The sequence below is a fragment of the Gossypium arboreum genome, chromosome 12 (genome assembly GCF_025698485.1).
Source record: "Gossypium arboreum isolate Shixiya-1 chromosome 12, ASM2569848v2, whole genome shotgun sequence".
In the NCBI taxonomy this organism is placed as follows: Eukaryota; Viridiplantae; Streptophyta; class Magnoliopsida; order Malvales; family Malvaceae; genus Gossypium; species Gossypium arboreum.
In genome coordinates, this window is record NC_069081.1 from 70,074,650 (window position 1) to 70,218,828 (window position 144,179).

General features: G+C 35.8%; 1 non-coding gene across 1 annotated transcript; it reads left to right on the forward strand.

Annotated features, from left to right (window-relative positions):
* The first annotated feature begins 118,447 nt into the window (after positions 1-118,447).
* LOC128285910 (small nucleolar RNA R71) lies at positions 118,448-118,554 on the forward strand. Its single transcript, XR_008276457.1, has one exon. It is a non-coding gene; the product is annotated as a small nucleolar RNA R71 (small nucleolar RNA).
* Positions 118,555-144,179: the final 25,625 nt, after the last annotated feature.

Below are 144,179 nucleotides of genomic sequence, written 5' to 3' on the forward strand. Positions count from 1 at the left end.
ATTTACATAACTAAAACCAATTTAAATGGATTAATTTTGATATAAAATTTTATCTAAAATAATAATAGGATGTAAAATAAAAATCATAATCCTGAGTAAGCAAAAAAAATGTCTTCTCTTTGTGAGGATAATGGTTCAAGGAATTGCTTTGTGAATGGTTTGACCCCTAAAAAGTTCAGTTTAGGGATAAAGATGATGTTTCAAACAAGAATATGTTGGTAGATCGGCCAACGAAACTAGCAATTTCTTGGAAGGATAAATTGTTAAGGAATTCCCTTAAAGATCCAAATAATGAAACAATGGTTGACGATGACTTTGACTTGTTGGAAGGGGATGTCAAGAAGTCTGTTGTGGATGGCATACCCTTCATCGATTTCTCGGAAAGGATTCACCATCAACTCATCAAGGATTTGAAAATCACCGTGATTCTTAAACTGATGGGTAGGAACATTGGCTTTTCAATCTTGAATAACAAAATATATAGTCTTTGGAAACCTTCGTTGCCGATTTGATAATGGATACTAAAAATGGATTTTTTTGGCTAGATTTTAGAGTATGGAGGATTATGAAAAGTTCCTAATGGAGGCCCTTTGTAATAGCCCAATTTCCAGTGGCGTTGGAAATAGTAGTTTCAAGATCACAAAACCGACAAGAAAGTTTGTATAATTAGTATTTAAATTATACGAGTCAATAATAATTTTTATATTGATTTTGATTTGAGGAATTTTAATTAATTGAATTAATAGTTAATATAAGTGGTTTAGTCTAAAAGTCAAGTGGTTATTGAAAATGAGGTATTGGTGCCTCGTTTTTGTAATTTAAGGTCGTAAATATTTTTATTTAATAGTTACAGAGTTGTATTATATGTGAATTGAAGTTTGGTCCAGAAGTTTTGATGATTTATTGATTAATTAAGGTAAAAGGATTAAATTGTAAAAGAAGTAAAAGTTAATTACTATAGATTTAAAATAGCAAAGGGACAAAACTGGTGATTAAACCATGGTCAAAAAGTATAAGCGGTGGTGGATGTCAATCATTCCACTAACTTTTGGGTTATTTATTCATTTTGTCCTAATTAGTTTAAGGCTAATGTAACAGCTCGATTTTAGCTAAATGGGAACAGTAGTTTTAGAACCACAAATCCGAGGTCGTACAATTATTTTAATATTATTTTTGGTGTTTATAGCATGTATATATGTGTGAAAGTTTCATGAAATAATTTTACCATTTGAGTGCTTAATTTGACGAGAGGATTAAATCGCGTAAAATGTAAAAGTTGTATACTATTAGTTAAAAGTGTCAAATTCCCTTGGCTTTTAAATATGATGGCCTTAAATGATAATTAGACCATTTTAAGTGATAGTGGTCTTTTATGGACAACATTTATGTGTTATTAAATGAATTATATTAAGAATAGCTTTGTAATTTGATAATAAGGTTAATTAAAACATAATAAAACAAATTTTTGTCCATCTTTTCTCTTGGATGGCTGAATGTGGAGGAAGAAGATAGAATAAATGGAGTTTTAGGGTTTGGCTAGTGCATGGTTAATTTGGTAAGTGTTTTGAGCTCAGTGTTTAATGATTTTTACATTTTTGAGATCGTTACTTAGTAATCTAGCTAGCCCGTATCTTAATTTTTGAATTTGTTCATGATTTTGTGAAGTGCCATTGATGAATTTTTTAGCTTTTGAATGATTGATGATGAAATATTAAAGCTTGATGATAGATTTTACAGTTTTGTTAAGTGATTTTAGCTAAAAATGCATTTTAGGGATTTAATTGTGAAAAATTTAAATTGGGTGGATAAAATGTGAAATAAATGAAAGTTTTGGGATGATAGGGGTTCCTATGAAATTCGGCTATGTAACACCCCTTACCCGTATCTAAGGCCGGAACAGAGTACGAGGCATTATCAGACTTAACAATACACATAGACGAAAATCGGGCCATAAAATTTCATTTAATTCAAAACTTTTCGAACACATGCATAACAAACAAAGCTAACTATATCATCACATCAAAACATAGGACATGGCACGATTAATTAAACTTATAAACCATAATGGATAAAGGCCACATCTCATGATTTTATACGATAACTCAATGCAGACAGATACGTATGGTCAAAATCATAATAAAAATACATATCACAAACCAACTTCCTATACATGCCACTCACTTGATATTTATAATATTTGAATTAATTTTCCCAAAAATGATAGTTTGATAGTGTGATTTTGCCTCCGACGATCTCCAACCCCGAGCCGACCTGCCAATACTAAAGAAATGGGGAGGATGGGTAAGCTTTACGCTTAGTAAGTTCATATGAAAATAATAAGCAATTACTACCATGCTTTTCAAGATAAAACACTATAATTGTACAATTACACATATTCGTGATGTGTGTTGTGCTGAGTCCGGTGTTAAAAAATCATATCTCAAGTTACAAAACTTGAAATCCAATTCCGTAAATTTTCTTTGAAACTAGACTCATATGTCTACTTACTAATTTTTTTCTAGAATTTTTGGTTGGGCCATTTAGTACATTTTATTAGTTAAAGTCTCCCCTGTTTCAGGGTATGACTACTCTGACTCCTGTGCACTACGAACTGAATTCTCCCTGTACAGAATTCTATCAACCATGTAGTTTCTTTCCCTTAAAATTACATTCAATAAGAAATCCATGAATGTAAGTTATGACTCTCAATAATTTTCTTACAATTTATGGTGAATTTCTAAAGTCAGAATAGGGGATCTCAAATTCATTCAGACCCAATTTCACAAGAATTCAAATATCACACAATATAGAATTATTTTGCTTCCCATGTTTCTTTCATGTGAAAATAGACTCATTAAGATTTATTTCCATAATTTTTTTTAGATTTAATTCAACTCACACAATTTTTGGTGAATTTTCAAAGTTATGCACTGCTGCTGTCTAATACTGTTTTACTACTAAAGTTCACTTTTACACAATTTCACTTAATCCATTCCATTTTACCGAGGTTCGCTCAAATATTGAGCATATTACTCATAAATTCAAATAAACATATACTTGCACTTTTTCATCACATAATCACTTTCACATGTATTTTCATTTAATCGATTTCCCGTTGAATTCATCGGAATAATAACAGATACACAATTGCCTGCACATTTTCCCATTTCCACACTTGTAGTCGAAGCTATCTGGTACACATAGTAGCCTGCACTTAGTACTACACATGCGACCAACAGTCTGGTACACGTAGTAGCCTGTACTTAGTACTACACATGTGACCTCACCATCTAATACACGTAGTAGCCTGCACTTAGTACTACACACGTGATCACAGTTTTTGGGTACGCATAGTAGCCTGCACTTAGTACTACACATGCGACCTCACAATAGATCATTCGTATCGTTTTTATTCCGAAGGTTCAATCGGGAAATTCCTCACTTTTCAACATTTTACTAAATTGTCCGTAATCAATTTAAATTCATAATTTACATCAAATAACCATTTGATAGGCAGGCACATTTCATATGATATCAAAATATAATAACATAAAAAGAATCGATAGATTATTTATGTACGAATTTACTCTAAGTGTCGATCTCACTATCCATAGTACCAGTTGTCCATTCATAGTATAATAAGACACAACTCAAATATCAAATCAGATTTTAAGAATTTACATAACATATATCACATATTTCATATATCACTTGTCATGTATCTTCATTTTCTTGCATTTCATGTAACATTCTTTCATGTCATATTTCCACATCATAAACACCATTCCATCAACTTTTCCAATATATTAAATCATAAAATATATGCAATAATAGTAAGAAATATAATTCAAACATAACATTGCATTATTATTATCATACGAGCTTACCTCGATTCAGAAACAGCAATTTACCATTTTAGTCCATAACCTTGTATTTTCCCGATTTAAGCCCAAATCTCGATTTCCTTCATCTATAATATCACATTTAGCCTCATAATTAGTCACACTATTCATACGGGTCCAAAAATCATATTTTTAAAATTTTCATTTTGACCCCTAAACTTTTGCATATTTGCACTTTTTCCCCAAGGTTCGGAAATTAAACTTCATCCTATTTTCTTATGTTTTATGACATGCTGATCATTTTTCCCTTCTATGGAAACATCAAATTCTCACTCTAACATGTACTTATGACTATTAGGTATTTTTACCGATTAAGCCCTTTTGCTCGTTTTCACTTAAAACTGAGTAGCACAAGTTGTCTAACATAATTTAAAACCTCATATTCTATCATAAAACACCAAAATACACAAATTTCACCGATGGGTTTTTTTCCAAATATGAACCCTAGGTTGAATTATTGCTAGCATAAGCTAAATCAAGTTACAGGGACTCCAGAAACGTAAAAATCATTAAAAACGAGGCTAGAACAGACTTACAATCGAGCTTGGAAGCTTGGAAACCCTAGCCATGGAGTCTCCCTTGGTATACACATCCATGTTGAAGAAGATGAGAAAAATTGGCTTTTAATTTTGTATTTTAATTTATTTTACCCCTAAATGACCAAAATGCCCTTACTACTAAACTTTCCAAAAATTCCATTCATGTCCAATATTTGTCCATAAACTTTGAAATCGGTCAAATTGCTATTTAAGACCTCCTAATTAATATTTCAAAGCAATTTCATACTAGAAACTTCTAGAATGCAAGTTTTGCAACTTATTCAATTTAGTCCCTAACTTCAAATTAAGCACTTTATGCATAGAATTTCTTCATGAAATTTTCAAACAATCATGCAATAATATCATAGACCTCAAAATAATCATAAAATAATTATTTCTATCTCGTATTTGTGGTCACGAAACCACTATTCCGATTAGGCCCTAATTTAGGATATTACAATTCTCCCCCCCTTTAGGGATTTTCGTCCCCGAAAATCTTACCAGAAAAGTGGTCTTCAGTTAGATTCCTCAATTTCATATTCAGTGTTGAAGAACTTTCACTCAGGCGGTGCCTCCAATATATCTCTTTAATTTCTCATATATTCTGAAATTCATTATCAGAAGTCGATCCTCACTGTACTCTTTTAGTTTGCTACTCACTATCATATTTTCCTCTTTCCGCTACGGAAATAATTCTGATATAATCTCGAAAATAATCCTTTCTTCTAGTTACAAAATAATTCATCATGCCATCCTTTACTATTCATTCATTACGTTAATCAAAACCGTCTCAATTGCATTAGCTCAAGTACCAAAATATCTCAATTGAAGACATTAACTATAATTGACTTACTTGAGAGAAGTAATCCACCATACCAATTGAAACTCGCACTTTTATCACTTATACCTTTATTGTTGTCAAACCTTACACGAAAATTAGAAAAATCCCAATACTGAAATCACCACATCACCCAAATCAAATCAGAAGTATAGCCATACTTGACATGATTATCATGAGCAGAAGAATGCACTCCGAACATCAGTCATAGTTGACAAATTACGGAATAAAGATAACAAGAAAACCGAATAAAGAAATCCAAGATAGAAAAACCCAGAATAAAGAAATCAAGAATAAAGAAAACCAAGATACGATACTATGCCGGAAAATTGAAAACCAAACTCATAGGAAAATATAGAAGATCCCAATAATTTCTCAGAGAAAAGAAATCCAGTAGAAAACATCATTTAGTCTCACTGGAATCAAATGCAACAAGAACAATGTATCTTCCCATATATATACATATCAAATGGAGCATCAAGTAGAAGAAACAGAATCATAGTATCATACATATTCTCTCATCAATTTTTTTTTTATCAGGCAGAATATAATAGAATGCCCGAAGGAATAGAGCAATATAAATTATAAACCAGTCAGGCTACCAATGCTTTCATTTAACATCAGGATTAGAAAACATCCCCATATAACAAGAATTTCTTCAAAAGATCAATAACCATAGAAATATTTCTGGGAACGGATAAACACATAGACCATCTTAGAAGAAACTGCTAAAATCTGTCCAACCATAACTATCACACTCAGATATTACACATTTCAGATATCATTTCCCCAACTATTTCTGCCATCACAAATTTCATATTACTTTTCACTAAATAAGACTAGTTCTGAATAAATTTTTATTTGCACTTTTCTCGACCTTGTACCTTAGTAATTCGATTTATCAAAATAAATTTCTTCTCTAATCGAACAAAGGCATAACTCCAATAATCCTTATGCCAATCGATACTTTTCTAGCTTTGACTTTACTTATCAATTCATTCTTCAATCTCTAATCATATTTATAATTATTCTAGCTTGAACTCTTTGGTTTCTCAACCGGAAACTTATTCAAGATAAATCTCATGAAATTCCATTATAAAACACCACTTTGGTAAGGGAAAGGGGTCGTAGGGCCTCTGATTCAACTCTCATATACATATACATATAACACAGTTTTCTTCATAGCAATCATATCTCAATCATGTTATTCATTTCGAGTAACTAACATTCATATTGATTTAATGCTCACTTTCCAGTTATCTCATTTAGTCAAGTATAATTATGCATACATCCTATGTTTTCTGGATAGCTTGACTTATCCATTCATCTACTCGAACAAATCATACTCATGACATCATATAAGGGTTAAACAAACATAGATATTTATATCACAATCACAACTTTCGTTTTGTGCATCATCATATACATATAATTACAATCACATAATTCAGTCCAAACAATTTAACATAGATAAATTCATTTCATTATAATCATTTATCTCATAAAAAATATCATTGACATTCATCAACATTCAACGTTCAATCAAGGCAATGACATTTTCATTCATATAATGATATTAGGAACTTTTACTCATACTTCTACGAATTTCTATTTATCCCGTTCATCTTATCAAGTAAGCCAAGTGCACTACATCATATGAGCATCAAGCAAGTATGGATATTTATCACAACATGTCCTCTCATCTCACGTGTTATCACTTATATATATATATATATATCATAAACTTTTATTCATACTTTTCTAAATTGAGACTCATCATAATCGTAATTTTATTCAAACACCTTCGCATCACATTGAACATGGTCAGTGTAGCTGGTTGGAGAGTACCTCTGTCTAAGCAAGACGGTGCTTATATGCATCGGGAGACATCACACTATCACGAATTAGTGACATGTATAGCTGGACTTTTACACATGCTAGGTTAGTCCGAGAACCGACTAAGCCATATCTCTGATACCACTAAATGTAACACCCCTTACCCGTATCCAAGGCCGGAACAGAGTATGAGGCATTACCAGACTTAACAATACACATAGACGAAAACTGGGCCATAAAATTTCATTTAATTCAAAACTTTTCGAACACATGCATAACAAACAAAGCTAACTATATCATCACATCAAAACATAAGACATGGCACGATTAATTAAACTTATAAACCATAATGGATAAGGGCCACATCTCATGATTTTATACGATAACTCAATGCAGATTGATACGTATGGTCAAAATCATAATAAAAATACATATCACAAAACAACTTCCTATACATGCCACTCACTTGATATTTCTAATATTTGAATTAATTTTCCCAAAAATGATAGTTTGATAGTGTGATTTTGCCTCCGACGATCTCCAACCCCGAGCCGACCTGCCAATACTAAAGAAATGGAGAGGATGGGTAAGCTTTACACTTAGTAAGTTCATATGAAAATAATAAGCAATTACTACCATGCTTTTCAAGATAAAACACTATAATTGTACAATTACACATATTCAGGACAGGCTGTTGTCTGGAATCCCGATGTTAAAAAAAAATCATATCTCAAGTTATAAAACTCAAAATCCAATTCCATAAATTTTCTATGAAACTAGACTCATATGTCTACTTACTAATTTGTTTTTAGAATTTTTGGTTCTGCCATTTAGTATAGTTTATTAGTTAAAGTCTCCCCTGTTTCAGGGTATGACTACTCTGACCCCTGTGCACTACGAACCAAATTTCTCCCTGTACAGAATTCTACGACCATGTAGTTTCTTTCCCTTAAAATTAGATTCAATAAGAAATCCATGAATGTAAGTTATGACTCTCAATAATTTTCTTACAATTTATGGTGAATTTCTAAAGTCAGAATAGGGGATCTCGAATTCATTCAGACCCAATTTCACAAGAATTCAAATATCACACAATATAGAATTATTTTGCTTCCCATGTTTCTTTCATGTGAAAATAGACTCATTAAGATTTATTTCCATAATTTTTTTTAGATTTAATTCAACTCACACAATTTTTGGTGAATTTTCAAAGTTATGCACTGCTGCTGTCTAATACTGTTTTACTACTAAAGTTCACTTTTACACAATTTCACTTAATCCATTCCATTTTACCGAGGTTCGCTCAATATATTACTCATAAATTCAAATAAACATATACTTGCACTTTTTCATCACATAATCACTTTCACATGTATTTTAATTTAATCGATTTCCCGTTGAATTCATCGGAATAATAACAGATACACAATTGCCTGCACATTTTCCCATTTCCACACTTGTAGCCGAAGCTATCTGGTACGCATAGTAGCCTGCACTTAGTACTACACATGCGACCAACAGTCTGGTACACGTAGTAGCATGCACTTAGTACTACACACGTGACCTCACCATCTAATACATATAGTAGCCTGCACTTAGTACTACACACGTGATCCCAGTTTTCGGGTATGCATAGTAGCCTGCACTTAGTACTACACATGCGACCTCACAATAGATCATTCGTATCGTTTTTATTCCGAAGGTTCAATCGGGAAATTCCTCACTTTTCAACATTTTACTAAATTGTCCGTAATCAATTTAAATTCATAATTTACATCAAATAACTATTTGATAGGCAGCCACATTTCATATGATATCAAAATATAATAACATAAAAAGAATCGATAGATTATTTATGTACAATTTACTCAAGTGTCGATCTTACTAGCCATAGTACCAATTGTCCATTCATAGTATAATAAGACACAACTCAAATATCAAATCAGCTTTTAAGAATTTACATAACATATATCACATATTTCATATATCACTTGTCATGTATCTTCATTTTCTTGCATTTCATGTAACATTCTTTCATGTCATATTTCCACATCATAAATACTATTCCATCAACTTTTCCAATATATTAAATCATAAAATATATGCAATAATAGTAAGAAATATAATTCAAACATAACATTGCATTATTATTATCATACGAACTGACCTCGATCCAGAAACAATAATTTACCATTTTAGTCCATAACCTTGTATTTTCCCGATTTAAGCCCGAATCTCGATTTCCTTCATCTATAATATCATATTTAGCCTAATAATTAGTCACACTATTCATACGGGTCCAAAAATCATATTTTTAAAAATTTTCATTTTGACCCCTAAACTTTTGCATATTTGCACTTTTGCCCCAAGGTTCGGAAATTAAAATTCATCCTATTTTCTTATGTTTTATGACATGCTGATCATTTTCCCTTCTATGGAAACATCAAATTCTCACTCTAACATGTACTTATGACTATTAGGTATTTTTACCGATTAAGCCCTTTTGCTCGTTTTCACTTAAAACTGAGTAGCACAAGTTGTCTAACATAATTTAAAACCTCATATTCTATCATAAAACACCAAAATATACAAATTTCACCTATGGGTATTTTTCCAAATATGAACCCTAGGTTGAATTATTGCTAGCATAAGCTAAATCAAGTTACCGGGACTCCAAAAACGTAAAAATCATTAAAAACGAGGCTAGACGGACTTACAATAGAGCTTGGAAGCTTGGAAACCCTAGCCATGGAGTCTCCCTTGGTATACACGTCCATGGTGAAGAAGATGAGAAAAATTGGCTTTTAATTTTGTATTTTAATTCATTTTACCCCTAAATGACCAAAATGCCCTTACTACTAAACTTTCCAAAAATTCCATTCATGTCCAATATTTGTCCATAAACTTTGAAATTCGTCAAATTTCTATTTAAGACCTTAGAATTAATATTTCAAAGCAATTTCATACCAGAAACTTCTAGAATGCAAGTTTTGCAACTTATTCAATTTAGTCCCTAACTTCAAATTAAGCACTTTATGCATAGAATTTCTTCACAAAAGTTTCACACAATCATGAAATCCTATCATAGACCTCAAAATAATCATAAAATAATTATTTCTATCTCAAATTTGTGGTCACAAAACCACTATTCCGATTAGGCCCTAATTCGTGATATTACAGGCTAGCATGTAATTGGATTGAATTGTGTGAATTTTGTGTATTTTTGAAATAATAACTAAATTGAATAAATGTGAAACTTTAGGGGCTAAAGTGTAAAATTTCCCAAATAGGTATTCTTGGATGAAATTGAATGAATAGGTGATTAAACGAGTTAATTTTGAATTTATATAGATCAAGAAAGAAAGAAATCATATTTAGATAGGGGGAAATTGAAAGTTATCGAGTAATTGATCCCATTCGTCAATTGTGAGTATGAGGTAAGTTCGTTTGTGATATTTCATTATAATTGTATGTTATATGCTTTGGTATTGCATAAAATGTGATTATGAGATTACGGATAATGTTTGAATTGTGAATGAGTATACAGATGTGTTTGAAGATGAAATTGACAAGTGAAACTTCCCGGTTGAACCTTAGGAATAGTTAGGATGCTAATGACATGTCATTAGGTTAATGTATTGGCTTCAGGCCATGATATCGGCACTTCAGGTGCGAATAATACCTTGATTTGGCTACGCGCGATGGTATAGGTATTCAGAGAGGAGTTACCTTGATTTGGCTACGAGCCATGGTATAGATACTTATTGATTGAGATCTTGAGTATCCGACTTCTATTCGAAATGGTTGAATAGATAAAGAATGACGTATTTGAGAAAGAGGTTAGTACAAAGTGGTACAGGTACGTACGAAACCTATTTGACTATTACATTGAGGAAGTTCGATGCGATGGTATTAGATCATGTTGTGAGACATGAGTAAGGTTTGTGGTTAATGTGATTTTGATTTGGTAATGTGTTAATAGTTGAATTACAATTATTTGATGAATTGAATTAATCACTTACGAACTTACTAAGCTATGAAGCTTACTATGAGTTATTTTTTTATGTTTTATAGATAATCAAAGCTAGCTCAAACTCAGGGATAGTTGGGAAATGTCATCACACTATCAATCACTTTGTTGGTACTTTTGAAGCCTTGTAAATATGGTGTATGGCATGTATAGGCTAGTTATGGTACTTTGGTTGTGAATATAGCCATGAGATTTGGCTTATAATGTATATGTTTTGATTTGTATAGATAGCCACGTGTGAAGGCTTAGTTTGGTATGTTTTGGTATAAATGTGGCTAAGGTTTCATAGTTGTTCAAATGGTAATGTTTTGAGTTTAGTAAAGGATTTATATGGTATCATTGAAGTTGATAAATTGAGAAGATATATGCTTGTGAATGAATGTTGGATGATATAAGTTTTTGAATAGGTATTTGGCTTGAATTGATTATGGAATTTGTTTGAAATGGATATGGTATGAATTGTGCATTTGGTTGATGATTTTGGGAAGCCTATTGTATGATGAATTGGTAACATTTTAGTTGTTTAAGTGAGCATGAGAAAGGGTGAAAAATTGGCTTTGTAAATGGTCTATTTTTGTCCAAATGGGCGTGTGTCTCAGCTGTGTGTGACACATGGTCATGATACATGATCGTGTGTCCTCTAGGGTACCCTTTCGAATTAAGTCAGTATACCTTATAGGTTTGGCACAGCCTAGACACACGGGCGTGTCTACTGGTCGTGTGTGGCATACGAGCTAGCACATGAGCGCGTGGTTGGCTGTGTGACCCAAGTCAGTAACCCCTCCAGTTTTCCCATGGCCATGACACACAGGCATGTCTCTGGCTGTGTGGTGCAAGTCAGTATGTATGTGCTATTTTCACACGGCCTATGACATGGGCGTGTCTGGTAGCCATGTGAGGCACACGGCCTGTTCACACGGGCGTGTGAACCTTAAATGCATGAAAATTTTCTAAGTTTCCCAAAGTTTTCAAATGTTATCCGTTTAGTCCTGAACCTTTTCTAAGCATGTTTTAAGGTCTCATAGAGCCTTATAAGGAACAATGTAAATGGGTTGAATGGGTTTTAATTATGACTGTATAAATGTATGTGTTACGTATGTGAATGATGTGTATTGATCGATAATGCCTTGTAATCCTATTCTGGCAACAGATACGGGTTAAGGGTATTACATTTTATTGGTATCAGAGCTACGATTTAGTCTATTCTTGGACTAAAGTAGCGAGTGAGAGTCTAACTATACATGCCATAGATACAAACTGTGATAATGTGATGATTCCTAACAGCTTAAAGTGTATTTTCATATAGTAAATGGATCCTGATCGAGCTTTAGCTGATGATGTGGAAAGTAATGCGCCTTCTCCTACTCAAAGGGCAGCGCCGATTGATTCTAGGCTGATTTCAAGTAGTCAAAAGGGAGAGGCTAAGCAAGCCTTCTTCCAGATGATGAGTGAGTAGTTCACGGAGTTTGTTCGAATGAATCTTGCTACTTAACAACCTCCACCTGCACCTATTCTTCAACAAACCCCTATAGTTCCTCAAGGTATTGATCTTCTGTGGTTAAATAAACCACCTGTTTATAAGATTTGGAAACATGGGGCTAAAGAGTTTCGGGCTACTATTGATGATGATGCTAAGAGAGCTGAGTTCTGGCTCGAGAACACAATCCGAGTATTTGAGGATTTGTCTTGTACTCTTGATGAATGTATCAAATGTGTGGTATCTTTACTTCGAGATAATGCGTACAATTAGTGGAAAACATTGATATCTATAGTCTGAGGGAATGGGCACCTGGGAGTTCTTCCAATCTAAATTTCAAAAGAAGTAAATAAGTCAGCGATTTCTTGATCAGAAACATAAAGAGTTTCTAGAATTGAAATAAAGCAGGATGACTATGACCGAGTACGAAAGAAAATTTGTACGATTGAGCAAATATGCTCAGGAATATGTTTCTAATGAAGATATTATGTGTAAGCAGTTTGTTGATGGATTGAATGAAGATATAAAACTTCTAGTCGGGATTCTAGAAATCAAAGAATTTGTTGTTTTAGTCGAAAGGGCTTGTAAAGTCGAAGATTTCAGCAAAGAAAAGAGAAAAGTAGATTCAGAGGCTAGAGACACCAGAAAAAAATCGATGAATAAGCCGTATCAGTCTTCATCAAAGAAATTCAGGGATTCGTATACTCTCCCAAATGCTTCGATTGGATATCTGAATAAGGATCATGCTAAACAATACTCCGGTCCAAAGCTCAAGCTACATCAGTAGCTAGTGTTGGCAGTGTAAGATACAATAAACCTGAATGTCAGCATTGTAGACGATGACATTTCAGAGAATGTTGGAATAAAAGTAATAAAGCTTGTTACAAATATGGTTCGTTAGAACACTTCATCCGAGATTGCCCGGAGTTAGATGAGAAAGACAAAGTTCAAAGTGTGAGATCAAGTAATACTGCTACTAGAGGGAAACCACCCCGAAACACTAGAAATATGAGTGGTAACCAAAGTATTGCGAGAGATTCTGTTGTAAGATTTGAGGCACGAGCACCTACTCGAGCTTATGCTATTCATGCAAGGGAGGAAGCATCCTCGCCAGATGTTATAACCAGTTCTTTCACCCTTTATGATACTAATGTGATTGCATTGATAGATCCCGGATCTACTCACTCTTATACATGTATGAGTTTAGTATCCAGTAAGACTATGCCTTTAGAGTCTACTGAATTTGTAATTAGAGTATCGAACCCCTTAGGCAAGTGTGTGTTGGTTGATAAAGTGTGCAAGAACTGTCTATTGATGATTCAAGATTTCTACTTTCTGGTCGTTCTGATGTTGTTACCATTTGATGAATTTGATATAATTCTGGGTCTGGGTTGGCTAATGCTGCATGATGCTATTGTGAATTACAAATGAAAAACAATTGATCTAAGATGTTAGAATAATGAGATTATCAGGATTGAGTCAGATGATCTGATTGGCTTGCTAGTAGTGATTTCATTGATGTCGACTCAAAAATATATGAGAAAAGGTTGCAAAGCTTATTTTTCTTATGTGCTTGATAAAAATTAAGTTAGTGTTGGGAACAACGCCGATATCAATAGCTCCTTACAGAATGGCTCTGACTGTAACGCCCCAAAAATCCCAAAACCCAAAAATCTCGAAATCCCAAACTTTCTTTGTTTCATTTTTGATAAAAATTGTGTTTAATATTCTTATCCAAGTGATAATTTTAGTACGTCTTAGTTAAGGTTTGAGTTTGAACCTAGGAATAAATGAAATTATAGTTTAGATATTAAAAGAATTAGGGCTGGCAAGTAGTTGTGCTTTTAAATAAAGTTAGGGGAAAATGGCATAAAAAAGGCATTGTGGAGGAGTGGCTAAGTGACGCCACTTAGGGTGTAAGAAGGTGGCGTTAGTGGCTAGCAAGGGATCCAAGGTTCGAATCCTAGCTTAGTATTTTTAGGAGTTTAATTTTAGGATTTCTAGAAGGTTGGAAGTGGTGTGAAGATGGACTCTAAGGGGAGTGTTCAGAAGAGAAAATTTAGGAAATAGATTGGGGAGTTATTAGGGAGAAAAATGAGGAGATGAGAACGGGGAAGTGATGGACCTGAAATGGGAATTTAACCATCAGGCAATTCGACTATAGAGGCTATAAATAGGTGTCGAATGCAAGATTGCCAGGCTAATGCCTAAATCTTTGTCACGCTGTTACCGGAAACCCTTTTCTCTTCAAGATCCAAAAACTCGAAAACCTTACTTGTTTCTTTCTCTTCTTGTGCCGATTTCCTATTTTTCTTCTACTCAGGTTTTTGATTCATTTTTTTTAGCTGACTTCCTCTTTCTTGAAGCCGAATAACTCTCTTTTTCCATACAAATCGCAAGGGCAAAAACTTTCTTGGCCGAATACTCTTGGTGCCGTAGTGCCCTTTCTAATCGGTCAAGCCCAGTGTAAGTGCTTAGTTCTCATAATTGGTTTTGTTAAGAATCTATTACGTTGTTCTTCCCTCACTCTTTCTAATCAACTGTGGTAGGGAATTAGTATCGGATCTCGGATCTTAGCTCTTTGCCAAAATTTCTCTTTAGGTGTTTGCGGTTTTGGTAAGTATTCCTCTCTCATTGGCTAAGGTGGCCGAATGTTCATAGTTAAGGTAAGGGGACTTGTGTTGGATACAAGTCACCTATTATTCTGGTTTTAATAGTTAAGATTGGTGTAGATCTAGGAGTTGATCGTGGTTAGTGATTTAAGAAGGGGCTATTATACTTATCGCGCAAGGTAAGGTTAAGGTGAGATTCCGACTTTTGGTAAAGTATTCGATAAGTATGTGAGATTAATCTTTGGGTGATATCAATTGTAGGTTGGGCTAAGGAAATCGCAGCAAGCTTGCCTACTAGGTGTGTACATACACTGCACACATAATGAAATGGTAAAAGCTGAAATGCCAAAAAGTCGAAAAACTGAAATGCCAAAAAGCAGAAAGTTGGGCTACGGTAGTCACACGAGTGCACGAACACTCGTGGAGAGGAAATCAATAGGTTTCTTGAGGCCCACGGGCGATTCTATGGACTTGGGTTGAGAATTGGCCAAATGGCCGGAATGAGCTAAATGGGCCTGATGGGCTGTTGGCCCATAATAGGCAAAGATTGATAAATGATGTTATGTGTTAGAAAATTTTTATGTGACATGTATATAATATGATTTGGGCCTAATGGGCCATATGAATGTGAATTGGGCCTAGTGGGCCATAAGAATATGAACAGGGCCAGATGGGCCATTTGAATAAGATTGGGCCTAGTGGGCCATATCATGTATGTAGGGGTATTGGGCCTAGTATATGATGATTACATAAAAATTAATTAATTAATTGAGATCGTGGACAAGTCATAAGGTTAAGGTGTGGCGACGGGTATATGCATGTCTAGGATTGGATCTAGGGAGAGCTTGGTACTTAAGCGGTCTTAATGACCCACCTCCTCTTCTCTGGAATCCTACCTGGTGTATAGTATTCGTTCATCTTAGCTCGTAGGACTTGTTCATAGGCCAAGGTAAGTGAAAACCGTAATTAAAGGAAAATTACCGAAATGCCCCCAAGGGCGAAAATGACCAAAATACCCCTAGGTGTTGAATGTAAGTTTTGTGGATGTGACATGTATACATATGATGTTCTGCTTAGGTTGCATATGGGGTGGGAATTATGGTACGGAGGAAGTATATGAGGATCGCATGGTTGCCTGAAAATCGTCCACCTACGGCTTTTAAAGCCCAATATGTAAATGAAAGTAGTTTCGCAACCGGGCTACCATTGGTGTGTGGGCTGGGTGGGTCGATTTTTATATCCTCACATGGTGTGACGGGGGACGGAGCTGGTGTGTAGCAGATGGATAATTTGGATGGGATTGCATTGCATGTTTGATGATTTGTCTTTGAATGTTTGTTTTTCATCGAGAGTTGTACACACTGAGTTTGCGAAAACTCACCCCCTCTTTTATTTTATTTTCAGGTGATGCTCAGTAGAAGGTTCGATGTTTGGAGGGACCCTAGGTGGCTAGCTAGTAAGATAATTCGGACTTCGTTTTTTTTAAGCAATTAAGTTTTTATTTCTTTTTAAGTATGTTCAGACCAGATTGTAATAAGGTTTTCATTATGTTATTATTACTAGAATTATTATTATTTTCATTGTAACTACGAGAAGTTAAACATGGATTTCCTAAATTATAGTATGTTTTCTACGTTTCCGCAACTTAGTCTTTAAATGATAAGTTTTCTTAAATCAATTTTTTAAATAAGGCTTTCACAACTGAAATGTGTGTTTATTTTTTTTAAGTTAATTAAGGTTTCTTTTGTTTAAGAAGGGTTTTCAATGAAAACACAGTTTTCGCTAAAACACTTCAATGTACCACACCAGATTCGGCCATAATGTCTGGGCTAGGTTTGGGGTGTTTCACCGACATAATTAAAAGAATTAAAAACTCAGTTGTAAGAATTAACCGACAGAGGTTTTGTAAGACTGAGCTTCTTGCCCTGGGGTGCTCCCGTATTGTTTCTGAAAAAGAAAGATGGCACGATGAAAATGTGTATTGACTACCGATAGCTCAACAAAGTGATAGTCAAGAATAAGTATCCTTTGCCTAGAACAGATGATTTGTTTGATCAATTAAAAGGGGATACTGTGTTTTTAAAAATAGATTTGAGATTGAGTTATTACCAGTTGCTAGTTAGAGACTCTAATGTGCCAAAGATAGCTTTTAGAACGAGGTATGGTCACTTTGAATTTTTAGTTATGCCTTTCGGACTAACGAATGTACCTGTTGTCTTTATGGATTTAATGAACCAAATTTTTAGACCATACCTAGATCGATTTGTTGTTCTGTTCATAGATGATATTTTGATTTATTCACGAAATGAATCTAAGCATGCCGAGCATCTGAGAATTATACTACAAACTTTGCAAGATAAGCAGTTGTTTGCAAAGTTTAGCAAATGTGAGTTTTGGTTACGAGAGGTTGGATTTCTGGGGAATATTGTCTCAGTTGTGGTATCCAGGTTGACCCAAGTAAGATATCTATAATTATAGATTGGAAGCCTCCGAGAAATTTTTTTGAGGTTCGCAGTTTTCTGGGACTCGCCAGCTATTGTATATAATTTGTGAAAGGCTTTTCGATGATTGCGACTCCATTTATGAGATTGCTTTAGAAAGATTTAAAGTTTGAATGGTTCGAGAAATGTCAGAAAAGTTTTGATCAGCAGAAAGTTCTTTTGACTGAAGCTCTAGTGTTAGTACAACAAGAATCGGGTAAAGAATTTGTGATCTATAGTGATGTAGCGTTGAATGGTCTGGGCTGTATTTTGATGCAGGAAGGCAAGGTCATAGCTTATGCCTCGAGACAGTTGAAGCCGCATGAAAAGAATTACCCGACACACGATTTAGAGTTAGCAGCCATTTGGTTTGCGTTGAAGATTTTGCACCATTATTTGTTCAGTGAGAAATGTCATGTTTATTCCGATCACAAGAGTTTGAAGTATTTGATGACTCAGAAAGATCTAAATTTGCGACAACGCAGGTGGCTTGAATTATTAAAAGATTATGAGTTAGTGATCAATTATCATCCGGGAAAGGCTAATGTCGTTGTTGATGCTTTGAGCCAAAAATCCCTATTCGCTCTACGTGTGATGAACACTCAAATAGCTTTGTGTAATAATGGTTCAAGTGTGGCTGAATGAAAGTGAGACCATTATTTTTACAATAGATTTGCGACGCTTAGAAAGTTGATAATTAAATGTTAGCAAAACGAGCTCAATGTGATTCGAACCCTAATTCATAATTTCAAGTTGACTCTGATGATTGTTTAAGATTCATAAGCCGAATAAGTGTTCTGAGAAATTCAGAGTTGATTCGGATGATTTTGAACGAAGCATATAGTAGTCGTTTATTTGTTCATCTGGGAAGCACGAAAATGTATAATGATTTGAAACAACTTTATTGGTGGCACGGCATGAAATGTGATATTTCGCAATTTGTTTTGAAATGTTTGATTTGTCAGCAAGTTAAAGCTGAGCATCAAGTACCGTCTGGTTTATTGCAACCAATTATGATTCATGAGTGGAAATGAGATAGAGTAACTATGGATTTTGTTTCAAGATTGCCCCTATCTCTGAGAAAGAAAGATGAGATCTGGGTTATAGTTGACAGATTGACAAAATCAGCTCAATTCAACCCGGTATGAATGGACTATTCGCTTGAAAAGTTAACTAAGTTGTATATCTCCGAGGTTGTGAGATTACAAAGAGTACCTATTTCTATTGTTTCAGATAGAGATCTGAGATTCACATCGAGGTTTTGGAAGAAATTGCAAGATGCACTGGGTACAAAACTACATTTTAGTGCCTCATTTCACTAGCAGACAAATGGTCAAACCGAGCTAGTTATACAGATACTCGAGGATATGTTGAGATGTGGCATTCTTGAGTTCGAAGGTTTGTGGGAAAAGTATTTGCCATTGATTGAATTTGCTTACAACAATGGTTTTCAATCAAGTATTAAGATGGCACCATACGAAGCTTTATATGGTCGAAAATGTCAAACATCATTGTACTAGACTGAACTTAGTGAGAATAAGATTCTTGGGTTCAATTTGATTAAAGAGACCGAACAGAAAGTGAAAGCAATTCACGATAGTTTGAAAGCAGCTTTGAATCAACAGAAATCTTACGCAGATTTGAAACGTAAAGATATTGAGTTTTAGATCAGGGATAAAGTTTTTTTAAAAGTATCTCCATGGAAGAAAATAATTTGATTTGGTCGTAAAGGCAAATTAAGTCCGAGATTCATTAGGCAGTATGAGATCATCGAGAGAGTCGGACCAGTTGCTTTAACATTACCATCTGAGTTAGAAAAGATTCACAATGTATTTCATGTATTGATACTACGAAGATACAGATCTGATCCCTCGCATGTTATTTCCCCGACCGAAGTTGAGATTCAGTCAGATTTATCATACAGTGAAGAACTGATCTGAATTCTAGCTCGTGAAATAAAAAATCTAAGAAATAAGAAAATTTCACTAGTGAAAGTATTATAGCATTGACACGGGGTTGAAGAAGCTACGTGGGAACCTGAGAATGCTATGAGAAAGCAATATCCAAATCTATTCACTGGTAAGATTTTCGGGGACGAAAATCCTTAAGAGGGGAGAGTTGTAACAACCTAGTTTTAGCTAAATCAGAACAGTGGTTTCAGAACCACAAATCTGAGGTTGTAAAAATATTTTAATATTATTTTTGGTGTTTATAGCATGTGATTATATATGTGAGAAAGTTTCGTGAAATAATTTTACCGTTTGAGTGCTTAATTTGACGAAAGGAATAAATCGCGTAAAATGTAAAAGTTGTATGCTATTAGTTAAAAGTGTCAAATTGCCTTGGCTTTTAAATATGATGGCCTTAAATGGTAATTGGACAATTTTAAGGGATAGTGGACTTTTATGGACAACATGTATGTGTTATTAAATGAATTATATTAAGGATAGTTTTGTAATTTGATAATAAGGTTAATTAAAACATAATACAACAATTTTTTGTCCATCTTTTCTCTTGGATGGCTGGATGTGGAGGAAGAAGAAAGAATAAATGGAGTTTTAGAGTTTTTCTAGTGCATGTTTAATTTGGTAAGTGTTTTGAGCTCGGTTTTTAATGATTTTTTTATGTTTTTGAGATCGTTGCTTAGTAATCTAGCAAGCCCGTATCTTAATTTTTGAATTTGTTCATGATTTTGTGAAGTGCATTGATGAATGTTTGAGCTTTTGAATGATTGATGATGAAATATGAAAGCTTGATGATAGATTTTAAAGTTTTGTTAAGTGATTTTAGCTAAAAATTGCATTTTAGGGATTTAATTGTGAAAAATGTAAATTGGGTGGATAAAATGTGAAATAAATGAAAGTTTTGGGCTGCTAGGGGTCCCTATGTAATTCGGCTAGCATGTAATTGGATTGAATTGTGTGAATTTTTTATATTTTTGAAATAAGGACTAAATTGAATAAATGTGAAACTTTAGAGGCTAAAGTGTAAAAATGCCTAAATAGGTATTTTTGGATGAAATGAATGAATAGGTGATTAAATGAGTTAATTTTGAATTTATATAGATTAAGAAAGATAGGAATCGGATTTAGATCGGGGGAATCAAAAGTTATCGAGTAATCGGTCCGATTCGTCAATTGTGAGTACGAGGTAAGTTCGTATGTGATATTTCATTATAATTGTATGTGATATGCTTTGGTATTGCATAAAATGTGATTATGAGATGACAGATAATATTTGAATTTTGAATACGACTATACGGATGTGTTTGACGATGAAATCGACATGTGAAACTTCCCAGTTGAACCTTAGGAATAGTCAGGATGCTAATGACATGTCATTAGGCTAATGTATTGGCTTCGGGCCATGATATCGGCGCTTTGGGTGCGAATAATAACTTGATTTGGATATGGGCCATGGTATAGGTATTCAAAGAGGAGTTACCTTGATTTGGCTTTGGGCCATGGTATAGATACTTATCGACTGAGATCTTGAGTATCTGACTTCTACTCCAAATGGTTCAACGGGTAAAGAATGACGTATTTGAGAAAGAGGTTAGTACGATGTGGTACAAGTACGTACAAAACCTATTTGAGTATTACATTGAGGAAGTTCGATGAGATGGTATTGGATCATGTTTTGAGACATGAGTAAGGTTTGTGGTTAATGTGATTTCGGTTTGGTAATGTGTTAATAGTTGAATTACAATTATTTGATGAATTGAATTAATCACTTACGAACTTACTAAGCTATGAAGCTTACTGTATGCTATTTGTTTATGTTTTATAGATAATCAAAGCTAGCTCAGACTCGGGGATAGTCGGGAAATGCCATCACACTACTAATCACTTTGTTGGTACTTTTGAAGCCTTGCAAATATGGTATATGGCATGTATAGGCTAGTTATGGTACTTTGGTTGTGAATATAACCATGAGATTTGGCTTATAATGTATATGTTTTGATTTGAATAGATGGCCATGTGTGAAGGCTTAATTTGGAATGTTTTGGTATAAATGTGGCTAAGGTTTCATAATTGTTCAAATGGTTATTGTAACACCCCACATCCAAGTCCTACACCGGGGCGGGATACGAGGCATTACCTCACTTAAACACATGCATTCCAATGTTTTCGATTCATTAAGACTTGATCAAACTTAAAACTTTTTCAAACTTTGTTCAAATTCCTAAACAAGGGCCTACGAGGCCTCAAACCTCCATTTGAAACCATTCGGGACCAATTCAAGTCCTTAACCAACTTTAGAAAATTAACCCTAAAAAAACATAGGGCACACACCCATGTGGAAAGGTAACATGCCCGTGTGTTCATTATGACATGGACGTGCTAATGGCCCTTGTGACACACACGGCCTAATCCTCTAGGGACACGCCCGTGCCCTACGTCCGTGTGAATTAAATTCTAAATTCGAACCAAACGGCTTGACACACGCCCGTGTCTATGGCCTGTGTCTCTTACATGGCCATCACACGCCCGTGTCCTAGCCCGTGTCTAAAAACCTTGACATTCTATTTTTGATGTCAGCAATCCTTAAGGGTCACACGGCTAAGGCACATGCTCGTGTGCTAGGGCATACTCTTTACACGGCTGAGACACACGGCCGAACAACACGCCCATGGGGTTGGCTGTGTGTCACACACGGCTTATAAACACGCCCATATGTCTACCTATGTGGACAACATAAGGCTATTTACCAAACCCTTTGCCACCCTGAAGCACAATATAACAACAATTCACCATGCTAAGACTAACATAATATGATTTCTCAATCCATCAACAACATCTAAGGCTTCTACACATTCCATATATACTTAAGCAATCAACAAATTACTCATTCAGGAAAGAACTTCTTGTATTCATAAAAAAAACTTTCAACTTTTTCCATTTTTCTATGGCCTTGTACGAAATGAATCAATTTCTAAAATGAGCCAACACATTTGGCCAATTTACATTGACACAGAACTCAAAAATCAAGGTCCTATACATGCCATAATCAAAATAAAGAGATCTAACTGTACCAAGTGCTTCGATTGATAGTGTGATCGAGGCCTCTGACGTCCGTTGATCCATGAGCTAATTAGGCGGCACTATAAGAAAATGGAAAGAATTAGGGTAATTATAAAGCTTAGTAAGTTGCATGAAAATAAATAAAACAACAACTTTACCGTTCATCATCATGCTTATAACACTAAAATAGGCATAAACACAATTTACTCGTCACCATCTAACATAATTCACATATCATATACTAAGTTCACATCTCATGCATTTCATTTAGGTACCTATATCACTCACAACATGGTTATACTTTTCTCGTTTAACTTAAACTATAACTCTCACTGTTGAATCATTTGAAATACTATCGGATAGTTACTAAGCCTCAAACATAGGGTATAATGCCGATGCCATGCCCCTTACATGGTTTTACACTGGCTCTCACGTTAAGTCCATGCCATATCCCAGACATGGTCTTACACTGACTCTCACGTATCTGTGCCGATGCCATGTCCCAAACATGGTCTTACACTGACACATCATGTGGCCAATGCATGTCCCAAACATGTCTTACACTGGCTTACATCTCGAGGCCGATGCATGTCCCAGACATGTCTTACACTAGCTCTCGTCTCAATGCTGATGCCATGTCCCAAACATGCTCTTACACTGGCTCTCATAATGTGGCCGATGCATGTCCCAAACATATCTTACACTAGCACAAAAATATACCTAATGTCATGGCTTGAATATCTGATTTATTTCCTAAGGTTCAAGCTGGAGTCCTATTGTGACAGCCCTAATTTGACCTTAGTCAAAAAGTGGTTTCGGGACCACAAAACTGAGTCATAAAAATAATTAACCGTTATATTCTATGCTTATTGTATGTGTACATGCATGTGTGAAAGTTTCATGCTTTAATTTTGTCATTTGTATGTGAAATTTATTAAATAGGACTTATGTGAGAAAATTTTGAAATGTGATAGGTAAATTTAAAAGTGGCCTATTAATGCATGTTATAAAAAGGTTGGGCTTGCATGTCAAATATCCATTTTGTTTATAGTGGCCGGCCATAATGATACTTTTATATTAAAATATGTATTTATTATTAGTTAAATGGCTTTATGTTTAATAATATAGATGAATAAAATAAAATAATGGATGTTCATCTTCTTTCTTCATTTTGCGAATTTGAGAAAGAAATTTTTGAAGAAGAAGCCAAGGCATTTACCATGGTTATCTCCATTTAAAGGTATGTAATGTAAATTTTCTTTGAAATTGATTGTGAAATTAAATTGATAAATACATAGCATAGCTAACCCATGGTCTAAATTTATGAATCAATGAACAAGTGTCCATTGGGCAAGTGCTAAATTTTGTGTTATTTTGATAAGTTTTTGGGAAGATGTTAGTTATGTTTAATGTGTTAAGTTGCTTGTTATTTTAGCTTAAAAGTTGAGGCTAGTATTTGGTTTATGGGGTATGCCGAATTTGGATTTTGGGAGAAAAATAGGTAATCGGTCGTGCTAGATTTTTGATGAAAAATTATTTTAATGCTTTATATGTTTTATAAATGAGCTTGTAAGTGATCTTGAAGATTTGTAAAATTTTGGATGAGAAGTGCCGAATGAAATTTTTGGGTGTAACTTAAGGGATAAAAATATGGTGGCTTGAGTTTAGTAATAACTAGCCATATGTGATGATATATTGAGCCTTGTATATTCGGTCTTATAGGTATGTACTTATGTAATGATATAATGAATTTGGTATATCCGGTCATATAGGTAAGTATTTATGTGGTGTTCCAATTGAACTTGTAAATTCGGCCACATAGGTATATATATATATATATATATTTGTAAAGATATGTTTGATCTTGCATATTCTGCTAAATAAGTGATGATGGTATATGAAGTCAAATGTGGTTTTGTAAGCTTGTATAGATGTGTGAAAGTATATTTTAATTTATAATGATATTTGGCTTTGGAAGTAGTATGAAAACTTACAAAATGCTAATCTTATAAGTATTCGGCCAAAATGGTAGATATGATAATCATGTGTGGTTATGGAATTGTTAAGTTAAAATTTATTATACATTGATTGAGTAAATTAGTTTATGAAATTCGAAAATTAGTTTATGAAATTAGAATATGCAAGGTAATAAGTTAGTAAAATGTTCCTTGATAGTTTTAATCTATCATATGGGGATAAATGTAGTTGTTGATTGTAGCCTAGTAATATGTTCGATTGTGCATGAGTAGGGCATATGTATGATGTTTAAATAGCTAGTTAGTAAAGTCATTTGTACCTTAAATATATGATATACATGTATTAAATTAAATTGCTTAATTGATAAGTAATTGAATAAATCTATTTGTTTTAAATCAAGCTCAAGAGCAAAAAGGGTCGAAATCAGATAGGGGAAAAGAGAAAGCAATTGAGTAGTCTATCCGTAACTATTCAAATATATCCGAGGTAAGTTTTGAGTAGTCTCCTTTATTATATAATTGATGATGCCTCTATATGAGTATATTAGGTGAATTGCGATCTTTTGGTTTGTACTTAAATTAGGTTGTGAGATAAATAATTCATGTATATGACTTATAGTCTAATGGTCACTTTGGGTTTAAGCTTGAATGGTGAAATAAATATGTGATATTATGTATGACTCTTGAGCCGAATAGTGAATGATGATATGCATATTTAGCTTATATCCGAATGTAGCAAATGACTACTAAAGTGATAAGTCGAATGAGATGTGTTCAAATATGACTAAGAATGCATGATATTTGGAAACACATCCGGACTTGAGGTCCATGAGCTACGTCTTGGAAACATATCCGGACTTGAGGTCCATGAGCTACGTCTTGGAATATATCCGCCTAAAGTCCCTGAGCTTTGTGCTAGTAATCGGATTCGGTTTTAAAACCTAGCAGCTTAACGCGGTGATTCGAGTAAGATTATGAATTTGAATATTAGAGGAAACCACTATTGATTATGTATGATACATTAAGATGGCTGTGCACGTATTATGTACTCATATGTAAATTGATTTTAAAGTGAATTATTATTATCAAAGAATGATATATATATGAATATATATGTGGATGATTACCGTATTCACGAATAAGAGAATGGCCTATTCGATTGACGACTATCGTTATATGAAAGTATATGCCTAAATTTAATTGTATGAGCCAAATAGTATAGTGAAAATGTGCTGGAAATCTCTTGAGTATTCATATATATATATATACCAATAGGTCTTATAACTAGTGTACTTATGTAAAATCGGCCAAATGATTTACAATTTGAATTAATTTTGTGATACTTAATGTTCGATTTTAATGACAAGTTTTTTTTTTCTTTAATTGTTTGAAATGCTTAAAACTTACTAAGCATAGAAATGCTTACTCTGTTGCCCTTAATTCTCTGTTTTATAGATCTCGTTCGCTAGCTAGGGTCTCGGGGATCTCAAAGTCGAAGTCGTCCACACTATCTAAGCCTATTCGGTACTCTAGTAGTTAAACTTTGATAATGGCATGTATAGGCTTGACTTTTTGTTGTTAAATATATATCTTTTTGAAGTTGTATATATGTATAGCTATGCGAAAATGGCTTGTTAAGTTACTATATGTATTCCACATAGTTAATGTGAATGTGTGGTTGATATTCGATTAATGTTTTCAATGTTTGAGGTGAATCGAACTTAAGAATGAATCAATATACCCATTACCTGGAGATGACTCTTTTATAGGTGTGCCAACGGAAGTTATTCAAATAAAGTTAACTGGAATTTCATGCTTGTATGGTAATACTCTTTAACCCTCCGACGACGGGTATGGGTTAGGAGTGTTACACCTATTATCTCAATGTTCATCATACATGACTATTTTCACAAATAAGCAATTCATGCTATCTCAATTCAAGCACGTGTGATATTTTTGAAAACGAGAAATCAACTTTTGAAAACGAAAAGTTGGGAGTCGCCACCAATCATTTGTAATAGGGTGTGATTGGATCACCTCAAAACACGGTCGTTATTAATAAATAAATAAAATTTTCAAAACGATGATTTTTGTCTGCGAAAATAGAAAATCGGTTCGGGAGTCAGTTACGTACGAGGAAGGATTAGCACCCTCGACACGCCAAAAATTGGTACTTGATTGATTATTTAGCGTCTTAATGTCAAAAATTAAAGATTTGGACAGAGTTCGAAACGCGATCCTCCTTTTATTGGCTTTTAAAACATTTAGGTAAGTCAAATGTGTATTAAAGACCAGCTCACCTCAAGGTAAAACATTACATCTAGTACGTTAGGACACAATATTTTTGACCCTCAATTGTGAGCTTGCCTTTAAAACGTGCGTTTTAGCCTTAAGACGATATTCGAATATTCAAAACAAACAAAGAAACCGAAACCCAGTACGTTAGGGCACGATTCTTCGAATTCTTTAAATACCGAACATTGCCTTTATTTTGAAAAATTTTGAGAGAAGATCAATGGATAAATGAATTAAGGACATAGATTTTTTTAACAATGATGATAATAGACAACATGAAAATAATAATATGAGAATAATGCTAACCATATATAAATAATAATAATAGTAATTAATAGAAATAATTAATAAAACAACAGTAATAATAAATACAATAATGTAATAAACATTGTTCTAATAGTATTAATAATAATATTAAAAACATGATGATAATAACAAAAAATATGTTGATTGATAACATTAAATATGGGGATAATAGTAAAAAAATGGAATAACAATGTTAAATTAGTAATAGTGAGAAGTAGTAAATAATAATAATTTCATATAAAATGGTAACCGATAATAAACAATGGCATATAAAAAATAATATAATAAGTCTATGTATAATAGAAATTTATATTTAAAATAATTAACTTAAGCTTAAAATATATATATATTTACATAATAAATATATAATAATAAATAAATAATATGATAATATGAAACATAACTCAAATTAATTAAATTAATAGAAAATAATAAAAACAAATATAAAAATAATGAGAATAAAGCTCAAATTAATTAATTTAACAGTAAAATAACAAAAATAAAAAAGGGGTTAAATTGAATTAAAAATGAAAACTTTGGGGGCAAATCAGAAAGGAAATAAAATCAGATGTAAACTCCCTCTCTTTTCCCTTCTTTCGTTTCTGTAAAGAAAAACTGTGAATGCCAAAGTAAACAAAATTGAATAATATAAAAAGTTACCTTAAAAATCTTATTTGTATTCTCTTTGATTTCGTATGTGTATTCTCTAAAAAATTCCCCCAAAAATCCTCTAAAAATCCTCTCCAAATCCCTCCATACAATAGTTTTTCCATGGCTTTTATAGCCAAATTTTACAACTTATAACAAGTAGGGTGATGGAGGTAGTGGGGGTGATGGAGGTAGTGGACGGTTTAGTAGGGTGTGGGGGTGATGGAGGTAGTGGATGGTTTAGTAGGGTGATGGAGTTAGTGGTCGGTTTAGTGGGGTGTTTAATTTGGGCTGGTTTGATTGTGCCCGGGTAGAAATTTGGTCCTACAGCTGCCCCTCTTTGCTCATTGTCATGTAACGAGAATAGAACAAAGATTTTAGAAGGGCCAAATTTGCCTGGGCTGGATGAGTCTTGTCTTCTTTGCCACAATCCACCGCACCTTATTGCTTCAAAAAGCTCCGTTGCTGCTTCACAGAGATGTGATCTACTGTAATTTGATCTGCTTTACTCCTGCTCAGTAAAGATAAGATTTGGTATGTTTAGCCTGCTCCACTCCTGCTCAGTGAAGATAAGGCTGGTGGCTGAAATCTGTTCCATTGCCGATACATGGAGATAAGATTCACCAAAATTTTATCTGCTCCGCTCCTGCTCAGTGAAGATAAGATCTAGTATTTAGCCTGCTCCACTCCTGCTCAGTGAAGATAAGGCTTGTGGCTGAAATCTGCTCCATTGTTGATACATGGAGATAAGATTAACCAAAATTTGATCTGCTCCGCTCCTACTCAGCGAAGATAAGATCTAGTATTTAGACTGCTCCACTCCTGCTCAGTGAAGATAAGGCTGGTGGCTGAAATCTGCTCCATTGGCGATACATAGAGATAAGATTCGCCAAAATTTGATCTGCTCCGCTTCTGTTCAGTGAAGATAAGATCTGTCAAAATTTGATCTATTCCACTCCTACCAGTAGGATGAGATCTGCTATATTTAGCCTGTTCCACTCCTGCTCAGTGGGATAAGGCTTGCCGAAATATGTAATTTTAATCAATCTTGCTACATGTCCACTGGGGAATTCATCTGTAGAAGTGATTTCCTATAGTTTATGCTTATGCTAAATGATTAGAATGCTATGATCAACATGAATCAAATGCCCCTAACTAAATGTATTATGAATGACATTTGTACGAATGCAAAATGTCATGAAAATAATCCCATTTTAATGCTTGGGCTACCATTACTCATCATGTCTCATTAAGGCTATCGCTTCATCGACATGAGTCTTTCTTGTTCAGTGCTACTTTCGACGAAAACTCATAGAAACAATCCATTTTGTTCAACTGGTTTGCCCCACTATAATTTCAAGGTCCAGTCCACTGTACTTCGTGGGATATAAGGCTTGCACCATCTTCAAACTCTTCTACTGCAACTCGGGGGAATATAATCTAATTCCTCTCCAATTTACTCCCCCCGCAATTTTAAGGGTACAGGATTTGACTCTTCTTCCATTAATTTGGTCTGCTACACCATTCCTTGGATATCCAAGGTAATATAATAAAAATGATTAGGGCTTATCTCGAAAAGAATAAGGCAACCAAGGATAGTAAACATGGGTAAGATAGAAAATTAAGTGCCCCAGATATTGCAGCCTGAGCTTCTCTATACAAACTTCTTGATGACCATTTGAGCTCAACATGTGTTTAGGTGATCCGAAGTACTTTGTCAATGCCCCAAGATGTAGCATACTTCCTCATTGTTAACTCATGCATAGTAAGACTACTGTATGGCCCACTTTTGATCCAAATTCGGGCCGCTCTTTTCGGGTTTTCAACTCAAATCCCCTTTGGTCTCAAAGCGCCCTTGGCGGGTTTTAGCCTTGGCCTCTCCTTTGCTTTTTTTTTCTTTCTCTTTTTTGTTTTTCTTTTCTTTTTACTTTTCCTTTTTTCTCTTTCTTTTTTCTCTTCTGTTTTTTTTTGAAAGTGAAGTATTCTTCGATTAAATCCAAGTTACAGGGTCAGACAAGTTCTTGCCATTTATCTTAATCAACATCAATGCCCCCACCAGGGATAAGGTCATTCCCAATTTGACATCCATTTTCACTGAGATCCTTTTGTATGGGAAGGATCCTTCTCAAAACTAAGTTTCCTTGATGAAATTTTCTAGAATGATCTTTCCATCATCACTTCGTATCATTTGACCGTAACGGATAATTTTTGACCTCCTTTTTCAATCAGTTTCACTTGATCATCGGAATTGGATTTACTCAACTCTGACGAAACTCGTGGAGTAGAGACCTTGCCAAAATTGCATTCATTCCATAAATCAACGAAAAACGTTGCTTGGTTGGATTTGACTTGATCATCGGAATTGGATTTGACTCTTCTTCCATTAATTTGGTCTGCTACACCATTCCTTGGGTGTCATGACCAGATGTATATGCTTGATATTTGCCTGGATGCAAAATACCATCTTTCTCTTGAGAATGATCCCCTTTTAAAGCTTGGGTTGACATTGCTTGCTATTCGTCAAGATTGTACCTTTGATGAAATATTTGTCTCTGATATATTTGACAGAAAATCATAAGGGGTAGCCCCTCAGACAATTCCAACCCTTAGGCTCGGTAAATTCTAAACAACAGTCCTGTTTCAAGTTCTCGTATTATTTAGAAACTTCTAGAGTCATAAGCAGAATCTCCTTTATGGAAATATTTTAATCTATATTTCAATGCGAAATGCTTGAAAGAGATCATGGCAAGGGATAAGAATGAAATTAATTAAGAGCATAGCTCGTAACAATTAAAGTAATCAGAGATATCCAAGGTAATAAAATAAAAATGATTGGGGCGTATCTCAAAAAGAATAAGGCAACCAAGGATAGTAAACATGGGTAAGATAGAAAATTAAGTGCCCCAGATATTGTAGCCTGAGCTTCTCTGTACAAACTTCTTGATGACCATTTGAGCTAAACATGTGTTTAGGTGATCCGAAGTACTTTGTCAATACCCCAAGATGTAGCATACTTCCTCATTCTTAACTCAGGCATAGTAAGACTACTGTATGCCCCACTTTCGATCCAAATTCGAGCCACCCTTTTTGGGTTTTCAACTCAAATCCCCTTTGGTCTCAAAGCGCCCTTGGCGGGTTTTCGCCTTGGCCTCTCATTTCTTTTCTTTTCTTTCTCTTTTTTATTTTTCTCCTCTTTTTCCTTTTCCTTTTTTCTCTTTCCTTTTTCTCTTCTTTTTTTTTTGAAAGTGAAGTATTCTTCGATTAAATCCAAGTTCACAAGGTCAAGCAAGTTCTTGCCATTTATCTTAATCAACATCAATGCCCCCACCAGGGATAAGGTCATTCCCAATTTGACATCCATTTTCACTAAGATCCTTTTGTATGGGAAGGATCCTTCTCAAAACTAAGTTTCCTTGATGAAATTTTCTGGAATGATCTTTTCATCATCACTTCATATCATTTGACTGTAACGGATAATTTTCGACCTCCTTTTTCAATCAGGTTCACTTGATCATCAGAATTGGATTTACTCAACTTTGACGAAACTCGTGGAGGAGAGACCTTGCCAAAATTGCATTCATTCCATAAATCAACGAAAAACGTTGCCCCAGTGGAGGTTCTGATAGAGGCTCCCATGATCTTTTTTTTTTTGCACTGTTCATTTTCGGGCTAAATGGTATTTATCGGATGCTTCAGATATCATACTGCTATTTAAATTCGATACATCGTCAGATATGGTCCCTTTCGGTACTCCATACTAACATAGAAAATGCTGGCTATTGACCTCGCATCATTGACATATGAGGTAGCTTTTGTCCACTTGGCAACATAATTGACGACCATAAAAAGAATCGATACTCGTCAGAGGCTTTTGGCGAAATCAGCCTGACGGCACACATGCCCCATATAGAAGAAGATTATGGGTTTCACTGATTCTTTGCAATGTTTGCTTCTCATCTTGTTCACCGTCATCAACAGATCAGGAGATAAGCTACAATCTTAGTCATCGTCAAAGTCTTGAGGTCCCACTAAACACATATATCGCTCAAAAGGAGATTCTAAGTTAGCAACAGTGTCACTCATATCATTGATATCTAGAGACCTGTTATAAGGATGAAAGAAAATTTGAAGAACAAGAGAAACCAAGAATATTTACTCGTGTGGTATGATCATGAATGAAATTGTAAAGAACAGATGTTTGAAATAAGAAACAAAAGAATGTATTTCATTGAAATAAAGACGCTAGACATAAGCCTATTTCACAAAAGGATTCTTATTGCCTCTAGGCTTAAAGCAACAAGTGTGTTTTGAATATGACTCTAGATTAGCCCTAAAAATTATAGGGATCTCTTCCACTGTCCCATCGTTTAAAACACTCCCAAGTATGCAAAGGTGAATGCCTGTCAAATTCTTTTCTCTGCATTATTGATTATTGCATTTACCCCCTCATCAGCATGGTTGGGTAACAGATTTCCTACGCTAGACCTGTTGTCGAACTTCACAATACCCATTTCAACGAGACTTTCGACTAACTTCTTAAAAGGGATGCAATTTTCTATCGACTGCCCTATGATTCCCACGTGGTATTTGCATTGGGCGTTTTCATTGTACCACTTAGGGTATGGAGGTTGCATGGGTTTTGAGTAGAACGGTGCTACAACATGTGCATCAAATAATCTTTTGTATAGCTCCTTATATGTCACTGGGATAAGAATCCTTTTGTGAAATAGGCTTATGTCTAGCGTCTTTATTTCAATGAAATACATTCTTTTGTTTCTTATTTCAAACATCTGTTCTTTACCATTTCATTCATGATCATACCACACGAGTAAATATTCTTGGTTTCTCTTGTTCTTCAAATTTTCTTTCATCCTTATAACAGGTCTCCAAATATCAATGATATGAGTGACACTATTACTAAATTAGAATCCCCTTTTGAGCGATATATGTGTTTAGTGGGACCTAAAGACTTTGAAGATGACTAAGATTGTAGCTTATCTCCTGATCTGTTGATGACGGTAAACAAGATGAGAAGCAAACCTCATGTTGCAAAGAATCAGTGAAACCCATAATCTTCTTCTATATGGGGCATGTGTGCCGTCAGGCTGATTTCGCCAAAAACCTCTGACGAGTATCAATTCTTTTTGTGGTCGTCGATTATGTTGCCAAGTGGACAGAAGCTACCTCATATGTCAATGATGCGAGGTCAATAGCCAGGATTTTCTATGTTAGTATGGAGTACCGAAAGGGACCATATCTGACGATGTACCGAATTTAAATAGCAGTATGATATCTGAAGCATTCGGTAAATACCATATAGCCCAAAAATGAACGGTGCAAAAAAAAAAAAGATCATGGGAGCCTCTATCAGAACCTCCATCGGGGCAACGTTTTTCATTGATTTATGGAATGAATGCAATTTTGGCAAGGTCTCTTCTCTACGAGTTTCGTCAGAGTTGAGTAAATCCAATTCCGATGATCAAGTGAACTTGATTGAAAAAAGAGGTCAAAAATTATCCGTTACAGTCAAATGATACGAAGTGATGACGAAAAGATCATTCCAGAAAATTTCATTAAGGAAACTTAGTTTTGAGAAGGATCCTTCCCATACAAAAGGATCTCAGTGAAAATGGATGTCAAATTGGGAATGACCTTATCCCTGGTGGGGGCATTGATGTTGACTAAGATAAATGGAAAGAACTTGCCTGACCCTGTGACCTTGGATTTAATAGAAGAATACTTCACTTTCAAAAAAAAAAAGAAGAGAAAAAGGAAAGAGAAAAAAGGAAAAGGGAAAAGAGGAGAAAAACAAAAAAGAGAAAGAAAAGAAAAGAAAGGAGAGGCCAAGGCGAAAACCCGCCAAGGGAACATTGAGACCAAAGGGGATTTGAGTTGAAAACCCGAAAAGGGCGGCTCGAATTTGGATCGAAAGTGGGGCATACAGTAGTCTTACTATGCCTGAGTTAAGAATGAGGAAGTATGCTACATCTTGGGGTATTGACAAAGTACTTCGGATCACCTAAACACATGTTTAGCTCAAATGGTCATCAAGAAGTTTGTACAGAGAAGCTCAGGCTGCAATATCTGGGGCACTTAATTTTCTATCTTACCCATGTTTATGGTTGCCTTATTCTTTTTGAGATACGCCTCAATCATTTTTATTTTATTACCTTGGATATCTCTGATTACTTTAATTGTTGCGAGCTATACTCTTAATTAATTTCATTCTTATCCCTTGCCATGATCTCTTTCAAGTATTTCGCATTGAAATATAGATTAAAATATTTCCATAAAGGAGATTCTGCTTATGACTCTAGAAGATTCTAAGTAATACGAGAACTTGAAACAGGACTGTTGTTTAGAATTTACCGAGCCTAAGGGTTGAAATTGTTTGAGGGGCTACCCCTTATGATTTTCTGTCAAATATATCAGAGACAAATATTGCATCGAAGGTACAATCTTGACGAATAGCAAGAAATGTCAACCCAAGCTTTAAAAGGGGATTATTCTCAAGAGAGAGATGGTATTTTGCATCCAGGAAAATATCAAGCATATACATCTAGTCATGACACCCAAGGAATGGTGTAGCAGACCAAATTAATGGAAGAAGAGTCAAATCCTGTACCCTTAAAATTGCGAGGGGAATGAATTGGAGAGGAATTAGATTATATTTCCCCGAGTTGCAGTAGGAGAGTTTGAAGATGGTGCAAGCCTTATATCCCATGAAGTACAGTGGATTGGACCTTGAAATTATAGTGGGGCAAACCAGTTGAAGAAAATGGATTGTTTCTATGAGTTTTCTATCGAAAAGTAGTAGCTGAACAAGAAAGACTCATGTCAGTGAAGCGATAGCCTTAACAGACAGTGAGTAATGGTAGCCCAAGCATTAAAATGGGATTATTTTCATGACATTCTGCATTCGTACAAATGTCATTCATAATACATTTAGTTAGGGGCATTTGATTCATGTTGATCATAGCATCCTAATCATTTAGCATAAGCATAAACCATAGGAAATCACTTCTACAGATGGATTCCCCAGTGGACAGTGTAGCAAGATTGATTAAAATTACAGATTTCAGCCACAAGCCTTATCTTCACTGAGTAGGAGTGGAGCAGGCTAAATACTAGATCTTATCTTCGCTGAGCAGGAGCGGAGCAGATCAAATTTTGGTGAATCTTATCTCCATGTATCGCCAATGGAGCAGATTTCAGCCACCAGCCTTATCTTCACTAAGCAGGAGTGGAGCAGGCAAAACATACTAGATCTTATCTTCGCTGAGCAGGAGCGGAGCAGATCAAATTTTGGTGAATCTTATCTCCATGTATCAGCAATGGAGCGATTTCACCACCACCTTATCTTCACCGAGTAGGAGTGGGCGGGCTAAATACTAGATCTTATCTTCGCTGAGCAGGAGCGGAGCAGATCAAATTTTGGTGAATCTTATCTCCATGTATCGGCAATGGAGCATATTTCAGCCACCAGCCTTATCTTCTGTGACAACCCGAATTAGGGCCTAATCGGAATAGTGGTTTCGTGACCACAAATCCGAGATAGAAATAATTGTTTTATAAATATTTTGGGGTTTATGATATGATTGCATGATTGTGTGAAAATTTCGTGATGAAATTCTATGCCTAAAGTGTTTAAATTGAAAGTAGGGACTAAATCGAATAAGTTGCAAAATTTGCATACTAGAAATTTTAGTATGAAATTGTTTTGAAATATTTATTAGGAGGTCTTAAATAGCAATTCTACCAATTTTAAGTTCATGGACAAATTTAGGACATGGAAGGAATTTTGGAAAGTTTAGTAGTAAGGGTATTTTGGTCATTTTGATATTAAATGAAATAAAATGGGAAAATAACACAAAATAGTCATCTTCCCATTTAGTTGCTGCGAAACTTCACTCTCTCCATAGCTAGGATTCTTCAACTTTCAAGCTCCATAGTAAGTGATTCTAAGCCCGTTTTTAATGTTCTTTACGCTTTTGGAATCCGGAAGCTCGATTAAGCTTATGCTAGTAATAATTTAACCTAGGGTTCATATTTGGAAAAATACCCATAGGTGAAATTTGTGTATTTTGATGTTTTATGATAGAATATGAGGTTTTAAATTGTGTTAAATAATTTGTGCTACTCGGTTTTAAGTGAAAGCGAGTAAAACAAAGATAATCCAGTAAAAATACCTAATGTTCATAACTATATGATAGAGTGGGAATTTGATGTTGTTGTAGAAGAGAAAATGTTCAGCATATCATAAAACATAAGAATAAGGGCTGAAATTAAATTCCGAGCCTAGGGGCAAAATTGTAATTTTGTAAAAGTTAGGGGCAAAATGTAATTTTTCTACAATGTGATTTTGGATTGAAATAAATAGTATGAGTATTAAATGAGCTAAATGTGTTATTATAGATCAAGAAAGGCGCTGAACCGACCTCGAGCAGGGAAAGAAAAAGTTTTGGACTAAATTGCAAAATTTCCATATTTTGCACCAAGGTAAGTTGTATGTAAATATTACAATAATTTCATGTACATTCTTATATTTCAGCCTATTATATAAATATACTAGCTGATGTTAAAATATAAATTGACTATGGGAAGAATGGAAATAAATACAGAGAGAGATCCGGTTGAACATTGGAGAGATCGAATGAAATAGAGGGCGTAGCTAGGTCACATGTATGATGCTGAGTGCACATCATGTGTACAAGAAAGCTACGAGACACCCTGTAGTAGCTAGGTCACATGCGTGATACGAGATGTATCCCATGTAGACAAGAGAGCTACGTGAAAGATAAATGTAGCTAGGTCGCATGCGTGATTCCAAGTGAAGGACACTATGTAGACAAGAGAGCTACGTGAAAGATAAATGTAGCTAGGTGCATGCGTGATTCCAAGTGAAGGACACCATGTAGACAAGAGAGCTACGAGACAAATCGGCTAGGTCGCATGAGTGGTACTAAGTGTTCCCCATGTGTACAAGAGAGCCGAACTAAACGAAGTATGATGGTGGAGTGTCTTGTTGAAACCATTAAATATCGAGGATTGATCCGAATTGTTCAACGGGATGGTTTTGTGGTGATATTGTGGTTTGGACCTACACTTATGGTGAATGAAATGTGGTGAAAATGATTTGTGGTATATACATATATAAGATAAAATGAGGTTAGCATAAAGAATGTGTGAAAGAGTGAAATTAGCATTAAAACTGTTTTTAGATGGTAGCAGTGACGTGATTTTGAAAAATCACCAAAATAGGAGGAATATAATTAGAGGTTGAATGAGATGTGAAATTAAAGTTTAATGAGTCTACTTTCATATAAAAGAAACAGAGCAAGCAAAGGAGTTCTATATTTTGAGATATTTACAATTGTATGTGACTTGCTCAGGATGAATACGTGATCCCCTGTTCCAACTTTGAAAAATCATTAAAATTGTACAAGGAAAATTAAGAAATATAGTTTACATACCTAAATTCCTTATTGAGACTAGTTTTAAATGAAACAGACCTCAGGGTTGTTTGAATTGTGTACTGAGAGATATTCAATTCGTAGTGAACAGAGGTCAGATCAGTCGAGCTGTGTAACAGGGGAAACTTTAACTAATAAACTGTACTAATCTGCTGAACCAAAATTATAAAAAAATTTAGCAAGAAGCTTTATGAGTCTAGATTCAGGAAATTTTACGGATATGAATTTCGAGTTTTGTAACTCGAGTTATGATTTATTTAGTGAATATGACACAGCAGAGACAGCTTAATCGAAGTGGAATAAGTAGTGAAGTTAAAGTAGACATACTTGAATTGTTGTGTAAACATGTTAGATTCTTAAATTAGTATTTACATACTACTTACTAAGCTATAAGCTTACTTCGTTTTCTCTCTTTTGTCTTATAGTGTTCTCCAGCTTGCTCAGAGTCAAGGATCGTGAAGATCTACCGCACTATCATACTTTGGGGTATTTGAACTAAATGTTTTGAATTATGGCATGTATAGTAGGCAAAAAATTATTTTGTTATGTGTCATATTTGTCTAGGTTTAAAATATTAGTTACGAGACTCGACCGATTACTTTGTACAAGCCATAAAAGTTGGCTAATATTGTTCAAGATATATGTTATACGATGCATTATCAAATGGGATGACATATTTCTATCTTGGTATATGTTATGTTACGTAATACCTTGTATCTGTTCCTATGACAGTAACGGGTAAGGGTGTTACATTTAGTGGTATCGAGCTATGGTTTAGTCGGTTCTCGGACTAATAAAGTGTGTGCAAAAGTCTAGCTATACATGCCATAAAAATATTGTGATAGTGTGGTGACTCTGATTATTCTAAAGCGTGTTTTGTTTTAATATAGTAATGGATCCTGAAGGAACTGCGGTGATGATCTTTGCTAGTAATGCGTGGCTCCCGCACAAGGGACCGCTTTGTGGAAAGTAGACACGAGACATTGGGACAAGGAGATGAGGCTGGGACGCCTTTCTCCAAATGATGAACAATTGGTATCTTGAATTTATTCGAGCAAATCCAAATGCTCAACCTCCTCCACCCCTCCTATACCTCAGACGATTCTCTAGTATGCTCAAGGTATAAATTTGGTAAGAATGAACAAGCCTCCGGTTGACAAGATTTGAAAACAAGGGGCAAGAGTTTAGAGCAAAGGTTGATGATGATCCCGAGAAAGCGGAATTCGGCTTGAAAATTCTACCGTGTATTTGATGAGCTCTCATGTACACCGAGGAATGCTTAAAGTGTCTTTGTATCACTTTTGAGAGATTGACCTACCACTGGTGGAAGACTTTGGTTGCAGTGGTGCCAAAAGAAAAGTTACTTGGGATTTCTTCCAGGAAGAATTTAGAAAGAAATACATAAGTCACGATTTATTGATAAAAACGGAAGGAGTTCCTTGAATTAAAGCAAGGAAAAATGTCATCGCAGAGTATGAACGCGAATTTGTAAGACTCAGCAAGTATGCCGAGAATGTGTGTCCACCGAGGCCATTATGTGTAGAAGATTTGAAGATGGGCTGAATGAGGACATTAAAGTGTTTGTAGGGATTTTGGAGTTGAAAGAATTTGTAGTATTGGTTGATCAAGCTCTTAAAGCCGAAGAATTGAACAAAGAAAGAAGAAAAGCGCTATTGAGGCTTGAGATGTCGAAAAAGACAGATAAGTAAGCCATTTCAATCTCAACCAAAGAGGTCCAAAGAGACAAACCCTCGAATGACGGTTTCAATTGGGGATTTACAGAGATCGTGGTAGAGCATATTCGGGTTAAAGCTCAAGCTACTTTTGGCAAGTGTGGGTAATGTGCGACCTAGAAAGCCCGAGTGTCGCAATGTGGCGAGCAACATTATGGTGAGTGTTGGGGACCGAGCGAGCTTGTTTCAAAGTGTTCTCGTGAGCATTTTATTAGAGACTGTCAGGAGAAGGTTAAAGAAGAAAGATTTCAGAGTGTTAGATGAATACCACCGCTAGTAGAGGTAGACCACCGAGAAATCTGGAGGTGGGACTAGTAGTAGAAGCGTGATGAAAGATTTAACGGCAAGATCGAAGCTAGAGCACTGCTAGAGCTTATGCTATCGTGCGTTTCGAGAAGATGCATCATCTCCGATGTCATTCTTGGTACATTTTCTCTTTATGATACTATTGTTATTGCATTGATTGATCCGGGTCCACCCATTCCTATATTTGCATGAATTTAGTATCCAATAAAAGTTGCTGTTGAATTTCTTGAGTTTACGATTAAAGTGTCGAACCCCTTAGGCCAATATGTGCTAGTTGACAAGGTTTGCAAGAATTGCCCATTAATGATTCAAGGTCTGCTTTTTCGGCCAACTTGATGTGTTACCATTTGGTGAGTTTGACGTTATCTTGGGAATGGACCGTTAACATTGTATGATGCTAAGGTAGATTGTAAACAAAAGACACTAGAGTTAAAATGTGAAAATGGAGAAATTTCGTGGGTTGAAACAGATTGAATCAAATAAATTGCCTATGGTGATTTCGCACATGTCTGCGCATGAAATACATGAGAAAAGGTGTGAAGCTTATCGGCTTATGTAATGAATGTTGAGATGTCTCAACTGAAATTTGAATCGATACCTATAGTCTGTGAGTTTCGGATGTATTTCGGAGGAATTGCTCGGGTTGCCTCCAAGCAGAGAGATAGATTTTGCCATTGATTTGTTGCCGGCATCTGCACCGATCTCGATTGCTCCATATAGAATGGCTCGAATGAATTAAAAGAATTGAAGGCTCGATTGCAGGAGTTAACAGACAAGGATTTGTGAGACCGAGTTTCTCTCCCAGGGTGCTCTGTATTATTCAGAAGAAGAAGGATGGTTCAATGAGACTTTGCATTGATTACCGTCGACAATAAGGTGACTATAAAGAACAAGTACCCATTGCCGAGGATTGATGATTTATTCGATCGTTAAAGGGGCCACAGTGTTTTCAAAGATTGATTTGAGGTCCGGTTACTTCCATTGAGAGTTAAGGAGTCGATGTGCGAAAACCGCCTTTAGGACAAGGTATGGACATTATGAGTTTCGGTGATGCCTTTTGGCTTAACAAATGCTCCACCATATTTATGGACTTAATGAATCGGATTTTTCGGCCATATTTGGATAAGTTTGTAGTAGTGTTTATAGATGACATTTTAATTTATTCTCGAGATGAGTTTGAACATGCGAACACTTGAGAACTATATTGCAGATCTTGAGAGAAAAGAAACTGTTTGCCAAGTTTAGTAAAAGTGAGTTCGGCTTCGTGAAGTCGATTTTTGGGGCATATAGTCTCGGTGATGGTATTCGGTGGATCCAAGCAAGATTTTGCGATCGTTGATTGGAAACCGCCAAGAATGTATCTGAGGTTAGAAACTTTTAGGCTTGGCCGGGTATTATAGGCGTTTTGTTGAAGGATTTTCGATAATTGCCTCTCCTATGACTAAATTGTTGCGAAGAATGTTAAGTTTGAATGGATGATAAATGTCAACGAGTTTTGAAAAGTTGAAAGCACGATTGGTGAAGCACCAATTTTAGTACTGTTTCGAGTCGGAAAGGAGTTCGTAATTTATAGTGATGCATCATTGATGTGCCTTGGATGTGTGTTGATGCAAGAGGGAAAAGTAGTAGCTTATGCTTCGAGGCGCTTAAAACCGCATGAGAAGAACTATCCTACACATGATTTGGGGCGGCATTGTTGTTTTTGCCTTGAAGATTTGGCGACATTATTTATCTGGTGAAAAATGCGAATTTTACTGATCACAAAAGTTTGAAGTACTTGATGAATCAAAAGGACCTAAATTTCTGACAATGAAGATGGCTTGAATTATTAAAGGATTATGATCTAGTGATTGATTATCATCCGGAAAAGCAAATGTAGTTGCCGACGCCTTGAGCGAAAATTTCTTTTCACTTTGAGAGCCATGAACACGGGTTAGCATTGTCGATGACGGGTCAATTTTAGCGAGATGAGAGCTAAACCGTTATTTCTCCAGTTGATTTGTGATGCTCAAAGAATGATAGTGAGTTGCGGATCAAGAGAACTCAATGCGAATCAGTTATGACTCGATTTTCGAGTTGGACGGATGACTGTTTGATGTTTCGAGACAGAATATGTGTGCGAAAAATGATAAATTGATTCGAAAATATTACATGAGGCGCACAATGGTGTTTATCAGTTCACCCCGTAGCACAAAAATGTATAATGATTTAAAGAAGTCGTATTGGTGGCGGTATGAAAAGGGACATTTCGAATTTGTAACTAAGTGTTTGATCATCAACAAGTAAAAGTTGAACATCAAGTACCTTGAGGATTACTTCAACCGGTAATGGTGCCCGAGTGGAAATGGGACAAGATTACCATGGATTTTGTAACCGGTTTGCCTTTAACTCCTAAAAAGAAGGATCTTTGTTTGGGTAGTGGTTGATAGATTAACAAAGTCAGCCCACTTTATACCCGACGCACCGATTACTCACTTGATAAATTAGCGAATTATATATTGCTGAAATTGTGAAGTTGCACGAGTACCTATGTCTATAATATCGATAGAGATCCAAGATTTACCTCGAGATTTTGGAAAAAGTTACAAGAAGCTTTGGGTACAAAATTGAACTTTAGTACCGTATTTCATCCACAAAGCAGATGGTCAAACGGAAAGAGTAATCCGGTACTCGAAGATATGCTTAGATGTTGTGTTTTAGAATTTGGAGGTAGTTGGGAGAAATATCTATCTTTGATTGAGTTTGCCTACAATAACAGCTTATCAATCAAGTATACAAATGGCACCGTCTGAAGCCTTATATGGTCGTAAGTGTCGGACTCCTTTATATTGGACCGAGCTTAGTGAGAAAGCAGATTCACTGAGTTGATCTAGTTAAAGAAACCAAGAGAAAATAAAAGTAATTCGGGATTGCTTGAAAGTCGCTCAGATCGACAAAAGTCATATGCGATTTAAAAGAAAAGAGATTGAATTTCAAGTGGGTGATAAAGTGTTCTTGAAGGTGTCACCATGGAAAAAGATTAAAGATTTAGTCGAAAAGGCAAGTTGAGTCCGCGTTTTATTGGGCCGTCGAGATTCTTGAGAGAATTGGACTAGTGGCATATCGGTTGGCCTTACCGCAGAGAGTTAGAAAAGATTCATAACGTGTTTCATGTATCAATGTTATGACGTTATCGTTCGATCCTTCACATGTGATTTCCCAATGAAATTGAGATTCGATCGGATATGACCTATGAGGAGGAACCAATAAAGATTTTGGCTCGAGAAGTTAAACAGTTAAGAAACAAAAGTATAGCCTTAGTGAAAGTATTGTGGCACAGACATGGGATAGAAGAGGCTACGTGGGAACTGAGGAAGCTATGAGGAAACAGTACCAAACCTCTTTCGGTAAGATTTTCGGGACGAAAATCTCTAAAGGGGGAGAATTGTGACAACCCGAATTAGGGCCTAATCGAATAGTGGTTTCGTGACCACAAATCCGAGATAGAAATAATTGTTTTATAAATATTTTGGGGTTTATGATATGATTGCATGATTGTGTGAAAATTTCGTGATGAAATTCTATGCCTAAAGTGTTTAAATTGAAAGTAGGGACTAAATCGAATAAGTTGCAAAATTTGCATACTAGAAATTTTAGTATGAAATTGTTTTGAAATATTTATTAGGAGGTCTTAAATAGCAATTCTACCAATTTTAAGTTCATGGACAAATTTAGGACATGGAAGGAATTTTGGAAAGTTTAGTAGTAAGGGTATTTTGGTCATTTTGATATTAAATGAAATAAAATGGGAAAATAACACAAAATAGTCATCTTCCCCATTTAGTTGCTGCCGAAACTTCACTCTCTCCATAGCTAGGATTCTTCAACTTTCAAGCTCCATAGTAAGTGATTCTAAGCCCGCTTTTAATGTTCTTTACGCTTTTGGAATCCGGAAGCTCGATTAAGCTTATGCTAGTAATAATTTAACCTAGGGTTCATATTTGGAAAAATACCCATAGGTGAAATTTGTGTATTTTGATGTTTTATGATAGAATATGAGGTTTTAAATTGTGTTGAATAATTTGTGCTACTCGGTTTTAAGTGAAAGCGAGTAAAAGCAGCATAATCGGTAAAAATACCTAATGTTCATAACTATATGATAGAGTGGGAATTTGATGTTGTTGTAGAAGAGAAAATGTTCAGCATATCATAAAACATAAGAATAAGGGCTGAAATTAAATTCCGAGCCTAGGGGCAAAATTGTAATTTTGTAAAAGTTAGGGGCAAAATGTAATTTTTCTACAATGTGATTTTGGATTGAAATAAATAGTATGAGTATTAAATGAGCTAAATGTGTTATTATAGATCAAGAAAGGCGGAACCGACCTCGAGCTGGGAAAGAAAAAGTTTTGGACTAAATTGCAAAATTTCCATATTTTGCACCAAGGTAAGTTGTATGTAAATATTACAATAATTTCATGTACATTCTTATATTTCAGCCTATTATATAAATATACTAGCTGATGTTAAAATATAAATTGACTATGGGAAGAATGGAAATAAATACAGAGAGAGAGATCCCGATTGAACATTCGGAGAGATCGAATGAAATAGAGGGAGCGTAGCTAGGTCACATGTATGATGCTGAGTGCACATCATGTGTACAAGAAAGCTACGAGACACCCTGTAGTAGCTAGGTCACATGCGTGATACGAGATGTATCCCATGTAGACAAGAGAGCTACGTGAAAGATAAATGTAGCTAGGTCGCATGCGTGATTCCAAGTGAAGGACACCATGTAGACAAGAGAGCTACGTGAAAGATAAATGTAGCTAGGTCGCATGCGTGATTCCAAGTGAAGGACACCATGTAGACAAGAGAGCTACGAGACAAATCGGCTAGGTCGCATGAGTGGTACTAAGTGTTCCCCATGTGTACAAGAGAGCCGAACTAAACGAAGTATGATGGTGGAGCTGTGTGCTGAAACCATTAAATATCGAGGATTGATCCGAATTGTTCAACGGGATGGTTTTGTGGTGATATTGTGGTTTGGACCTACACTTATGGTGAATGAAATGTGGTGAAAATGATTTGTGGTATATACATATATAAGATAAAATGAGGTTAGCATAAAGAATGTGTGAAAGAGTGAAATTAGCATTAAAACTGTTTTTAGATGGTAGCAGTGACGTGATTTTGAAAAATCACCAAAAATAGGAGGAATATAATTAGAGGTTGAATGAGATGTGAAATTAAAGTTTAATGAGTCTACTTTCATATAAAAGAAACAGAGCAAGCAAAGGAGTTCTATATTTTGAGATATTTACAATTGTATGTGACTTGCTCAGGATGAATACGTGATCCCCTGTTCCAACTTTGAAAAATCATTAAAAATTGTACAAGGAAAATTAAGAAATATAGTTTACATACCTAAATTCCTTATTGAGACTAGTTTTAAATGAAACAGACCTCAGGGTTGTTTGAATTGTGTACTGAGAGATATTCAATTCGTAGTGAACAGAGGTCAGATCAGTCGAGCTGTGTAACAGGGGAAACTTTAACTAATAAACTGTACTAATCTGCTGAACCAAAAATTATAAAAAAAAATTTAGCAAGAAGCTTTATGAGTCTAGATTCAGGGAAATTTTACGGATATGAATTTTGAGTTTTGTAACTCGAGTTATGATTTATTTAGTGAATATGACACAGCAGAGACAGCTTAATCGAAGTGGAATAAGTAGTGAAGTTAAAGTAGACATACTTGAATTGTTGTGTAAACATGTTAGATTCTTAAATTAGTATTTACATACTACTTACTAAGCTATAAGCTTACTTCGTTTTCTCTCTTTTGTCTTATAGTGTTCTCCACTTGCTCAGAGTCAAGGATCGTGAAGATCTACCCGCACTATCATACTTTGGGGTATTTGAACTAAATGTTTTGAATTATGGCATGTATAGTAGGCAAAAAATTATTTTGTTATGTGTCATATTTGTCTAGGTTTAAAATATTAGTTCTGATTTTCGACCATTTACTTTGTACAAGCCATAAAAGTTGGCTAATATTGTTCAAGATATATGTTATACGATGCATTATCAAATGGGATGACATATTTCTATCTTGGTATATGTTATGTTCTGGTAATACCTTGTATCCTGTTCCGGCGACGGTAACGGGTAAGGGGTGTTACATCTTCACTGAGCAGGAGTGGAGCAGGCTATATACTAGATCTTATCTTTGCTGAGCAAGAGAAAAGCAGATCAAATTTTGATGAATCTTATCTCCATGTATCGGCAATGGAGCAGATTCCAATCATCAGCCTTATCTTCACTGAGCAGGAGTGGAGCTGGCTAAACATACCAGATCTTATCTTTACTGAGTAGGAGTAAAGCAAATCAAATTACAGTAGATCACATCTCTGTGAAGCTGGAATGGAGCGTTTTGAAATAATAAGGTGCGATGGGTTGCAGCAAAGAAGACAAGACTCAGCCAGCCCAGGCAAAATTGGCCCTTCTAAAATCTTTGCTCTATTCTCGTTACACGAAAATGAGCAAAGAGAGGCAGTTGTGGGACTAAATTTCTGCCCGGGCCCAATCAAACCAGCCCAAATTAAACACCCCACTAGACCGACCACTAACTCTATCACCCTACTAAACCATCCACTAACTCCATCACCCTACTAAACCATCCACTACCTCCATCACCCCCACACCTTACTAAACCGTCCACTACCTCCATCACCTCCACTACCTCCATCAGCCTACTTGTTATAAGTTGTAAAATTTGGCTATAAAAGCCATGGAAAAACTATTGTATGGGGGGATTTGGAGAGGATTTTTAAAGGATTTTTGGGGGAATTTTTTAGAGAATACACATACGAAATCAAAGAGAATACAAATCAGATTTTTAAGGTAACTTTTTATATTAATCAATTTTGTTTACTTTGGCGTTCACATTTGTAACACCCCGAACCCGAGACCATCGCCGGTGTCGGACACGAGGGGTTAGCAAGCCAAGTTCACTTGTTTTGCCCATCCATTGGACATTTCCAGTCAGGCTGGAAAAACTGCGTCACTGTCGCCTTAAAAATCATATCTCGAGTTTCAAAACTCGGAAACTGGTTTCGTAAATTTTCCCTGAATTTAGACTCATATATCCATCCATGGATTTATTTCTAGAATTTTTGGTCGGGCCAATTGGTACAGTTTATTAGTTAAAGTCACCCATGTTACAGGGATCGACTGCTCTGACCTTCGCGCGGTATAACTTGAATATCTCTCTGTACAGGGCTTTAATGCTGGTGCCGTTTGTTTCAAATGAAACTAGACTCAAAATGGAATCTGTACATATAAGGTATGTCGCCTAATTCTTTCTGGATAATTTATAGTAAATTTTTAAAGTTGCGACAGGGAACCCAGAAACCATTCTGGCCCTGTCTCACAATAGCTTTAATATCTCTTAACCTGTAACTCCTATGACCATTTCGTTTCTTCCATAAGAAAATAGACTCATCAAGGTTCATTTACATAGCTTATTCACTATTTAATTCCATTCCTATGAATTTTGGTGATTTTTCACATTCACGCCACTGCAGCTGGCAGCATCTGTTTTAAGGTAGGTCTTACCTATTTGGTAGTCTCCATGAACCAACTAGTCTTGCCATACATAGGTTCATATATGATCATTTTAACCATGCCAATGGCTGATCATATGACCAACATTCCCATTTCAATCCATAGCCACATCATGACACCAAATATATACATACAAACCACAATTAGTCTAAGTTCATGCTTCCCTTTTCGAGCCATTTTAGCATGGCCGTACATACTTACATTACAACATATTTAACAAACAAGAGGTAGTCCTATACATGCCATCTCAAGTTCAACCAAAATTTATACCAAAATGGAGGCTTGATAGTGTGGATGACTTGACTTCAACGATCCCGAATCCGATTGCTATCGAGCGAAATCTAGAAAACTGAGAGCCAAAGCAGCGGAGTAAGCATTTTTATGCTTAGTAAGTCTCAAGGAATATAATCAACTCTAATTACAGCAATACATTCACATAGTTAAATGCATCATTTCATTAATGCACATTCACATAATCATACTTACTTCACCATCCCAACTCTTATGTTCATACACAAATAACGGCTTCATTAAGGCCGATAACTCGTTCCATCATAGGAGCGGATATTCACACGCTCTTACTCCTAGCGCGCAAAGCACACACCGCACTTACCTTGTCATTGGGAAATTTCACAAGTGCATTAGCTGAAATTTTCCAGCAAGCTTATAATTTTCAAATCACATACCTTCGGAGTTTAACCGGATGTCGCTACTCGATCAATCGCCTTCGGGACATAGCCCGGTTATGGTAACCCGCACCAAGGCCTACGGGACTTAACCCGGATATCACGATTTGCACAAATGCCTTCGGGTCTTAGCCGGATAGAATGACTTCATACGAATGCCTTGGTCTTAGCCGGATGTAGCCACTAGCACAATTGCCTTCGGTCTTAACCGGTTATAATTTCCAGCATAATTGTCTTAGGGCTTAGCCCGGATATCATTCAATTTCTCATGCACACATACATCAATAATCATTGGACATACATATTTCATTTTCGTTACTAAGGCTCAAACACAATTATAATCATTAGCATATTCGCCTTGGGACTTAGCCGGGTGGAATTCAAATACTCATACACACATAATCAATAATCATACACATCCATATTTCATCTCACATAATTCAAGTAAGGTCACTTCTTGAGGACTTACCTCGGATGTTGTCGAGCGGCTTTTACGGCTATTCGATTACTTTTCCTTCCCTTGTCCAATTGTGGCCCTCTTAGCTCTTGAGCTAATTCAAACAAATTCAATTTATCAAAACCTCATTGTGCTAGCTTATGGCGAATATGACAAGGAATTTAAATGGTCATATGGCCACCCTTTAGCTTGAATACACAATGGTCATGCACATTTTATACTACATCAAGCAATTCAATACAATTTATTCGAGCATCAAGGAAAAGCTAAGGCCTTCAATAGGCTACCCAAGGCCGAATATTCATGTACATGTTGAGGTCAATTTTGCACTTAATACCTCACAAAAACAGCATGCAATTTACTAATTAATGCTTTGCACATTGTGGCTCAAAACTTATAATATAGCATCAAGCACTTATATGTGTGCTAGGCCGAATTGTGCTTGCAATTTCACAAGCATTCTTCCACATTTTCTTCTTTAAACCAATATATTCATCACTTAGTTCATAACCAAACATAATGTGCAATCATATATATGCATATATGAGCATGGCGAATTTTCAAGGTGTCCATAGCCATCCAAAACACAAATTTTAACTAACATGCAAGAAGCATGAATCATGCTCAAGAATGCATCATGGCGAATATGACAATCATGCTCCTTTTCAATTTCAATCATGATAAAACAAAGAAAACTCAAAATCTTACTCAAGAGTAGACAATCCATCATTGCATGCATCATCATCAAGCTTCACACTTAGCATGCAATGGCTTTATCACCATAACAACTTTGGCCAAATACCATTTCCATGGCTTAACAAAGATTTGAGCCATGGCTAACATGCACATCAAGTTAGCAACCAAAGCATGCATGAAACTCCTAACACAACCTCATACATACCTTAATCTTGATGCAAACTTAGCCAAATCTCCTTCTAGATCTCTTCCAAACCAAGCATGAAGCAAAAATCCTCCTTCTTCCTTAGTTTTGGCTCAAAGAAAGGATGAACAAAATTTTTTCTTTCCTTCTCTACAACTCACGGCAATGGGGGATTACCACACTCACACACATTTTTTTTTCATTTTTTATCACCCATACACCTTTGTTTATTATTTCACCCTAATGCACCAACAAAACATGTTTCATGACATGTTTAGCCCATCCTCCTTGTCATGGCGGCCACCACCTATAAAGGGGAATTTGACATGCAAGTCCATTATTTTGCATGCATGCTTTAATTAGTCATCACACATTTCCTATCATACTTTCAAAGTTCATTACTAAGTCCTTTCTTGTGGAATTCACCCTTATAACACTAAATCAATCATCATAAAATGTCATACATGAGCACACACATATTATAGGCATCAAAATAAATTTTAATTATTTTTATGCCTCGGTTTTGTGGTCCCGAGACCACCTTCCGACTAGGGTCAATTTTGGGCTGTCACAACTCTCCCCACTTAAGAAATTTTCATCCCGAAAATCTTACGGTAAATAGGTTTGGATATCGCTCTTTCATAGAGTTCTCGGTCTCCCAAGTAGCTTCTTCTATCCGTGCTTGAGCCATAACACTTTTACTAGCGGAACCCACTTGTTTCACAACTCTTTCACTTCTCGTGATAGGATACGAATCGGTTCTTCCTCATAACTCATATTAGCTTGAATTTCAATTTCGATGGACTAATCACGTGCGATGGATCGGATCTATAGCGTCGAAGCATCGAAGCGTGAAAGACATCGTGAACCTTTTCGAGTTCGGGGCAAAATCAAACGATATGCCTTTGGATCGACTCGCTCGGATATCTCATATGGCCCAACGAACCTCGGGCTCAACTTGCCCTTACTACCGAATCGAGTATCTTTTTCCAAGGCGATACCTTGAGAAACACTTTATCACCCACGATACTCGATATCCTTACGCTTGGTCCGCGTCGACTTCCGACGATCGGAGGCTATCTTGAGACTTTCACGGATTACTTTCACTTTCATTCAGCATCCCTAATCAAATCCACCCGAAAATCTTGCTTTCACCGAGCTCGGTCCAAAACAATGGTGTACGGCATTTACGACCGTACAAGGCCTCGTAGGGTGCCATCTTAATACTTGATTGAAAGCTGTTGTTGTAGCGAATTCAATCAATGGCAAATACCGTTCCCATAAACCACTAAACTCGAGGACGCAACATCTTAACATATCCTCAAGTATCCGAATTATCCGCTCGGATTGACCATCGGTTTGGGGTGAAAAGCGGTGCTGAAATGCAACTTGGTACCCAAAGCCTCTTGTAATTTTTTTCCAAAATCGCGACGTAATCTTGGGTCTCTATCCGACACGATAGAAATAGGCACCCCATTCAATCGAATAATTTGGGAGGCGTATAATTACGCCAATTTATCGGCGAAAAATCCGTGCGGACGAGGGATAAAATGAGCAGACTTGGTCGATCTATCAACAATGACCCAAATCGCATCTTTCTTACTTGCGAAACCTTTGGTAATCCGGATATAAAATCCATTGTCACTCGATCCCATTTCTATTCGGTATCATGATTGGTGAAGTAATCCCGATGGCACTTGATGTTCCGCTTTCACTTGTTGACATATCGGACACCTTGAAACAAATTGAAATATCTTATTTCATACCGCCACCAAAATTGGCGTTTGGTCATTGTACATTTTAGTACTACCGGGTGGATTGACATTCGACTCTGTGAGCCTCGCTCAAAATCATCGAAACAAGTTCGAATCCTTGGAATACATAATCGACCCTTGAACGTCAAGCGGTCATTGTCGTCAATCTGAAATTCGATTCTTCATCCGAAACACATTCGCTCGCTTAGCGACCAATTCAGCGTCGACCTTTTGAGATTCAAGTATTTGATGAATCAATAATGGTTTGGCCTCTAATTCGACTACTAGCACCTCCTCGGGTGAAACGGATAAATGAGCATCCATCGCTCTCAAAGCGAGCGAGTGCCTTGCGACTTAAAGCATCGGCCACCACGTTGGCCTTTCCGGGTGATAATCAATGCTTTGAGTTCATAGTCTTTCAACAACTCAAGCCAACGTCGTTGTCGCAGTTTAAATCTTTACGAGTCATCAAATATTTTAGACTCTTGTGGTCCGAATAAATATGACACCTTTCTCCAAACAAGTAATGCCGCCATATCTTCAAAGGCGAACACTATGGTCTGCTAGTTCAAGGTCATGGGTCGGATAGTTTCTCTCATGCGGCTTTAGTTGTCTCGACGCGTAAGCCACAACTCGACCTTCTTGCATCAACACACAACCTAACCCAAGCAAGGATGCGTCATCAGATATGACAAACTCTTTACCGGACTCTTTTGTACTAGCACTTTGGGGCCTCGGTTAAACAAGTTTTAGTCGATCGAAACTTTCTTGACACGTTCGACCACTCGAACTCAACATCTTTTGGAGTAGTTTCGTCATCGGCAGACTATCATCGAAAAACCTTTCACAAATCGTCGATAGTATCCGCAAGCCCCAAAAGCTCCTAACCGGTAACATTCCTTGGAGGTTTCCAATTGACTATGGCGAAATTTTGTTGGGTCCACCACGACACCGATCACGGACACCACATGCCCCAAAAAAACTAACCTCTTTCACCAAAATTCACATTTACCGAACTTTGCGTATAATCGCTTATCTCGTAAGATTTGCAACACTAGCCTCGGTGTTCGGTTTCATCTCTCGAATTGACCTAAATGTCATCGATAAATACAACTACGAACCGATCCAAGTATGGTCTGAAAATTCTATTCATTAAATCCATAAACACCGCGAGGGCATTAGTGAGCCCAAAGCGGCATCACTAGGAACTCATAGTGACCATATCTCGCTTAAAGCGGTCTTGGGTACGTCCAGAATCTCGGATTCGCAATTGATAATAGCCCGATCTCAAATCTATTTTCGAGAACACCGAGGCCCCTTTAGTTGATCGAACAAGTCATCGATACGTGGCAAGCGGATATTTGTTCTTTATTGTCGCTTTATTAAGTCGACGATAATCGATGCACAACCATTGGTTCCATCCTTCTTTTCACGAACAACACTTTGGCGCACCCAAAGGCGAAAAACTCGGGTGAGCAAAACCTCTATCCACCAATTCTTGCAACCGAGCTTCCAACTCCTTTAATTCCGTTAATGCCATACGATACGGAGCTATCGAAATTGGAATGGTACCGGTACCAATTCGATGCCAAATTCTACTTCCGAACGGTGGTAAAGGCAATTCTTGGGAAAACATCCGGTATTCACAAACCACGAGCACAGATTCGGGTTTCTTTTACGATTCCTTGTCATCGAAACACGTCGCAAGGTACGCCGCCCCTTTTCTTACATATTTACGGGCCAACATCGGCGATATTACGGTGGCAACTCCTTTAAGTCCGTAGACTCAACCCGTATTATCTTCTTATTCGAGCTCCTCAAATCGATAGTCTTGCTCTTTCAATTTACAACCGCGATCGTGCATGGTCAACCAATCCGGACCAAGAATAACGTCGAACTCATCGAGCGGCAAAAGCATCAAGTTCGCGGAAAACAAGAACCTCGGAACACTAGGGGACTTTTCTTGCACACTTTGTTGACAAGCACGTAATGACCCAAGGGTTTGACACCGAATTACAAACTCGATAGACTCAATAGGAAAAGTCTTCTTGGATGCTAAGGTTTCACATATATAAGATTGAGTAGAACCGGGGTCAATCAAAGCAATCACATTAGTATTGAAAAGAGTGAAAGCACCGTAATGACATCCGGAGAGGCGGCATCCTCGGCGTGCGCGTATGGCATAAGTCCTCGCAGGAGCACGAGCCTCGAGATCGATGGTAGCATCTCTAGATCCTCTCGACCGCCAACGACATTGCCCATATTTCTAGGTGGCCTACCTCGGCAGCAGTAGTACCGAGTTTCCACTCGACTCACATTCTGTTCAAGCATCCTCGGGCAATCCTTCCTAAAGTGGTCGGCCGATCCACACTTATAGCGAGGCGATCACGAAACCAACAGCTCCCGAATGCCATTTGCCACAATGTTGACACTCCGCCCTCTCTCGGCGATCATTTCCACTGCTGGCGATCGAAGTGACTCGTGTGGTCACAGGGGTCGATCGCGTCCTCGTCTAGAAAAGCCCAGCGCCTCTAGACCGGTTCACATCATCTCGAAATCTCTTGATTGCTGTTGAAGAGACTTTCCGAGGACCTCTTCGAATTCTCCGGTTCCCATATCAGCTTTTGTTTCTCCTTTCTAAGCTCTTCGACTTTACAAGCTCGCTCAACAAGTACTCGATCTCTCGTATTTCGAGAATGCCAACGAACATCCTTATATCATCATTCAGCCCATCCTCGAAGCGTTTACATAATAGCTTGGACGAAATGCATTCTCGCGTGTCTGGCTAAGCCTCACAAACTTTCGTTCGTAGTCGATAGCGGACATAGAACCTTGCTTAAGATCAAGGAATTCCCTCCGCTTTTGGTCGATGAATCTCGACTAATATACTTTTTGAACTCGGTTAGAAAGAATTCCCAAGTCACTTGTTCTCTAGGCACCACGAAGTCGAGTACTCCACCAATAGTAGGTGGAATCACGTAGCAAGGAGATGGTACACTTTAAGCACTCATCGGTGTACAAGATAGCTCATCGAGCACCGGATAGTGTTGTCCAACCAAAATTCAGCTCGTTCGGCATCATCATCATCCGTAGCTTTAAATTCAGTGGCCCCATGTTTTGAATCCTATCGATCGGGGCTTACTTGACCTTATTTGGTTAGTTACGGAGGTATTGTATGTGCGGGGTTGCATTTGTCGGGAATGGAGGTTGTGGGACAGCCGTGTTAGTTCGAATGTATTGATTAAACCATTCGTTCATCACACTATAAAAGGCTTGCCTAGCCTCATCATTCGGATTGCTGGCCATAGGTTGAGAGTCCGCGGCGCTGTCCCTTGTGCGGGGCAGGCGCCACACTCTCCACATCATCAGCTATTGCTCGGTTGGGATCGGGATCCATTGCTATAAACAAACTCAAAGTCAAATTGTCGAAATCACCACACTATCGATTCATCATTTAATGGCATGTATAGCTAGACCCCAAACACCTCACGGTAGTCCTAGAATCGACTAAACCGTGGCTCGATACCAATAAAATTGTAACACCCGAACCCGAGACCATCGCCGATTGTCGGACACGAGGGTTAGCAAGCCAAGTTCACTTGTTTTGCCCATCCATTGGACATTTCCAGTCAGGCTGGAAAAACTGCGTCACTGTCGCCTTAAAAATCATATCTCGAGTTTCAAAACTCGGAAACTGGTTTCGTAAATTTTCCCTGAATTTAGACTCATATATCCATCCATGGATTTATTTCTAGAATTTTGGTCGGGCCAATTGGTACAGTTTATTAGTTAAAGTCACCCATGTTACAGGGATCGACTGCTCTGACCTTCGCGCGGTATAACTTGAATATCTCTCTGTACAGGGCTTTAATGCTGGTGCCGTTTGTTTCAAATGAAACTAGACTCAAAATGGAATCTGTACATATAAGGTATGTCGCCTAATTCTTTCTGGATAATTTATAGTAAATTTTTAAAGTTGCGACAGGGAACCCAGAAACCATTCTGGCCCTGTCTCACAATAGCTTTAATATCTCTTAACCTGTAACTCCTATGACCATTTCGTTTCTTCCATAAGAAAATAGACTCATCAAGGTTCATTTACATAGCTTATTCACTATTTAATTCCATTCCTATGAATTTTGGTGATTTTTCACATTCACGCCACTGCAGCTGGCAGCATCTGTTTTAAGGTAGGTCTTACCTATTTGGTAGTCTCCATGAACCAACTAGTCTTGCCATACATAGGTTCATATATGATCATTTTAACCATGCCAATGGCTGATCATATGACCAACATTCCCATTTCAATCCATAGCCACATCATGACACCAAATATATACATACAAACCACAATTAGTCTAAGTTCATGCTTCCCTTTTGAGCCATTTTCGCATGGCCGTACATACTTACATTACAACATATTTAACAAACAAGAGGTAGTCCTATACATGCCATCTCAAGTTCAACCAAAATTTATACCAAAATGGAGGCTTGATAGTGTGGATGACTTGACTTCAACGATCCCGAATCCGATTGCTATCGGCGAAATCTAGAAAACCGAGAGCCAAAGCGGTGAGTAAGCATTTTTATGCTTAGTAAGTCTCAAGGAATATAATCAACTCTAATTACAGCAATACATTCACATAGTTAAATGCATCATTTCATTAATGCACATTCACATAATCATACTTACTTCACCATCCCAACTCTTATGTTCATACACAAATAACGGCTTCATTAAGGCCGATAACTCGTTCCATCATAGGAGCGGATATTCACACGCTCTTACTCCTAGCGCAAAGCACACACCGCACTTACCTTGTCATTGGGAAATTTCACAAGTGCATTAGCTGAAATTTTCCAGCAAGCTTATAATTTTCAAATCACATACCTTGAGTTTAACCGGATGTCGCTACTCGATCAATCGCCTTGGGACATAGCCGGTTATGGTAACCCGCACCAAGGCCTCACGGACTTAACCCGGATATCACGATTTGCACAAATGCCTTGGTCTTAGCCGGATAGAATGACTTCGCACGAATGCCTTGGTCTTAGCCGGATGTAGCCACTAGCACAATTGCCTTGGTCTTAACCGGTTATAATTTCCAGCATAATTGTCTTAGGGCTTAGCCGGATATCATTCAATTTCTCATGCACACATACATCAATAATCATTGGACATACATATTTCATTTTCGTTACTAAGGCTCAAACACAATTATAATCATTAGCATATTCGCCTTGGGACTTAGCCGGGTGGAATTCAAATACTCATACACACATAATCAATAATCATACACATCCATATTTCATCTCACATAATTCAAGTAAGGTCACTTCTTGAGGACTTACCTCGGATGTTGTCGAACGGCTTTTACGGCTATTCGATTACTTTTTCCTTCCCCTTGTCCAATTGTGGCCCTCTTAGCTCTTGAGCTAATTCAAACAAATTCAATTTATCAAAACCTCATTGTGCTAGCTTATGGCGAATATGACAAGGAATTTAAATGGTCATATGGCCACCCTTTAGCTTGAATACACAATGGTCATGCACATTTTATACTACATCAAGCAATTCAATACAATTTATTCGAGCATCAAGGAAAAGCTAAGGCCTTCAATAGGCTACCCAAGGCCGAATATTCATGTACATGTTGAGGTCAATTTTGCACTTAATACCTCACAAAAACAGCATGCAATTTACTAATTAATGCTTTGCACATTGTGGCTCAAAACTTATAATATAGCATCAAGCACTTATATGTGTGCTAGGCCGAATTGTGCTTGCAATTTCACAAGCATTCTTCCACATTTTCTTCTTTAAACCAATATATTCATCACTTAGTTCATAACCAAACATAATGTGCAATCATATATATGCATATATGAGCATGGCCGAATTTTCAAGGTGTCCATAGCCATCCAAAACACAAATTTTTAACTAACATGCAAGAAGCATGAATCATGCTCAAGAATGCATCATGGCCGAATATGACAATCATGCTCCTTTTCAATTTCAATCATGATAAAACAAAGAAAACTCAAAATCTTACTCAAGAGTAGACAATCCATCATTGCATGCATCATCATCAAGCTTCACACTTAGCATGCAATGGCTTTATCACCATAACAACTTTGGCCAAATACCATTTCCATGGCTTAACAAAGATTTGAGCCATGGCTAACATGCACATCAAGTTAGCAACCAAAGCATGCATGAAACTCCTAACACAACCTCATACATACCTTAATCTTGATGCAAACTTAGCCAAATCTCCTTCTAGATCTCTTCCAAACCAAGCATGAAGCAAAAATCCTCCTTCTTCCTTAGTTTTGGCTCAAAGAAAGGATGAACAAAATTTTTTCTTTCCTTCTCTACAACTCACGGCAATGGGGGATTACCACACTCACACACATTTTTTTTTTCATTTTTTATCACCCATACACCTTTGTTTATTATTTCACCCTAATGCACCAACAAAACATGTTTCATGACATGTTTAGCCCATCCTCCTTGTCATGGCGGCCACCACCTATAAAGGGGAATTTGACATGCAAGTCCATTATTTTGCATGCATGCTTTAATTAGTCATCACACATTTCCTATCATACTTTCAAAGTTCATTACTAAGTCCTTTCTTGTGGAATTCACCCTTATAACACTAAATCAATCATCATAAAATGTCATACATGAGCACACACATATTATAGGCATCAAAATAAATTTTAATTATTTTTATGCCTCGGTTTTGTGGTCCCGAGACCACCTTCCGACTAGGGTCAATTTTGGGCTGTCACAACATTTTTTCTTTACACAAACGAAAGAAGGGAAAGAGGGAGTTTACCTCGATTTTATTTCCTTTCGATTTGGCCCCAAAGTTTTCATTTTAATTCAATTTAACCCCTTTTTTTTGTTATTTTCTTTGTTAAATTAATTAATTTGAGCTTTATTCTCATTATTTTTATATTTGTTTTTATTATTTTCTATTAATTTAATTAATTTGAGTTATGTTTCATATTATTATATTATTTATTTATTATTATATATTTATTATGTAAATATATATATTTTTAAGCGAAGTTAATTATTTTAAATATAAATTTCTATTATACATAGACTTATTATATTATTTTTATATGCCATTGTTTATTATCGGTTACCATTTTTATATCAAATTATTATTATTTACTATTTCTCACTATTACTAATTTAACATTGTTATTCCATTTTTTTACTATTATCTCCTATATTTAATGTTATAAATCAACATATTTTTGTTATTATCATCATGTTTTTAATATTATTATTAATACTATTAGCACAATGTTTATTACATTATTGTATTTATTATTACTGTTGTTTTATTAATTATTTCTATTAATTACTATTAATATTATTTTATTATTATTTATATATGGTTAGCATTATTCTCATATTATTATTTTCATGTTGTCTATTATCATCATTTTTAAAAAAATCTATGTCCTTAATTCATTTATCCATTGATCTTCTCTCAAAAGTTTTCAAAATAAAGGCAATGTTCGGTATTTAAAGAATTCAAAGAATCGTGCCCTAACTTACTGGGTTTCGCTTTCTTTGTTTGTCTTGAATATTCGAATATCCTCTTACCAGTTCACTCTAAAAAATTTTCAAAATAAAGGCAATGTTCAGTATTTAAAGAATTCAAAGAATCGTGCCCTAACATACTGGGTTTCGCTTTCTTTGTTTGTTTTGAGTATTCGAATATCCTCTTAAGGCTAAAACGCACGTTTTAAAGGCAAGCTCACAATTGAGGGTCAAAAATGTTGTGTCCTAAGGTACTGGATGTAATGTTTTACCTTGAGGTGAGATGGTCTTTAATACACATTTGACTTACCTAAATGTTTTAAAAGCCAATAAAAGGAGGATCGCGTTTTGAACTCTGTCCAAATCTTTAATTTTTGACATTAAGACACTAAATAATCAATCAAGTACCAATTTTGGGCGTGTCGAGGGTGCTAATTCTTCCTCGTACGTAACTGACTCCCGAACCGGTTTTCTATTTTCGCAGACCAAAATCGTCGTTTTGAAAAATTTATTTATTTATTAAAAACGACCGTGTTTTGAGGTGATACAATCACACCCTATTAAAAACGATTGGTGGCGACTCCCAACTTTTTGTTTTCAAAAGTTGATTTCCCATTTTCAAAAAAATGGTTTCGACAGCTTGGCGACTCCACTGGGGACCAATAAGAGAGTCAGGCCGTAAAATTGATTATTTTCTATCCTTTTGTCAAAAATTTAAAATTTAGATTTTAACATACGATCCTTTTATTGCATTTCAGGGGTCTTCTGGTTTTTGGTCATTTTATTTGTGTTTTACATTTTGAGTTTTTTTATATCCCTTCGCATCATCTTTCATAACCGTTATGGTCGCACCTTTTTAAGTGGGAGTGAGAAACTATGCCTTCGTGAGGTTTTCACCTCCGCATGGGCTAGTGGACTGCTTTCGGGATACATCCATACCTATGTCTTCGTGAGGTTTTCACCTCCGCATGGCCATAGGGAAATGTATTCCTCGAGGCTGAACTCGATCCGCATGAGCCTATAATGGGTGAGGGTTGAGGAATCTGCTGGTTCAGGTACCATTTCCTTAGAACCGAGCCACATATAGTGAACTCTAGGAGCCCGCCCTAGGTAGAGCTATGTTGAATTCTAGTGATTATCCAGTTAGGTGTTTAATTATTTTCTATTTGCTTAAATTTTTATTTCTTCGATACTAACTTGTTGTGTTTTGTTGTGATTATGTTTTGCATGTCATTTCATATTAAAGAGGTGTCGATTTCTATTCGGTTGCTAAATTAGAAAGCTTGTTATGGAGAGTGAATTCCTTAAAAAAGTAGAGGATAATGCGGCTGTTCGGGCGTGGTCAGAGAAGATGCAACTTGAGAAAGGGGATAGCCTAGCTGAGGGGTATATATCGGGGTTATCGGGGTTGTCGGGTTTCACTCGTATCAATGTGACCCAAAACGAGTTCCAGGAATTGAGAGATATATGGGCTTGTTGGGATGATGAGACCAAGCAGCTATTCTATCAAAGTTATGGTGACTTACCCTACCTGCTCGATATCAAGGTAGACAAGTACTTGTTTCAGGCTATGGCTCAGTTTTGGAACCCGGCGTATAGTTGTTTTACCTTCGGGAAGGTGGACTTGGTGCCTACCGTGGAAGAGTATACAGCTTTGCTTCGTTGTCCAAGGGTTCAAGTCAACTAAGTTTATTCCAAGGCTGCTAGTGCCCCAGCTTTTGTAAAGAAGTTAATTAGTATCACTGGGATGAGTGAACAATGGGTTACAGCTCGAATTCAGCAAAAGGGTGATGGTAGGTGCATTCCTTGGGTAAGTTTGAGGGATCTGATCGTAGCACATTTGGATACAAAGAGGAAAGTTGACGTCTTCTCCCTAAGTATCTATGGTTTAGCGATTTTCCCCAAGGCTTTAAGGCATATAGATGAAGCAGTTGTTGAATTCTTTGATCGACTTGATAAAGGGGTCACACCGGTGCCGGCAATTCTTACTGATACATTTAGATCCTTGAGTGCATGCCGGAAGGCAAGTAAAGGTAGATTTATAGGGTGTGCGCAGTTATTGTTGGTTTGGTTCCACAGCTATTTCTGGAAGGTAGATAAGGTTTCCTATCGGGCTTTTTCTGAGAGTTACTCCCTGTTAAAGGAGATAGCAGCCATGTCTAGGAGAGATGACATATCAGAAGAAAATTGGATCGCGCTCCTCCGAAATCTTCAAGAAGATGATGTTGAGTGGAGAGCTCATTGGTTTGTTCCTGATGAGATCCTCTATCGGTGTGGGAGTTTTGATTGGGCACCTCTACTTCGAATTTGGGGAGCTGCTGGATATGCCCCTTTGCTCGTTTTAAGACAGTATAGGTCAAGGCAGTTTATACCGATGACACATGGATTAGCCTAGAGTGAGTTTGCATATAGGGAGAAGAATTATAAGAAGAAGGTTCAAGAGATTTCTAATGCTTGGAAACAGACGCGCTGGATGAAGAGATTGGCTGTTGGATTAATGACGACTCCTGAATACAAGGGGTGGTTGAGTAAAAGAGTTAATGATAATATCCCCGAGCCGAGTTTGGAGAATGTTCGTACGATGGAAGAATATTTGCAAGTAATCCCTTCCGAGCTTGAAATTGTAAAATGGGACTTCGAAGAGAGAAATACTGAGTTGGGGAAAAGATAGAACAATTAGAGGAGGAAAAGAAGCATTTGAGATTGGATGCTGACGTTCCGAAACTCAAGGCCGAGAAGTTGAGAAAAGGAAAAAGAATGGTTAAGGAAGACCTGGACAGTTTGAAGACTGATTACAAGAAGCTACGTATGTCGATGAGAACTGCTGAGTTGGGGAAGACTTCAGAGCAGTGGTGACAAGAAATTCAAGAGAAAAAGGCTAGAGCTGATCAGTGGGAGAAGAGGTTCCATGATGCTCGAGCACGTGAAAGCACTTTAAAGAAGAGTTTGGCTGAAGTCCAAGGTGAGAAAGAGAAGTTGCAAGCTCGGGTAGCGGAGCTAGAAAAGGCCCTGCATCAGCACCATGGTCGTAACTCTGATATTTAATTAAAGGCCAGCTTGAATAGAATCGAAGATTTGAAAGGGAAGGTAGAAGAGCTCGAGACTACACTACAAAACTGTAAGCTTTGAATTGAATTACTTGAGTCGAACAATGAGCAGTGGAAGGAACAACTCCGTCAATCGCAAGGCCAGGTCAGAGATAGAGATCACATCATGGGTGAAGCTGTGGCTCAGATTCGAGAAGTGGCTGATTATTTATAGACCTTAGTGGTTCAGGCTGATGTCCTAAGTGTGAAGTATGAGTTAGAGTCGGACCGGGGTCGTGAGCTAGCTTGCCTTCTTAAGAAAGTTAAGCTTTGAGCATTAGGGCTAAGCTGTATATGTGATCTATTTTATGGAAAGGATTTTTCTTTTTAATAAAGTTTTTTTAAATGGAATTGAATCAGAATCGACATCTCTTTAGTTTTGCATTCATTTCATGCATTTGCATTTCATCGCATCATGTGCATTAAATTTCACAAAAGAATCCTGATTAAAAATTGTATTATAGTTACCCTGGAACATCAATACTACACACGGAAAAAGACTAAAGCTATGGATCAAAGATTGGAAAAGTTGGAACAAATGCAGAAAGAAATGCAGGAACAGATGCAAGCGCAAATGCAAGAGCAATTAGCTAAGATCCAGCAAGATATGAAAGATCAAATGCTGGAATCTCAGAGGAGTATGATGAGCGAATTAACTCAGCTACCAGTTGGAAAGCCAGAAAAGGGGAAGAGTCCCATGATCAATGCTGAAGATGATAACGAGATTCTTACTTACCTTCCGGGTTTCACCCCAACAAACACCCTAGTGCCTCAGCAGAAGGTGTCTGTCAGTATCAAACCCCAATATCAGACTGGTACTTCGGTACCAGTAAATTTTCCAACGGGCTCATGTTCTAACCCTGAAGACAATCGTGCAAATCTTACAGTCCCTGACTTCGATGAGGTCGCGGAAGTAGGAAAGGAGGAGCAGAATTTCCAAAGTAGCTAGAAGACCGATATAAGTGGTTGGAGGAAAAATTCAGGGTGTTAGAAAGCGTTGATTATCATTGCGGAATGGATGCCAAGGAGTTGAGCCTGGTCCCAGATCTGGTATTCCCTCCGAAGTTCAAAATGCCAGAATTTGAAAAATACAATGGAACTAGTTGCCTTGAGGCTCATATCACGATGTTTTGTCAGAGAATGACTGGTCATGTCAATAATGATCAGTTATTGATCCACTGTTTTCAGGACAGTTTGGCTGGGGCTACAGCTAAGTGGTACAACCAATTAAGTCGTACTCAAGTCAAATCATGGAAAGACTTAGCGCAGGCCTTCATGAAACAATATGGCCATGTGACTGACATTGCGCCTGATAGGATCACATTGCACAACATGGAGAAGAAGTTGAATGAAAGTTTTAGGCAATAGCTCAGAGGTGGAGGGAGATTGCCACACAAGTCCAACCCCCACTGTTAGAAAAGGAAACAACCATGCTTTTCATTAATACCTTGAAGGCACCTTTTATTAATCATATGTTGGGAAGCACAACTAAGAGTTTTTCAGACATAGTTATGTTCGTTGAAATGATTGAGAATGCAATAAGGTGCGGAAAGATAGAGGCAGGGGAAAGTACTAGGAGGTCAGCCCCGAAAAAGAAAGAAAATGAAGTCAGCAATGTGAATATGGGTTATGCGAAACCAATCATGGTAAATCAACCGAAGGTGGTAGTCATGGGCCAACAAGCTTTGCCATGATAGGAGCCCAATACAAAGCAGAACATAGAGAAGCCCTAGTTTACTCCCATTCCAGTAACGTATCCGGAGCTGTACAAAAGTTTGTTCGATGCACACGTCGTATCTCCTTTTTATTTAATACCACTGCAACCTCCATACCCCAAATGGTATGATGCAAGTGCTCAATGTGAATATCATGCTGGAATCGCGGGACACTCGATAGAGAACTACACTTCTTTTAAAAGGGTAGTTGAAAGGCTCATCAACATGGGTATTGTGAAATTCGATGATGCACCTGGTGTAGGAAATTCGTTACCCAATCATATTGATAAAGGGGTAAACGCAATAGTCGAGAATATTGGGAGGAGAATTAAGTTGGATGTGGCAGAAGTGAGAACCCCTGTAACGCCCCATTCCCGATACCGTCGCCGGAGTCGGACACGAGGGGTTCTCAGACCAACTCTCATGTGTCACACAGACTATTTTTCACATTTCCAGCTGGCAAACTGCGTCACTGTCACCTTAAAAATCATATCTCGAGTTCCAGCGCTCGAAATCCAGTTCCGCAAATTTTCCCCAAATTTAGACTCATATATCCATCCATGGAGTTATTTCTAGAATTTTTGGTTGGGCCAATTGGTACAGTTTATTAGTTAAAGTCACCCCTGTTTCAGGGTTCGACTACACTGACCTTTGCGCATTACAACCTAGATATCATCTCGTACAGAGCTCCAATGCTCATGCCGTTTGTTTCTAATGAAACTAGACTCAAAGGGGAATCTATACATATAAGGAATGACTCCTAATTGTTTCTGGATAAGTTATGGTAAATTTTCAATGTCGAAACAGAGGATCCAGAAACCGTTCTGGCCCTGTCTCACGAAAACCTGAATATCTCTTAAAATACAGCTCATATGGTCATTTCGTTTCGTCCATATGAAAATAGATTCATCAAGGTTCAATTTCATAATTTATTCACTATTTAATTCTACTTCTACTATTTTTGGTGATTTTTCGATCTCATATCACTGCTGCTGTCCGCGACAGTTACTGCAGTAGACTATGCCAATTTCATGAATCTTTCCTTGGCCTTACTAATCATTCACATACATGACACAAACTATGGCCACCTTATCAAAATTAAGGTTTCTAAGACCCGTGGCTATATGTTCTAGCATCCCACTCAAACGACCACATAGGCCATTTTCACATGGCTTAAAGTTTACAACCCAAAATTCAACTAAAAAAAATAACCCATACATGCCAAATGTTCTCCTAGGTTGACTAAGAAGACAATACCAAAATTTCTCGCCGGTGTGATGACTTCAACGACGGTTCTGAGCACGCAAACGAGACGAATCCAAGGGGCCTAAAATGGGTGACAAGAAAACACAGAGTGAGTTTATAACTTAGTAAGTCCTAAGCATTCGACAATCATCCATCAATAAAATTATCACAACATGAAATAATGTACGAGGCTAGGTACTCCATCCATATCGAAAATATACCATAGTTCCTCGGACCTTTCGGTTCATTCTCATACCAATTCACCCAATGACATTTTATATACTGTTCAATAGAATAATAGAGGCATTTCCATACATCATCTCATTTCCGCAATAATCATGCAATCAAATGAACTTTCATCTATTCCACGATACTTTATTTACGGGAATGCAATTGAAATCATCACATAGATTTAAAACTTACCAACTCAACCCCGAGCATGAACATAGCATCTATTAGCCATGAACTCAAGGTACTTACTTTTCCGCTGTCCGTACTCAACTCGATAAAGTCACCCTTTCTGTATAAATATTCAATCGGAAATATATATATAGAGTTCGCACACATAGTGCTTAATACTCGATCACGCACACTTAGTGCCATATATTCAGCTCGCACACTTAGTGCTATATAATCAAACTCGCACACTTAGTGCTGTACAAATTTTAAACCCGCACACTTAGTGCCAATCTTGTCACCATGCCCATTTAGACCCGCACACTTAGTGCCGAAATCAACAACTCAATACATCACACCTCTTTCCTTTTCATTCAATACCTTCATCACCACATACATACATGTATATAAATTTATCATTCCTTTCGGCATAATTACATAGACATTATGTCTATTTAAATCAATACCAAATACATGCTTAGTGACTTACCTCGGATGTTGTCGAACGTCTTCAACGACTATTCAATTACTTTTCTTTCCCCTTATCCAACTTCGATCCTTTAAGCTCTTGAGCTTGTTTAAGAACAATTGAATTCATTTAATTCCAATTCAAATAGACGATTTAATATAACACATGTATATTATAAGGTTGAGGTACATATGACTTATTGGTTAACTATCAAACACCATACGCATATATACATATATTCTCTAGTCATGCACAACCCAACATCTTACTTGGGCATTAACAACTTTATAGATATATGCATATCTATGTTATGGCGAATATATATATTTAACACATTCTACAATTATGGTTATTTATAATGACTAACACCGCTTTTATCTCAAGTCACACTCATAAACACATCCATCCAAATACATTCGTACTTAAACATTATTCGGACTTAACACTCATATCACATTTATAAAACTACAAGCCGAATATACCTATACTTACATTACTTAAACATCAACCCTCAATTTCTTTGACAAAGCACATTCCCGGAAATGATAAGACAATATAACAGCCTTTAATCCAACTTATAATTCATTTACATCACATTCCAAGCATTCACTCTATTCTATCACTTAAAATACAAACATTACTCAATAACTTCCTAGTTCAAATTCGGCAATTTCACATACACACACAAGCCGATTTCTTTTCCTACCACCCAAACCACCTATATGAACATTTAACTAACTCATACTTCACCCATCCACAATTACTCATTCAAACATGAAGAAGGTAATCAAATTTCTTCACTATCAACCATGGCCGAATGCTTCATTCACCACCCAAAACCAAAATTTTAGCATGGGCTAATTGAAGAACTTAGTAAATAACTTAAGTTGAGCTAAAATCCCAAAATCTAACAAGAATTACTAACCTTGTTTTTGAGCTTAAGATGACCGAATGCCATATCCCCCTTCCTTCTTTAACTTTCGGCTCCTAAGGTAGAAGATGAACACCAATATTTTTTTTTTTCAATTTCCTTTCTTCTATTCGGCCAAGGCACCCAAGGATGAGCAACAAATTTTTCTTCCCCTTTTTTTCTTTGTTTCTCACGGCAAAAGAGCATCCACACCCATTTTTTTTCATCATTATCTTTTTTTTTTCCATTTCTTTATTCTCCCTTACATCATGCACTAGGCCAACATGTCTAGGACATGTTTTCCTTGCCCATCACCTAGTCATGGCCGGCCACTCACCTTAGGAAAAGGGGTTATTTGACATGCAAGGACAACCCTTTTCCCACATGTATTAATAGGCCACCTTACATTTGCCTAGCACATTTCTAAATTTTCTCACATAAGTCCTAATCACTAAAATTCACCTATAATTAAGCAAAAATTCAATAAAGAAATTATCACACATGCATATTCACATATTTAGACAGTAACTATCATACTCAAATAATTTAGTGACTCGGTTTAGCGGTCTCGAAACCGGTTTCCGACTAGGGTCACTTTAGGGCTGTCACAACCCCGATGAGGGAGGTTTTGAAGAAGATGGTAGAGAGAGGTCTAGTCATGCAAGACTTTGGGAGTAAATCCCGAGAAGCAGGGAACTATTGTGAGTTCCATGGAGAGGAGGACCATGAGATAGAAGCATGTAATGAATTTAGGGCCTTGGTACAAGCTCTAATGGACAAAAAAGAACTGGAATTCTTTGAGTTTACTGAGAAAGAAGATGTATGCTCTTCGGAGGAGGGGTTGATAAAGAAGGGTCCTAAGGTCAATCACCCAGTGGTGATCATTTCGTGACCGAAAATTAATGAAGTTAGAGCAAAAATTACACCGAGAGTTGTAATCCAGAGACCCGCGACTTTTCCGTATAAGGATAACAAAAGGGTACCTTGGAATTAAAACTGTAATGTGACATATCCAGGGGAGGAGAGTTTGGTCAGCACGCCAAGTGCGAAGGTCGAGCCTAGAAAAGGGAAGTCCGTGATGGTTGAACAAGGGAAAGAGAGGATAAAACCACTGGTTAATGAGCCAGTTACTGAAGATGAAGCTAAGGAATTTCTGAAGTTCCTAAAATGCAGTGAGTATAGTGTTGTGGAACAGTTGCATAAGCAGCCGGCACGCACATCGATACTAGCTCTACTCCAAAACTCGGAGGTTCACAGAAACGCATTGATGAAGGTGTTGAACAAGACCTATGTTGCTAAAGAAATTTCAGTGAACAAGCTATACCGCCTTGTCAGTAATATAAGTGCCGATAACTTCATCTCCTTCAGTGATGATGAAATACCATCAGGGGGCATGGGATCCACCAAGGCTTTGCACATCACCACTCGCTGCAAAGGGTATACACTGCCTGGGGTATTAATTGATAATGGGTCAGCGCTGAATGTTTTGCCCTTGTCCACATTAAATAGGTTACCAATAGACAGCTCTCATATGAAGACAATGCAGAACATAGTGAGGGCATTTGATGGCACTGAGAGGAAAGTAATGGGAAGAATTGAGGTACCTCTACAAATCGGACCAAACACATACGAGGTAGATTTCCTTGTGATGGATATTACAACTTCTTATAATTACTTGTTGGGGAGGCCTTGGATTCACTCGGTAGGGGCAGTACCGTCATCGTTGCACCAAAAGTTAAAGCTGGTGATGGAGGGCCGCTTGATAACGATAAATGCTGAGGAGGACATTATTGCATCCGTTACTAGTAGTGCACCGTATATAGAAAATGATGATGAAGTAATTGAGTGTTCCTTCCGGTCATTGGAGTTTGTAAATGCAACTTTCATCATTGAAGGGGGCAGGGTCCCAATGCCAAGAATATCTGAGGCTACGAGGGTGAGTCTGCAATTAACAGTGGGAAATGGAGCATTGCCCGGAAGAGGACTTGGAAAGTATCTTCATGGACGAGTTGAGGTACCAGTTTTGGCTAACAAACAAGATCACTTTGGCTTAGGGTATAGGCCAGATGCAAAGTAGAAAAGAAAGGAGATGGAAAGGAGGCAGAAGAGACGAAGAGCGCGACTGAATGAGGTAGAAGTCGAATAGGAATCAATGAATTTTCCCCATATATCCTATACATTTGTGTCAGGTGGAGTTATTTATCCTGAATTGAGGATGACAAGAGAGGGAACAGCAGAAGACGCAATGGAAAATTTGAATATCAATGTCATATCTAAAGAGAAAGTGATGAAACATGACTTAGCAAGCATTCACCCTTATGAGCCGGGAAGTGTTCTGAACAATTGGATTGCGGAGGAGATTCCTGTAGTTTTTAGTGCTAATACAGAGTAATGTTCAAAACACACTTGTTGTTTTAAATCCTAGAAGCAATAAGAATCTTTTGCGAAAAAAAGCTCATGTTCAAAACGTTTATTTCAATATAAATACACTTTCATGTCTTATTCTGAGCAAATATTCTTTTATCTTGAGCAAATTTTCTTTTCTTACATTTCATTTATAATCATACCATACAAATAAAGCTATACTTAGGTTCATTTGTTTGTTGGATATTCTTTCATGCCTACAATAGGTCTCTAGATATCAATGGCATGAGTGACGCTGTTACAAACCCGGAGTTCCTTTTTGAGCGAGACGTGTGTCTAGAGGGATCTCAGGATTTTGAAGATGATGAAGACTATAACTTACCTTTAGATTTGTTAAGGATGGTAGAACAGGAAGAGAAACAGATTCTACCCCATAAAGAGACAATCGAGAGTGTAACCTTGGAAGATGGGAAAGAGGTGAACATGGAACTTGCATAATTGAGGAAACAAGATGGGACCTCATTGATTTACTGCAAGAGTTCAAAGATATCTTCGCGTGGTCGTATCAGGACATGGCTGGGTTAAGCGCTGATATTGCAGTGCATCGCGTCCCTATAAAAGAAGATTGCAAGCCTTTTCAACAGAAGCTTCGAAGGATGAGACCCGATGTTGCAGTAAAAATAAGAGAAGAGGTCCGGAAGCAATTTGATGCTAGGTTCTTACGAGTTGTTAATTATTCAGAATGGGTAGCTAACGTCGTCCCCGTCCCTAAGAAAGTTGGAAGGATGAGGATGTGTGTAGATTACAGGGACTTAAACAAGGCCAGCCCAAACGACAACTTCCCTTTGCCTCACGTCGACACTTTGGTGGACAACACGGAAGGTTACTCACTGTTCTCTTTCATGGATGGTTTCTCTGGGTACAATCAAATAAAGATGCATCCTGAAGATATGGAAAAGACCACATTCATAACCTTATGGGGGACTTTTTGCTATAGGGTGATGCCATCGGGTTGAAGAATGCGGGGGCAACGTATCAAAGAGCCATGGTAACCTTGTTTCATGACATGATGCATAAAGAAATTGAGGTCTACGTCGACGATATGATCGCAAAATCCCGAACAGAAAAGGACCACATACAGGTTTTGAGGAAATTGTTCCTGAGTTGAGGAAGTTTCAGCTAAAGCTCAATCCAACAAAATCTACTTTTGGAGCTAGGTTAGGGAAGCTGCTTCGTTTCATAGTCAGCAAAAGGGAATCGAGGTCGACCCCGACAAAGTCAAGGCTATACAAAAATTTCCTCCGCCACGCACTCAGAAGGAAGTTCGAGGTTTCCTGGGAAGACTAAATTATATCGCCCGCTTCATTTCATAGCTGACTGAGAAATGTGACCCCATATTTTGCCTTCTCAAGAAACACAACCCAGGCGTGTGGGATGATGAGTGCCAGAAAACTTTTGACAAAGTTAAACAGTATTTGTCTAATCCCCCAATGCTAATGCCACCTAGCCCTGGTAAGCCGTTGATATTGTATTTGACAGTATTTGATAATTCAATGGGATGTGTGCTCGGTCAACATGATAAGACAGGAAAGAAAGAAAAGGCAATATACTACCTTAGTAAGAAATTCACTGAGTGTGAAATGAGATACTCGTCAATTGAGAAATTATGTTGTGCCTTAGTTTGGACCACTCGGAGATTGAGGCAGTACATGTTATACCACACGACTTGGTTAATCTCAAAATTGGACCCTTTAAAGTACATGATGGAGTCAGCTGCTTTGAGTGGAAGGATGGCCAGATGACAAATTCTTCTTTCCGAATTCGACATAGTTTATGTGAGTCAAAAAGCTGTGAAAGGGAGTGTAATAGTAGATTTTCTAGCTAGCAGAGCTTTGGAAGATTATGAGCCTTTGAACTTTGATTTCCCAAATGAAGATCTAATGTATGTGGCAACTACCAAAGAGGACACCTCAGAAGATCATCCGTGGAAACTGAATTTTGACGGAGCATCAAATGCCGTTGGTAATGGAATTGGGGCAGTCTTGATATCCCCAGCTGGAGATCATTATCCGTTCACTTGCAAATTTGATTTTAATTGCACAAATAATATGGCAGAGTACAATGCATATATCATCGGAATCCGTGCAGCCATCGAACGTAAAAATTAGGGTGTTAGAGGTGTATGGGATTTTGCACTAGTGGTCTATCAGCTCAAAGGTGAGTGGGAGACAAAAGACCCAAAGTTGATCAACTATCGAGAGCTAGTCAGGATCTAATTAAGGTGTTTGATGATATCACTTTCTTTTATCTCCCGCGAGACGAAAACCAGATGGCAGATGCCTTGGCTACGTTAGCTTCTATGATCAGAGTAAATGAACGAGAGAATATGAAGCCGATCTAGATGAGTATTTATGAGGCTCCGGCTCATTGTTGCAATATAGACGACGAAGAGGAAATAGATGATTATCCTTGGTATTATGATATTCTACGATATGTGAAAAATCGTGAATACCCTGACCAGGCAACGGAAAATGATAAAAGAACATTGAGAAGGCTAGCCAGTGACTATGTCTTGGATGGAGAAATCCTGTATAAAAAGAGGAAAGATCAGGTGCTGTTAAGGTGTGTTGATGTTGTTGAAGCTAAGAAAATCCTAGAAGAGGTCCATGAGGGTGTCTGTTTGACGCATGCCAATGGGTTCACAATGGCCAGGCAAATCATGAGATTTGGGTACTACTGGTCCACAATGGAAGGAGATTGCATCAGCTATGCCAAGAAATGTCATAAGTGCCAGATTTATGGTGACAAGATCCACGTGCCTCCTTCACCCATTCATGTCATGACTTCTCCGTGGCCTTTCTCAATGTGGGGCATGGACGTTATTGGGCCGATTTCACCGAGGGCTTCTAATGGGCATCGATTCATCTTTGTGGTCATCGATTACTTCACCAAGTGGGTAGAGGCTGGTTCATATGCCAACGTCACAAAGTCAGCAGTCAGCAAGTTCTTGAAAAAAGAAATCATATGTAGATATGGCATGCCAGAAAGGATCATATCTGATAACGCGTTGAATTAAAATAATAGCGTGATAGTGGAGGTCTGCAGGCAATTCAGGATTAAGCACCATAACTCGTCACCTTATCGCCCAAAAATGAATGGTGCGGTTGAGGCAGCCAATAAGAATATCAAAAGGATCGTGGGGAAAATGATTGAGACTTACAAGGATTGGCATGAAAAGTTACCATTTGCTCTTTATGCCTATCGTACATCTGTCAAAACTTCTACCGGGGCAACACCTTACTCATTGGTTTATGGGATGGAGGCAGTTTTCCCTATTGAAGTCGAAATTCCTTCTTTTCGAGTTTTATCAGAGTTGAAGCTAGACGAAGCAGAATGGATTCAGTCCCGATATGATCAGCTAAACTTGATTGAAGAAAAGAGACTGAAGGCTATTCGTCATGGTCAAATGTACCAGAGGCGAATGATGCGAGCTTATAACAAAAAAGTTCGCCCCAGAGTATTCTGTGAGGGGGACTTGGTATTGAAACAAATTCTTCCTATGCAAAAAGATTTCAGAAGGAAATGGATGCTAAACTGGGAAGGACCTTATGTGGTAAAGAAGGCTTTTTCTAGAGGAGCACTGATATTAACTGAGATGGATGGTAGGAGCCTGCCTAACCCAGTAAATTCAAATTCAGTTAAGAAGTACTTCACTTAAAAGGTGAAAACCCGCAAAGGGCGTCTTGAGACCAAAAGGGGTTTTGAATTGAAAACCCAAAAAGGACAATTCAAATTTTGACCAAGGTTGGGGCAGGAAGTAGTCCATGCTATGCTGGAATTAATGAAGAGGAAGTACGCATGTCTTGGGGCGTCGACAGAATACGCTAGATCTCTTAGGTACATGATAAGCTCAAAATGGTTCTCGTGGAGTTCATACAAAGGAGCTTAGGCTGTGATATCTGAGGCGCTCATTTTTGTTCCTCTTTACCTATTTTTGTACTTTGGCAATATTTGCTTCCTGTAATTAATCCATTTTTCTTGAATCTTGTTCTTAATAAACTTCAGTTTTGACCATCTTTTCTTTATGTTCACGTGCTTGTATTGAAATAATGATTAATTGGACTAATAATACTTTTGCAAAAGAGGTTTTGCATATTACTCTGAAAGTTTCTAAATTGTATAAGAACCTAAAACAGGACTATCGTTTAGAACTTACCCAGCTTAGGGGTGGAATATTTGTGTTCAAATTGGGATTATCTCTTCACTCAAAGATATTGATTGAATAAAGGATATTGTGTCAACCAAAGCATAAGAGGCGATCATGATATTCCTCATTAATATAAATGTCGGGCGTACACATCTAGTCATGATGATCGGGTATGGTGTAATAGACCGAGTTAATGAAAGTTTCTAGGTGACAAGAGGGGGTTTGAAGATGGTACAAATCTTAGGTTCTAGAAATACAATGAAATAGACCTTGAAGTTGCAATGGGGCAAACTAGTTGAGTAAAATGGGTTGTTTCTGTGGGTTTCGTTGGAAATGCTAGTCAAGCAGGAGGGCAACATAATACGATGTGATAAAACCCTGATGAATAATAAGGGATGCCACTTTAAGATTTTAAAAAGGAATCATTCTGATGACGTTTCTACATTCATGTCATTCATAAAGCATCACATCTAGTTAGGAGCATTTGATTTATTTCGATCATAGCATCCTAATTATTTGGCATAAGCATGGATATATGACACTGAGTCTACAAGACATGTCTCAAAGGACAGTGTAGTAGCATTGGTGAAGTCAGATCTTATCTCTCTGAAGTGGCAGAGGAATAGATCGAAGATTACAAACCTTATCTCTCTGAAGTTGCAGAGAGCAGGTTGAAGATACAAGTCTTATCTTCCTGAAGTTGCAGGAAGCAGACTGAAAGTTACAAATCTTATCTCCATGTATCGGCTATGGAGCAGATCAAAGATGGCGAGTCTTATCTCCATATATCGGCTATAGAGCAGATTTTAGCCACCAACCTTATCTCTCTAAAATTGCAGAGAGCAGGTTGAAGATACAAGTCTTATCTTCCTGAAGTTGTAGGAAGCAGACTGAAAGTTACAGATCTTATCTCCATGTATCAGCTATGGAGCAGATCGAGGATGGCGAGTCTTATCTCCATATATTGGCTATGGAGTAGATTTTAGCCACCAACCTTATCTCTCTGAAGTTGCAGAGAGCAGGTTGAAGATACAAGTCTTATCTTCCTGAAGTTGCAGGAAGCAGACTGAAAGTTGCAGATCTTATCTCCATGTATCGGCTATGGAACAGATCGAGGATGGCGAGTCTTATCTCCATGTATCGGCTATAGAGTAGATTTTAGCCACCAATCTTATCTCTCTGAAGTTGCAGAGAGCAGATTGAAGATACAAGTCTTATCTTCCTGAAGTTGTAGGAAGCAGACTGAAAGTTACAGATCTTATCTCCATGTATCGGCTATTGAGCAGATTTTAGCCACCGGCTTTGTCTCCCTGAAGTTGCAGTGGAGTAGGTTGAAGTCACAAACCTTATCTTCTTGAAGTTGCTGTAAGACTACTTGAAGAAGAGGAGCACCAAAGAAGTTAAAGATTCAGCAAGACCGGGAAAATTGGTCCTTTTGAGGTCTTTGCTCCGTTCTTGTTACACAACAACGCGCAAAAAGGGGCAACTGTAGACCCAATTTTTGGCCCGGGCCTATACACATACAAAAAACCAATAAATAAAACCCACATAAAAATCCAAAAAGCCAAAAATTACAAAAACAACAAACCCAATTATAAGCCCAAAATAAACCTAACCCTAGAGCCCAAACAGCCCAATACTGGACTAACTTTTTAGCAAAAAAGGAAACAGTTGCTTCTCCCCTCCACCACGTGCGTTGGCACACGCCCATGAACGCCATCTTCACGTCTCCACGTACCTGTAAAATGGGGAATAGCAGGGAACCGTTTGTATTTGGCTATAAAGCATTTGATTTTTTATTGTAAAGGGATGGTTTTTCCCTCCCTCAGAGAAAGAGAATACAGATTGAATGCAATATATACAAAAAATCAGCAGAGAGCAGCAAAAATAGTACATTTCAAAGGTGATTGTTACTGCAATTTATTCTATTTTACCTTTTTTTCCCTTTCCCATTCAGATCCACAACACGGATTAAAGGTAGGAGAGAAAGAGAGGAAGTTCACTGGAGTCACACCTGCACGCAGTAGTCGGCGGGCCTTCACCGTTGGTGCGAATGGAAGACCTAGGTACTGGCCTTTCTATGGAAGAGCGAAGGGAGAGCGTGGGAGATGGGGAGCCATAAGGCATTTAGGATTTTTCTTAAAACAAAAGTCAGAGTGTTTATTTTTTTTTCAAAGCAAAAATTGTAAAAACATGTTTTAATTAAGTAAAATAGCATTGGGAAGGGAAAAAGTCAGTAGATGACTTGGTCCACGTGCATTTGCTTTCTAAATGGGGGATTTGCACTTTTAATCCCCCTCATTTGAGTCCGCTCCTAAATTGGCTTAATTCACATTTTATTGTCTTTTAAAATTTTCCCTGAAGTTTGCATATTGTTTTAATTTGGCCCGCGCATGGGTGAAATGTTTTGGAGCATGGTTTATTTGCTTTTTCAGTCCTTACGAGTTTACGCGCGCTACATTTGGATCCTGATTTTGGTTTCAACCGCTTATTTTGTTTATTAATTGTCCCTTTTATTTTATTTTTATTTTAATTATTTTGTTATTATTATTATATGTATAATTCATTATTTCTTTAATTTATTTAGCATTCAACTTTTAAAAATTATTTAAACATACGTTTTGGATTACTTTATGATTATTATTATTATTATTATTATTATTATTATTATTATTATTATTATTTTTATTTATTTGTTTCAATTGTAAAGTATAATTTTAAAATTCTATTTTATGTAGTATTATTCTAAATTCTTGTATAATATTTAATTAAAATACTTTTATATATTATTATTGTACATATATAATTACGATGAAATTAGTTTTATTTCATATACATTGCTAATTCTATTTTATTTTTATAGTTACTTTTAAATCTATTTAATATATATATTTTCTTTTCAAATCTGTTATGTAAATATTCTTTTTTTAAATTTTTTTATATATATTTTAAATTTATTTATGTATAATTCGATACTCTTTAAAAGATCATTGTATACTTTATTAATTTAAAATATTTTAGCATCTTGGTATATATCATTTGCACTTTTTATGTTTTTTCCATTTTCATATATACATGTTTAGTTAAATTAACGTGTCTATGTTTTATATTATTTTTTTCTCTTACGTAATATACATATTTTAATAATTATTCATATATTGTTAGTTTTATATGCATATAAGTTATTTCAATTTTGCTTAGGTTATTTCTTTGTATATATTTAATAGTCTTTAAATTGTCTATATCATTGATTCCTAGTTCTTATGTTGTCTTGCATATTATGGTGTCTTTAAATTCATTTTTTTTGTAACTATCAATTGTAACAAACTCTAAAACAAAGGCAATGTTTGACATTTTGGAATTTAGAAAATCGTGCCCTAACGTGTTGGGCTTCAATTTTCTGCTTGCCCAAAATAGTCAAATGTTCCTTTAAAATTTCATTTATGTTTTTCTAAATTTTAAAATAAAGGCAATGTTCTATGTTTGGAAATTCGAGAAATTGTGCCCTAACGTGATGGGTTTCGTTTTTTTCGTTGGGCCAAATAATGGAATACCCTTTTCGTGGCGTTTTGGAAATCATAAAGTGATCTCAATTTTTGGGAGGATTAAAATATCGTATCCTAACGTGTTGGATATCGTATTTTATTCCTTCGAAGCGAGTGAACCTTAAAATCCAATTCAAATTGTTCATACATTTTTTAAAGGAATCGTATTTTAATTTTTTTTCTAAATTTTCAACGATAGGACATTCAATAATCAATTGGTACCAATTTTGGGCGTTACGGGGGTGCTAACCCTTCCTCGTGTGTAACCGACCCCCGACCCCTTTTTCTCAATTTTCGTAGACCTAAAATTATTATTTTAATAAATCAAATATTTTATTAAAATGATCAACCTCAAGGTGATCCGATTACACCTCAAAAAGGGTCGGTGGCAACTCCATAATTTGTTTTTAAAGTCGATCCCGTTTTTTCCTCAAACTTTAAAAATGGTATCGACAACTTGTATTCTCTTTGATTTTGTATGTGTATTCTCTAAAAAATTCCCCCAAAAATCCTCTAAAAATCCTTTCCAAATCCCCCCATATAATAGTTTTTCCATGGCTTTTATAGCCAAATTTTACAACTTATAACAAGTAGGGTGATGGAGGTAGTGAGGGTGATGGAGGTAGTGGACGGTTTAGTAGGGTGTGGGGGTGATGGAGGTAGTGGATGGTTTAGTAGGGTGATGGAGTTAGTGGTCGGTTTAGTGGGGTGTTTAATTTGGGCTAGTTTGATTGGGCCCAGGCGAAATTTGGTCCTCAATGCCCTCTTTGCTCATTGTCGTGTAACGAGAATAGAGCAAAGATTTTAGAAGGGCCAAATTTGCCTAGGCTCAATCAAACCAGCCCAAATTAAACACCCCACTAAATCGACTACTAACTCCATCACCCTACTAAACCATCCACTACCTCCATCACCCCCACACCCTACTAAACTGTCCACTACCTCCATCACCCCCACTACCTCCATCACCCTACTTGTTATAAGTTGTAAAATTTGGCTATAAAAGCCATGGAAAAACTATTGTATGGGGGGATTTGGAGAGGAATTTTAGAGGATTTTTAGAGGATTTTTGGGGGAATTTTTTAGAGAATACACATACGAAATCAAAGAGAATACAAATTAGATTTTTAAGGTAACTTTAGTTGTGTTATTTACATACAACATACCTCGGTATTCAAAAATTGACGGCTATCTCGGCTTATTCCGCTAGTTTGGCTTTTCCTCGATCTAGGCCCTAATTTTGTAATTCTTGATCTATAATGATAAAAATTCATGAATTTAATCATTTTATTAATCTAAGCACTCAACAATTTAAAATTGGGCAAAATGACCATTTTACCCCTAGGTTCGAAATTCAATTTTTATCGAATTTCTTCATATCTTAAGCCTAGCCGATTACTTTTTATACTAGAAGCAACCGACAATTCTCATTGTTTTTCACATTTATCAACAAATTTTCAACTTATGCAAAATAGTCCTTTTTAGGGTTTCTATGAGAAATCTCTTCACAAAAGTTTTTTTATTTCTCAACCGTGGTTCATTTTCTTCCATAAAATTTCAGAAAACAACATGTCTACTATCATGGAAAAACCCTAGACTTTCAACCATTTTGCAAAATAGTCCTTTCATTAGAAAGCTTATGTTACAAGAGTTCTAAAAGTGCAAAAATCATCAAGGAAAATCATCAAAATTACTTACTTGTGAAGGCTCTAAGTTGCTGAAAATTTTGAAGCTTAAAAACCCCTCTTTTGTTGGTATGAACAGTGGGAAGAAGATGAGAGAAAATAAAATATCATTCTCTCTTTATTAAATTTTATTTTTAACTAATTTTGTCACCAAAACCCACCTAACCTATTCAACATGCCTCATTTTGCCCCATATGGCTGGCCACCTCTATTTTAAGGGTCTATTTTCCCTTTAAAGACCCCCAATTTGGGGTTCTCTAACTATTTGGTATGTCTATCAAGTAAAATAGAACTTTTAACCTTTATGCGATTTAGTTTTTTTTCCCATTTAAGCATGCAATTACTAAAATTAATCCACCAAAATTTTCATACTCTCATATAGTCATGCCACAACACATAAAATAATATAAAAATATAATTTCTCCAACCCTGATTTAGTGGTCCCGAACCACTGTTCTGACTAGGCCCAAAATCGGGCTGTTACAAATCTCTCCTTAGGGATTTTCCTCCCAAAAAATCTTACTGGTGAATAAGTTCAGGTATTGATCTCTCATAGTATCTCTGGGTTCCCACGTGGCTTCCTCTACTCTGTGTTTATGTCATAGAACCTTTACGAGTGCTACATTTTTATTACTCAACTTCTTGACCTCTCGATCTAAAATGTTAATCGGTTCTTCACAATAGGTCATATCCGGGCTTATTTCAATTTCTTCCGGTGAAATCACGTGTGAAGGGTCAGATCGGTAGTGGCGCAACATTGATACATGGAATACATCATGAATTTTCTCTAGCTCACGAGGCAAGGCTAGTCAGTATGCTACCGACCCAATTCTCTCGGTCACCTCATAAGGTCCAATAAACCGCAGACTTAGCTTGCCTTTTCTACCGAATCTAAGGACTTTTTTCCACGGGAATACTTTCAAAAACACTTTATCCCTGACTTGAAACTCGATCTCTTTCCGTTTCAAGTCCGCGTAAGATTTCTATCTTTTCGATGCGGCTCTCAAGCAATCACGAATTACCTTAACCTTTTCCTCGGTCTCTTTCACCAAATCAACCCCATGAATCTAATTCTCCCTCAACTCGATCCAATATGATGGCGTTCGACACTTACGCCCGTATAAAGCCTAATAAGGCACCATTTTCAGACTCAATTGATAACTGTTGTTATCGGCGAATTTGACCAACGGTAAATACCTTTCCCAACTTCCTAAAATTGGAGAACACAACACCGCAACATGTCTTCCAATATCTAAATTACTCTTTCTGACTGATCGTCGGTTTACGGGTGAAAAGCCGTGCTAAAGTTCAATTTTTTTCCCAAAGCCTCTTGTAATTTCTTCCAAAACAGCGAGGTAAACCTCAGATCTCTATCCAAAATAATCGACAAGGGCACTCCATGAAGTCTCACAATCTTAGAGACATAAAGATCGACCAATTTCTCAAGAGAATAGTCGGTATGCACTGGTATAAAATGTGCTAACTTAGTAAGTCTATCAATAACAACCCACACTAAATCATTTTTTCTTGGTGTCAAAGGCAATCCTGACACAAAATCCATGGTTACTCGGTCCTATTTCCACTTGGGAACCATCATAGGTTGAAGTAAACCCGAGGGTACTTGGTGTTCAGCTTTCACTTTTTGATAAACTAGATATTTAAAAATAAAATCAAAAATGTCTCTTTTCATCCCCGACCACCAGTACATTTTCTTCAAGTCGTTATACATCTTTACACTACCCGGATCGATGTGTCTCTCGTAAAATCTTTTGAATAAGATCATTATCATTGGGTACACAAACTATGTCTTAGAACATCATGCATCCGTTGGTACTAATCCAAAAATTTAATTGAACACCCGACTCACACTGATTTCTCTTGGCTTGCAATTTACTATCGTTATTTTGGGCTTCACAAATCTCTTGCAGGAACATTGATCTAGCTCTCAACTCTGCCAGAATTGAACCATCATCAGTCATTGAAAACTGAGCATTCATAGCCCTCAAGGCGAACAATGATTTCCTACTCAAAGCATCAGCGACCATATTCGCCTTTCCCGGATGGTAGTCGATAACTAACTCATAATCCTTTATCAACTCTAGCCACCTTCGTTGCCATAAATTTAACTCCTTCTGAGTCATTAAATACTTGAGACTTTTATGGTTGGTGAACACTCGACATCTCTCACCATACAAATGGTTTCTCTAAATCTTTAATGCGAATACAATGGCCGCCAACTCTAAATCGTGCATCGGGTAATTCTTCTCGTGTGGTTTTAGCTGTCTCGAGGCGTAGGCTATTACCTTACCTTCTTCCATGAGCATGCACACTAACCCATTCAAGGATTCATTGTTGTACACCACAAACTCTTTTCCCAGTTCCGGTTGCACTAAGACTGGGGCTTCGGTTAACAAAGCCTTTGGTTTCTCAAAACTCTATCGGCACTTCTCTGTCCATTCAAACTTGACATCTTTTTGTAACAGCCTCGTCATCGGAGTAGCTATCATAGAGAATCCATTTATGAATATTCTGTAATACCTAGTTAAACCCAAAAAGCTTCGAACCTCTGCCACATTCCTCTGCGGTTTCCACTCAACAATGGTCGAAATCTTTCTTAAGTCAACTCTGATTCCATCTTTTGACATGATGTGTCCTAGGAATCCAAGCAAAATTCACTCTTACTGAACTTGGCATATAATTGTTTATCTCTCAAGGTTTGTAAAACAGTTCTCAGATGCTCTGCATGCTCACTCTCATCACGTGAATAAATCAGTATTTCGTCGATAAAGACCACTACAAACTTATCCAAATAAGGTTGAAAAATGCGGTTCATCAAATCCATAAACACTGTAGGAGCATTCGTTAAATTGAAGGGCATAACAAGAAACTTATAGTGCCCACACCTCGTCCTAAACGTAGTTTTTGGTACATCTTGTTCCTTAACCCTTAGCTGATAGTAGCTCGACCTTAAGTCGATCTTGGAAAACACGGTGGCTCCCCTCAACTGATCAAACAAATCATCTATCCTTGGCAGGGGATACTTGTTCTTCACAGTTACCTTGTTGAGCTGTCGGTAGTCTATACACAATCTCATCGACCCGTCTTTCTTTTTCACAAAAAGTACCAGAGTACCCTACGGTGAATAACTCGGCCTTGCAAAACCTTTATCCGTTAACTTTTGTAGCTGAACCTTCAACTCCTTTAACTCTATTAGAGCCATTCTATACAGAGCAATCGAGATAGGTGTCATACCAATGACCAACTCAATGCCAAATTCAACTTCTCTGGTTGGAGGTAATCCAGGAAACTCTTCCGAAAACACATCTATATACTCACATACCACCGGCACTGTTTCAATTTTCACTTCTGAATCTTTGGTGTTCAACAGAAATGCTAGGTAGGACTCATACCCTTTTCTTAAATATTTCTTGGCAGTCAAAGACGATATTACTATAGGTGAGTCATCTAATTCCCCTGGTTCAACCCGAAGAACATTCCCATTTTCACATTTCAACTCAATAGATTTCCTCCCATAGTTCACTACAACACTATGAGAAGTTAACTAATCCATTCTAAGGATTACATTGAATTCATCGAACGGTAACAACATGAGGTTAGCCAAAAAACTATGACCCTTAATTGTCAAAGGACAATTTCTACATACTTGGTCAATTAACACATGTTTGCCTAGTGGGTTAAACACTTTTACCAAAAATTCGATAGGTCCAACTAACATATTCATACTGGGTACTAATTTTATGTAGATATAAGAATGGGTAGACCCCAGATCAATTAAAGTAACAATAGAAATATCATGAAGAGAAAAGGTACACGTAATCACATCTAGTGAAAATGCCTCCTCGCGAGTGCGAATGGCATAAGTCCTTGCAGGCGCACAGCTTTCAGACCTCACAGCTGAATCTCTAGGGGGACCTCTACTGTTAGCCCCACTGTCTGGGTTCTTCTGTGGTCTACCCCTCGTAGGAGCACAACTCGCCCTCACATCTTGCTTTTTCTCTTTCTCATCTAATTCAGGGCAGTCTCGGATAAAGTGGTCCAAAGATCCACATTTGAAGCAACCTCTTTCGTTCACTCGGCATTCATCGAAATGACGTCTACCACATTGTGAACACTTCGGCTTGTTTAACCGAGCACTACCAACACTCGCGACAGAAGTTGTTTGGGCTTTAGACGCCGTATGTTGCTTATTCTTGCTCTTATTCAAGAATCCCACTAGTGCGTTCGATCGGGTAGAAAACTCTCTCGATCTTTTAGATGAGGTCTACTGTGATTTCCCCATCTGTATTTTCCTTGAGTCTCGAGACTCAATGTCAGCTTTTCTCTTCTCTTTGGCCAACTCCTCAGCCTTACATGCTCTTTCCACTAGCACCACGAATTCCCTCAATTCTAAGACGCCAACTAACAATCGGATGTCTTCATTCAATTCGTCCTCAAATCTCTTGCACTTGATAGCTTCGATAGACATGCACTCCCTAGCGTATTTTTTGAGCCTCACAATCTCATGCTCATACTCTGTTACGGTATTTTGGCTCTACTTTAATTCTAGAAATTCCTTCATCTTCTGATCTATAAACCTTTGACTGATATACTTCTTTTGAAACTCTTCTTGGAAGAATTCTCATGTTATCCTCTCTCTCGGTACAATGGACACGAGAGTATTCCACCATTGGTAGGCTGAATCTCGTAGGAGTGACACTGTGCACTTCACGCACTCCTCATGCGTACAAGATAACTCATCAAATACCCTAATGGTAGTTTTCAACTAGAATTCTGCTCTTTCTAGGTCATCATTAACATTAGCCTAAAATTCCTTGGCCCCTTGGTTCTGTATCTTATCCATTGGAGGTTTCTCTCTTTTGACCATATCTACTCCTTGCGGAGCTGCAGGGGCACACTGAGGAATCAAAGGAGGTAGAGGAGGTGGAGTGTTCAGATTCGCACGAACTAACTCTGTATACCAAGCGTCCATCATATGGGGGTAAGCTTCTCTAGCTCCTCCGCCCTGACTCATCGTCACGGGCTCACTATCTACTGGCGCGATCCCTTCAGCGGGAGCCAGCGCATTGCTCTCCACATCATCCGCCGTAGTTACGGCAGAATCCATTTACTATATGAATAAAACACAATTTATCTCGTCAGGAGTCACCACACTATCAATATACAGTTATGACATGTATAGCTAGACTCGTACTCATGCTACGTTAGTCCTAGAACTGACTAAAACATGCTCTGATACCATTAAATGTAACACCCCACACCCGAGTCCTACACCGGGACGAGATATGAGGCGTTACCTCACTTAAACACATGCATTCCAACATTTTTGATTCATTAAGACTTGGTCTAACTTAAAAATTTTTCAAAATTTGTTCAAATTCCTAAACAAGGGCCTACGAGGCCTCAAACGTCCATTTGAAATCATTCGGGACCAATTTGGGTCTGTAACTGCCTGATTTAGACCCTAATCAAAATGGTGGTTTTGGGACCATAAATTTGAGTCAAAAAAATATTTTAAAATTATTTTCTATGTTTATTTTGTGTGAATTTATATTTGTGAATTTTTCGTGATTTAATTTTATTGTTTGGGTGTCCGATTAAATAAAAGGACCTAATCGCGTAAAAGGGAAATTTGGTGGTTATTTCTAAAAGGGTCCTAATTGCTATTGGATTTATTAATGGGAGCCTTTAAGTTGAAAATAGCCCACTTACATATTAGTTGGACGGTATTAGGCTTATTGTAACAGCTTGATTTTGGGCCTAGTTGGATTAGTAGTTTCGAGACCACTAATCTGAGGTTAGATAAAGTATTTTATTATTATTTTAGAGTTATAACATGTTATATTAGTGCATGAAAAATTTGGTGAAGTAATTTTAGCGTTTGTGAGCTTAATCGCGAAAAAGGACTAAATTGCGTAAAGTTCAAAAGTCTTGTATTGATAGCTAAGGGTGTTAAATTACCATGAAAATTAAATTGGAAGTCTTTAAAGGGCAAATAGACCCTTGGATAGGTGATGGCCGGGCATAGGAGACAAAATATGGAGAAAGTCAAAATTAGGTAGCTTATTTGACCAAAATGAAATAAAATAAAGAAAATGGGGTGTCATCTTTTTCTCACCTTTTTCACCACCGAAATTTACCAAAAAAAATAGGGTTTAGAAGCTTGAAAAATTGCAGCCACTCTTTACCTTCACAAGTAAGTGATTTTGATAGTTTTTCTTGATGATTTTTGTATTTTTGGACCCCTTGTAGCATGAGCTTTCAAAAGAGGGGACTATTTTGCAAAATGGTTGAAAGTTTAGGATCTTTCCATGATAGTAAACATGTTTTTTTTTTTAAATTTTATGTAGGAATATGAGTTATTATTGTGAAATAAACAAGTTTTGTGAAGTAGTTTTCATGGAAACCTTAACTAGGGACCATTTTGCATAAGTTGAGAATTAGATGATAAATGTGAGAAATAATAAAAATTTTGGATTAATATAATAATAAAAAGGGTTCAGCTAGGCTTATATAAGGAAATTCAATAAAAATCAAATTTCGGACTTAGGGGTAAAATGGTCATTTTGTAAGAGTCTAGGGGCAAAATGGTCATTTTGTCCAATTTTATATTATTGAGTATCTAGGTTAATAAAATGATTAAATTTGTGAATTTTATCATTTTAGATCAAGAAGTGCAAAATCCCGGCCCAGACCGGGGAAAAGCAAAGCAAGTAGACTAAAATGAATAGCCGCCTACTTTTTGTAATCTGTGATAAGTTGTATGTTAATAATGCAACTCTATCTTTATGTTGTGCATTTGTATTGATATGGCATAATTACTTTGATTTTAAATATGAGAATACATGTTGAAAAATAGACATAGTAAGGACTTTCGTAGAGCATTTAGAATAAACCTGGATATTGGTTTCCTGATATTGGGTGGTATGTGTGCTAGTGTAAGACATGTCTGGGACATGCATCAGCCTCACGATGGACAAGCTAGTGTAAGACTTATCTGGGACATGGCGTCAGCTTGTTACGTGTCAGTGTAAGACCTGTCTGGGACATGACATCGACACCGATAGATGAGAGTCAGTGTAAGACCATGTCTGGGACATGGTGTCGGTATCTTAGCCCATGTTAAGGCTATCGAGTATTTGGTAGTATTCCAAATGGTTCAACAAAAGGTTTATGATTTATATTGAAATGAGAAAAGTTGTGATCATGTGATGAGTGGTATAGGTACCAAACTGAAATGTATGAGATATGGGCGCAGTGCATGAGATATGAATTGTATTAGATGGTAATGAGTAAGTTGAACTTACGCCTATTTATAGTATTTGTGAAAAAACTCTGAAAGGTTATGAGAATATTGCTTTATGAGAAATAGTTGTTGTTTATTTTTCATGCAACTTACTAAGCTTTATTCTTACTCTATCTCTTTTCCTTTTTCTCATAGTGCCGCCCAATTAGCTCGTGGATTAACGGACGCCGGAGACATCAATCACACTATCAAATCGAAGCACTTGGTATAATTAGTTCTTAAATTTGATTATGGCATGTGTAGAAACTTTGATTTTGTTTAGCGTCACATTGTTTTGGGACCAAATGTGTTGACTTGTTTTAGTAATTGACACCATTTTGTATTAGGTCATGTAAAATGGCTAATTTTGAAGGTTGTTATATGAATACAAGAGGTTCTTTCATGAATGAGTAATTCGTTGGTTGCTTCGATATATATATATATATATATATGAAATGTGTAGATGCTTTAGATGTGGTTGTTGATTTGAGAAATTAGGTTGTTTTTATTGAGTTTCAGGGTGGTAAAGGGCTTGGTAGATAGCCCTATATTGTCCACACGGGTAGACACACAGGCGTGTGTCTAGGCTGTGTGTGGCACACGGTCAGCCCCATGGGCATGTTGTCCTACCATGTGTCCCCTGTACATAGAAACTTCAAGTTAGAATGCATGGTAGTAAAAACACGGGCAGAGACACGGTCATGTGTCTCAACCGTGTGATGGACACGGCCTAGCTCACGGCGTGTGCCTTGGCTGTGTGGCATTTTGGGGATGCTGACGTCAGAAACAAAATGTCCATGTTTTTACACACGGGCTAGGACACGGGCGTGTCATGGCCCTATGAAGCACATGGGCCAGGGACACGGGCGTGTGCTAGGCCCTGTGAAAACCCTTGTAGGTGTACAATTAGAATTAATTTCACACGGGCCATCAACACGCCCATGTTGAAATGGCCACACGGGTGTGTTGTCCTTCCACACGAGTGTGTGCCTTGTTTCAAAGTCAAATTTTCTATAGATGGTTAAAGGGCACGGGTTGATCCCGAATAGTTCCCAGTGGTCGGTTACGGGCTCGTAGGCCTATCACAAGAGGTTTAAAGTAGAAATATTTCAATTTTTAAATGGACCGAGTCTGGGTGACTTGTGAATGTTTGTGTGCATGATATCGAGTTAGGTAATGCCTCGTATTCCGCTTCGGCGTGGGTAACGCGTATGACATGTTACACTTATATTATAAAGTTTTTATATTAACTCATTAAGGTTATATATGTAAATTAAACTTTAAGTTATAATATGTTATAATATATATATCATAAAACATAAAATAAAGTTAACATAAGTGTTTATATTATTGTTCTTGCTGAAACCAAATAAAAGAAAAAGAAACTAGGTTTCGGTTCCTTTCAAGCTCAATCAAGATCAAGAACCAAAGAAATCAGATGTGGATCGGGGGCAAATGAAAGTTGTCAACTAGTTGTCCGTTCATCTTCATTGTCCGAGGTAAGTTTATAAGCAAATAGACGTACTTAGTTTTAATTTAATGCAAAGTATATATGCTGAATTGAGATATATGAAATTATGAATGCAATAGTTGAATATTGTTAAGCTTGGCAACTATGTTTTGACTTTGTTTCGATCAAGTTACGACCCTCGAAAGCCCCGTATGAACCTTAGGAATAGTTAGGATACATATGTCATGACATAGGATTCCGATATATGTGTTCGAGTAAGACCATGGCATCGATATGTGATTCTGATATATGTGTGCAAGTAAGACCCTGTCTGGGATAGTGTATTTGATATGTGGCTACATGTAAGACCACGTCTAGGACGTTGTCATTGTACGATGTGTGTGATTATCCGAGTGTCCTATCCAATTCCGAATGGTTCATCGGGCAGAATAAGTTGTGTTCGAATGTGTATGATGAGATAAATGTTAGGTACGAATTGGCTTGTTGTTTACTTAAAATAAGGTAAGTGTATTCAGCCTTGAGATTATTATTGAAACGAAACTTAGTTATATGCATGCATGATTATACGTATTTGGTTTCATATCTAATATACGAATATAAAACTATGCTGTAACACATGAGATTATATGTTTATGAGTATGTGAATTAGGTTACAATGACTATTTGGCTGTGGAAGTTAAATGATAATAATGATAATTTGGCTACATGAGCATTCGGTCAAGGTGATTATTTGAGAATGAAGTGATATATATGTATATATATAATATGAACTTCATACGTTTGGATCTAATGTGTTATGATACTATAATTTAGTTTGGTTTAATTAAGTTGATAATATCAATGGAATGTTCATTTGCTTATGACTTACTAAGCCCTAAAAAGCTTACTCTGTGTTTGTATGTGTGTTTCTATTTTGTAGATTTTGGACTCAAGTTACAAGCTCAGGGATCGTTAGCAAAGTCTATCACACTATCGATCGTTTTCGGTATTTTATAAGTTGCATTTTGGAACGATGGCATGTTTAGGATAGATTACATTTTGAAATGATGAACTTTGGTCTTGTATAAAGGCCATGCGAAAATGGCTTAAATTCTATGTTTAATTTCGGTTTTGTTAGACTATGACTTAAGTTCTTTTTGGTTATTATATAATGTGTCATCGTTGATTTTAACTTATTAATATATCGAAATTATTGATTAGGCTATATATATATATGTTTGGTCTTGTATTGAGCTAGTTTTGAGAGTGTAACAAAAATGCATGATGATTGTGATGATGTTATGTATTCGGCCGTATGGTTCATTATGGAAGATAGTTAAGGTAATAAAAGGCAAGTCATATGCAAGGTTTATGTTCTGAGTATGTTTATATGTGATTTGTGCCTTCTAAAGATAAATATAATCTCCTTTGGTTAATATGTAAATTCGGTCTAACTTAGTAAATCGTGGTTGCATGCTTAAATTTGATAATTATGAATATGTTATTAAAGTTGGGTCTCAAATGTCAATAAGTAAATCCAAGCTTAAGTTGTCCGAATGTTAACTATTATTTGGTTATTGAGTATATGATCTTAGACATATTAGTTAGTCTAGGTAATAAGAGTACTTTTTGAGTAATGTGTATTTATAAAATGATTAAATTTACTAAAGCCAAATGTGATTAATTTAATGACCTAGAATAAATATGTATAGTCTTTTGTGATTAATATTTTTAAAAGAAGTATATGGTAATGTATGGTTGGTGCCGAATGGTTGTAAAAATTGGTACATAAGTACAAAGCATGCAAGTTCAAAATTGATCTTGACCTAAGTTGCAGATGTAGGAAGTTTTATTTATGTGTATTATGGCTTATTAAATTATATGAATATGCTTGTGATATTTGGTGGTTATGCATAACTTCTTAAGTGACTTAATAATATGTTTGACCATGTTGTTAATAATTAATGCTGAATATATATGCATTATATACAGTAAATGTTAGGTTGGAATTTGATATGATATTTGTTTACATTGTGCAAAATAATATATGTTCTGAAATGTAAGTTAACTATACTTTTTCCTTTTTTTTTTATATAAATGGTTTTTGACTTGGGTGGAAATTTATTAATGATTGGAATTGCATTTTTGATCGGTAATGCCTCATAACCTTAATCTTGTGACAGCCCTAAATTGACCCTAGTCGGAAAGTGGTTTCGGGACCACGAAACCGAGTCATAAAAAAAAATTAACAGTCATATTTGATGCTTATTATATATGAATATGCATGTGTGAAAATTTCATGCTTAAATTTTGTATATAGTATGTGAAATTTATTAAATAGGACTTGTGTGAGAAAATTTAGAAATGTGCTAGGCAAATGTTAAAGTGGCCTATTAATGCATGTTAGAAAATGCTTGTACTTGCATGTCAAATTAGCCAAATTTTAGATAGTGGCCGGCCATGTTATAGATGAAAACATATTATAAATATTTTATGTTAATATTTTGTGTTAAAAAAATAAAATAAAGAATATGGATAATAAAATAATAGTGGTTGATGGGAGGAGAAACCAAAGTTAGCTTATGTTGCTCCTCCATTGCCTTAACTAGAGGAAGAAGAAGAAGAAAAATTCGGCCAAGGTGGTTCTCTAGATTAAGGTATGTTCAATGTTACTTTTGGAAGTTTATACATCCTTTGGATGATTAGTCTAAATTCTATCTATCTCATGGTTGGATTTGGGGTTGTTGGAGAGTTAGGATTCGGCTAAGAAGCTTAAAAATTTTAGTTGATGCCTTGATGCTATTAGCATGTTAGTTATGTGGATGTGTTAAGTTGCTAGTTATGTTAGCATAAAAGTTGAAATTTTTAACTTATTTTGTTTGGAGGTGCCGAATTTAGATTTGAGAAGAGAATGGGTAATCGGTTGTGCTTTGTAAAATGGTGGATGAAAGTTGCCGAATGTGGTCTTTGGTTTGGGCATAAGAAATAATATTATGCATAGGTTTCGGTTTTGGTAGTACTTATATAATTATAATTAGTTCATTTTGATAGTTTGGTATGAGGTGATAAGTAAAAGTTTAAAGGTAGCTTAAGTCAATTTATATCCGGCTAATGATTTCGAATTGAAGTTTTGTTAGGTTGGGGAATGAGTGGCCGAGAGAACTATAGGCTATGTAAGGATGAAATTTGCTTATAAACTGTGTGTGTATGGGTGTTTGAACTAAACTAATGATCAAATAGATGCATAGATACAAAGTGAGAAGAATCGGCTATTATGTTTGATACTATTGCCGAATATGAAAATGTTATACTTGAGTAATGTATGTGGTTGGAGTTGATACTATGAAAAGAATGCTTAAATGTCTTATAATTGATTAGGTGTTAAATTAAAAGCTGCTAAAATTTTCATTGTTTTAGCCGAATATGTGTTTGCTTAAAGAAGGAATTGTTGAAGAATGTATGTGAACTTGGCAAGTGTATTCGGCTTAGTACATAAATGATGTGAAAATTTTGGAATTTATTTTTGATTATGTGTATGTATGACCAAGTATAATCGGCTACATGAGTAAAATATGTACTTGATGTTATATTATAATTATTGAGCTTAAGTATATGGATGTCTGTATATGTGGTCATATAATGGCATTTTGGTTTGAAAGTTGAATGATGAATTGTTATTTAAATTATATGAACATTCGGAAAAAGTAGCCATGGTGTATAAAATTGTATTATTTATGAAATTTGTAAGTTTAAAATAAATTGTGGAAATGATAAATTATAATAAAATGAGTTTGATATGTGATTGCCGAATGTGATTAACAAGTAAACATTATTGGTAAAAATATTGAATACTTCTACTTGTATTCATTAAGCTCAAGGGCAAGGGGGATCAAAGTTGGATCGGGGAAAAGAGAAAGCAATAGAGTAATCAATCCACAACCGTTCCAATATACCGAGGTAAGTCTTTGAGTAACGGAACTTAGTTTATGATTTTATAGATATCATATAAAAGCATAGTAGATAAGTTGTGATCTTATGGTTCTATATAAATTACATAGTGAAACAAATGATTTTTATTTTATATGACTTGGAGCTGAATGGTTAAAGAATTCATGTGGAATAACGAAATGAAATCGTATTACGTGTATGTAGCTATTGAGCCGTAAGAGTAAGGGTTGATAAGCATGTTGAACTTGTTTTCTAGTAATGCTAATGGGTTATGACATATATATGTGCATAGCATTAAATGCGGGTTATTATAACGGGTTCATCCGAAGGCATTCGTGCAGTTATTATAACAGGGTTAAGTCCCGAAGGCATTCGTCTTTGGTTGTTACATCCGAGCCAAATTCGAAAGTATTTATGTTTGGAAAGTGCGATTCTGTCGTAATAATTCTGATTAATGTGCTCATAATCCCTAATATGACCAGGTATGGATAGTATATACATTGGAAAAATTTTGTATAGTATAAGTTGTGATTATGTAATCGAATAATGCTCTCCCGGCCATTCCTTAGGGTTATATGAAATCTATAGCTCACTCGAGTTACATGAAATTGATTCAAATGAAATTTAGTTAAGTTTGACTTCGAATGTGTAAACATATTGATAGAAGTGTAAATTAAAATGAATATGTGATCTTGTGCATAGACATTTATTTATCCTTATGAATGCTATTTCTTTTGTGTTTTTGTTTCAAATGATTTCCTTACTTATAAGCTTATTAAGCATCGAAACGCTTACTCTGTTGTTTAAATTCTCTGTATTATAGATTTTGTTTGTCAGCTATCGAACTCGGAAGTGCCAAAGTCGAAGTCATCCACACTATCTAAGCCCCTTTTTGGTACTCTTTTAGTTGAACTTTGATAATGGCATGTATAGGACTGACCTTTGTTGTTAATTAAGTATCTTTTGGTAATGTATATTCGTATAGCCATGCGAAAATGGCTTGTATATTTTGAGTATAGCATTATAATCATTTTGTATATATGGTCTTATGATATGGTTATTGAGTGGTGTGAAAATGCTTGGTAATGATTAGCCATTGGAATGGCTAATCATGATCATATTCGGTGCTATGTATGTCAAATTGCTAGCTAATCCATGGAAACCATGAAATAGGTAAAATTTACCACAAAATAGATTCAGACAACAGTAGTGATGTGAATTTGAAAAATCACTAAAAATAGTAGAAATGGAATTAAATAATTAATAAGTTATGGAATCGAAGCTTAATGAGTCTATTTTCATATGAAGAAGCAAAATAGGTATATAAGCTATATTTTATGAGATGTTTAAATTTTTGTGAAATAGGGTTAGAGCAATTTCTGGATCCCCTGTTATGACTTCGGAAATTCACCATACATTTTACAAAGATAATTATAAGTCATGATTTATATTTACAGATTCATTATTGAGTCTAGTTTTATTTAAGACAAACAGCATAGTCATTGAAGCTCATGCAGAGAGAGATCGATTAAGTAATACAGAGGTCGAGTAGTCAAACCACGAAATAGGGAGACTTTAACTAATAAAGCTGTACTTATTGGCACGACCAAAATTCGGAAAAAATTCGGAAAAACTAATAAACTGGATTTTGAATTTTGGAACTCGAGATATGATTTTTAAAGCGACTGTGATGCAGTTAGCCAGCTTGTCTGGAAATTTTAAAATGAATTAAGTCCGTTAACACCTCGTGTTCGACTCCGGCAACGGTCTCGGGTACGGGGCGTTACAAATCTGGTGACGGATACGGGTTAGGGGTGTTATATTTTATTAGTATCAGAGCCACGGTTTAGTCGGTTCTAGGACTAACGTAGCACGTATGAGTCTAGTTATACATGCCATATTGCATACTGCGATAGTAAGATGACTTCTGATATTTGAAAATGTGTTTTCATATAGTAAATGGATCCTGATAGAGCTATAGCTGATGATGTCAAGAGTGTAGTGCCTGCTCCCACGCAAGGGACAACTGTAACACCCCTTACCCGTGTTTGATGCCGGAACAGGGTACGAGGCATTACCGGAGTTAATCACTAATCATCGTATAAAAACCGATTCATAATTTCACTCTAATTTAAAACTTTTTCAAACACATTCAAGCTGTCCCTTGAAAAGAGCTTACAAGGGCCATATCATGCTTTAATTCAACCACAAACATAGGCAAGCATACATATTCATAAATTGCATCATTTAATTAATAACATAATCAAGATTATCTACATTAAATGACTTTATACAATAGAGACCTTCAAATAACATAGGTCAGTATTTTAAGCCAATTCCTAGCAACTTAATAAAAATTAAACGAGTCTCCATACATGCCAAAGACTTAAAATACTTTAAAACCTTTATATATCGATCAATAGTTTGATAGTGTGATTTAACCTCCGGCGACCTCCAACTCGAGCTAACATCTGCGACACTATAGGAAAAAGGAAAGGAAGGGAGTAAGCATTATAGCTTAGTAAGTAAGTATGTAAATATTAATAAACAATACATTATCATACTTTAAACAAAGTTACAATATGTTCCCGAAATATTACCATCACAAACACACATACTTTCACTATTACAATCATAAACAGGTTCAAAATAAGCTTCCTAGCAGAGTATCAGCAACTAAATTATTTATTTCTGGAGTTAAAGAACTCCAAATTACAAACTATTAATTTTCCTTGAAACTAGATTCACATATATTCTTACCATAAAATTTTTAGAATTTTTGGTCTAGCCAATTAGTACATTTTATTCATTGAAGTTACCCCTATTTCACTGCTCAACTGTTCTGGCCACTCTTCACTACGAATAAATTTTCTCCTCGTACAGAATTTAAAGAATGTTCTAGTTTATTTCATTTGAAACTAGACTCATTAAGTATTTCAGGAATATAAATTATCTCCCCTAATTATTTTTTTTAAATTTTTAATGATTTTTCCAAGTCAGAATAGGGGATCACGTAGTCATTCTGAACCGGTCTCTCAAAAAACTTAAATATCTCATAATATAGAATTTCTTTGCTTGCTCTGTTTCTGTTATATGAAAATAGACTCATTAAGCTCTAATTTGATATCTCATTCAATCTCTGATTCAATTTGTACTATTTTTTGTAAATTTTTAAATTCACGTGATTGCAACTATCCAAAACAGTTTTATTGTCAATTTTGATCTTTCACACTTCAATTGTATTCATCACTTTCCCATAACAATCTTTCCAATTTCCAATCACATATCGAGCATATTGCTCATAAGTTACACATGTATATACTTACACTTATCATCACAAAGTCATACACAATTTCATTTAATCAATTTCCCAGTTGAACACTTGAATAATAATGATCTGTGATGGTATCGCACACGTAGCCCACCTTTAAAATCGAAGTTCTCTTATACACATAGTGGCCTTCACTTAGCACCACTCATGTGGCCTAGCTCGATTGTACACATAATTTTGGCTCTCTTGTACACATGGTGAGCACTTAGTACCACCCATGTGACCTAGCCAGTTTATCTCGTAGCTCTCTTGTCTACATGGTGTCCTTCACCTGGAACCACGCATGCGACCTAGCTACATATATCCCGTAGCTCTCTTGTCTACATGGTGTACACTAGTATCACCCATGTGACCTAGCTACATCATAATGTCTTGTAGCTCTCTTGTACACAGGATGTGCACTCAACACCATACATGTGACCTAGCTACATACCATCTGTATCATCTAATCTTTCCGAAGGTTCAACTGGGATTTCTCTCTCTTTCGAGTACTTGATTCCATGCTTCCAATAGTCAATTATGATTCAAAAATCAGCTACAATACATAAAATATGCTGAAATACAAAAACATAATAAAGATAATGTATTATTTACATACAAACTTACATACTTTCTCATTTCCATGTCGAATTAATATTGAACATTTAAATCATCATAATTATACTTACTTTCAACACCGCGGCAATCATAGTAAATATATCAATTTTACATTGAAACATGCATAAATTAATGCTTATTATACATATGAACTTACCTCGATACTAAAATGGCCATTTTACCAACTTTCTCGATTTTCGATTTTTCTCCCATTCTAGATTCAAATCTCGTTTTCCGGGATCTAAAACATCATATTTTGCTTAGTTAATTAATGTACTATTCAAAACAGTCCTTAATTCAAACTTTGGAAAAATTACAATTTTGCCCCTAAACTTTTGCATATTTACACTTTTGCCCCTAGGCTCGGGAATTAAACTTCATTCCTTATTCTTATGTTCTATGACATGTTGATCATTTTTCCCTTCTATGGCAACATCAAATTCTCACTCTAACATATAGTTATGAACAATAACAACTTTTATCGATTAAGTCGTTTTACTCATTTTTGCTTAAAACGGCTTAGCAAAAGTTGTTTAACATAATTTCCGCCATCATATTCTACCATGAAACATCAAAATAAACATATTTCACCTATGGGTATTTTTCCAAATATGAACCCTAGCTTAAATTATTGCTAGAATAAGCTTAATCAAGTTACCGGGATTCCAAAATCTTAAAGAACTTGAAAAACGAGGCTAGAACGGACTTACTATTGAGATTGGAAAGCTTGAAAACCCTATCCATGGATTCCTCCATGCTAATTTCGGCCTCCATGAAAAAGATGAGTCAATTTGGGCTTTATTTTCCCTTTTTATTTCTTTTAATTACCAAATGACTAAAATGTCCTTAAGCCCTTTCTTTAAAATTTTGTCCTATTCATGCCCATTTTTGTCCAAAAAAAAAATAATGGTCTAATTACCATTTAATGACCTCCTCTTTAAACCCCCATCTCAATCAAGTACTTATGAATTAGAACACATATTTGCATCTTTTGCAATTTAGTCTTAAAAGTCCAATTAAGCACTTTATCAGTAAAATTACTTAACGATATTTTTTACATAATATTTTAATCAATAAATAAACCTCAAACTTAATCGAAATAAATTTTTTGACTTCGAATTCATGGTTCTAAAACCATCGTTCCGTTTAGGCCCTAAATCGGGCTGTTACAACAACTTCTGCAAATAAGCCCTAATAGGCAAATTAAACATGCAATCTATAAAATTTCTTATCAACACTCTAACACATTCATCTAATCACTCGGTAAATCATAAAAATTAATCAAAATAAACTTTTATATCTCAGATTTGTGGTTTCACAACCACTATTCCATTAAGGCCCTATTTCGAGATGTTACAACAACGCCGGTTGATTCTCGACCGATTTCGATAAACTAGGAAGGAGAGGCTAGACAAGCCTTTTACCAAATGATGAATGATTGGTTTACTCAGTATATCCGGACTAACCTGGCTGCATAACAACCTCCACCCCCTACTAATCCATCTTCGATGCCTGCTATACCTCAAGTAAGTGATTCGCAGAGATTATAGAAGCCACCTGTCAATAAAATCAGAAAACACGGGGCTGAAGAGTTTAAAGCTACTGATGATGATGATGCTGAGTGGGCTGAGTTCTGGCTTGATAATACTATCCGTGTGTTTGATGAGCTACCTTGTACCTCGGATGAATGCTTGAAATGTGCTATATCTTTGCTTCGAGACACAACATATCACTGGTGGAATACCTTAGTATCAGTGGTTCTAAAAGAGTGAGTGACCTGGGAGTTCTTCTAGATTGAGTTCTGTAAGAAATATATCAGTTAGAGATTTTTTGACCAGAAGCGCAAGGAATTTTGGGAGTTGAAACATGGTCATATGACTGTGATAGAGTATGATTGGAAATTTGTGAGACTCATTCGGTATGCCCGAGAGTGTGTTTCTACCGAAGCCATAATGTGTAAAAGATTTGAAGATGGGCTGAATGAAGACATTAAACTGTTAGTTGGCATACTTGAGATAAAACAGTTCGTAGTACTGGTTGAGCGAGCCTACAAAGCTAAAGAGCTCGGGAAAGAGAAAAGAAAAGCTGACTTTGAAGCTAGAGATGCACGTAAAAGAACATTCGATAAGTCATTCCAGTCGGCACAAAAGAAGTTTCGAGATGATTTCAGCTGTTCCAAAGCCACTTCGGGTTATTCTAGACGGGATCAGAGTAAACCACCTATGAGCTCGAGAGGTACTTGAGTAGCTTGTGTAGGGAATGTCAGATCAAATCAATTCAAGTGTAAACATTGCAGCAAATAATATCCTGACAGTTGCAGGTCGCATGATCTGACTTGTTTTAAATGTGGATCGATGGATCATTATATTCGTGCAGAATACGAGATCGGGTAATACTACAGCTCGAGGTAGACCACCCAGAAATGTGGGCAATGCGAGTGGCAGTTAGAGAGGGACTAAAGATACAGCAGTCAGATCTGAGGCTCGTACACTTGCCAGAGCCTATGCTATTCGCGCACAAGAGGAGGCTTCATTCCTAGATGTCATTACTGGTACATTCATTGTTTATGATAGTAATGTAATTGCATTGATTGATCCTGGTTCTACTCATTCTTATGTCTGTAAGACATTAGTATTCAGTAAGACTTTACCTTTTGAGTCTACTGAGTTTGTGATTAGAGTGTCAAACCCCTTAGGCCGGTGTGTTATGGTTGACAAAGTGTGTAAAAATTGTCTCTTGATGGTTCGAGATTCGTGTTTTCCGGCTGATTTGATATTATTGCCATTTGATGAGTTTGACATAATTTTGGGTATGGACTAGTTGACTTTGCATGATCCTGTTGTAAACTACAAAAGAAAGACTATTGATTTACGGTGCCAGAATGATGAGATTAATTAGATTAAATCTAATGATCTGAATGGGTTACTAGCAGTGATTTCTTCGATGTTAGCTCAGAAATATGTGAGAAAAGGCTACAAAGCTTACTTTGCATATGTGCTTGATAGTAAAGTGGTCGAAAGAAATTGAATCAGTACTTGTTGTGTGCGAGTGTCCGGATATGTTTCCTGAAGAATTACAGGGTTTGCCACCTATTCGGGAGGTAGAGTTTGGTATTGAGTTAATGCTTGGGACAACTCCGATATCCATAGCTCCATACAAAATGGCACTACAGAATTAAAAGAATTGAAAGCTCAGTTGCAAAAGTTGATAGATAGAGGTTTCGTGCGACCGAGTTTCTCACCTTGGGGTGCACCAGTGTTGTTTGTGAAAAAGAAAGATGGAACTATGAGAATGTGCATTGATTATAGACAACTTAGTAAAGTGACTATAAAGAATAATATCTGTTGCCGTGGATTGATGATTTGTTTAATCAGTTGAAAGGGGTTCAATGTTTTCGAAGATAGATTTGAGATCTGGCTACTATCAGTTGCGAGTTAAAGACTCCGATGTGCCAAAGACTACATTTTGAACGAGGTACGGACACTATGAGTTTTTGGTTATGCCTTTCAGACTTACTAATGTACCTACTATTTTTATGGATTTGATGAATTGGATCTTCAGACAGTACTTGGATCGGTTTGTGGTTATGTTCATAGATGACATTTTGATCTACTCTCGTGATGAAACCGAACATGCTGAACATCTGAGGCTTGTGTTACAGAATTTGCGAGATAAAAAATTGTATGCAAAGTTCAGTAAATGTGAATTATAGTTAAGCAAAGTCAATTTTCTGGGCCACGTTGTATCAGTGTCGGGTGTTTGGGTTGATCCGAGTAAAATTTCAGCTATACTTGATTGGAAACCCCTAAGGAATGTTTTCGAAGTCCGAAGTTTTCTGGGACTTGCTGGTTACTACTGACAGTTTGTGAAAGGCTTCTCTATGATTGTAGCCCCGATGACAATGCTATTACAGAAAGATGTTAAGTTTGAGTGGCTAGAAAAGTGCCAGAAAAGTTTTGATCAGTTGAAAACCCTTTTGACCGAAACACCAATACTAGTTCAGCCAGAGTAAAGAATTTGTTATTTATAGTGATGCATCTTTAAATAGCTTGGGTTTTGTTTTGATGCAGGAAGGAAAAGTTATAGCTTATGACTCGAGACAGTTAAAGCCACATGAAAAGAACTATTTGACACACGACTTAGAATTGACAGCTATAGTGTTTGCATTGAAGATATGGCGCCACTATCTGTTCGGTGAAAAATGTCATGTTTATTTTGATCACAAAAGCCTGAAATACTTGATGACTCAGAAAGACCTAAATTTGAGACAACGTCGATGGTTAGAGTTACTAAAAGACTATGAGCTTGTGATTGACTACCACCTGGGAAAGGCTAATGTTGTTACTGATGCTCTAAGCCGAAAATCACTGTTTGCTTTGCGTGTAATGAATGAACATATGGCTATGTCTGAGGATGGTTCGATAATAGTTGAATTAAAAGCAAGACCGTTATTTGTTCAACAAATTTGTGATACCCAGAAGGTTGATAACGATTTGATAGCAAAACGAGCTCAATATGATTCAAATGCAGATTCAGAGTTTTGAGTTAATACCGATGACTGTTTGAGATTCAGAAACTGAATATGCATTCTGAGGAATTCAGAGTTTATTCATATGATTTTGAATGAAGCTCACAATAGTCAGTTATCTATTCACCTAGGTAGTACGAAGATGTATAATGATTTGAAACAACTTTATTGGTGGCATGGTATGAAACGAGACATTTCTGACTTTGTTTCGAAATGCTTAATTTCTCAACAAGTGAAAGCCGAACATCAGGTACCTTCTGGATTACTTCACCTGATTATGATACCTGAGTGGAAATAGGACAGAGTTACTATGGATTTTGTATCTGGTTTACCGTTGACACCGAGCAAGAAAGATGCAATCTGGGTTATTGTGGATAGATTAACTAAGTTGGCTCATTTTGTTCCGATATGTACAGACTGCTCGCTTGATAAGCTAGCTGAATTGTATGTTTCTCATATTCTGAGATTACATAGTGTGCCTATATCTATTGCTTCAGATAGAGATCCGAGGTTTACATCACGGTTTTGGAAGAAACTGTAAGAAGCTCTAGGTACGAAATCACATTTTAGTACTACTTTTCATCTTCAAATAGATGGTCAGTCTGAGCGAATCATCTAGATACTTGAGGATATGTTGAGATGTTGCATTCTCGAGTTCAAAGGTACGTGGAAACGATGCTTACCTCTGATTGAATTTGCGTATAATAACAGCTTTCAATCAAGTATCAAAATGGTAGCTTACGAGGCTTTGTATGGTTGTAAATGTCGTACACCATTGTATTGGACTGAGCTCAATGAAAATAAGATACACAAGGTCGATTTGATTAGAGAGACAAAACAAAAAGTAAAAGTGATTCGTGAAAGTCTGAAAGCAGCATCAGATCATCAGAAATCATATACAGACTTGAAACATAAAGATAAAGAGTTTCAGATCGGAGATAAAGTCTTCTTGAAAGTCTCACCGTGGAAGAAAATACTTAGATTTGGTCGTAAAGGCAAATTGAGTCTGAGGTTTATTGGACCGTATGAGATTATATAATGCATTGGCCCGGTTGCTTACAGACTGTTGTTGCCACCTGAGTTAGAAAAGATCCAAAATGTATTCCATGTTTCGATGCTTCATAGATATCGATCTGCTCCTTTACATGTGATTAGTTAGTCTGAAATTGAGATTAAGCCCGATATGACGTACGAGGAAGAACTGATTCGTATTCAGGAGATTAAAGAGTTGTGAAATAAGAAGATTCTGTTAGTTAAAGTATTATGGCATAAACACGAAGTTGAGGAAGCAATGTGGGAGCTAGAGGATGCAATGAGAGAATGTTATCCGAACCTATTCATCGGTAAGATTTTCGGGGACGAAAATCCCTAAGGGGGAGTGTAGTAACAGCCTAATTTAGACCCTAATCAGAATGATGGTCTCAGGACCACTAATCTGAGTTAGAAAAATATTTTAAAAATATTTTCTATTTTTATTTTGTGTGAATTTATATCTTTGAAATTTTCGTGATTTAATTTTATCGTTTGGGTGTCCAATTAAATAAAAGGACTTAATCGCATAAAAGAGAAATTTGGTGGTTATTTCTAAAAAGGGCCTAATTGCTATTGGCTTTATTAATGGGAGCCTTTAAGTTGTAAATAGCCCACTTACATATTTGTTTTTCGGTATTAGGATTATATTATAAAGTTTTTATATTAATTTATTAAGGTTATATATGTAAATTAAACTTTAAGTTATAATATGTTATAATATATATATCATAAAACATAAAATAAAGTTAACATAAGTGTTTATATTATTTTTCTTGCCAAAACCAAATAAAAGAAAAAGAAACTAGGGTTCGATTGCTTTCAAGCTCAATCAAGATCAAGAACCAAAAAAATTGGATTTGGATCGGGGGAAAACGAAAGTTGTTGGCTAGCTGCCCGTTCCGTTTTTTCATTGTCCGAGGTAAGTTTATAAGCAAATAGACGTACTTAATTTTAATTAAATGCAAAGTATATATGCTGAATTGAAATATATGAAATTATAAATGCAATAGCCGAATATTGTTAATCTTGGAAACTATGTTATGACTTTGTTTTGATCGAGTTACGACACCCGAAGGCCCCTATGAACCTTAGGAATAGTTAGGATACATATGTCATGACATAGGATTCTGATATATGTGTGCGAGTAAGACCATAGCATCAATATGTGATTCTGATATATATGTGTAAGACCCTGTTTGGGACAGTGGCTTTTATATGTTGCTATATGTAAGACCACGTCTAGGACGTTGGCATTGTACGATGTGTGTGATTATCTGAGTGTCCTATCCAATTCTGAATGGTTCATTGGACAAAGACAAGTTGTATTCAAATGTGTATGATGAACTAAATGTCAGGTACGAATTGGCTTATTGTTTACTTAAAATAAGGTAAGTATATTCGGCTTTGAGATTATTATTGAAATGAAACTTAGTTATACGCATGCATGATTATACGTATTTGGTTTCATATCTAATATATGAATATGAAATTATGTTGTAACATATGAGCTTATATGTTTATGAGTATGTGAACTAAGTTACAATGACTATTTGGCTGTAGAAGTTAAATGATAATAATGATAATTTGGGTACATGAGCATTCGGTCAAGGTGATTATTTGAGAATGAATGTATATATATGTATATATATAATATGAACTTCATACGTTTGGATCTAATGTGTTATGATATTATAATTTAGTTTGGTTTAATTAAGTTGATAATATCAATGGAATGTTCATTTGCTTATGACTTACTAAGCCTTAAAAAGCTTACTCTCTGTTTGTATGTGTGTTTCTGTTTTATAGATTTTGGATTCAAGTTACAAGCTCAGGGATCGTCAGCAAAGTCTATCACACTATCGACCGTCTTTGGTATTTTATAAGTTGCATTTTGGAACGATGGCATGTATAGGATAGATTACGTTTTGAAATGATGAACTTTGGTCTTGTATGAATGCCATGTGAAAATGGCTTAAATTCTATGTTTAATTTCGGTTTTGTTGGACTATGACTTAAGTTCTTTTTTATTATTATATAATGTGTCATGGTTGATTTTAACTTATCCTATGTGTTTGCATTTTTTGGTTAGTTGTTGAGTTCAGATGAGGCATGAATATATCGAAATTATTGATTAGGCTATATATATATGTTTGGTCTTGTATTGAGCCTATTTTGAGAGTGTAACCAAAATACATGATGTTTGTGATGATGTTATGTATTCGGCCGTATGGTTCATTATGGAAGATAATTAAGGTAAATTGTAAAATCATTAGATAAAGAGCAAGTCATATGCAATGTTTATGTTTTGAGTATATTTATATGTGATTTGTGCCTTGGAAAGATAGATATAATCTCCTTTAGTTGATATGTAAATTCGGTCTAACTTAGTAAATTGTGTTGCATGCTTAAATTTGGTTGTTATGAATATGTTGTTAAAGTTGGGTCTCAAATGTCAATAAGTAAATCCAAGCTTAAGTTGTCCGAATGTTAACTGTTATTTGGTTATTGAGTATATGATCTTAGACATATTAGTTAGTCTAGGTAATAAGAGTACTTTTCAAGTGATGTGTATTTATAAAATGATTGAATTTACTAAAGCCAAATGCGCATGATTTAGTGATCTAGAATAAATATGTATAGTCTTTTGTGATTAATATTTTTAAAAGAATTATATGGCAATGTATGGTTGGTGCCGAATGGTTGTATAAATTTGTACATAAGTACAAAGCATGCAAGTTCAAAATTGATCTTGACCTGAGTTGCATACGTAAGAAATTTTATTTGTGTATTATGGCTTATTAAATTATATGAATATGCTTGTGATATTTGGTGGTTATGCATAACTTCATAAGTGACTTAATAATATATTTGACCATGTTGTTAATAATTAATCTGAATATATATGCATTATATGTAGTAAATGTTAGGTTGGAATTTGATATGATATTTGTTTACATTATGCAAAATAATATATGTTTTGAAATGTAAGTTAACTATATATTTTTTTTCTTTTTTTTATGTAAATGGGTTTTGACTTGGGTGGAAATTTATTAATGATTGGGATTGCGTTTTTGATCGGTAATGCCTCATAACCTTAATCTAACGATGGATACAGCTTAGGGGTTTACAGGGTTCTTAACCAACTTTAGAAAGTTAACCCTAAAAAAAACAAGGTATACGCTTATGTGGATGGGTAACACGCCTGTATGTTCATTATGACACTGCCGTGCTAATGGCCCATGTGATACACACGGCCTAAGCCTCTAGGGACACGCCTGTGGCCCACGTTTGTGTGAATTAAATTCTAGAATCGAACCTATAGGGGTTTTCACATGGCTTGACATGCCCGTGTCTATGGCCCGTGTCTCTCACACAGCCATCACACGCCCGTGTCCTAGCCCGTGTCTAAAAACCTTGACATTCTGCTTCCAACGTCAACAATCCTTAAGGGTCACACGGCCAAGGCACACGCCCGTGTGCTAGGCCATGCTCTTGACATGGCTGAGACACACGGCCGTGTCTTTTTCCATGTGTTTACTACCATGCATATTGACTTGAAATTTTTACGTGCAGGGGAAACACGGCCGAACAACACGCCCATGGGGCTGGCTGTGTGTGACACACAGCCTAAACACATGCTCGTGTGTCTACCTGTGTGGACAACATAAGGCTATTTACCAAGCCCTTTGCCACCCTGAAACACAATATAACAACAATCCACCATGCTAAGATTAACATAATATGATTTCTCAATCCATCAACTACATCTAAGGCTTCTACACATTCCATATATACTTAAGCAATCAACAAATTACTCATTCATGAAAGAGCTTCTTTAATTAATTAATTAGATAGGTACTTCTAAAGATCTTTTAAAAGGATTAACAAATATTCTAAAACTAGAATTTTGTTATAAAAAGATCAAGATAGTATATCTAGTTATACTTTGTCAAAAATGAAATTATGTGATATTAAATATCTAGAAGAATTTTCTAAAAATTTCTTCATGAATATCAAAAGCTAAAAATGAAAATATAGAATTTTGAAAAACCAATATTTTCATAAATTACCTCCACCATGGAATGAGATATGTATAAAGAAATATGTATCTTATTTAGATAAACATAGTAAAGAAGCAGGAGTAGCAAAAGAAAATATAGATTCTATTGGAAATAGGATAAATTTTGCTAAAGAAAGAATAACTTTACATTGTTTACAAACTAAAGCTTCTAAACAAGTAAAAATAAATTAAGTTATAGTCCTTTGTACAAAAATTTTAAAAATGAATGGGAGTTTGGATGTAAAACAACATGTCCTAATACTTATAAAAACATAGAAAGAAAAATAGAAAAATAAATTAATTAGATGGAAACCAGGAAATAAAAGATATACTGGTAATAATAAGAAAAAGAAAAAAAAAATTATTAGAAGATTAAATATCTTGAAGAATTAGGGTAAGCATGAAAGCTTAGTAAATTGCATGAAAATAAATAAAACGACAACTTTACCATTCATCATCATGCTTATAACACTAAAATAGGCATAAAAACAACGTACTCATCACTATCCAACACAATTCACATAGCATATACTAAGCTCACATCTCATGCATTTCATTTAGGTACCTGTATCACTCACAACATGGTTATACTTTTTTAACTTAAACTATAACTCTCACTGTTGAACCATTTGAAATACTATTGGATAGTTACTAAGCCTCAAACATAGGGTATAATGCCGATACCATGCCTCAGACATGGTCTTTCACTGGCTCTCACGTTAAGTCGATGCCATGTCCCAGACATGGTCTTACACTGACACATCATGTAGCTGATGCATGTCCCAAACATGTCTTACACTGGCTTACATCTTGAGGCAAATGCATGTCCCAGACATGTCTTACACTAGTTCTCGTCTCAATGCCAATGCCATGTCCCAGACATGTCTTCCACTAGCACGCAAATATCCCAAATGTCATGGCCTGAATATTCGATTTATTTCCTAAGGTTCAAACGAGAGTCCTACTATCTCAATGTTCATCATACATGACTATTTTCACAAATAAGCAATTCATGCTATCTCAATTCAAGCACATATGATAACAATGTAGTTTTGTTATTTACATACAACTTACCTCGGTAGTCAAAAATTGGCGGCTATCTCGGCTTATTCTGCTAGTTTGGCTTTTCCCCAATCTAGGCTTGGATTTTGTAATTCTTGATCTATAATGATAAAAATTCACGAATTTAATCATTTTATTAATCTAAGTACTCAACAATTTAAAATTAGGCAAAATGGTCGACTTTTGCAAAATGACCATTTTACCCATAGGTCTGAAATTCGATTTTTATCGAATTTCTTCATATCTTAAGCCTAGTTGATTATTTTTTTTATACTAGAAGCAACCCACAATTCTCATTATTTTTCACATTTATCAATAAATTTTTAACTTATGCAAAATAGTCTTTTTAGGGTTTCCATAAGAAATCTCTTCACAAAAGTTGTTTATTTCACAACAATGGTTCATTTTCTTCCATAAAATTTCAAAAAACATGTCTACTATCATGGAAAAACCCTAGACTTTCAACCATTTTGCAAAATAGTCCCCTAATTAGAAAGCTTATGTTACAAGGGTTCTAAAAGTGCAAAAGTCATCAAGGAAAATCATAAAAATCACTTACTTGTGAAGGCTCTAAGTTGCTGAAATTTTTGAAGATTAAAGACCCCTTTTTTGTTGGTATGAATGGTGGGAAGAAGATGAGAGAAAATAAAATATCATTCTCTCTTTATTAAATTTTATTTTTAACCAATTTTGTCACCAAAACCTAACTAACCTATCAACATGCCTCATTTTGCCCCCTATGGCCGGTCACCTCTATTTTTTAAAAGTCTAATTTCCTTTTAAAGACCCTCAATTTTGGGTTCTCTAACTATTTGGTATGTCTATCAAGTAAAATAGAACTTTTACCCTTTATGCGATTTAGTACTTTTTCCCCATTTAAGCATGCAATCACTAAAATTAATCCACCAAAATCTTCATACTCTCATATAATCATGCCTAAATAATATAAAAATATAATTTCTCCAACCTTGATTTAGTGGTCCCAAAACCATTGTTCCGACTAGGCCCAAAATCAGGCTATTACAGTAATGTTTTGAGTTTAGTAAAGGATTTATATGGTATGATTGAAGTTGATAAATTGAGAAGATATATGCTTGTGAATGAATGTTGGATGATATAAGTCTTTGAATAGGTATTTGGCTTGAATTGATTATGGAATTTGTTTGAAATGGATATGGTATGAATTGTACATTTGGTTGATGATTTTAGGATGCCTATTGTATGATGAATTGGTACCATTTTAGTTGTTTAAGTGAGCATGATAAAGGGTGGAAAATTCGCTTTAAAAATGGTCTATTTTTTTCCACACGGGCATGTGTCTCAACCGTGTGTGACACACGGTCATGATACATGGCTGTGTGTCCCCTGGGGTACCTTTTCGAATTAAGTCAGTATACCTTACAGGTTTGGCACGGCCTAGACACACGGACATGTCTACTAGCCGTGTGTGGCACACGGGCTGGCACATGGGCGTGTCATGCCTCCAGTTTTCCGACAGCCATTGCACACGGGCGTGTGTCCGACCGTGTGGTCGTGTGGTGCAGTTTAGCATGTATGCCCAGTTTTCACACGGCTTATGACACGAGCGTGTCTGGTAGCCTTGTGAGGCATACTGTTTGTTCACACGGGAGTGTGACCCTTAAATGCATGAAAATTTTCTAAGTTTCCCAAAGTTTTCAAATGTTATCGATTTAGTCCCAACCTCTTCTAAGCATGTTTTAAGGTCTCGTTGAGCCTTATAAGGGACAATGTAAATATGTTGAATGGATTTTAATTATGACTATATAAATGTATGTGTTACATTTGTGATTGATGTGTATTGATCGGTAATTCCTCGTAATCCTATTCCGACAACGGATATGGGTTAGGGGTGTTACAGCTAAATTGTAAATAAATTTAATATAATTGAAGGAAAAATTATGTAATTGGACCCTCCTTAAATGGCGTAATAATAGAAATGATGTCGAATTCATTAGATTGTGGTAAATTGCAATTAAATCCTAATTAAATAAGGATTTACCCATTATTCTGTTTTCTAGTATGATCGAAAATGGTGTTTTCGGGCCCACAATTCTGATGTTTCATGCCGTAAATATTAATTATTTAATATTTACGAGGTCATTAGTGTCGTATTAAAATTTGGTTAGGAAATTTTAACGCTTGGATTGTTACTTAAACTAAATTATAAATATGGAAAAAGATGGATTTATTAGTTAAAAGGGGTAAATTAAAGGTTTTGGATGGAAAATAAACCACCATTATTGGAACGACAGAAATGTGCAAGTGTACACAATTGCAACAAGTAATAAAGTGACAAGTAAATGTCGAGTTATCGTACCCACAGGGACTGTAAAAAGGATTATTTATGAATGCAGTTTAAAACACTTTGGTGAAGAAAAATATTTTGTTTAATGAGGGTGATTAAAAACTTAAGAAAATTAAAATAAATAAAAAAGGAAGTAAAAGAAAGTTCTAATGCACGATTTCAAAATAAGATTTAATCGAGATGATATAATTGTGTTGGATTAATTACAATTCTCATCTTAGAATTATTAAACTTATGTTTATATTGTTACCCGGTAATTTGATAAGTTATGAACATACTTACATACCAAAATTCATTCATCTCTTGACATATCCCTATGTCAATTCAACCGACTAAACTAATCTCTTGCATACCCCTACGTCAATTCAAGCGATTAATTAAATCTAACAAGCATATAAAAGACTATGTGAGGTAACAAGGTATCCCTACCTTGAAATAGTTTAATCACAATAGTCTTGCAAGTTAAGTAAGGCAATAATATCGCCAGATACATTGCTAATTTAACCTTCAACTACCTTAGAAGAATAAACATGCACTGATTAAGTACTATGTCAATTAATTACAATTTCAATCCGTTTAAATAATTAATTCATTAGTTACCTCACAGTTGTAACGCAAGAATAACTTACGCATGATTTTACTTAATCAAGCATTTTACTGAGGCCTATAACAACATAAACATAATTTTAACAATTTAAGAAGATGAAATGCAATGAACCCAACACAAATTAAATTCAAGCTAAGCTGATTAAATTAACCTTTCGAAAAACATGAATACTCATAGATATGTTCATCTTAACAACAACAACAAAAATTAAAGAGATGGGAACAAGAACCAAATCCGGTGGTTTTCCGAGGCTTGACTTGGTTGCTCCATTCATCCTTCTTGTTGTCCTCGCCAATCAAGGCTTTGATGAACACTCAAGTGCTGCTCCAAAATGGTTGAAGAACACCCCTTTTCCAAGGGAAGAAATTGACACAAGAGCAAGGGAATTGGAATGGAAAAATGAGAGAAAAAGAATGAGAGAGGAGAGAAGTTTTGTGAAATGAATGAGGAATGAATGAGATGATTTGAATGATCAGCCATGCGGGGCTTTTACAGCTGAGTGTGGTAGGTGAAATTTGCTAAAAATAGTAGCCAAAGAGCCACCCCTTGGCCGGCCACCTATGTGTCAAAGTTGATGCTTTCAACTTTGCTAAAAATGGCTTAGGGCAAATCTAAAAATCCACCAATTGTGGAGGGGTTTGAATGCAACTTTGACAAGACTTCAAGGGCTTCTTTTCAAGCTTAATTAACAAGCTAATAAGCTAATTTGGGTCAGCATATGGCCAGTTTTGGGCTGCCCAATCTTTGGCCGGTTCACTTTAACCGGTTCGGTTCAGTTGGACCACTTTTTCCATAATTAATTAATATTAATTTATTTAGCCCAAATTAAATTGGGTATAAATTAAAATTAATTATATTATGAATTAATACACATATTTGGACTGTCTTAGGCTGGAAATTAATTCACCTTGATACTTCAAATTGCTTCTCGGTTTTGTGCTTTAAGCAATGTCTGCTGAGCCATTTTTCGCCTTTTGCGCAATTCTGTTGAAAATAACTAAAATTACTCAAAATTTATTATAAAATTAACTAAAATTCACCATGTTCATATTTTAAGTATAATTTAATTATTTTATAAAACTTAATTATTTTTCGACAAGAATTTAATCTAAACGGTATGATTTTAAGCTAAAAAGGGTATGTAAAAATGCATAAATTTTCGTGTTTCCACACCCCCAAACTTAATTCATTACTCATCCCGAGTAATGCACAAAATTTGAAAAGAATTTCTCAGAAACACCTTTGAAAAACTCCTTCAAAAAATTTTTTTTCCCAAAATTATGAATTTAATATACTTATGCTCAAAGACAATAAATTTGATAGTTAAGTTACTTAAGTATACATATTGTTCAAATTAATCTCAACAACTATTATGATAGCAGAAATTAGACTAAATGCTTCCCAATAAAGTCATGTTAAACCTTACCAATGTGATTTTATTCCCTTTATTCAAGATTAAGCTGCAATCATTAAGTTTAACTTATGTCTTCATATATTGTATGTAGCAATTTCTCTCCACTAATGTAGGCAGTATTGGAACTTTTGAATCAACAGGTCTTTAACAAGATTGTAACGTGGCTGGGCTTAAGGTTAGGTAAAAGATAGATAATTTTAGGCTTTCAAACCCTACACCCAGCTTGTATCGGACCTTTGAAATAATCACCTTCAATACACCAACTTTCTTTGCTTTTATACGCTCTTTTGTACATTCTCTTTTAGGTACTTATGCTTTTTTCTTTTCTTTTTTTGCAATCTACACAAGCATTTTCCTGAATGTACCACAATTTTAAGAGCATTTTATACTTCTTTTCAACTGCCCCAAACTTATTTTCAATGAATACTTGGAATAGTACCGAGTCTAGTGTTTGGGACAATTTTGAGATAGTTAAGAGAGAAGTGATGGCTAAATTTGTAAGGGTTCAAATAAAATTGGGCCATATAGTCTCAAAGTTGGGTTTCAAAGGATAAAAATTTCATCTTGGTTGGGCTCAAACAGTCCAAACAAATGTTGCCTAAATCATTTCCAACATTCCATGCTTCCTAGGATTTCGCCTCAAGAAACTACTAAGTCAAATCTAAAGACTTAAACTTTCATGCATGCCTAACTTTCGTAAGGAACTAAAATTTTATGGTGTGATTTGCATGCTTTATTAAAAATACATTTATATCATTATTAAGCTAACATAACAATTCATTGAAATAATGGAACTTTATTCATACTAAAGTATAGCATACTTAACAAAATTTCAAATTATTGAATAAAATATATCCTAATCGTAATTAATGAGAAAAATTTATTCTGAGTGGAAATAATTCAAATTTGCGGTCCCCCCAACTTAAAATGAACAATGTCTTCATTGTTTAAAGTAAATAGATACTATACACCATGTAGTATTTTAGAAAAGATGAGATGAGTCAATTTGACTGCTTAAGTACCAAGCTCTTTTCTAAATCCAATCGTAGACTTGTATATACCCATTGCCACACTTTATACTTCATGACTTGCTCAAATTTTTTTAGTGATTTTCCTTTCTTACTTTAAAATTAAAAAATTCCTAATTAACTTAATCCTAAAATGACCTAAGAACAAAAATAAAATAAAGTCAAGATCCCCCCTTTATTTATTTGTAAACCCTTCTGAATTTGACTCATCTTTTACTCTATCACTATCGCCTTTGCATGAATTGCTTCGCTCCTTCTTCGATAATGGACTCCATGGTTCAAATATAAAATCTTTGCAAGTGGTGTCAAAGATTCTCTTTGACAAGTGTGGATTCCTTGCTTTGACACAGTCCACTTAGAACCTGGAACTGTAAGTTCCTCAAGAATTTCTTGCAAAATTTGAGGCTCGATGTTGTTCATCAAAGAAGAAAATTCATCGTTTTCGAAATCAGGTAATTCAAAGAACTCATTAATAGCATTTGAACTTACTAGTACCTTGATACCGCGAACTGGAACTTCTGTCAAATCGCTTGAGGTTAAATTCGCGTAGAATTCACAAACTAGTTCATCATCCACACTAGGCCTCTTTTCACAAAACAATTCGCAATTGAGGGCTTTAGCAACTTGACGAATACGTGCCATAAAGTCTTTGTAGTTTCTCTCTTTCAATGTAAAGCCTTTCTCTGGATGCATTTGTTGATTTTTTAAGATACTCTCCTATCTTGCTTTGGCTTCTTCACAATGGAATTTGTTTTGGGTTTCATCAATTTAAGCACAAGTACGAGTTCTCTTGCGAGGCATGATTAACCTGAACAAAAGATGGGAAAAATTATTTTCTCAAAAATTTAATTAACAAAATTTATTAATAATTCAGTAAACTGAAAAATTAAATAATTGAATAAAATTAAAATTTAGGAGCAAACAAATTGTCTTACCACCTTTTTTTATAAAACTCAAAACTCCTAAAAATAATTAATAAACAAAAGAGGTCAATTTAAGGTGGGTTGGAGGATTTTGGCTAAGGGCTTCGTGTAGGTGTGTGCCGCACAAGTGCCGGATAGCAAGTAGACTTGTCGAGCAGGAGCAAGAACCGGCACAGGCTTGGCACGATGAGCTGCATGGGCAGCAGGCCACAAAGTTGAGTGGGCAATAGCTTAGACGCGCGCACGCTGGAGCTGGAGTAGATATAGCGCCAAGGTACGGGCCTGGTGAGTACTGGAGCTGGACATGCGCAAGTGCTGGAGCAGGATGGGGTGCGCAATGCAGCGTGCGATGGGGGCAGGTGTGCTCGGCGTGTGCGATGGAGCTGGGCTATTGGGTGCTTGCTGGCCGAATGGCTGCTAGGCTATGGGCTTGCGGCACTTTAAGGGTTTTGGTGTTTGGGATTTTTAGTGATGAATGAATAGAGAAGATAGTATTTATAATGCAAGAAATAGGACTTAAAGTAGAATTCTTAGAGAAATTTAATAATTAAAAACTCTAAGTTCTAATTCTAATCCAAGTTAACAACAATTAATAATTAAATATATGCATATTAAATTATTAATGCTATTAATTTATTTAAAAAATGAGATATGATTAAAACTAATCCTAATTCTATGCTAAATTGATAAAATTAATATATAAATTATAATAGATATAATTATATATTAAAGATTATTATTATTAAAACTTATCAAATAAAATATGATGAAATTAACACGAATCCTAACTCTATAATAAGTTGATAATATATATTATAATGGATATAATTACCGAAATAAGGAAACGTTTATCAAGCACGCATACAATTCATAACACACACTCAAATAGAATAAACTTGGCAATCCCGAGCTCGATGCTCCTTGGACCCACATCTAAGACATGCTTCTGTCTTCCTATGGCATTCAAGGGATGACGCTTGCTGCGATCTTTTGCAGTTGGAAAGTTTGGTCATGTCTTAACATGTTTCACAGAACGAGGCTCTGTTCTTTGAGAACTAGGATCCTTCCTTTTCTTACACTCCAAGCACCCTATTTTAAGCGTTTCCCTAATTTCCTTAATTTTGGTATCCAATACTTCCTCTACCACTTTCCTTACTAACTCGGCCAGTGCCTCAGTACCAAGCTCCGAGTTACCACTACCCGAAGTTGGCAGACTTTGCTTACCCTCAGAATCCATATCAATGCTCTACATTACCAGTACACATATCAAATAACTACAAAGATCTCAAAAAGTTTTACTATTTATTCATATCTCTTATGCAGAGAGAGTATTTTAAAGTTTTTGTTTTTATAGAATCGTATCCTAGCCACGGTTTCAATCTTTTAGGGTTTTTAGTTCTACCCTATCTACAGTTTCATATCAAAAGGCTCGATTCTAACTACAGTATTATTTCAAGACATTACAAGATATAGAAAAGAAGTACTTACAGACTTGGTGCCGGGGATTCAGTGTGCCACTTCTTCAGAAATCAGCAATTCAAATTTATTCTTTGTGCATTTTGAACACAAAATTTAAAAGAATTTTCTAACATTTCCACAAAATCGATTTTAGTGTTTTTCCATAGAACTAGATTTCAATATTTTATAAAAACTTTTGGACTCGATCCACAGCCGAGTTGTTGTAACCAGGCTCTGATACCACTAAATGTAACCGAATCTGGCGTGTCACATTGAAGTGTTTTTCGAAAACCATGTTTTCATTGAAAACCCTTCTTGATGTTTAGAAACTTTTACCGTTTAAACTTGAATAAAACCTTAGCCTTATTTTTTTCCAAAACGTGATTCATTGTAACAATCAAAGCATTGTTAACAGCTTTGTAAAATCTTATGGGAAACTTTGAAAACTTGTAAACCTTTGTAGTGGCAAAATCATGTTATTTTAAAAAACAGTTAAGTATCAAACCTTCTTTGTCATGGCTTAAAGTGAATGGATACTACGCACCAGGTAGGATTCAAGAAAAGAGGAGGTGAGTCAATTAGACTGCTTAAGTACCTAGCTCTTCCATGATCCAATCCTAGACATGCACACATCCATTGCCACACTTTAAGCCTATTACTTGTCCACGAACAACAAATTAAGTTTAAGTCTATTTAAAATATTTATTTCTTTGAAAATATTTACGTTGCGGAAATTTTGCTCGATTATCATGATATTTTAAAAATAAGTAACTTTTATAAAATGCGCCCTAGAGCTAACCAATTTAATAACCCAAAATATTAAAAATAATAAAAAGAGCAGCCTTATTACAACTTAAACCAGAATAAAAATGATCAAAATAATAAATGCGAAACTTATTTTAAAGAAAACAGAAACTTAATCTTCGTGGCCACTCTGAATCCCCCCCAGCTCCAAGTCCACCAACTAGGGCTCACCTGCAAGGATGGGAAAAGGGGGTGAGTTTGGAAAACTCATGTGTAAAGTATCCCAACGAGCCCAAATCGGTTCAAGCTTTCTTGGGCCTAAGCCCTATTCAAATCGGTGTTAATTGGGCCTTAGCCCATATCGAGATTAATCTGGGCCATAACCCTATTACAATATCGAGCATCTTGGGCCTAGCCCATATCAAGATGTCGATCGGGGCCGTAGCCCTATTACAAGTCGAGATATCTTGGGACTTGACCATATTAACACAGTTGGGCCCATTTCAATATAGTTGGCCCATAACAAAACAGTCTCATATAATTAATGCATGATAACCCCATCCAACTTTGCACTTGCCTCCGTCCATCCCTACACTTTCGTGGGGAATAAATCACCACGCCATCCCTACACTTACGTGTGTTAGCAGGTTGCTATGCACTAACTATAATCCATGAGAAAGTCGCTTATATCGTAATATGTGGCACGACCACCGAACGGTTCTTCCTCCATAAAAAACCTAACCCCATGCAATGATATACATGTCATGGCATACAACAAACATAATCAGAATATCATGCATTTCAGTCAAAATTAACCCTAGGGGTATAACAGTCATTTTGCACCTAGGGGGTAAAACTATAAAATTTCCACTTTTAAAGGTATTTTAGTAATTTATCTATTTTAGGGTTTTTCATGCATATTCCTACCTTTCACGTACTAATAGAATCACTTACCGAGGGTTCTTACCGAATTGGGCCCGTTGGCCTACTAACCCGTTTTCGGCCCATTAAGCCCAAATATACCAAAGTGCACGAAATTGCACTCTCTGCAATCATACTGCTTGCGATTACCAAAATTAACAACCAAACCACCTCACAAGCGCTCGCACGCTCGCAAGTTCACAAATGCCGGCTTTTTGGCTTTTCGACTTTTTGGCTTTTCGGCTTTTACCGATCTAGTCTATGAGTGGGTGTCATTTACACACCTATTTTATGACGATTCTTTGACGAGATCCACGCACGAACTGCCTACAATTTTATTACTACCACGTTAATCTAACTATCAAAAACGAACTACATATTAACTCCTTACCATATTCAGCCAATAACACCTTAGGCACAAGCGATCCTACCTTTGCCGAAGTTAGCGACTAGGTTTAGATCCAATTGTTCCACTTGTCCAAGCCCTTGATCAACAGCCTCTAGATCACATTATTATCAAAATAAAGTAATTATCACAACCCTTAGGGCTATAAGCCCAAATCGACAGCCTCCCTAACCTTTAGGGGTTTCGGCTTTTTCTAAAGTACGAAATAAAGACTAGGTTGGAAAGACTTACCACCGATTCCTTCAATCAACGATTCCCCTTAATTCCTACTCGATTCTGATGCAGTTCTAAGCCCTCAAATGATAACAAAAGTCGAGCCTTCAGTGATCTTAAAATTTGGCTATGTCCCTATGGCTATGCGTTTTCAGCTTTTTGTAACAGTGAAGAAAAGATAAGGATTTTGTAATGGCTTTGTCGACAGAAACTTGGAGTTTAGAGGACTAGAGAATCTGTCAAGAATGATGAAGAGAAGTAAAAAGATTTGGCTAGGAAAAATTGGCACAGAAGAAAATATAGGCTTTCGGGATTTCGACTTTTTATGGCAAATGGTTATGAAGGTTTAGAAACGACTGATAAAAGATAGCGATGTACAAGATGATAAGAAGATTTAGCTATAGAGGAAAAAAGAAAAAGAAGAGGAGAAAGTAGATGGAGAGAAAAATAAAAGAAAAGAAGAAGGAAAGAAAATGGAAGAAGAGAAAATATAAAAACCCAAAGGAAATATTCTAAAATACCCCAAATATATACTGAAGAAAAAAAAAACAATCAATGGGAACAAAAATCAGCAATGGCTAATTTACTCAAATCCAAGAGACTAGCCGAAAAAACTCCCCAACTAACACCCCATAGTTGGCTTAAATACTTACCCCACCTCTTTCCAATTTGAATTCCATTACAGTAACCTGCTTAATTCAAATTCCAATCAAGGTCTGGGTGTTTCGGTCCAGTTCAAATACCTTCCCCACGTGCAGCAAAAATCCAAACCTTGCATGCGCGAACTACTGCTCGAACCCCAAACCTCCGTCCGCCTTGTGCCTGGACCGTCTTCTTTGGCCACTACACGAGCTTCCTTCCTTACTAATATATGGTCGCAATAAATTATAAACCTTACGCTTGATTCGGCCCACTTTAAAAATAAAACAAAATTCACCCCGCACGGAATTGAACTGCGCCCTCTCCATATGTCCAACACGCTGTTGTTGCATCTGCGCCACAGCGCTCTTTGTGTTAAATTATACCATAACTCCTCTTAACCTTATTCTAGCTGCGATGTGCATATTAAAAAAACCCAAATTAGCACGCGCGCCTTGAACCTAGGCTCCTCCCACGCCTCCTAACACCCTTAGCCATTGGGCAGATGCGCTTGTGCTAAAACTCACCCTATTTTATTAATGAAGCCTCTTGATTCCTTAAGAGGCCAAATTAAAATAATTTTTTCCTAGAGTTTAACCACTAAAACAACAATACTTTTATAAATATATATTTTCTTTTTATTTTTTCTATCTAATAATAATAATTTTATAAATATATCTAATAATAAAATTTCAAATATCAATAATACAATAAATAATAATAATAATTTTCATAAAATTTTCAAACATACATACAATAATATTTTTCTAAGAACAATAATTTTATCTCATAATACTAATTATCCGTAATAATAAATTTGGTAAAAATTTTCTAGTAGTAATTTAATTCAAATTTTTTCTTAAACGATAATATTTAAAACTTCTTAATTATTCAAGTTTTCTTTTATCTGAATCCTAGACTCAAGGCCCAATTCTTTCTAGGCCCAATTTTTGGGGCGTTACAAAATGTGCTAAGGATCGATCTGCTAATTGAAATGTAACCATAGTATGTCTAACTTCACCTATCCCCAACATTCTAAATATTGACATAGGCATCAAGTTGATACTCACACCCAAGTTTCATAGTGCCTTACCACAATATGTTGCTCCAATATTGCAAGGTATGGTAAAACATCTAGGATCCTTCAATTTTGGGGGTAGTTTGTCTTGATGATATGCAATGTATTCCTTCGTTAGAGCTACCATCTCAAATTCTCTGAATCTTCATTTTTTGGACAGGATATCCTTCATGAATTTGATGTAGTTTGGCATTTGCTCAAGTGCTTAAACCAACGGGATGTTGATATGAAGTTTCTTGAGTACGTTTAGGAACTTCTGAAATTGAATCTCCTACTTTTACTTTTTGAGTCTTTGAGGGTAGGATGGTGGTGGTTTCTTTATTGGAACTGGTTGATTCATCTTCTGTGGCAACTCTGCATCTAACGGGGTTGTTAGTTGATCAGAATTAGTTGGTTCTAAAATTACCTTATCGTGTTTTGTAGATTCTGGTTCTTGTGAAACTGGAATTTCAATGCTCGGTTGAACTTCCTCTGATTCTTGAGCATCAGCTTACTCCTTTTCAGCTTCAATGTTGTTGGGCTTTACTGTCTTTCCACTCCTCAATGTTAATGCTTTGCAATGCTCCTTCCCCGGATTCCTTGGATTTTTCGTATCACTAGGTAAAGCACCTTGTGTTCGGTTCTTGAGTTCAGTTGCAAGTTGGCCCATTTGGTTTTCTAGGTTTTTCAATGTAACTGCTTGGCTTTGGATTAAGGTGTCATTCTTAGCCATGTATGCCTTCAACAGATTTTCTAAGCCATTGGATGGTTCAGCTTAGGTTGGTTTCTGAACTTGTTGGGGAAAACTTGGTGGCTGGGTCGATATAGGTTAGACATAAGTATTACTGGTTCCAGCTCCTTGGTTACTCCAGGAAAAATTCGGGTGGTTTCGCCACGACGGGTTATAAAATTGGATTGCAGTCTTTGCCTTCCTCGATTTTGGTTCTGGTTACCTATGTAGTACATGGATTTTGGGTTTGATGGACATTCTTCGAACAAATGTCCTTCCCCATAATAAACACAGGCTATATTTTCAAATTGATTTGGTGGCTGTGCTGTAAAACTGTTAGACCCATTAGTAGTAAGATTTTTAAGCATTGAGGATATTGATGATACCTGAAATGCGAGTGAAGTAAGAGTGTCTACTTCATGTATTCCAGTAACTCGTCTTCCTAACACTGCTCGGTTGGTTGTCCATTGGTAATTGTTGCTGACAATCCTCTCGATAATTTTATAAGCCTTATTATAAGACTTAGAAAGGAGAGCACCATTAGCAGAAGAGTCCACTACCATCCTCGTGTGAGCATTGAGACCATTATAAAATGTCTCAAGTTGGATGCAATGTGGGATTCCATGATGAGGGCACTTTCGTAATAACTCTTTATAACTTTCCCATGCCTCATACAAGGACTCATCATCCAATTGCTGGAAGGCAGTGATCTCGTTCCTCAACTTAGCATTCTTGCTAGGTGGGAAACACTTCATAAGGAATCTTTCTGCTAACTCTTGCCATGTGGAAATTGAGTTTGGTGGCAATGAGTTCAACCAGGCTCGAGCTCTGTCCCTCAGCGAATATGGGAACAGCTTCAATTATAATGCATCTTCAGGTGCCCCGGCAAACTTGAAAGAATCGCATACCTCCATAAATAGTCTTAATTGTAGGTGAGGATCTTCGGTGGACATTCCACTGAATTGGCCCACTATCTGAAGCATCTGGAACATGACTAGCTTCAGATCAAACTGTTGTGCCTTAATTTCGGGTCTCCTAATACCCGGATTAAGATCATTAAATACTGACACGGCATACATTCGTAAAGCTCTATCCCTATTATCAGCAATAAGGATAGGATTTTGAGCAGGGTTTGCTCTATTTCCTTGGATTGGATTTTTGAAGTTCATCTCTTCGTTCCTCCTCTGATTTGCTTGTCTTCTTCGCTGTCAAAAAGTTCTTTCTATCTTAGGGTCTACAGGGAGTAGGTCAATAATTCGGTCAATACTCATAAACACCTGAAGTAATCACAGAAAAATTAATTAAATTAAAAATTAAACAGGAAAAATAAACCAAAATGTAAAACTAACAAATTCACAAATAATGACTTTTTAAAACAGTCCCCGGCAACGGCGCCAAAAACTTAGAACGACGAAAATGTGCAACTATACACAATCGCAACAAGTAATAAAGTGACAAGTAAATGTCGAGTTATCGTTCCTACAGGGACTGTGAAAAGGATTATTTATGAATGCAATTTAAAACACTTTGGTGAAGAAAAATATTTTGTTTAAAGAGGGTGATTAAAAACTTAAGAAAATTAAAATAAATAAAAAATGAAGTAAAAGAAAGTTCTAATGCACAATTTCAAAATAAGGTTTAATCAAGATGATATAATTGTGTTGGATTAATTACACTTCTCATCTTAGAGTTATTAAACTTATGTTTATATTGTTACTGTAACACCCCGAACCCGAGACCGTTGCCGGTGTCGGACACGAGGGGTTAACAAGCCAAAACCACTTATGGCACCGACCAATTTGACATTCCCAGGCAAGCTGAAAAACTGCGTCGCTGTCGCCTTAAAAAGCATATCTCGAGTTTCACAACTCGGAAACTGATTCCGTAAATTTTACCTGACTTTAGACTCATATATCCATCCATGGATTTATTTCTAGAATTTTTAGTCGGGCCAATTGGTACAGTTTATTAGTTAAAGTCACCCATGTTACAGGGGTCGACTACACTGACCTTCGCGCGTTACAACTTGAATATCTCTCTGTACAGGGTTCAATACTGATACCGTTTGTTTCCAATGAAACTAGACTCAAAAAGGAATCTGCACATATAAGGCATGACTTCTAATTCATTCTGGATAATTTATGGCAAATTTTCAAAGTCGTGACAGGGGACCCAGAAACCGTTCTGGCCCTGTCTCACGAGAACTTTAATATCTCTCGGTATACTGATCATATGATTGTTTTGTTACTTTCATATGAAAATAGACTCGTCAAGGTTCGATTAAATAATTTATTCACTATTTAACACCATTCCTACAAATTTTGGTGATTTTTTCACATCCACGAACTGCAGCTGGCAGCCTCTGTTTTTAAGGTAGGCTTTACCTATATTGTAGTTCCCATGGACCAACTATAGTCTAGTCATACTTAGGTCCACATATGATCATATTTAGCCATTCCAATGGCTGATCATGTGACCAACTCTCTCATTCCAAACCATAATCACATCATGAAACCAAATATAATTACAAACCACGTATGGTCAAATTCCATACTCCACTTTTACGAACCATTTTCGCATGGCCGTACACATATACATCACAAGTACTTAAAATAACCAAGGGTAGTCCTATACATGCCATATCAAAACTCAACTAAAGGAGTACCAAAAAGGGCTTTGATAGTTTGGTTGACTTCAACTTCTATGATCCCGAATCCGATCGCTAACGAGCAAAATCTATAAACAGAGAAACAAAAAGCGGAGTAAGCAATTTATGCTTAGTAAGTTTGGGCCATAATATACACACAACCAAAGCATAGCATTCAAGTAGCTAAACAATAATTCATATGCACAATTTCTCAAAGACATGCTTACTTCACAATCCCAACTCTTATATTCATACACAAATAACGGCCTAGTTAATGGCGATAGCTCATTTATCATTAAGCGAATATTAAATGCGCATTTACTCATAGTGTGCAAAGCACACACAAAACATACCTTGTTGTTGGGAATTTCACAAGTGCAATAACTGAAAATTTTCCAGCAGCTTATAAATTTCAGTTCACATACCTTGGAGTTTATCCGGATATAGCTACTCGTTCAAAACACCTTGGGACATAGCCGGTTATGGTAACCCGCACAAATGCCTTGGGACTTAACCCGGATATCACAACTCGCACCATTGCCTTGAGCTTAGCCGGGTATCATAGCTCGCACAATTGCCTTGAGCTTAGCCGGATATCATAGCTTCGCACAATTGCCTTGGGCTTAGCCAGATATCACTCGAACATTCATACACATCTTTGTTTCATTTTCACAACAAAACTTTTATGCACAATTCACTTAACAAAATATCATTTCGGCTCAATGGCCATATACAAGGGCAGAATTTTGATTGCTTATTACTTCATTCAATCGAATCAAAATCTAAGTTTCGATGCTCGAAAACTTACCTCGGATGTTGTCGAGCGATTCGATGGCTATTCGACTACTTTTCCTTCCTTTATCGGATTTGGTCCCCTTTGCTCTTGAGCTTAATTTAGCAAATAAATTGATTCAATCATTTGAGTATCAAAAGAGGAACTCAAGGCACTTAGCCCACATATCTTCACTAGACATTAAAGTCACATAAGTACGAATTCATGAATCGACTCAACACACAAAGCCTTCAACATGCTTACTCATGGCGAACAACACAACCTCTTAGGCACTCATTCATGGCGATTATGCATGTTGATGTTGAGGCCAATTACATGTTTAACACCACACATGAATGGCACACATTTTACTAGCTAATGCTTTACATATTGTAGCTCAATACTTATAATATAGCATCAAGCACTCATATGGCCGATTATACTTAGTCATTCTTGCACCAAATCAACAATAAATTCCAAGATTTTCACATCATATGTGTACTAGGCTGAATGTACTTGCAATTTCACAACCATTCTTCAACATTTTCTTCTTTAAACAAACATTTTATCACTCACTTCATAACCAAAACATCATGTGCAAACATATACACACATATAGGTGCAAGGCGAATCTCAAGGGGTTCATACCCATCCAAACACAAATTTTACCAATCAAGTAACAAGCATAAATCATGCTCATGAATGCACCATGGCGAATACATCACAACCATACCCTTTTAACTTTGGTCATGGTTAAACAAAGAATTCAATGTCCTACTCAAGAATACTAAAAAGAAATTTCAAGAGTAGTCAATCCTTCATTACATGCATCATCAACAAGCTTCACATTTAGCATGCAATGGCTTTAACACAATATCAACCTTGGCCAAACACCATTTTCATGGCATAACAAGGATTTGAACCATGGCTAACATGCACATCAAGTTAGCAACCAAAACAAGCATGAATCTCATGACACAACCTCAAACATACCTTAATCTTGATGCAAGTATGACCAAATCTGTGACAGCCCAAAATTGACCCTAGTCAGGATGTGGTTTCGGGACCACAAAATCGAGGCATAAAAATAATTTAAAATTTATTTTGATGCCTATGATATGTGTTAATTTGTGTGTGGCATTTTTGATGATTCGATTTAGTGTTATAAAGGTGAATTTCACTAGAAAGGACCTAGGAGTAAACTTTGAAAGTATGATGGGGAAATGTGTGATGACTAGTTGATAATGCATACAAAATTAAGGGATTTGCATGTCAAATTCCCCAAAGATGGCATAGTGGCCGGCCATGACAAGGAGTTATGGGCAAGGAAAAACATGTTATGACATGTTTTGATAATGCATGATGTGATGAAATGATAAAAAATTTAGTGGTGGGAAGAGAAACAAAAAAAATGTGTGTGAGTGTGGTATTCTCCCCATTGTTGCCGTGAGTGAAAGAAAAGCAAAGAAAAAATTTTGTTCATCCTTGTTCTCTCCTTTTGGCCGAAAATACTAAGGAAGAAGATAGGATTTTTGCTCCATTTTGGTTTAGAAGAGATCTAGAAGGAGATTTGGCTATACTTGCATCAAGATTAAGGTATGTATGAAGTTGTGTCATGAGATTCATGCATGTTTTAGTTGTTAACTTGATGTTCATGTTAGCCATGGTTCAAATCCTTGTTATGCCATGGAAATGGTATTAGGCCAAGGTTGATATTGTGTTAAAGCCATTGCATGCTAAATGTGAAGCTTGATAATGATGCATGCAATGATGGATTGACTACTCTTGAAATTTCTTTGTAGCAATCTTGAGTAAGACATTGAGTTCTTTGTTTAACCATGACCGAAGTTGAAAGGGGTATGAATGTGATGTATTCGCCATGATGCATTCATGAGCATGATTTATGCTTGTTACTTGATTGGTAAAATTTGTGTTTTAGATGGTTATGAACACCTTGAGGTTCGACCATGCACCTATATGTGTATGTATGTTTGCACATGATGATTTGGTTATGAAGTAAATGATAAATATGTTTGTTTAAAGAAGAAATTATTGAAGAATGTTTGTGAAATTGCAAGTACATTCGCCTAGTACACATATGATGTGAAAATCTTGGAATTTATTGTTGATTTGGTGCAAGTATGGCTAAGTATAATCGGCCATATGAGTGCTTGATGCTATATTATAAGTATTGAGCTACAATATGTAAAGCATTAGCTAGTAAAATGTGTGCCATTCATGTGTGGTGTTAAGCATGTAATTGGCCTCAACATCAACATGCATAATCGGCCATGAATGAGTGCCTAAGAGGTTGTGTTGTTCGCCATGAGTAAGCATGTTGAAGGCTTTGTGTGTTAAGTCGATTCATGAATTCGTACTTATGTGACTTTAATGTCTAGTGAATATATGTGGGCTAAGTGCCTTGAGTTCTTCTTTTCGATACTCAAATGATTGAATCAAATTATTTGTTAAATTAAGCTCAAGAGCAAAGGGGGACCAAATCTGATAAAGGGAAGGAAAAAGTAGTCAAATAGCCATCGGAATCGTTCGACAACATCCGAGGTAAGTTTTCGAGTATCGAAACTTAGATTTTGATTCGATTAAACAAAGTAATAAGCAATCGAAATTGTGCCCTTGTATGTGGCCATTGAGCCGAAATGATATTCTTGATTAAGTAAATTGTGCATAAAAGTTTGATTGAAATTGAAACAAAGATGTGTATGAATGTGCGATTGTGATATCGGGCTAAGCCCAAGGCAATTGTGCGAGTTGTGATATCGGGCTAAGCCCAAGGCAATGGTGCAAGCTATGATATCGGGCTAAGCCCGTAGGCAATTGTGCGAGTTGTGATATCCGGTTAAGTCCCAAGGCATTTGTGCGGGTTACCATAACCGGGCTATGTCCCGAAGGTGTTTTGAAAGAGTAGCTATATCCGGATAAACTCTCAAGGTATGTGAATTGAAATTTATAAGCTGCTGGAAAATTTTCAGTTATTGCACTTGTGAAATTCCCAACAACAAGGTATGTTTTGTGTGTGCTTTGCACACTATGAGTAAATGCGCATTGAATATTCGCTCTAATGATAAATGAGCTATCGGCATTAACTAGGCCGTTATTTGTGTATGAATATAAGAGTTGGGATTGTGAAGTAAGCATGTCTTTGAGAAATTGTGCATATGAATTATTGTTTAGCTACTTGAATGCTATGCTTTGGTTGTGTGTATATTACTGCTCGAAACTTACTAAGCATAAATTGCTTACTCGTTTCTTTGTTTCTCTGTTTATAGATTTTGCTCGTTAGCGATCGGATTCGGGATCATAGAAGTTGAAGTCAACCACACTATCAAAGCCCTTTTAGTACTCCTTTAGTTGAGTTTTGGATATGGCATGTATAGGACTACCCTCGGTTATTTTAAGTACTTGTGATGTATATGTGTACGGCCATGCGAAAATGGTTCGTAAAAGTGGAGTATGGAATTTGACCATATGTGGTTTGTAATTATATTTGGTTTCATGATGTGATTATGGTTTGGAATGAGAGAGTTGGTCACATGATCAGCCATTGGAATGGCTAAATATGATCATATGTGGACCTAAGTATGACTAGACTATAGTTGGTCCATGGGAACTACAATATAGGTAAAGCCTACCTTAAAAACAGAGGCTGCCAGCTGTAGTGACGTGGATGTGAAAAATCACCAAAATTTGTAGGAATGGTGTTAAATAGTGAATAAATTATGTGATCGAACCTTGACGAGTCTATTTTCATATGAAAGTAACAAAACTATCATATGATCAGTATACCGAGAGATATTAAAGTTCTCGTGAGACAGGGCCGGAACGGTTTCTGGGTCCCCTGTCGCGACTTTGAAAACTTTCCATAAATTATCCAGAATGAATTAGAAGTCATGACTTATATGTGCAGATTCCTTTTTGAGTCTAGGTTCATTGGAAACAAACGGTATCAGTATTGAAACCCTGTACAGAGAGATATTCAAGTTGTAACGCGCGAAGGTCAATGTAGTCGACCCCTATAACATGGGCGACTTTAACTAATAAACTGTACCAATTGGCCCGACCAAAAATTCTAGAAATAAATCCATGGATGGATATATGAGTCTAAATTCAGGTAAAATTTACGGAATCAGTTTCCGAGTTGTGAAACTCGAGATATGCTTTTTAAGGCGATAGCGACGCAGTTTTCCAGCTTGCCTGGGAATGTCAAATTGGTCGGTGCCATAAGTGGTTTTGGCTTGTTAACCCCTCGTGTCCGACACCGGCAACGGTCTCGGGTTCGAGGTGTTACAAAATCTCCTTCTAGTTCTCTTCCAAGCTAAGCATGAAGCAAAACTCCTATCTTCTCCCTTAGTATTTTCGGCCAAGAAGGAAAGAACAAGGATGAACAATTTTTTTTTCTTGTTTTTCTTTCACATACACGGCAATGGGGGGAAATGCCACACTCACACACATTTTTCTTCTCTTCTCTTCCCACAACTTAATTATTAAATCATTTCCTCATCATCCATTAACAAAACATGTTTCAACATGTTTTCTTTGCCCATAACCCTTGTCATGGCCGCCACTAAGCTTCCTTTTGGGGAAATTTGACATGCAAATCCCTTATTTTTGCATGCATGATTAACTAGTCATCACACATTTCCCCATCATACTTTCAAAGTTTACTACTAGGTCCTTTCTAGTGAAATTCACCTTTATAACACTAAATCGAATCATCAAAAATGCCACACACAAATTAACACATATCATAGGCATCAAAATAAATTTTAAATTATTTTTATGCCTCGGTTTTGTGGTCCCGAAACCACATCCCGACTAGGGTCAATTTTGGGCTGTCACAGTTACGAATAAAATCACGACAACCCGGTAATTTGCTAACTTATGAACATACTTACATACCAAAATCCATTCATCTCTTGACATATCCCTATGTCAATTCAATCGACTAAACAGATTCTAGTAAGCAAACATGTTATTAAACATACATACTCATTAAACTGAACTAATCTCCTGCATATCCCTATGTCAATTCAAACGATTAATTAAATCTAACAAGTATATAAAATACTATGTGAGGTAACAAGGTATCCCTACCTTGAAACAGTTTAATCACAATACTCTTGCAAGTTATGCAAGGCAATAATATCGCCAGATACATTGCTAATTTAACCTTCAGCTACCTTAGAAGAATATGCATGCACTGATTATGTACTGTGTCAATTAATTACAATTTCAATCCATTTAAATAATTAATTCATTAGTTACGTCACAGTCGTAATGCAAGAATAACTTTGGCATGACTTTACTTAAACAAGCATTTTACCGAGGCCTATAACAACATAAACACAATTTTAACAATTTAAGAAGATGAAATGAAATCAACCCAACATGAATTAAATTCAAGCTAAGCTGATTAGATTAACCATTCCAACAACATGAATACTCATAGATATGTTCATTATAGCAACAACAAAAATTAAAGAGATAGGGAACAGGAATTAAATCTGGTGGTTTTCGGAGGCTTGACTTGGTTGCTCCATTCTTCCTTCTTGCTGTCCTCGCCGATCAAGGCTTCGATGAACACTCAATTGCTGCTCCAAAATGGTTGAAGAATGTAATAGCTCGATTTAGACCCTACTTAGAACGATAGTTTCGGGACCACGAATCTGAGTCAAAAAAATATTTTAAGATTATTTTATGTGTTTATTATCTCTGAATTGATATCCGTAAAATTTTCATATGTTAATTTTGATGTTTGAGTGCTCGATTATTAAAAAAGATTTAATTGCATCAAATGAAAAATAAGCATGCTACTTTGTAAAATGCCTAATTGTTATGTCTTTTCAATGTGGAGGTTGTAGGTTATAATTAAGCCAAAAGAATTAGTGATGGACAGCATTGACCTTTTAATATAATGGTTTCATATTTTATTTATAAGGTTAAATTTGTAAAATAGAAATTTTTATATGTTATAATAAATAAAACATGAAAAAATTGTTTGCATGTTCATATTTTTTATCACTGAAACTAAAAGAATAGAAAAAAAGAAAGAGTTTGAGTATTCGGCCTTGTACAAGCTTGATTAAGGTATGTATTTATTTCGGTTTTTAATAATTTTTATGTTTTTGAGATCGTTTCTTTGAATACTATCCGACCCATGCTCGAATTTTTGATTTTGATGAATATTTTAAGTTATGGCATTGATGAATAATTGTGTTTTGTGATGTTTGATGATGAATTATGGAAGATATGTTTTGGATTAATATGTGTTGTATTGGAATTTTTGATGAATTTGAGTAATTAGGGCTAAATTGCAAAAATTATAAATTTAGGGACTAAAATGTGAAATAAATGAAATGTATGGATTTATATGAACAAGATGAACATTCGGCCTAAGAATGTTGTATTGAAATTTTGTGTATTTTGTATTTTATACAAATTGGATTAATTTGTAAAAGTGTGAAATATTAGGGGTAAAATGGTAATTTGCCCATTTATGTGTTGTTTTATTAAATTGAATGAAATTGAGTTTGAATGAGCTTAATTTGAAATTGTATAGATCAAGAACAAAAGAAATCGAACTTAGATCGGGGGAAAATAAAAATAATTGAATAGTCGATTTACATCGTTCGTCGATATCCGAGGTAAGTCTGTAGGTAAGTAAACGTTGTTAATTATTACTATATGTAAAATTAACATGCTGATTTGAATTTCTATGAATTTATAATGCAATTGTTGAATGTGAATATGCTTGGGAATAATATGTTCAAGTTCAAGTCGATCGAGTTACAACGGCTGAAAGCCCCGTACGAACCTGAGGAATAGCTAGGATACATATGTCATGACATAAGATTTTGATATGTGATGTGCGAGTAAGACCATGGCATCGATATATTTGTACGATTAAGACCCTGTCTGGGATAGTGGCACCGATATGTGATTACATGTAAGACCACGTTTGGGACGTTGGCATTGTATGATATATGTGATTATCCGAGTATCCTATACAATTTCGAATGGTTCAACGGGCAATGATAAGTTACGAATGAATGTGAAATCAGGTTAAAGTCAACAGCTATGTGAAAATTATTTGCCTACTTAAAAGTAAGGTAAGTTGGTTATTAATTTGTGATATAAGTTATAAGGATGCTAATGGTGATGTTTGTGTATATAAGAAGCTATATGTGGTTTAATGAATAAGTATGTGATGTTGAAATTTGATTCATTAATATATATATATTCGGTTATGTAATGATATTGTGCCTTTGGATTAAATGATTTTTGATGATGGATATATGTATTTATATTCGGCCAAGATAAGGTTATATATGAAAGTATATAATGTTTATGAAATTGCAAGTTTGATACTAAATGGAATTATGAAATAATGTATTAATTTAGTTAAGGTTAGTTCATAACGCTTTTGAGTTGTTTATTTGCTTAAGGCTTACTAAGTTAAGTTAGCTTACTTTGTGTGTATATATTTGTCTTTGTTTTATAGATTTTGCAGATCGTTACGTGCTCGGGGATAGTCAGTAAAGTCAATCGCACTACCGTTTATTTTTGGTACTTCTAAAAGTTTGAATTCGAACCTATGACATGTATAGGCTAGTTTATATTATGTCCGATTTTAGGATATGTATATATTAAGCCATGTGAAAATGGCTAAGTCGATTTATGAATTTATGCTATCTCGGGTATAATTTTTAAGTGTGCTATGCGTGAATGATGATGGAGTGAATTGAATATGACCTTGGTGATTTGATTATGTGATTAGTTTAGGTGATAGAAATATAAGTGCTAAAGGTGATGAAGTTCGGTCAAGATATATATATGAATGGCATAAATGATATCAGGTGAACTTGTGGTTTGATTTATGTGTGGTATTTATGGTTAATGGATGTGACTATTTGGTTGTGGCATAATCATGTTCGGTAGTGAAGTGTATATTATGTATATAAATCATACTTGAGTTATGTTTAATATTGGTTTTGGGAATATGGCTTGGTAGTTATGCTAGGAATCAATTATGTTTGATCATGGTTTAAATTCTTTTTGGTAAAAATGTTACATGTTATGCTTGAATGGTATTTTATTTATATTTAGTATAAATATGCTTAGCATGAATCCGTTGTGTAAGGTTATTAGTTAGTTCATTTTTTTAAAAAAAGGCTATTTTATATATGTATAAATGGATGATGATTAAATTGGATAAATGGCGAATATATATATATATAAACATATGTTTAAAACAAGTTAGTTGAGTTATATACGTGAAATTTGGCTGAACGTATTCGCATATTAAGTATTAATTAGATGATGGTTATGTCGGTTAATGATTAAAATGGTTAAGTTGATTTAAATTGTTTGATATGCTGGTTAAGAATTGAAACTATGTTTTGGAATTGGTTAAAATTAGATTATATGTTTAATATGATATTTAACAGAATATATGGTTACTGAAGTAAATATTGAAATGGCATGAGTAGTAAGCATGAATATATATATTCGGTTAAGGCTTGTAGAATTATCAAATGAATAGTAACTTTTACTATTAGTCATGAACAATATTCAATTTCATGTGTTTTAATCATGTTACGAGTAGCATGTTTTGACATGTATAATTTTGTTTATAAGTTCGGCTATGATATTTATTAATGTATAAATTTTAAATTTAGGATGGTAATTGGAGTAGTAGTCGAATATACATATGTATATATTTGTATAATGTTCGAATGGAAATCATTTTGTTTTAAATGATTTGTACCTTGAAAGAATTACTTTTATATGACACATGTTTGAATAATGGAATGAATTATTTATATAAACTTTGGTATGTGCATATGATATGTATATTTTGATATGCTGAATATTTTTGCTTATGAGATATGAAATGAGACGTGCTTAACTATATTAATTGTATCTTTTAAACATTTGATTGATTAAAGACTTGAATATGTGTATATATATATATAATTATTTGAATAATGTGTATTTTTTGGTAATGCCTCGTAACTCTAATCCAGCAACGGATACGGGTTAGGGGTGTTACAAAGAACTCCTTTTTCCAAGGGAAGAAATCAGCACAAGAGCAAGGGAATTGAAATGGAAAAATAAGAGAAAAAGAATGAGAGAGGAGAGAAGTGTTGTGAAATGAATGAGGAATAAATGAGATGCTTTGAATGATCAGCCAAGGAAGGCTTTTATAGTTGAGTGTGGCAGCTGAAATTTGCTAAAAATAGCAGCCAAAGAGCCACCTCTTGGCGGGCCACCTATGTGGCAAATCCAAAAATCCACCAATTGTGGAGGGGTTTGAATGCAACCTTGACAAGACTTCAAGGGCTTCTTTGCAAGCTTAATTAATCAGCTAAAAAGCTAATTTGGGTTAGCATATGGCAGGTTTTGGGCTACCCAATCTTTGGCCGGTTCAACTAGACCACTTTTTCCATATTTAATTAATATTAATTTATTTAGCCCAAATTAAATTGGGTATAAATTAAAATTAATTATACTATGAATTAATACACATAATTGGACTGTCTTAGGCTGGAAATTAATTCACCTTGATACTTCAAATTGCTTCTCAGTTTTGTGCTTTAAGCAATGTCTACTGAGTCATTTTTCGCCATTTGCGCAATTTCGTCGAAAATAACCAAAATTACTCAAAATTAATTATAAAATTAACTAAAATTCATCATGTTCATATTTTAAGTATAATTTAATTATTTTATAAAAATTAATTATTTTTTGACAAGAATTTAATCGAAACGGTATGATTTTAACCTAAAAAGGTATGTAAAAATGCGTAAATTTTTGTGTTTCCAATTACCCATAGTGGACGGTTTTGGCTTTCATTTAGTTAAAATTTCATGAATTAATTAATGGTAAAATAGTAATTAAGTAAATTAAATTTAAATGAAATAAAAGCCAAATTGGCTATGAAATTTCGTTGTTTTCTTCTTCCAAAGGCTGAAACACCATTGTTAAGGGGAGAGAAAGCTTCGGCTAGCTAGGGTTCTCTATTGGGTACATGTTTGATGTCTGTTTTTAGTCATTTTTATGTTTTTGAGCTCATATTATCTTAATCTAGCTAACCTAATGACTAATTTGTAAAACTGTCAAATGTTATGGATTGTGGCATTGATGAATGAGTTTGTCTTGAAGTTTTATGGTAAAATATTAAGCTTGGTTGCTAAATAGGACTATTTTGTAAAGTAGTTTTTGTTAACTTTAACATTCAAGGACTAAAATGTGAAAATAGTAAAAGTAAAAGGACATGGTGTGAATAACAACAAGTAGCGGCTGTAGAAAGGTACTAATAATTCTGTTGAAATTAATTGTGGTTAAAAATGGTTAAATTGCAAGTTTTGAGCTTAAGGACTAAATTGCATAAAAGTATAATATTGGGGGCAATTTCATAAAAATGTTAAAAATGACTTAATTGCATAAAATGAGTTAATTTTGTTTTTGGAATTAGTGAATTGAATGAAATTATTATTTTAGATCAAGAACGAGTGGAAAATCGAGGAAAAGAGAAATTACCAAATAATCCTTGCACTTTTGTCATTGCTACAATTTAGTCAGGTAAGTTCGTTCGATTTAATTTTAATACAATTTAAGTGTATGTTATATGAATGTAATTGTTGAATGTTGAATAATATATTGATGCATGTAATTAAAAATGGAAATAATAAATTGATATGGTACCGATCACTGATTGAGATATTTTGAGCCGATGAATGTTTGGTTGTTGAACTAATACTTGCATATGAAATATGAGATAATGAGATATTCACATAGTTCTATGATGGAATGCTTTGAACTGATGAGCGTAGGATAGAGTACGATTGGCATGCTAATAGGTTATATTACGCTATACGGATTTGGTATGAGATGAGATGATGGTTTTTGTGTATTTCTTGTCCACTGAATATACTGAAGTCCAGCATTTGTTACAGACTATTGTGTTACATTTACAGTATTTCTAGTGTGTTATTGGAGGTAGATGTAAAGTCTTCGAGCTTGACACTCGGTGTCAAGGCATGTTTTCTGTTAGATTGGCTCGTTTGAGCATATGGCATGTTTCGGATGGATAACGATGTACTCTTATCCATATATCGTTCATCGGGCATTATTTATTGATCATTGAATATTATCGAAATATGGAAAACTTATTTGTACTATTATTGAGCATTTATTGACAGGAACTGTGATAATAACCTTGTGACAAGAACTCTATTCTTTAACCTTGTTATTTGATTTGTTGAGTTTTAATTCAGTAAGATCTACCGTTCAATCAACGAACTTACTAAGCTTTATGAAATCTTACTCGTGCTATTTGTCTTATTTCTTGTAGATATGTTTTATGGACCGGGAGATCAGACCAGCTCGAAGAAATCACACTATCCAAGGGTCATTTGATAGCTTTTGAATACATCTTGGCTTATATGGCATGTAATAGGAACATCTAGTTATGTTTTTGTAATGGTTCATAGTATTTGAAATGCGTGTGCATTGTGCATTTGATGTTGTGACATGAATAATTAAGTGAAGTATGCATGTTTTATCCTGAGTCCAAGCAAGAAATGGTATGTTTGAATGAGTATGTCAAGATAAATTTGGTTTGTTTGAGTTAATTATGATATTTTGGGATCCATAGTAAGTCAATTGAAATATGTTGTGGCTTAAAAATGTAATAGGCTAATAGTGAATGTTTGGCAATAGTTTTAATCATATATGCTGTAGTTTGATGTTCTTGAATCGTTGATGTGCTAAGTAGCAATCTAAGGCTTGTATGCTTAATTCTAGTTGAGGCATGAGTAGTGATGCTAATCAAGCATGAATTGATAAGTTTTTTTATTAGTGATGGTATGCATTTATGGTTTGAAAGTTTAGCTTGATAATGGATTTGTATGTAATTGAAATGTGGTGTCAATGATGGCACATTGGTTAGGCACATAGGTTGGCTATTTGACTTGATTTGGAGTAGTTTAAAATGTACTCTAAAGTCTTGTGAACATATGTGTAAATCTATAATTAAGTACTTAAGCATTTTTATATGAAATGAACACATTTTGGGATATTTGTGCATACACACGGCTGTGTGTCACACACAGGCAACTTACACGAATGTGTGCCCTGAACGTGTTAGGTGCAGGTGTCACTCGGTCTAGCACACAACCTGCAACATGGTGGTGTGAGGGCATTCGAAAGGTATACACCTGGTTGGCCATACGGCCTATACACACGGCCGTGTGACTCCTATTTTGAAAATTTTCATAATTGCCCTAAATCTTTTGATTTGTTTCAAATTGATCCATGATTGTTCCTGAAATAATTTTAAGGCCTCGTAAGCTCAATTTAAGAACCATAAATATATGTATTACTCTTATATGAATTATTATGAAATTATGTTATTTAAATTGACAACTTGATGCTATCTGCTATTGATTATTCTAGATTGTACAGTAATACATCGTAACTCTAATCTGATGACATGTACGGGTTATGGGTGTTACACCCTTGGATTATCTTTGGACATGACCTCACGGTACAACCATGGATGATGCCTTTCAACCCTACTCAACCTTACCCGAGCACAGTCATATCTTGGATCAGACTATCAGGCTTACTAGGATACATGTAAAAGTGAAAAATACTTCTGGAAATTGGAGAAACTGTAGGAAAGGTAGCAAAGCTATACATAACACTGACTATAAGGTTTGAGGATGCTTTGCGTTTATGGTATGTAAATTTAGACTAATCTTTGGTGTCTAAAATCCTAATTAATGGCAAGATTCAACGAGTTGAATACGAGTTCTTACTATTTGTATATTTCGGCTTTGGAAGATATGGGTATCTAAAAGATGCTTGCCCAAAAATGATTCTTGAAACAACTATGGAGATTGAAGCTCCTGTGTTAATAACACTAACGCCAGTTGCAAAGATGATCGTTGAGGTTAATAGGGAGAAATGATACGTGTATGGACGCTGGATGCTAGTGGAGAGGGAATCATGACACAAATCTAATGAATCTTAAATGGATGATGTCGAAAATTCGACAAAGAAGTCAAAAGGATCCCGACTTAGGGCTTTGACTGATCTGAATAAGGAAGGAGAATCTGTTGGTAACAAGGAAAGATGCCCAAATGTTGATAAAAATAAAGGAAATAGAATATTAACTGAGAGACCAATTGAGGATGAGATTGGAATGGAAATCGAGTCTATAGCAGGACTCTTGGAGAATGAGCCAGAATCTAATCCAATCTTGGAATTGGGCCTAGAAAAGTTACTAGCCCAACTGGGCTACTCAGTTGATGGGCCAGAGGCCAAATCGTTGCAACGGGCTAAGGGAAACGGGTTGCAAGTTGAAGGAAGCGCCATTAATTTATTAAAGGCCTAATCAGTAAGCCAAATTTGAGACCCAGTTAATGCCAATACTGCTACTTCTTCAAATATAGATCGTGAATTTGGTGGGGAGTCCCAAACAAAAGTCGTTGCACTTGGCATTTGTGACATTGATGTTATTGAAATTTCTAATCAACCTAATAAAGCTGCTTCTATTATTCATAATAGACCTGGTGCATTTCCTAATCCTATTTTTAATTCTTTCTTCTGAAAAACATTTACAGTCTGTTGTTAGAGTGAAAGGTGCAGGGCTTGATCCTAGTAAACAGACGGCCATTACATTCAAGGAAAACAACAATCCTTGTTCCAAAGAATATGTAGTGAGTGAAGTTGAGTTGATCCAGGATAAGGATCACACATGATCTTCTAGAGGAAAAATTGGGAGTGGATGAATTGGAAGGAAGTTAAATAAAGTAATTCATAGTAGGGGAAGTTGTTTTAAAGCAGTTGATAACTCCCAAGTCTCATTAAGAGAATCAATGAATATTATGGCTAATCTTATCACCTCTCAAGTGGCAACAAAGACTGGACTTGGAGATTCAACCAAGGTGTGGGAGCAACAATTCGGTTTGGAGGCTCCTAAACAGTGATGTCTGATCTTTCCTTAGTTTTTTTATGAATTTAAATTTAAAATTTTTTTCTTGATATTGTTAAGGTTGTGCCAACGCGAAACTTTCATGAGTTTTTCGGGAGCATAATTTGGAATACTGGCATGATATTGTAGCAAAGGTAAGTAGACATAAAGTTGATAATGTTATCGCTAAATTGGGTCTTAATCACTCTCACCACATTGAGGCCATTGGTTTTTCTGGAGGCATTTGGGTGGCTGGAAGGATTCAATTAAGATTGAGATTATTCAGAACCACCTTCAGTTCATCCTTTTATTTGTTATTTGTAGTATTCACTCGAATTGCATCTTTATCTCGTTTGTGTATAGAAGTCCAGATAGAAGGAAAAGAAGGCTTCTTTGAGATTACTGAAGGCTTCCATGCCTCGAACGAATTTTACTTGGTTAATCATGGGTGATTTTAATGTCAGTTTTTCACCTAATGAGAAGAGGAGTAGTTCTATTATGGAAAGGCGATGTTCTCACTTTGGTGGTTTTGTTGAAGCAGCTGAGATGCATGACTAGGGTTTCACAGGTCCATCATTCACTTGATAGAGAGGTAGGATAGTACAGAGATTAGATAGGACACTGGCTAATGATGCCTGGATATCAACATTTCCAAATAGCTAGTTACTCACCTTTTACGAATTAAATCAGATCACAGACCTATCCTTCTATCCATGAGACCGGAGGCTAACCTTGCTAGAGGTAGACCCTTTCCGTTCCTAGCTGGGTGGATGAATCACTTTAACTTCCCAAATTTATTCAAAGAAAAATGGAACTATTCAGGCAATACGGCAGAATGTTTATCTGAATTCACCTCGTGTGTTAAGGAATGGAACATGATAGTCTATGGTTGTAACACCCCTAACCCATCTTCGTTGCCGGATTAAGTTTACATAGTATTAAGACATTTAACAAATCAAATAACAACATAAACCATTAAAATGTTACTTTAAATATCAAATATTCAAATTCAATCATCATTGTTAGCATTATACAAATATGAACTTTATAATGAGCTTACAGAATCTAAAAATCAATTTGAAAAAAAATTGGTTCTAATTTGAAAATAAAATAGAAAAATGTAGAAAAATTGCAAAACAACGGTCCCATGATCGTGTGGCCAGGAACATGGCCATGTGGCCAAACAGTGCACAGTTCAAAAATAGGATCATATGGTTGTATCGCCAGACTGTGTGCAATTCGAAATAGAGTCACACGATCGTGTCACAGACTGTGTGCCAAATTGTGTGAGAGTTGAAATAGGGTCACATTGTTGTGTCCCCTGGCTGTGTAACAACTTGTGACCGTGTCAGACAAACCTGCATAAAAAATTAAATATGCCACATGACCATGTCCTAGGCTGTTTGCACCTAAAGTAACTTCAAAATCAATCCATTTCACTTATCATTGCTTGATTACCAAGCCATACCATTTGAACCTATATATACCTATTTCAAAACACACCAAATCATGTCAAAACATGTCATATACCATTCAGCCTAAGTGCCTAACCGATATGCCCACAAAGGCACCTCAATTTACAATTCAAAGCAAGTTAACATGGAAGCAACCAATCATACAACTATTCAACCATTCAACCATATCATATTTGATTTACATACTAGCCTAATTACCTGGCTACCAAAACTACCAAAACTATGAAATAAAACATAAGTAAAACATCAACTTACCTAAACATACCATCCATCATACCATTTCCCAAGCACCAACCAAAACACATCACTAAACATAATATTTGCTCTACCAATTTAACTTTAAATAACTAACTCAAGCAACCTATCAAAACATTAACCACATAAATATATAAATTTATACACATAGCATTTAAAATGTCACCATACCACTGAATAAACATATCAACCAAAGGACTTCTTAGGTACATGCCAAAGCCAAAATAGGAGCATCACCACACTTAAGTTTGGGATCATCACTGGATGCTGAATCGACAAAACGAACCAAAAAGTACCTAACCTGCATATGAAAAAATCAAACCATATGCTGAGGATAACTCAATGACATTTCTATAATCTAAACATTAAGTATAAATCATTAAGAAACAAAATTATAGAATGAAAATGACATGCAAAACTTATCAAGTGCAATATGCTATTTTCATATTTCATATATCTAAACCATCTCATTTCTCTCTTATCAACATAAATCTATCACATTTTGTAAGTAAAAAATCATATAATGCATATAGAACAGTTTTCATATAAACATCCAATTTCATGTTTTCATGGAATCAATTCTCAATTCACATTTCATTTCCCATTCCACTTCCATTTCATATTTTTTTTACCATATCAAATTCATATATATCATTTCATTATTTATATCCCTATTAACAAGACTCAGACTCGAATACACAGATCCAACCAACACACTAGTTTGGCACCCAGTGCCTCATCAGATAAAATACGAAGCAAAAAGTTTCCACAATGCTGAAATAAGTTGACACCCAGTGTCTCATCGGTTAAACCAAAGCAAGTCGGCACCTAGTGCCTCATTAACTCATAGTCAAAGAATCCCTGAACTCTTCCTATCCTATGGCATGTCATTTATATTCGACTCTAGCCGAACAGTAAATAGGGTAGTCATTACTTATTTCATACTCAATCCATGTATAAATTTACATAAACTAGATCATAAATTCGTTCATTTAAATCATATAACAACATCAAATATCACGATAAGCATTCAATTTCATAATTATACAATTATCTATATCTTCCACATAGGTTTCAATTTAGTCTCAAAAACATCAATCATTATCATCAATTGACTCACCTTAAATTCTCACCATGTGCATATAGTTTAAAATGCAGAAACTAACTAAGAGTTTGGATTATAGAAACGCAAATCGTAAACTCCGATCTATTTTTCGATGATTTTGTATTTTCCCTTCTTTCTCGAAGAAGCCAAGTGATCATCTTTAGACGTACAAATGTCCAAAGTGTGAATACTGCAATAAAATAAAGAGTTGTGAGGCAGTATCCAAAAGTATACGGGTCAAGAGATTTTAAATCAAACTAGGTGAGTACTTCGAGGATCGTACCCAAGGGAAGCGAGTACTAAATCAATCTTAACCTAAACAATTAAGGATCTAATTAATACTTTAAGCCAGTTATAGTACAAAAGTAAAATAAGATATAATTTTGGGGGTTTTTAAATAAAATAAAATAACATAAAAGAATTGAATTTCAAGAGATATAAAGAATAAAAATGAATCAAATCTGAAGATAGGTGATTAGCCTGCTTCAACAATTCCAATCAACCATCGTCTTGAGTTCCTCATCAACCAACTAGTCGTTACTTGTAACACCCCTTACCCAAGTCTGAGGTCGGGACTAGGCACAAGGCATTACCATACTTAATCACATGCATACAATCATTTCCAAATCACCAAGACTTAATCAAATTTCAATCTCTTTCAAACTTTTTTTAAACTCCTTAATGTGGGTCTACGAGGCCTCTAACGTCCATTTGAAACCATTCAGGACCAGTTCGGGTCCTTAACCAACTTTAAGAAATTAACCCTTGAAAATAGGGCACATGCCCATGTGGAAGGGTAACACGCCCGTGTGGTCTTTATGACATGGCCGTGCTGATGGCCTGTGTGACACACACGGCCTAAGCATCTAGGGACACGCCCATATCCCATACCCGTGTGAATTTATTTCCAAATTTGAACCTACAGGGGTTTTTACACAGCCTGAGACACTCCCGTGTCTATAGCTCGTGTCCCTCACACGGCCATGACATGCTCGTGTTCTAGCCCGTGTCTAAAAACCTTGACATTCTGTTTCTGATGTCAACATCCAATTTAAGGCACACGGCCGAGGCACAAGCCCGTGGCCAGAGGCCGTGTCCTCCACACGGCTGAGACACACGGTCGTGTCTCTACCCGTGTGTTTACTACTATGCATACTGACTTGAAATTTTTACGTGCAGGGGACACACGGCTGGACAACATGCCTATGAGGCTGGCCGTGTGTCTCATACGGTCTAGACACACGCCTGTGTGTCTACCTGTGTGGACAATATAAGGCTATCTACAAAGCCTTTCCCACCCTTAAACATAATCTAACATCAACCAACATATCAAAGTCTAACTTATTATGATTTCTCAACCAAACAACCATAGCTAAGGCCTATATACATTTCTTATATTCAACCATACCAATAATTTCTCATTCATGATAGACTACTTTGCATTCATACAATAACTTTCAATATTAGCCATTTTTGATGGCCTTGTACAAAATGAGTCAAATATTAAAGCAAGCCAACACATTTGGCCCAAAATAATGTGACACTAAAACAAAACCAAAGGGTCCTATACATGCCATAATCAACAATAAAAGATCTAACTATACCAAGTGCTTCGGATGATAGTTTGATTGGCTTCTCTGACGAAGTCAAGGATCCTCGAGCTACTTTGGCGACACTATAAAAATGGAAAGGAAATAGGGAAATCATAAAACTTAGTAGGTTGCATGAAAATAAACATCAACTAATCATTATAAACAATATGTTCATAAACTTTCATAGCTTATTCATAAATACCATAAATAGACGAAGGTATAACTTACTCATAGTCATCCATTACGTTTCATATAGGTACCTATACCACTCATCACATGATCATAACTTTTCTCATATTGATATAAAATCATAAATCTTTCGTTGAACCATTTGGAATTCTACCAGATACTCAATAGCCCTAACTTGGGTTAAGATGCCAACGCCATGTCTCAGACATGGTCTTACACTGGCTTTCATATAGTGAGGCAGATGCCATGTCCGAGACAGGTCTTACTGTAACACCCCTTACCCGTACCCAAGGCCAGAACAGGGTACGAGGCATTACCAGGCTTAACAATACACATAAACGAAAACCGGACCATAAAATTTCATTTAATTCAAAACTTTTCAAACACATGCATAGACTCATATTTAAAGACATATGACGTGGCATAATTGAGCACTTACACATCCATAATCATGCAATAACATGTCATTCACTTTAAACATAGTTGCTTACCATCCTATATATAATATACATTCTTACATTAACTAGAACTAGACATGCTAAATCTTATTCTCATTTTATACCATCATAATGTAGTTACCAATTTGTCCATTAAACATCCATATTTAAGGCAACATTACTCATTTTCCATTTAATTCATGATCCACTGGCCTGCATTTAACTTACCTGATGTATTACCAATCATGCATAACAAACAAAGCTAACTATATCATCACATCAAAACATAGGACATGGCATGATTAATTAAACTTATAAACCATAATGGATAAGGACCACATCTCATGATCATATACGATAAATCAATGCAGACTGATACGTACGGTCAAAGTCATAATAATAATACATATCACAAGCCAACTTCATATACATGCCACTCACTTGATATTTCTAATATTTGAATTAATTCTCCCAAAAATGATAGCTTGATAGTGTGATTTTGCCTCCGATGATCTCCAACCCCGAGCCGATCTGCCAATACTAAAGAAATGGAGAGGATGGGTAAGCTTTACGCTTAGTAAGTCCATATGAAATTAATAAGCAATTACTAACATGCTTTTCAAGATAAAACACTATAATTGTACAATTACACATGTTTAGGTTAAGTTGTTTTATCAAGTTACAGTTACTAAATCATTCATATCTGGAGCTACAAAACTCAAAATTTAGTTTCGTTAATTTTCCTTGAAACTAGACTCATGTCCCTTTCTGTCATAAAATTTTCAGAATTTTTACTTTTTCCAATTAGTACAGTTTATTCATTAAAATTTCCCTTATTTTGCTGTCCAACAGTTCTGACCTCTCTTCACTAAAAATTATTTATCTTATATTTCGGGACTCAGATGATGTTTTCGTCCATTCTTCCTAAAAGTAGACTCATTGAGGATTCTATTCATATAAATTATAACTCATAAATATTTTTTAAAAATTTTTAACGATTTTTCCAAGTCAAAACAGGGGATCTCGAATTCATTTTGCCACTGTCTCAAAAAAATTAGAATATCACATAATATAGAACTCTTTTGCTCCCCTGTTTCTTTTATATGAAAACAAACTCATTAATCTTTAATTCCATAATTTTTTTGAAATTTAATTCAACTTTCACAATGTTTGGTGAATTTTCAAAGTCACGCAACTGCTACTATCCAACACTGTTTTACTACTAAAATTCACTCTTACATAATTTCACTTAATCCATTTTGTCTTATCGAAGTTCACTCAAATATCGAGCACATTGCCCATAATTTTCATAAACATATACCTGCACTTATTCATCATATAATCATGGTCACATGTATTTTTACTTAATCGATTTTCCCGTTGAACTCTTCGGAATAGTAACTGATACTCAGTTGCCTGCACAGATTTTCACACTTGTAGACAAGGCTATCTGGTCTGCATAGTAGCCTGCACTTAGTACTACACATGCAACCAAGTATCCGGTACACGTAGTAGCCTACACTTAGTACTACACACGTGATCGAAGTTATCGGGTACGCATAGTAGCCTGCACTTAGTACTACACATGTGACCAATTATCCGATACACGTAGTAGCCTGCACTTAGTACTACACACGTGACCTCACAATAGATCATTCGTATTGTTTCTATTCTGAAGGCTCAACCGGGAAATTTTAAAGGCTCAACATGTTACAAATTTATTCATAGTCCTTTTTCAATTTGCAATTTACAACAAATAATCATTCTATAGGTAGCCACATTTCATATGATAACAAAATATAATAAAATAAAAAGAATCGATAAATTATTTACGTACAAACTTGTCGAAATCTCATCAGGTACAACCCATGTAATAGTAATTTTACATTCAATTCATGTAACAATAATTTGCCATTCAATTTCATATGACACAACAAGCATCGCAATTTCCATATCATACACACCATCCATCAACTTCTCCTAAACATATTAAATCATACAACTTATGCCACAACAATAGAAAATTACAATTCAAGTATGGTATTGCATTATTATTAACACACGAACTTACCTCGTATACGAAAATGGCTGGCCATTTTTACCATTTTGTCTAGAACTTGGTATTTTGTCGATTTTAGCCAAATTTCAATTTTCCTTGCTCTATCATTACAAATATAGCCTAATTAGGACTCACATTATTCAAATTGACCCAAAATCATATTTTGGAAAAATTACAATTTTTCCCCTAAACTTTGTCAAAATTATATTTTTGCCCCTAGGCTCGTAAATTAAACTTCATCCTATTTTCTTATGTTTTATGACATGCTGATCATTTTTCCCTTCTATAGCAACATCAACTCCACACTCTAACATGTACTTATGAACATTAGGTATTTTTACTGATTATGTTGTTTTACTCGTTTTCACGTAAAATCGCTTAGTAAAAGTTGTTTAACACAATTTCAAGCTTCATAATCTACCATAAAACATTAAAATAAACACATTTCACCTATGGGTATTTTTCCAAATATAAACCCTAGGTTAAATTATTGCTAGAATAAGCTTAACCAAGTTATCGGGATTTCAAAAATGTAATGAACTTTAAAACGGGGCTAAGGAGCACTTACAATCGAGCTTGGGAGTTTGAACAAACCTTAACCATGGCTTCTGCTGGTAGAAACAGTTGAATGAAGAAGATGATAGCTAATTTGGCTTATTTCCCTTTTTAATTCTTTTAATTATTAGTTTACCAAAATACCCCTAACTTAAAAATATTTTATTACACCCATTTCATGTCTATTTTTGTCCAGAAATTAACCAATGGTATAATTACCATTTAAGGACCCTCAATTTAAAATTTCATAGCAATTGGACTTCTCTAATATGTAGAACTCAACTTTTTCACTTTTTACAATTTAGTCCTTTTGACTAAATTAAGTGCCCGAATGTCAAAATTTTTGAACAAAATATTCATGAAATTATTTCATGAAATCGTAGACCATAAAAATATAATAAAAAATAAAATTTTCATTGTCGGATTTGTGGTCCCGAAACCACTGTTCCGACTAGACCCAAAATCAGGGTGTTACAACTCTCCCCCCTTTAGGGATTTTCGTCCTCGAAAATCTTACCGGAAAAGTGGTCTTCACTTAGATTCCTCAATCTCATACTCGATACCAAAGTACCTTCACTAAGGCGGTGCCTCCAATAGATCCCTTTAATCTCTCATATGATTTGAAAGCTTGCGGACTCAACTCCCAATTGTTCTTAAATTTTCAAAGGCTTCTCAGTTTCCCATGATATCATGACATAAAACCCGGATCTCAATTTGGTTTATGGAGACTAGAATTCCAAGAAATCCAACAATCAAAGGGACCTGCACTCTTCCAAAATAATCATACAAATTTTCATCATCGATAAATCACAATCCAGTAACATTTGAATCAAATTACAGTACACGTCATTACTCTCTGAATAAATAGGCAAATTTTCACTGTGAGCTTCGTATAGTTCTTTCTGTATAAGCCTCGAAATAATAATACCATGAATCAGATCCAATATGAAATTCAACATCAGAAGCCGATCCTCACTGTACTCTTTTAGTTTACTATCTTGAAACACATCACCCTTCATACCACAGTGCATTGCTGAAAATTAGGAAATCTTTACTCAATGCAGACTAGTCCAGTTCAGACGCTTTGGTTAGCAATATTCTCATCTGTCCAAACCTTGCTAACATGTAATAAACTTTTCAGCTTTCGCAAGATGAAAACTTTATCATTCTTAGTAGCTTTAACTCATATCAGAATTTTCAAAGAGATATACACTTCTCGTTCAGACTATTTGCCTTTTACCTGTAAAGAAATGAAATTCTATTAT